Raw genomic sequence first — 144179 nt, 5'->3', positions numbered from 1 at the left:
TAATTTTAGCTTTTTATCCTTTACATTTATTTTATAATTTTATTAAACATACTCCATTTTGAATAATTTCAGTATGGTTACATTTTATTTATTTATTTTTAAATGTTTATTTATTTTTGAGAGAGAGCACATGTGAGCAGGGGAGGACAGAGAGAGAAAGAGAGAGAGAATCCCAAGCAGGTTCCATGCTGTAAGCAAAGAGCCCGAAGTGGGGCTCAAACTCACGAACCATGAGATCATGACCTGAGCCAAAATCAAGAGTTGGACACTTAACTGACTGGGCCACCCAGGAGCTCCTGTATGATTATATTTTATGTTTTAATCATTTAGATCAGTGTAGTCTAATAGAACTTTATGCAATGATGGAATGTTCTATATCCATGCTGTTTAACCACTAGTCCCATGTGGCTACTGAGTACCTGAAATGTGACTGGTACAACCAAGGAACTTAATTTTTAATTTTATATAATTTTAATCAATTTAAATTTAAATAGCCACATTTAGCTGGTGGCTCTCTTCCTGGAAAATGCAGTTTTAAACCCTACTATCCCTAGAATAGAAATTACATGAAAGTGTTCAGTATAACTACGTAATTAGTGAGTTTGCTAGAATAAAGGCAAAAAATAAATGTTATTTTAAAAATAATAATTTACAGTTTATAAATATCTATTCCTTATCCAAACACCACAGGCCCATGAACAGAACTCCCAGAATATGCAATAATAATTATGTCCAGTCATCTTTGATGTTTTGCCAACATAGAAACCTTCAGCTTTACTCATTTTTTTTTTAAGTAGGTGCCCAACGCAGAGCTTGAACTCACAACCCTGAGATCAAGAGTCAGATGTTTAACTGACTGAGCCACCCAGGAACCCCCATGTATTTTCTGTCTAATCATTATGAAGATATATTTGTCAAGAAGGGAGTGTGGAAAGTATGTTAACTGTTTGTGATTTATAACTTTTAAGTGTCGGCTTATGAAAACGGAAGCCACCATTGGAACACTTGCCCCTAGCTCTCACAAATGTCAGGGCTGGGCCTGTCCGCCCTAAGTCATCCACCTGCAAAGGGAGGAGTCAGCACCCCTTCACTGGTCACTGCTGTCAAGCCCCTGGAGTACCACCCCACTTGGCCTCTGCTGGTAACAGGTTCCTACCCACCCACCCCAACCCCCACTCCCCAGCCCGCCTAGCTCCAGCTGCCCGGAAGTTCACAGTCAACTGAGAGATGCATTTCAGATCCTGTAGGGGCCCTTCCCAATCCCATCTACCCAGTATTTGCTGTGCTGTGCTGTCCGGGAGAAGTCTGACCCACAAAATAGCTACCAGCCACTATGCCTTTCTCTAGCAACCTGCTCATTCTCTCCACTCCTCACCTGAGTAATGTGTGCACCCATTCTAGAGGGTGAAAAGTTCTCATGGACTCCCAGCATCATTTTTATTATAATCTCACATAGAAATGTACAAGTAAAAGGGCATAAACTCCTTATGCCTATAGTACTTATTCAACTAGAAAGCTCAAATAGGCTTTCGCAAAACTGCACAGTCAATAAAGATAAACCCCGCAACATTAATTTAATGGGATAATGTGTTATGGAAGCTAGGTTGCCAATGCTGAGTTTAACAGTCAAAAGTTATTATCTTGCTGTCAGTTGTTTGCTTATTATGTTTCTGTACTTTAAATTTAATAATACAGGGAATGCCCCATGCAAAATCATATTAAGAACAAACTTTACTTCTTAGTTTAGGAGAATTGGGACTCAACATTTTTTTTTTAATTGGGACTCACATTTAACCAAAGCCTTGCCCTTGAGCACCAGTTTTAATGAGGTGCTCCTTGCTAACTCCATTAGCTGTCTGGTTATATCTAGGTAAAGGGGGCTGCATTATAGCATTATTGATATCCGAAGTGGGCAGCTAATTCCATTAGATTTCTGGACTTGGAAATGAAAATTTCTTTCTTTGACTACCTTCAAATACGCTTGCTCATAAATTAAGATTCGCACAGTAAATCCCCTCTGCCGTGAATATGGCGTTGATTGCCATGGCCCAAGTTCTCTCTTTAGTTCAGGCTCCCGGGCTTCTGTGCACTTTGCAGTCACAGCTACCTGTGTACCCTACTTCAAAAGGAGATCCCAACGTAACTGGACACAATATCAGTGTGGGCCCCAACGTCCATGGCTCTGTTTCAACTGTGGTCCTCTATGGGTTTGCATACATAGTTTATCATAAAAATGAATGCACAAAATTTCTGAAGCTTCAGGGGTATCTCAGGAAACCCCCCAAATGCCCTTAGCTGAGTGGTTCTCAAAATACGGTCTGCAGATCCCTCGAGGTCCCTGAGACGTGTTACTGGGGTCCTCAGGTTGAAACCATATTTATAATAGTTTCTAATATGGGAAATATTAATAGATATAACCCACATAAACAAAGACTCTGGCCGGGCAAACAAGCATCAAGGTCAACATTTGCTGGCAGTGTTAGACCTTTAAAATCAGTTCAATCCTACTATGCAGTCGCTCTGTCTTGATCTTAATGCCCAGCTCCGCGTATTTCTCCTGGGATCTAGTGTGCACTATCCCTGGCCTGACCTGAATTCGGAATTAATTTTTCTCTTCCATGGTGGAATTTACAAAGCATTGAGGTTGAATCTGAACTTACATTATGGTCACAAGGTACGCCTCCTGCTGGGGAGGACTGTTACATCCAGTGGAAACGGGAGTAATGGTGGCAAATTATCTGAAGTAATCCCACTTATGTTGGGAATAGTCTAATTCTTCAGTCACCCAAGACTTCCCAGATATCCCCCTGTTTTTCACAATTCCTGTTTTTGAGAATGAGGGCCACAACACTGACACAGACACTTGTTGTGTCTAGGAATCCAGCTTCTCAAGTTCTGAATCTAATCAGTTTCTTTTTTTTTTTTTTTTCTTTTAATGTTCACTTATTTTTGAGGGAGAGAGAGAGCGGGGGAGGGGGAGAGAGGGAGGGAGACAGAGGATCCGAAGTAGGCTCTGCACTGAGAGCAGTGTCCCGGATACAGGGCTCGAACTCACGAGCGGCGAGATCATGACCTGAGCCGACTGAGCCACCCAGGCGCCCCTGAATCGAATCAGCTTCTGATCTCATTTTACAGCAAGAAGACAAATCACAAGGAAACAGTTCTTCCTGAGTGGGGTCAGCTTCTTTATCTGCCTAGAGCAGTACAGTCCGGAGCCAGAGTCAATTCCTTTCCCAAATGAGGTTACTCTGAGCCATTAGAAACCACCTACCTGTCCTTGCCTACAAACTTCTCCCCAGCCCGTGAAATGACATCTGTCATTGCCTCGGAGCCTCACCTTTAGTGGGCACCTCACCTGCACCCTGAGACCAAAATGTGAGAGCGTAATCAACCGCTTCACTGCTGTAAATCACAGACCTGCCAGCCTTCCTCCATAAGATGTGGGTATTCTTACTTTCCTCTGCCCGGTGGCATTTTAATCAGGTCCATGGCACTGAGGGCATCTTGCAACTCCACTCTCAATACTAATTTCTGTAACCGTCAGGTTTTTATGCGATTGCAAAGATTCCCGTTGGTATGGGGACTGGTGAAGCAACAAGGGAAGCCATCTCCCTGGCAGCCTGGGCATCTGGATCCCGGTGCTGCTCAGAATGAGAATGGGGAAGCAGAACAAAAGCCCAGTGTTGTTTGGGTTACAACCTTAGCTGGAGAGATCTGCCCTGGCATTTATACTTCCTAAAATAGAAAATTTGACTGAGTCAGATGGCCACCATCCAGATGAAGTGCCTCTACTGAAAAGTGATTCATGCCAACCCGCCCCACAGCATTTAGCCTTCCTTATATTCAGTTGACCCATGCACCCATCATGTGCGGTGAGGTCATCTGGATTGTGCCACTCGATTCACTTGGCAAGAACCACAGCAACTGATGCGGACGGCAGCCTATGCAAGTCTTTTTTTTTTTTTTGCCAAAGTCAGCCAGGCATGCATCAAGGTGTCATGGATTCATGAGTGAACCCCCTCAACTAGTTCAGTATAATATTTTCAGAGAACATTTTTTTATTTTTATTAAAAAAAATTTTTTTAAGTGTATTTATTTGTCTTGAGAGAGAGAGAGAGCTTGAGTGGGGGAGAACCAGAAAAGAATCCCAAGCAAGCTCCATACTGTCAGCACAGAGCCCAACACAAGGCTGGAACCTACGAACTCTGGGATCATGACGTGAGCCGAAGTCAGTCACTTAACTGACTGAGCCACCCAGGAGCCCTGGGAACATTTTTTAAAAATGTTTATTTATTTTGAGAAAGGGAAAAAGAAAGAAGGCGAAGGACTATGCCTACACGTGCTGGGTTGGGGCACAGAGACAGCAGAAGAGAGAGAGAATCCCAAGCAGGCTCCACACTCAGTGCGGAGCACGGAGCTCAACGCAGGGCTCTATCTCATGACCCTGAGACTGTGACCTGAGCAGAAATCAAAAATAAGATGCTTAACTGACTGAGGCACCCAGATGCCCTTCAATGAACATTTTAATAAACCCTTACAGCTAAAGTCGTGGTAGAGCTAACTTTTCAAAATCATGACTCCGACTTTGAGGCAGTTTGTGGTTCAGTGAATTGATTTTCAGTATCTCTGTTACTGAGCAATTTATTGAAAGGAAATGCAGACATTAGATCCAAGTTTCATGCCAGTTTTTGGAAGTGACTTGTAAAAAAAGCATCCCCAGTGCCATTTTAACTTTTAAAGGTGCCAAACAAAATGGCTACTAATTAAGTTTCTGTAAATGTGAACTAGTATTTCCCAAACTGTGCCCTATAGAAACTATAATAGATACACAGCAAAAATGAGTAAATAAATAAAAACTTTTAAATCCATGGTCAAAAAATTTTGGAAAGAATTTGTATACCACAAGACCTCCTCTTGGACATATATTGTCCAAGAAGAATATTTGAAGCCCTGAGAAGTTTCACTTAAAGAAATTTATTTTAGGGGCGCTGAGGTGGCTCAAGCGGTCAGCTTTGGCTCAGGTCATGATCTTGCGGTTCGTGAGTTTGAGCCCCACATCAGGCTCTGTGCTGACAGCTCGGAGCCTGGAGCCTGCCTCGGATTCTGTGTCTCCCCCCTCTATGCCCCTACCCCACTCACACTTTGTCTCTCTCTCCCTCTCTCATTAATAAATAATAAAAACATTTAAAAAATGTTTTAAATAAATTTATTTTAGTTAGCTAAGATTTTCCAGATTTACCTGAACACGTAAATGTTTTTGATTTTGCCTCATGCTTCCTTAGATCCTCATTCTAGGATGTATTGATCTATGTAAATTCTAGGTCAAATGTATAATTTTGAAAAATGTGTAGGACTGAAATGGAACAGGACATTGTATAGACCGTGCCTCCAATCGGGTCCTTAGGAACCAAATTCCAGGACAAGGACTTGAGGGTGGAAAGTTTACCAGGTGGGATCCTCAGGATCAATACCTGTGGGGTGTTAAGACACAGACACAGGTAGAGAGGGAAGCTGAACTGTTTTGTCATCGCCACCAACGCCTCATGCTATCATAGGGGGACTCTCTGAAGCTGGGTGGCCCTTTAAAGTTGTCTCACCTTGAGGGAGGATGGCTGGTGTTTGTGCCCCTCATGACCAGGCTGCCTCCATGGCAGGGCATGATCCTGGGTTGGACAGCTCTCTTCAGCTGAGGGCAGTTCTTGGAGAAGGATGCTGCTGGAGTCTCCAGTTGTTAGGCCATCACCAATTGGGAGATCAAGTACATCAATCCTAAAGAGGTATCTGGGGGAGGACCACAGCATTTATGACAGCCCACTGTGCACCACTTGGTTTGGGTTTGGGTGATGTCTGGGAACAGTTCCTCCAGGATTCTCATTGGTCATTTGACTTGAGGAAACATACAACAGAAAGGAAATAGGAACAACAGCCCCACTGATGCAGCTCATGTAGAGGTTGCAACTGACATTCGTCTCCTTTGATGACTGTTTCAGGTTCCCCTCGCTCACAACCAGCAGCTCTGTAGGTCCAGGTGGTTTGACTGATTTGGTGATTAAACCCTATGAGGGGTCTGAGACTTACAGTCATGATTGCTGCACTTCCATTTATTACCAAAATTGGATGCTGAATATTTTCTTCCTGCCCCCATGGAGTAACAGCAGCCCCTTATAATCTTCCTTATGATTGAGCCAATTTCCTGCCAGGATGGTGACTCCTTTCCTTCTCTGCTGCTCTCTCTGCACCAGGGGTCAAAACTTGGCCCTGACAGTCATAGGTAAAAGTTTACTGGAAAATTCACTGAGTCCCTTGGTGGAATCGTTTTCTCTCTGAAAACTGAATCTCTAAACCCATAAAGCTCAGAGTTATGGGAATGGGAAACACGAAGTCCACAAGGGGGTCGCTAGGAATGATGGTGAGCAGGGCAATGCCTAAATCTGTCTCTTAGTTTCTGGACCCACATATTCTACCTACTGAGGAGACAGTACCATGTTATGGCAGTTGGTTCACGTCTTTCAAACTTTGGGTTTCAGGACCCCCCCTTACACTCTTAGAAATAATAGAGAACCCCCAGAGAGGTTTTGTTTATGTGGGTGATCACTATCAATATTGTATTAGAAATTAAAACTGAGAGAAGCACCTTGGTGTCTTAAGTCAGTTGAGTGTCCAACTCTTGATTTCGTCTCAGGTCCTGATCTTACGGATGGTGAGTTTGAGCCCCACATCGGGCTCTGTGCTGACAGTGCGGAGCCTTCTTGAGATTTCCCTCTTCCTCTCTCTGCCCTCTCCATACTCTCTCTTTCTCTCTCTCTCTCAAAAAAAAAAAAATTAAAAAAGAAATTAGAACTGAGAAAATTTCGAAATACTTTTCATTTGAAGATACTGATGAGGAACACATTACATGTTACAAGAAATAACACCTTAGTGTAATTACTATGAAATTACTTTTGACCTCTTGGAATCCTGAGGCCCAGCCTAATGTGTCAAAATGTTCCAGACTATAAAGGAGGATGATAAAGAACAAAATTTAGTAACTGAATTTTACTTTCCCTGATTTATAATACTTGAATCTTAAAAGAAGCTAAGGAATTTGTTAAAATTTAAGTAAAGTTTGGTCTACTTTAATGGGTTTGCCTTCTTGATTTACTAATTAATTCCTTTACCAACAATATGAAGGATTATTCTTAACTTTCTGTGTAATCTGCCTATGTGGCAAAAATCTTTATGTTAATCTTTTATATCTCTGTTTAGGAAAAGAATCTCAGTTGTGAAAGAACTTACATATTCTTTACAATCATGTTAACACCTATTTTTTTTTAATTTATGGCTATTTTGATTAAATACATAACTAAATATTATCAGGTACCCACGATCCCATCTTAATCAAACATCCAAATCTCCTCTAACAGCTTTTTGATTTTTTCCTCTCCAATCAAATCCAAATAAAGAAATACAGGAGGGAAAAAAATATTGTTTCAAGATATCTTTTATACCAAAATCTATTTTGAGATTTCCCGGAGGATCCTTGGAAAAAGCACAAAGATTTGTTCTTTCACCTTATAAAAAGAAAGATGCTAGAAATAATTAGTTTTTTTCTGGATATATTACTATTGTAGTTTCATGGGAAAAGTTGTCAAATCAGAAGAGGTAGTTGACTTTCAATTTGGATAAGTAAAATATTATTAACACAAGCATCTCAGACATCATAGAATTCAGCGTCCTCACTTTTCATATCTCTTAACTTCAGAGGAAACATTGCCTAGACTCTGGTTTTCTTTTCTTTTTTTAAAGTTTATTTATTTATTTTGAGACACAGAGAGTGTGAGTGTGGGGGAGGAACAGAGAGAGAGAGGGAGAGAGAGAATCCCAAGCAGGCTGCACACTGTCAATGCAGAGCCCAAGGCAGGGCTCTATCCCACAAACTGTGAGATCATGACCTGAGCCAAAATCCAGAATTGGATGCTTAACCAACTGAGCCACCCAGGCACACCTGTTTGGTTTTCTTATATCTGTTGGAATCCTGGCAGTGTTAGACGACAGCTATAGAATGTTGGCCAACATTTCCATCATTTAACATTTAAAATGTTAGCATTGTCACGGTCTTTTTTTATTTGAAGCTAGTATCTTTTATTCTACCAATTTTCAACTGGGGACGCACATGAGACTTACCTACAGAGTTTTATAAAAATATGGATGTCTAGACCCATGCCAAATTCACTGAACCTCTTTATATTCTTGGTATATTCTTGTATATGCTTGGCATAATCTTAGTATACAACGTATATTATGTCTCAAGAGTATTTTATTATGTCTCCAGGTTTTTCCTCTATAAAATTATATTTTATCCATTTATATAATCAGATACTCTCTGACTTCTCTGAAACTAGGTTTTATCATTATTCTTAGAAACAAGTTGTCTAAAACTTACTTTGGAATGGTTTTATCTTGTTTTGCATGCCAAAAAAGCAATCAAGTTTACTTGTCAGTTTATTATTATCATTAATATTATTCCTGCATCTTCAACAAAGAAAGACAATCTCAGAGCCCCATGGAAAAGGACTATATGAGGTACTACAAAGTATTAGCACTTCAAAGAACAGGCTCTTATGTACAGGCTTCTAATGCATCCCCTGGACAATTTTCAGGTCATACCAGTGGGTTGGGTCCGGATTTCCAGAACTCTTTCCATTAAAAAGCATGTGAGACTGCTAACTCAAGACCCAATAGAAGAGGAATTCATTACATAGGACTGAATGAACTGATGGAAAAAATGTGATTATGGTTACTTGTTTAGAATATTGTTGATGTTTTAATGTTTGATTTTCCAAATATAAAAGCAAATACTTGTTTCCTTCTAAATTTTCTGTAACTCATAGTGATGAAATGCTTTTAAATACAAAAATATTTTAAAATTACATCTGATTCTCATTGATCCAGCCCTGAAATCAGAAACTCTTAACTAAGTCCTCATATTTTTCATGGCAATATAATTATTTGCATAGATTTAGTAAAAATCTGTCCTTTTTGTTTTTTTTTTTTTTTACATTTATTTATTTATTTATTTTTATTTTTTTTTTTTCAACGTTTATTTATTTTTGGGACAGAGAGAGACAGAGCATGAACGGGGGAGGGGCAGAGAGAGAGGAGACACAGAATCGGAAACAGGCTCCAGGCTCTGAGCCATCCGCCCAGAGCCCGACGCGGGGCTCGAACTCACGGACCGCGAGATCGTGACCTGAGCTGAAGTCGGACGCCCAACCGACTGCGCCACCCAGGCGCCCCTACATTTATTTATTTTTGAGAGAAAGAGAGAGACAGTGCAAGCAGGGGAGGGGCAGAGAGAGAGGGAGACAGAGAATCCAAAGCAGGCTCCAGGCTCTGAGCTGTCAGCACAGAGCCCGACATGGGGCTCGAACCCACGAACCGTGAGATCATGACCTGAGCTGAAGTCGGACACTTAACCGACTGAGCCACCCAGGCACCTCTGTCCTTTTTGGTTTTTAACCAGAATATAATTGGTCCCAGTTATGCAACCAATGTCATATTTGAGAATGATGCTTATTTAATGGAACTTAGGAGGCCAATATTTATATTTATATAGCCTTCCCCAGAAAACTGGCCTGGTACCTGGCTCACAGGATCCCAAGCTTGCAGGAGTGAAGGCTTGACTGAGGCCAAAGGTGGCTCATTCAGGTATGTTGACAGCTCTTCCCTGGCTGTTAGCCAGAGATCATAATTCATGGGCCTCTCCCTCCATAAGCAGCCTGAGTAACCTCATGACATGGTGGCTGATTCACCTAGATCCAGTCCTCAAAGAGAGAGAGGAATGAGAGGCAGCAAGGAGTAAGTTCCATTGCTTTTTATGACCTAGTTTCAAAGTCACACTGTTATTTCTGCCTTATTCTATTTGTTACAAGCAAGTCACTAAGTCCAGCTCACACTCAAAGGGAGGGGAATGAAGCTGTGCCTCTTGAAGGAAAGAATATCAAAGAACTTGTGGGGGTGCCTGGGTGGCTCAGTCAGTTGAGCATCCGACTTCGGCTCAGGTCGTGATCTCACGGCTCACGAGTTCAAGCCCCACATCGGGCTCTGTGCTGACATCTCGGAGCCTGGAGCCTGCTTCAGATTCTGTGTCTCCCTCTTTCTCTCTGCCCCTCCCCCACTCACACTCTGTCTCTCTCTCTCAAAAATAAACACAGAAGAAAGAAAGAAAGAAAGAAAGAAAGAAAGAAAGAAAGAAAGAAAGAAAGAAAGAAAGAACGAACGAACGAACTTGTGGACATGTGTGTAAGCCCACCCCAAGGGCAAACCAAAGTTTGGTGACTTCCAAAGCCCTGGCTTGTCCAATCATTCTGGGCCTACCCTCACCTTTGGGTAACTGTATGATGTAATGATGAAACAGTCTTCTAATGAATAGCAATAAAACAAAGCAGGCTATAATTGTGTGGTATGATCGAGGTCCAGAGAGTTCCAGGGAAGGCTGGTAAGTCCAACTGGAGTGATCTGGGAGACTTCATGAAGGAAGTGATATTGGACATGAATGTATTTATTTTTAGTTTATTTATTTATTTTGAGAGAGAGAGAGAGAAAAGTGAGGGGAGTGGGACAGAGGGAGAGAGAGAGAGAGAGAGAGAACCTGAGCTGAAGAGTGCAGAGAGAGAGAGGGAGAGAGAGAGAATCCCAAGCAGGCTCCGTGCTGTCGGCACAAAGTCCAACTTGCGGCTCGATCCCACGACCCTGAGATCATGATCTGAGCTGAAATTAAGAGTCAGACACTCAACCAATTGAGCCACCCAGGTGCTCCTGGACACGAGTCTTGAAGAATGAGAGGATTTCAATGGTCTCAGAGTAGAAGCCAGAGGGAGGAACTGATCAGGGAAGGGAGCAAGGCAGATGCTGGTAGGGAGGCAGGAGACAGGTCCTATAGAGTCCTGGGGAGCTGAGAACAATACAGCTTCACTAAAAACAACTAAAATAAAAGAATGGATGGTTTAACTTTAAAGAAGAGAATGGTGTGGGATTATGCATCAAGGTCATGGAGGAGGAAAGGCCGGTTGGGGCTAGATAACAGGAAGCCTGTATGTCAGGGTCAGGACATTAGAAATCCAGGAAAGGCTTCTGATGAGAGAAATCTTTCCAGCACGTGCCTGTGTACCAACATGCTTTAGAAAGATCAGCCTGATGAAGACCCAGCCCGGGAAGACCGGGTCAGAGTGAGAGAGGCTAGAAGTGGGAGGGCCAAATGAGAGCTGCTGAGATGGCCATGTGCCCTCCTCACCCCCAGTGCAGCTCAGAGGTGCTCCACCCCGGCTGTACATCAGACTTACCTTTTTTTTTTTTTTTTTTAATTTTTTTTTTTTTAATTTTTTTTTTTTAACGTTTTTATTTATTTTGGGGACAGAGAGAGACAGAGCATGAACGGGGTAGGGGCACAGAGAGAGGGAGACACAGAATCGGAAACAGGCTCCAGGCTCCGAGCCATCAGCCCAGAGCCTGACGCAGGGCTCGAACTCCCGGACCGCGAGATCGTGACCTGGCTGAAGTCAGACGCTCAACCGACTGCGCCACCCAGGCGCCCCCAGAGTTACCTTTTTAAGACTCACTGGTGCCCAGCCCTCCTCTCCTGCGGTTCTGATTTAATTAATTTTGGGCTAGTGCCCCCTCGTACCTCATTATCTGAACTCCTCTTCTACCTCCGTGGGTCCTTGTCCCTCAGTTCTTTGTGTTTTTATTGGTTTTAGGCTCCCCCTGGAAGTACCTCTATTTTGCTGACTATTCTCTTCCCCAATGTATTTCAAGTTCTCACACAGCCTATCTTCTCCCAAGACCCCACCAACTTCCATTTCCCCAGAGAAGCTGTTATCAAACCTACATTAGAAGGAAAACAATACGATTGGGTGACATTACACCAAGATGTAAATGACTGATGACCCCATTACCCACCTAAGAATATTTGATTTTTAAATGTTTTTCTAATATTTTTTTAAAAAATAATTTTATATGCACATAAAAGTTACAAGAAAAAAATAAAAGATTTCCTATATAGTTTTTTGAAATACATTTGTTTTATTCTTTCTCTCTCTGTCTCCACACACACACACACACACACATTTGTTTTTCTCAACTATTCAGGAGTAAGTTGTAAGCCTTCCCCCAAATTCTTCAGTGTATACCTCCTAACAACAAGGACATTCTCCTACAGCCATAACATACACACCAAAATTAATACATTGACATCGATACAATCCACCCTCTAACCTACAGACCCAACTCAGCTTTTACTAATTATCCCAATAATAATTTTTATCGAAAGACACCACCACCACCACCACCAACAGCATCTCTTTCCTTTACACCTTTTCTCTCTGGTCCAGATGTGACACTTGATTCCACATTACATTCAACTGTTATGCCTCCTTAATCTGCTTTAATCTGGAGCATTTCCCCAGTCTTCACTTGCATTGTACAACCTCGACATTTTTGAAGAGCACAGGCCAATTCTTTTGCAGAAAGTCCCCCCACTTGGGTGTGTCTGATGTTTTCTCACCATCAGATTCGGGTTACGTACTAGTTTGGGGTTACAGGAACCCCACTGAAGTGATGCTGTGCTCTCAGTGCATCCCACCAGCTGTCATGCTGTGTCCACTTGTCCCATTAATGGTGCTGTTAACGTTTACCACTGGTTAAGACAATTTCTATGTAAAGTGAAAAAGTGTTTTGTTAGAAACCGGTCAGCATTTTGTGGGAATATACTATGAGGCCATATATATATCCTGGTCCTGAACTTCCATCTATTTCTTTTAGAAACCATTGATGACCCTTGCCTGAATCCATGATTACTATGATGGTTGCCAAGTGAGGATTTTCAGATTTTATCATTTCTTCATACCTATTAGTTGGTCTTCTGGTAGAAGGGAGAGCTCTTCCTTCTCCCCTGTTTGTTTGTTTGTTTATGTATATAAACATGGACTCAAATTCCTACTCTATGCAATAGGTTGTAATATATTGATACCATTATTTATTTTGATTCCCAAATTAACTCAGATTTGACCAATGAGAAACCCTGTCAAGTTGGCTGGATTATTTGATTTTTAAAAGAGGTGGATGTTCCATTCAAATATGTCTCCAAATAGTACACATAAGACGTTAAGAGCAAATGAAGTGAAGAGTTTAGGCGGTATGCCAGAGTGTGATGGTGAGCAGAGTATTCTTTACTGGAACAGCGCTCCCCCAACTGTTCAGCTTCTCACGACTTCTTCCTTCTCTGTCCTAAAATGGAATTAAATGCTGGAACTTGGAGGGACTTTAGAGACCATCAGGTCTGTGGTTCCCAAACACTGGCTTGTGCCAAGGGCTGTGTGACTGTGACCACTGGAGACTTGGTTTAACAGAGCAGGTGCTTCCCCCCAGGAGATTGTGATTCAAAGGGCAGACCCAGATGGGTGGGCACTTTGTGCGTTCATAACCTCGCCACGTGACTCCTGTACTCAGCCAACACCCTTTCCCCTTTACACATACACCCACCTTTTACAGGTGAGGAACCAACCACACAGAGAGGGACATCCATGTGCTTTAGGTCACACTCTTAGTGCCAGACTAGGAGGGAAATCAAGGCATCTTGGGGGGTCAATTGGCCTGCATTGTGCTGCCACCTTCCAGTCCTTTGAAAGCTCCCGCATTTTTGTCCCCGTACAACCCTCACAACAGTAAGAATGAGGAATTTGCTATCAGGATGGGCAGAGTGTAAATTAGATGCTTGTAAACAGGGAGCTGTTTCTGTTTATTGACTTAATAATTACCTGCAATGTAGTTTGTTTCCTTTAAGCTGATCTCCAGAGTTTGTTGTAAATCGAGAATGATAATCCCCAATCCATATAGTTGTTATGAGCATTAATTGTAAGGACACTGTATGGGAAGACCTGGCACTTTTGCTAGGGAACACATTAACTAATTCCCCTGCCCCCCCCCCCTACACACTCCACTAATGTCATTTAAGGAAACCCTATCCATTATTACTTCTCTCTCCTTTACCTACTGACCCCTCCTGAGGATATCAGCAACATGCCCTTTCCCCAAACAGAGATAGAAAACTGTATGGTAAACGGGTATGACTGCACTATACACACATGTCCTCCCTGGGACTGTTCTGAGCTATGGGCCACAAGAACTTGAGTCTTCAACAAAACCAACCTTTAAACACACCTTTAAACCTGAGAGCCCAGGATTTCCACCTAATGACCACTCAGCCACCCACCTTATCAATCTAGAAACTGCCCAGTATTTTCAAGGCATGTGACACTACAGTGAAGGAGGGGCACATGTTATAAGCATATATATGGATCCGTCATCAAGGTGCTCAAGATCGCAAGCACTCCACAATATACTTGCTCATTAGGTAGGTCATTTCTTAAGCTCCAGCTCCCTCCTATATCTTGCATCTGCTCTCTTCCTTCAGGAAATCTGTCTGACAGAAGGGTACTGGTACCAGGAGGGTCCCAGGAGGGTCCCAGGGGCCAGGGCAACAGGATTCCATTTCCCCGCCTTCCACTGTCACCCAGCTGGCCAGAGCCTTGGCCTCCAGAAGAGGAGGGGCCCTTCTGATGTTATGAGAGTGAGTGAAGCTAGGGAGTAGTTTAGGCTGGGACCACCAAGCTGTAGAGACAGTGACTGGAGAGGCTGTATTGTTCTGGACTAGAAAGAGCTGCTGAGGGGTGCCTGGGTAGCTCAGTCGGTTAAGTGTCTGACTCTTGATTTTGGCTCAGGTCATGATCTCATGGTTCATGGGTTCGAGCCCTGCAACAGGCTCTGTGCTGACAGTGCAGAGCCTGCTTGGGATTCTTTCTTCTCTCTAGCTCTCTGCCCCTCCCCCCTCTCAAAAATAAATTAAAAAAAAGACATTTCTATTCTAAAGTTCTAAAAGATAAAATAAATTAAAAAGAAAGCTGCTGAAGCTACCCACTGGGGAAGAAACAGGTGGTAACTCCGTGTTTCTGAGTAACCGTAGCAAAGAAACTTAGCATCACTGCTAATTAAAAAACTCTGGGGGCGCCTGGGTGGCTCAGTCAGTTGGGCATCCTACCTCAGCTCAGGTCATGATCTCATGGCTGGTGGGTTCAAGCCCTGCATCAGGCTCTGTGCCAACAGCTCAGAGCCCGAGCCTGCTTCAGATTCTGTGTGTCTCTCTCTCTGTCAAAAATAAATACAAACTTAAAAAAAACAAACTTTGGCTTAAGAATGCATAAATCAATCACAGTGACTCAGCACTTAAGGGGCTGTGGTTTTAAAATATGACCACAAGTTCTTTGAATCTCCTCCCTTGAAAGCAGCCTAATTCCTCTCTTGAGTGTGGCCTATACACTTTTAATCAATAGAACATAGCAGAAATGATAGAATATGACTTCCAAGGGAAGGTCATAAAAGACATTGCACTTCTGTTTTGCCCTGTCTTTTGCATCATGGCTCTACGGGAAGCCAGCTGCCATATCATGAGCAGCCCTGTGGAGGAGCCCACATTGTGAGGAACTGAGGCCTCCTCCCCACAGCTGTGTGAGTGCGCCATCTTGGAAAAAGATCCTCCAGTCCCAGTCAAGACAACATGGCTGCGGCCCTAGCCATCATTTACACTGTGGCCCCTCGAAAGACCTTGAGCCGGAACAGCCTAGCTAAATCGCCTCTGAATTCTTAACCTGCAAACATTTCAAGACAGTAAAACTTTGTTGTTTAAGTCACCAAGTTGGGTGGTATTTTGTTCCATAACCATAGATAACTAATACAGGGCTCTCAGTCTTTTCCATAGCAACCATGACGAAAGGTGATCCAGGCTCAGCTGAGCACACCCGCTGACAGCACTTGCTTCTTCCAGGGCAGCCCAGTGCATGACTTGACTACTCTGGGCTTATTAAGTGCTGCTGCCTTCAACGAGCTGGTTTTGGCTTCACTATAGCTTCCAACCCTGTCAAGGCGTGCCCTGTGAAGCCAAAGCGAATCCTCTCCTCTTCCGTGTGACTGCCCTTCAGATACCTGAAGTCAGAGATTACGCTGCCCCCATGTCCTCTTCCACTGGCTACAGGAACAAGGAGAAGGGGCCCAGGAAAAGAGACCATCTTGGGGCGCCTGGGTGGCTCAGTCAGTTAAACATCCAATTCTTGCTTTCAGCTCAGGTCATGATCTCACGGTTTGTGAGTTTGAGCCCCACATAGGTCTCTGCACTGACAGTGTAGATTGGGATTCTGACAGTGCTTGGAATTCTCTCTTTCTCTTTGCCTCTCCCATACATACTCTCTCTCTCTCTCTCTCTCAAAATAAACATTTTTAAAAGACAAAGGAAAGAAAAGAGACATAGTCTAGAATTAGGCCACATTCTTTTGGGCACCAACCCAAGAGGGACTGGATACCAAGAGGCCTCGGGAAATGAGGGACACCAGTCCTGAACCTCTAGATAATGACAACAGCAGTAACACTAATAACAATAATTAGCACTAACATAGCACTTAGTGTGTGTTGCGTTTGTCGTATGGGTTTTACGTGTGCTGACTCACTTAATCCTCTCAACAGCTCATCATCACTGTCCCCTTTTCACAGATGAGGAAACTATGGTGGTTACAACATGCCCAAGGTCCCACAGCTAGTAAAGGGAAGAGCAGGACTTAAAGCCAGCAGCCTGGTTTCAGGAGTCATTCCCCCAGTCGCAACTCAGTCCTTTCCTATTGGGTCTAGCTCACATCAGAGCTGCCTTAAAGCTCAGATAGAAACAAAAATCCTGGCTACCATTTATTCAACGTCTGCTGTGTGTCAGGACCTGGGCTGAGCATTTTGCATGCCCTAGAAAAGTTAATGCTCAGAGTCCCAGAAAGATGGAAATGTCACGAGGGTATTTTTGTCTAATCCCATGCCCAACCGTGTGATTGATAAGGACCACAGTCTTGAGGCTACCACTCATTTGTGATTGCAGCAAATCCATCCAGGCTGTGAAGGCTGAGGTCCTATCAGGCCTTCATCAGTAGAAAAGGAAAACTGTCAGATCCTCCGAGCCCCCAGGACACTCATTTATCATGGTGAGAAATATTGATGTTAATAAACCCTACTGCCTGGTACAATTTCCTGTCATCGCCCTGCCCCTCCCAACCACTTTCTGTTTGAAGAATAAAACTCTCAGCAAACAGAGCTTCACACTTCTTGCAGACCTGTTGGATAAACACACAGAAACACTCACAGCAACCATTTCACACCTAATGAATGGGGGTTGAAGTTGTCTGACAGCACGGTGGGAGATTGGAGAGCTACTTTCCCTTGGATTCCCTCTCCTGGGAGCCTGGCAGCAATGGCTAAAGCAAGGCTTTCCCCCCACTTCCTGCTTTTGAGGTGCTTTTGAGGGAAAGTCTGGCCTCTGGTCCCCAGGTCGGGAAAGCCCTCTCCTAGGCACAGGGCATGCTTTTCGAAACCCGCCCGTTTTCCGAACTCAGGGAAGAGACAAATTCAGATTTTGTGAGGCTTGAAAGTTGTGCAGTTTGAGGTCCTTCTTTAAGAAAAAGGATACCAAATTATGACACGAACTGAGATTTGAAAATCACCATTTATGCAAAATGAGAAAAGAAATCACAACCAATTTCAAATCTTGCAAATGTTAACCGGCACCATAAACATCACAAAATCCAGAAACACGATACAATGTTTTGTAATTGCCTGGCACATGACTAAAGTATTTTTTCCTACCTTTTTTGGGGCCACATATTCTTTAGATTGCTTCTTCGCACGGCAACAATTTGATGACAGTTCTGCCAGAGGAAGACAAGTCAGACTTACCTCTAATGTGTTCAATCAAAATTTTTTTCTTATTGGCTGTTTCAAAAAGTTTCTTTCAGGGTTACAACTCATTATCAGAAGTGCCACGTGTTACCTTTAGGATGGTTGTCGATTTGGGGAAAACCTCCAACAGCATTTCTTTCCGATGTGATGACATGACCCGAGAGCATATCAAGTTTTCTTCAGCAGTGACTAATCTTAAAAACTCTTTAAATCACAAGTCACTCATTGACTTACTTATTAGTCATTCACGTCCTCACTGTAGACGGGTATCATGCGTTGTAGGCTATTTTCACTGGTGTGAATTTATCAGCAAGAAGTGTAAATCTTTCTCTAATGTATTCATATGATTCACTCTTCATCATTAACTGGATTATTAAACGAGACAAAAGTCTGTTCATTATTATTCTGTTTGGAAGTTATCTCTCCTATTGAGTTACTGCTTTTGATATGATTAATGATAGTTCTATCCTTGAATCAGAATAATTTCTATCTATTTTATTGCTTTTCTTTTTCCATTAACTTTTTTCCTGAAATTTCTCTCAGTTCTGTGAACGTAAAGATGACGAAAGAATGTACCTTTCCTATGTGCCCCAACTGGGAATCTATACTATCTTGTTTCTTTTAATGAAATGTTCCAAAAGTGCCCTTGCAAATTGAATTAAAATGGCACAGACAGCTTTATGAACTTTTAAGTAGGCACCTTCCTTCTTATTTGTATTCAAGTTTCTCTTCTGAGTCTTCAAAAATAGTTTTTAGAGCCTTTTAAAGGTTGCTGTGTCCATGTTGCAAGGTTGAACAGATTTGTAATTGCAGGCCAGCCATTATCTACAGAATTCCAAAGCTGGGCACTGTAGGCCACATTCATACTGAAATGAAACATTTGGTCCTGCACATTTTGGATAGTAGAAATATTCTTGGAAGCCATTCCTATACCAGACACCCAATAACAACTCAACTATACATGGAAGTGATAGTGATTTGAAACCACACAATTATATCCCAACAGAGGAGATAACTAAATTAAGTAAGCCCCCAACTCAACGTCCTCCCTGGCCCACATACCCAAAATGCCCATGGGCCACAACACTGCCTGGGATAAGGGGGAGTATGAGGGAGAAGGAATTGCAGCAGAAAGAGATAATGGACTGTACCAACTGCAATAAAAAGTGTTTATTTTAAGGAAGTGTTTAACTTGAAAGAAGTCCCAATGGCCGAATCTAGGAAAACGGGAGCAATAAAGCGGATAATGATAGTGATGGACTTAACCTGTAGAAAAGGTTAGTATCTATTGGTTCATGGTGATCCAGATAAAATAACTGATTAAGTAATAAAGAAATGGGGGAGAAGGGACTTCTCCTTATAGAAGGTTTCCAATCAATAATTGTATAGAAGGGAGGATGAAGATAGAAAATCACCAATTGGCAAATAACATAGCAATAATTATCGCAGGCAAGAATCATCAATGGATACTAAAGTGGGTGAAAGTATGATGATAAACAGAATATTTGTATAGTATCAAAGTATCTCTTCATCAGATCCTTACTGATTCCTAGGGGGTGGCAGAGGTGGGGGAATAAAATTCTACAGAGGAGAAGCCTCACAGACACCTTAACCAAATGGCCAAAGTTAATAGGACCAGAAATAAGACACATCAATAGCAGGTACCACCTGATATAAGGTCCAAGAAGAACATAACATCCCTGTCAAGTCAGTGAACTCTTGAGGGATCTATTGGTTTGGGGGAATGTGGGGACATCTCTCGGAAATAAAGGACAGATTAATGTATCCCTCACCTCTCACCACTAAGAAAGAAGCCCAGTGCCTGGTAGGCCTCTTCAGGATCTGAAAGCCACTTAGTGATAAGGCTCTGACCCATTTACCAGGTAACACAGAAAGCTGTCCCAGCAAAACTTTGAGTCACAGCAAAACTAGGATGCAATGCAAAACCCATATTGCTTAGACCAAATGATTGAGCAGACTCTATTGATATTAGAGTTACCTGCGGTGGGAAAATAAAACACCATGTGGAGCTTATGGCATGCCCCAATAGGAGAATCACAAGGTAGACCCAGAGGGTTCTGGAGCAAGGCCATGCCATCTGCAGAGAACATCTATATACCATTTGAAACGTAGCTTCTGGCATGCTACTGGTCCTGATAGAGACGGAGCATCTGACAAGTGACCATGTGACCAAAGCTTCCCATCATGAGCTGGTTGGCATCCAACCTACCAAGTCATTGGGTTGGCAGACTAAGCAGTCATCTGTGTGTAATGGAAGTGGTACATCTGGGATTGGGCACGAGCAGGGCCAGAGGGGAGTGTAAGCTGCATTGGTAGATGGCCCAGATGCCCATGTCATCCACCACTGCTGTACCAAGTTCTCTCCCGTTGATAAAACGTATTGCCACATGGGGGATGCCTTCCATCAGCCAAGCCGATGGAGGCAGAAAGAGGCTGAGATTGGATGTGTTGGGTGAGTTTGGAGATGCTAGCCAAAAATGGACTGTTGTGGCCACGGGGCAGTCCCGAATGACAATGTTAAAGGAATCCTCTCATTAGATGGAACACATGGTTGTTTACTTTGTATGGAATAGGAGTAGGTATATAACCCAGGGCTGTGGAAAATGACTAGGCCGGTTGGCCAGGGGGCCTGAAAAGAGAAAGATTACAGGACTGGAGGCTGAGAAGAGTGTGGTGGTGGGCCTATGGGAGTGGGCATGCAGAGTGACGATCTTTGTACTGCAGGTTAATGCCCAGCAGAGCGCATCTACCTTGGAGGAAGCACTAAACTCTGTGAAAATGGGGTGCTATCCTCTAGGATGTAGTTAATACCCCCAATCAAAGACTATTATATAATTTGGTATCCCCAAATAGTAGAATACATAAGTCCAGGAATCAAGGGGTAAAAGTAGAAAAGGCTTTGCATACCTTCATTTCCAGTGTCTTGCCTGGGCATGTAATGCTTCTCACTGCTGCAACATTAGACTCTGTAAGTCTACAGGTCTTGATTCCCCGAAGGAAACATTTGTATCTGGAAACATAGTAAATGCCTCATTAAACTTTAAGCCTCAGCTGCTGCCTAGTTACTGTAAGCTTCTTGCACCAAAAGAAGGAGGTGAGAAAAGGAGTCCTCATACGTGCAGGGTAATTGGCCTTGACTATCAGGAGGAGTTAGGGCTGCTGTAACACTGTGACACCAGATGATATCCTGGGGCTTTTCTTGGTACTCTCCTGCCTCATCTAATGATAACTTGACAAGTGCAGCAGGCATGGCCAGAGAACAGCATACTGACCAGAAGCTCAGGGATGATGGTTTGGGTCATCCTAGCAAAGTCAACAGTGAGAGGAATATAAAATGGGTAATTGTGCCCTTGAGACCAACTGCACCCACTTGAGTTATAGATCATCCTTCTCTAATCTTCCTCTGGAAAGCGGCAAAGGGGACCAGACAGAATGCTCGCAGAGCTGTTCCCAGATAGAGAACTTCCTACCAAAGTCCAAGCAGTGCACTAAGGCAGATAGTCTGGTGCCTCACCCAGAAGCCTCCATTCAGGGTCAAGGCTCCCATTCCCTCAGCTGCCATGAGTATTGGCTGTTGACTGCTCACATCTGAGCTCCTCTAGGAATTGCCCTCCCCTAAAGGGAATGGTCTCGGGAGCAGGCCGGGGCTCCATTGCCTCAGTCTGGGTCAGTTCCAGAGGACCATCCCTATAGAATTGGCTGAGGCCTCTGTTGCAACTTCACCACACTGCAACCCCACCTTGTGCTCACTCCTGCTTCCTCACCCCCCTACAGGTGTTCTCAGAAACAATCACCCTGGGTACAAACTTCCTGCAAACAAACACCTGCTGCAAGCTGTCTCTCAAGGAACCTGACTCAAGACTCCCGGATTTTTTCATGCTCTTGACACGAGTAGGAGTGTTTGCCCCCACACCTAATGGTCCCAACTACTACAGATGGGGGAGAGGGGGAGGGTGATGTGAAGAGTCACGTGGACATAGAGGGTGAGCAAGAAGTAAAATTTGTGGTTTTCAGCCACTAAGCTGTGACTGTTGCTTGTTATCACGGTATAATCAAACCCATCCAGACTGATACAGAATCAATACAGTAATTGTGTCTTTAAAATTTTGCAGATTTGGGGCCCAGTTTAGAGGTGGCCCAGGCCAAACCTCAATGTATGAAGCAAATGTAATTCTGAGCTTATGGGTGACAAATTAGAATCAAGAAGGAAAGAGAGAAATGAAGTCAAGAAGGCTAGGTGCCAGCTCAGTGGAGCTTTTCTGGAGGCTGACTGAGAGTTGTAGGAAGGAATTCACTTAGAATTGCCTGCAGTGGTTGTTGGATAAGTCTGGAACATGAGGATGAATTGCTAGTCAGCAGGTCATGGTTAGAGTAGGTTAGCCAGCTGTCCATGTGGTTTCAGGTCACTGCCAAGAACTTTTTGTGGGTAATCCAGAGGGTTCTGGACTCCAGTGGAAAGCAAGTTGATACCTGTATCTGTGAGAAAAATAAAGATCAATACTTCAGAGTTGCATTCCATGTCTTCATCCAACGGGAGTTATGGATCTTAGACAAAGGTCCAGACACTAGACAGTGCGTTCATAGACAAGAGAATTTGTTAGCGTCCTTTCCAAAGAGATGTAAGCAATGGTTTTTTCTGACTGAACTTGACTAGTCACGAGGCTTTACATCATGGTCCTGTCTGTAGGACTTCCAGGTAGGTGGTAGAGTTTCTTGAGCCCGTGAATGTGTTCTTGACGCCCGTGTGAACGCCTTGCCATACAACACAATGTTATCTGCCTCAGGAATGTTCTGTTGCTGTAGCAGCTGAGGAAGAAACTTGTTAATATTTCATGAAGTGAAGTCTTGAGAATTTGTGTGTCGTTGACCTCATCAACCTAAGAGCTGTAAGTGATACATCTGGCCTCTTGCATCTAGTTTCGGCACAAATCTTGACCGTTTATTATTTCTAATCCCATTTTGATATTTCATTCCCTGTGTTCACTGCAGACAATGTGGGCATTGACAGCATGAATAATTCTGTTGGCTTTACAACTTTAAAACCTGACCTGTCAAATGCATGTCTCTATGGTTGTGGAGTATTCCGAATCTGGGAGTGAAGGTTCATGGAGGCCTTTTACTGATCACCACTGCTTCAGCCTTGGCAGACAGATACACGCTTCTACCCATCTTGAAGAGACCATAAATTACTAAAACAGGTGCATGCCGAGAGCATTCTCCTTATCTGGATAAATTGAGCTTGAATTTTAATTACAAATAGCCCCCAGAGAAGGGAATAAATGGCTTTCTCTTTTTTGACAGCCAGCCCATACTCCCTTTTCAATTGTGAGCCTGATAAATAGGGCAGTTCTTGGTTTGCTGTCTGGCCAGACGGAGAACACTGTGGACAAACAGGTCGAGCCTCCTGTGTCCCAGCCTCCCTTCTTTGTTACCATGGGTCATGTCATGGGTCACGGGTCATGGGTGAGCAAGGGGAGGGGGCAATGCTTTTTGTGCCAAGCATGATATGGGGGCAAAAGACTCTCTGCCCGTCTCCAAAGATTCTGATCTGACTCTGAGGCCTCTTCCAAAAGTACTGCCTGAGGAGAGTGCTAGGCTCATGATGTTGGAAAGGAGCCGCAGTAGGAGAGTAGCCATGGGCCAAGGCTGGGCTATGAGCCAAAGCAAACACCTTTTTATACAAAGTAAAGCCACCAGAAGTTTTCGTTTTTCCATCCTCATAAACTGCCCAAAGGCACAGTGGGTGTCAGGCTTTGAAGAACTAGGTGTATCCAGCAATCTGCCCCCAGGAGGCCAGGAGCTCCTGCAACCCCCTGGGGAGAACAGATTGCATCCCAGAGACTAATCCTCTTTTTTTCCTTCTTAAACCAATGACTGCTTTACAGTCACTGTTAAGCCCTTCAGAACACAATAACCCTGGGAGATAATCTTACCTCCATTTTACAGATGGAAGAAATCAGAGTCCATGAGGCTGGTGAGTTGCACTGGCCCAGCCTGGCTCCAAAACACTTTCCCGTCACCTCTGCGACAGCCCTTCCCTTCTATGCAAAACAGCCCTCTCTTCTGTAGTACAAGCCCAAGCTGGAGACTCGCTGATGAGCCTGTGTGTCCCAGGGAACACAGCAGTAGAAAAGAGACCTACTTTATTCATCTGTGTGTTCCTTCATCCTTTCCTTCCTTCCCTCCTTCCTTCCTTCCCCATTCACTGACTTCACAAATATTCATTCAACTGTTACTATGTCCCAGATACCCAGCTAAGTGCTGAACTAGGTAAACAAAACAGATGGCCCACTGAGGAAATCAGACACTAAACATGTAAACACACAAATAAATACATAATTGCAAACGGTGTGGGAGGCCTTTTTTCCAAAGTCGAGTACCATCGGCAGCCGCCATACTGGAAAAGCAATTTCAGTCGTGTGGTTGGTGAATCGGAACTGAGAAGTCCCAGAGCACCCCTGCTCAAAAGAAATAGGTGTGTAGCATGCAAACCTCGTAGGCAGACATACTTTCTAGGAGCAACGTTAGGGCAGGGGAGAACAAGCAGGTGAAATTAATTCTAATAATACATTTTATGTAACCCAATAGGTCCAAAACTATCATTTCAACAATATCTCATTACTGATGCGCTATTTCACATTTTTTTTTTCAGGCTGTCATCAAAATCCAGTGTGTTTAAGGCTTACAGCAGATGTGAATTCAAACTGATCTCATTTCACGTGCCTAATACTACACTCTGGTTGTGGTTGCTATGTTGTGCGGTACCCATTTTGTAGACACTGACAGAGTCATCTTGCACGTACGTTGGTGGTTTTCAACCTCGGCTAACACGGGAATCGCCGGAGGACCGTAGATTCTCATTTGATTGGTGTGGGGATGGGTTAGGGTTGTGGAGAGAGATTGCCTGGGTGTCAGTATATTTAAAAACTCCCGAGGTGCTTTCAATGTGTAACATACTCCAAGCAATAGCACTTTGCACCCGAAGTCTTCAGAGCCTTCAAGGTGAAAAACTTGAAGCCCCCCATCTCAGCTGGCTAACCCCTGCCCTCTCCCCACCATGAGCTCAGCCCTGGCCCTAGGCTCCAGCCAGGCACCTCCGTTTGGGAAGTTGGGTTGAGGAACTCTGGGGCAGTTGTGATGGCCCGGCATCCACACCCCACTCTGACCTCTCATAAATCTGACCCTGCCTTCACTGTTGATTATCTCCTGTGCCTTCTCTCGCTCCAGGAATCTACCTTGTTTCCCTAGTCTTGGACCTGCCTTGGTCTCTTGCATGTCCCCCAACTGTCCTACCCTGCCCCCTCTTCTGAGAGTACCTGTTGGGGCTTCTACCCTTTTTCCCACTTGCTGGAACACCTGTCACCTCTCTACCAGGTCCTCCAGATTCTCTGGATCCCTGGGCCCACCAGCCTGGCTGCTCTCCCTATGCCCCCAACTCCCCCTAGCACCTGGCGCACTTTCCCTGCCTTGGTGATTAACCCTTCCCTGCCCAATCCTTATCAGAGCATCTCAAGCTCAAGTCTCTCTAGCCTCTGATCATAATAGGCTCATTAATCTTTGTACCTACGCACTTCGACCTGCCCGGGAAACAAGAGCTTCACTTATTTCTATTTTTACCCTCTCTCCTTTACTTGTATTTAGTGTATTTTATTTTAATCTTTTTTTTTTTTTTTTTTGTCTCCAGTTGTTTCTCCTGCTCCAGACCTGCCATCTCCGGAGCAGCGAACAGAAAGTCTGATCAATGGCAGAACAGGCATGTCGCCCACAGCCACCATAGGAGGTGTTTGCTCCTGAGCTGACTCACTGCCCATGACTGGTTTGGGAGCATGGAGAGGGATGCAAAGCCAGTGGAGAAAAGTTCCCTGGGAGATTTGGTTTCAAGCTCAGTTTTCTCTTGGAGGCTCTTGTGTGAGGCTTGTATGAGTTTTTCTCCCCAAAGTCCTGAGGACAGTGTTGTTACATGCAGCCCTGTGGCCCTGTGATGAGGGTGGTAGAACCCTTGGCTGAAAAGTTCGTAATTTCTATGCTATTTTCCATAACCATACAGCTGGCGTCTCCAGAGTCAAGCTTGTGAGGTAAATAAAATTAAGGCTGTGAGGCTGTTATCTAAAACCTACCACAATTCTATTCCCACCAGGGATTTAGGGAAAGATGAAGAGAAGACAAGAAGAATTTTTAAATCCACTCAGCGTACATACAGAGGCCAGGACTTAGGAGGCTCTTCTGGGTGTGATAGCAGGAGGGATGACTTTCCCTACCTGTGGCAAATTGCTGCTGCCCTGAGCCACTAGGTGAAATTTCTGAGGGAGCCAGCCAGTCCAGCCCTGGCCATTGGGCAAATATCAAGTTTATATTTGGATCACTCAATCTTGTTCATTAACCTAAGACACTAGAGTTTAGTAGCATTAATTGGTAGGGTGAACATTGCAGAACAGTAACAAGGGGCTTGTGGGGTCCTAGGTGGGTGGGTTGGTAGATGAATGGATGGATGGATGGATGGATGGATGGATGAATGAGGGCCTACCCTGCTGACCATGCAAATAACTTATTCTTTTCTCTTATGTGCAGTGAGATCATATGTGGAAACATTAATTGATATAGTTTTGTCCCTGATAATATATTTTTATTTCCTGACTTTTCCACCATTAAAAAGTAAAAGATCAAAACAGTGTCTTCTTCACCAGACTGTTGTGAAGATTAAATGAGATCATGGGGGAAAGCTGTTTAGCCAGGGTATTAACACATAGTAAGAGGCCAATACATGCGGCTATTGTCATTATTTTTCCCATTTTACATTACTAATTTGTTCAAGATCACACAGCTAGTAAATATAAAACCTGGATATATTCCTGCCCCATTGGGAAGCAGCTCCTGGCTTGGATTTCTCCAGAACCCCACACTTCCCGCGTAGGCCCCTTGGAAGGAGAATAGTACCACTGAGGCCTCTTGACACAAGTGTAAACCAGTCTTCTCCTTCAAGTGGTCATGGTCCTGCACTGGAAGGAAAAAAAGAGGTGTGTGTGTGTGTGTGTGTGTGTGTGTGTGTGTGTGTGCATGCACACGTCCACATGTTGAGGGCAGAGGTAGAGAAGAAGTCTGCTATCCTATTTGGAAAATCATTTATCTGGGAGGACTCAGATGTGCTTTCTTGAAAACTCTTATAGGAATGGAAGGAAGCTCTCAGTGTTTATATTGGGAGCCTAACCCCTGTGACTCTGATGGTCCCTCAGACAGGAGGAAAATGCAGAACCGGGAGGATACGGAAGAGGAGCCAGCTGTTCAGCCCTCGCTCTGCTCCTTCCTGGGACTCTTCAAAATAAATACACCTGCACGAAGTTTCTGTGCAAAAGCAGGGGCCTCCCAGCTCCCCTCACCTCCATGCCTGCTTGCCCTGAATGTTTATCTTTGGACTCTGAGGAACCTCTGAGTTGAAGGAGAAGGAAGGAAAAGGGCCAGCCTCTGACAGGTGGTGTTATTTGAGTAGAATACAAAGTTGCTGGGAAAATGAGACTTTTCGGCCAGAAGCACAGTCTGTAAGTCCCTGTTGGTTTCTAAGCTTCGCCATAGGGCTTCCTCCAGGGCCCTTCTAAGTCTGAGGCCCCAGAAGAGCTCAGGACTGAGAGCACACAGCTTGACAAGAGTCAGGTCCCCGCTCCCGGTGTTCAACCTGCCTGCAGCTACAGATCACAGAGCATGAACCTGAGCAAAGAGGTGACCCGTCCAATAGGCGGCCCCATGCGTACTCAAGACTCAGGATTGTTCCTCAAAGGGTCCGTAGAACCAACCCCAAGGGGGACATTACTGAAAGCAGAGCAGCCACTGCATTTTCTGTGGTCAGATTTCACCTGTAACTCATAACGTCTGTTTTCCTGGTGCTCAACAACAACAGCAAAATCTCCATCTGAAATTATAGTTAATTTAAACATTTTTAAAGCTATATTTCGAGAAGGACCTTCAACGTTTATTTTTTTTAAGTTTATTTATTTATTTTGAGAGAGAGAGAGAGAGAGAGAGAGAGCCTGCGTGAATGGGGTAGAGGCAAAGAGAGAGGAAGAGAGAGAATCTCAAGCAGTCTCCACACTGTCAGTGCAGAGTCCGATGCAGGGCTCAATCTCATGAACTGTGAGATCATGACCTGAGCCAAAATCAAGAGTCAGATGCTTAATCGACTGAACCACCCAGATGCCCCAAGGACCTTCAACTTTTAAACATAGCATGCAAAACAGTGGCTTTCCTTAAATATGTAAATGAAGTAGCTGAAGCATACAGCTTGGATGAGACACATTTATCATGAACACACTGCAAAGATTCTCAAAGAGCAGCCGGCGGAGCAGTCATGTGGCAGAGAACCCACATGCCACTTAAAGGACACCCATGCATGAAAATTCAGCTTTGGTAAAGCAGCTAAATTACTGAAGGGAAGCTTTAAATTTTCTAAGATTTTTCTCGGGACTCCTTTTGATAGAGTCGCTCTGGATCACTTACAATATAGTCTGATTTACAAACAGCCCATCTGGTCACAACACACACAATGTAAAAGTGAAAGGATTTGGTTTGGCTAGAGAAGAAAGGAGAATCTGTTGCTCACACCCTCGTGGCAAGGGTAATGTCCAGTTGACTCAGGGGAGCACCTTTCCTGGAATTCTTAGCAGGATCTATCTTCGAAGAGACTGTCCCAGTAATCCACGACTGCGACAAGTACAGACGAGGAGCTCGTGTGGCTTATAAGTAAAGTTAAGAGGAAGGAACAGCCACTATTACATCACACCAGCGTCGAAGATGACAGAGGCTGTTCAAGACGGACCAGGACAATGGGGACAGGTGTATGTTGCAGCAGGGACAAGGCTTACACCTGGAGAAGGGTCATGGTCCAGCAATCAGACAAGCAGCTAAGAACCAGGGGATTCATGGAAGCCAAATTATAAAGCACAGCTGTGGTGCTGAGGTCGGTGAACTTGGGGGTTCATGCGATCTGAGACTTCAGCCAGGCACAGGTTCAGAAACTAGAGTTAGAGGTAAATTGAAGACTGGAGGGGTCATCAATGTTAGCCAAGGAACCCCAGACCTATAGGTGTGGGAAAGGTCAACTCTAACTCTGAGGTAAGAAGATTGCTTGTCTGAAGGCAAAGCCAGAGGTCAGGCGGGAAGCAAGGGCTCACCTGTAATGGTTTCTCCCTGGAAGAGGGGGTATCATAATGTGCAAAGGAACAGGAAATTAAATCTTACTCTCTCCTGACTCCCTACCTATAGCCCAAGCTCTTATCTTTCCGTAACTCTTGTTACCTGAGTGAGATACATAACCAACTTGTCAGGGATCCAATAAGAGAGATAAGATGGTCTGCCCAAAGCCATGTTTTCTGCACAACATTACTGGACCGAAGGAAGCGCTCCCAGGAGGGAAATTAGACCCTGAGGACCTCAGCATTTGACTTGCTGCCGCAAATTTGGTAAACAGTATCCCAGCCTGGAGAAGACCCGGGGTGCCTTCCACACTGCCCTGTGACTTTGGAGGGTTGAAAACAAGGGAAGCAAGAGGAGAGAGAGAGAGCTCTGCCCGCCTCCATTTTCCCCCAGAGCTATTCCTCAGTGCAGGCATCCTGAGTGGAATGCCTAACAGTGGGGGGGGGGGGGGGGGGGGGCGGTGGGGGGGTCGGGGGGGGGGGGAAGAGGATGAAAGAGAGGCCTTCAGAGAGGCACTGTGTCCATTCCCTTAATGGAAACGGGTGAGAGAGGGAGAGAAGGGAGCAGAGCGGCAGAGGGCCCGAGCCTAGTTAAGTCATTGCAGATACTGTGCTCTCCGGTACTAGGTAGCATGCTGCAGTCCATTTTTATCAGCGGCCAAGATAAAAACAGGAGGCGTGGCCATCAAATCTGAGATACCGCAGAACTGTCAGGAAAAGCTAAAGCCTCAGAGAGCAGATTTGGGGTCTAAATTCACCGCAACAAACTAGGTAAAGTTGGAATTTAATCAGAAACGGAGAAGCCTTCACTAGGGTCCAAAACCACAGTCGCATGACACAGAATGGGCAAGGCACGGCTCCACAGCAAGCTGGGGGGGGGGGGGGCGGGGGGCGCCTGGACTTCCCGCTGTGTCATCAGAAGCGTGCTGGTCACTGGCTGAGAGTTAGGAGTATGCTTCTCCACCCTGGCAGGAGCATCACAGGGGGTCTGTAAGCGGTTCTTTAGGAAGGACTTCCACAAAAGAGGGCTAGCAAGCGGGCAAGTGGGAGCAGGGTTCCACACCAGGCGCTCCAGGGAAAACCTGAGAACCCGGCCATGCACCCTGCAGGGAAGAGCTGTGGACAGGGTGAACTGTGTAATTCTCGGCGCCCAGCGCAAAAGGAAAAGGTAGCACCCTTTGTTCCTGGAGCAGGAAAAGAAAAGGGTCGTTAAAGATACTACAATGTGAAGCTTTTCCTTTTAAAATTGTTTTTACCAAAAAATTAAAAAAAAAATTTTTTTTATCAAGTTTTGAAACAACCAGAGAGTTGCAGAAACAACTTTTTCTGAACAGTTTGAGAGCACATTGGCCAGCACAATGGTCCATCATCCCAGAATACTCTGTATTTCCTACAAACACACCTGTGCTGAACCACAACACAACCAGAAAAAATCAGGAAGTTTCCCAGGGAAACATTACTATCACCTAATGCACAGAACCCTTCACATTTTGACAACTGTCTCTATAATGTCTCTTTTATAGTGAAAGAATTCAGTCCGGGATCATGCATTGCATTTAGTTGTCCTGTTTCTTTAGTCTTCAATCTGGTACAGCTGCTCAATCTTTCCTTAACTTTCAAGCCTCAACACGTTTGAAAATTCCAGGCTAGTTACTTTGCAGAATGACCCTCAGTTTAGCTTGTCTGATATTGTCTCCTGATTAGATCCAGGTTATACATCTTCAGCAGGAATATCCCAGAAGTTGTGCTGTGTTCTTCTCGATCCATCCTGTCATGTGGGATAAGATTTTGATTTGTCCCATTACTGATGATAATCGCTTTGGTTACTTGATTAAAGTGGTGTCTCCCACTGTAAAGTTACTCATTGTCCTTTGTAACAATATTTTGGAGGGAGATACTTTAAAACTATTAAATGTCTTGTTCCTCATCAAAATAAATAAATAAATAAAAATACAATAAAATTGTTTTTACTTACCAAGACATAAAACATGGGGTGATAAATAACAGTATATGAGTAGCAACCGAGATTCGTAATTTGCATAACATTTTGATGTCACCATTTAATATAATGCAATAAATAACTTTATTAATGTGATGTATTGACCGAGCATAAGATTTCTCTGCAGATTCATTTAAACTTGCAGCGATTTCACTCCCATTCGGTGTAATTAAAGGCAACATGAGTTACTCTTGGCAAATGTGAGAGTAGGAGCTGACAACTAATCTTTTTAATTTTGAGAATAATCTTCCTGATGATGCAGCTGCTACTGAGCTATTAAAAGTATTTTATAGGCTGTGTCAACATTGGGATAGCTTTCTGATGAATTATTTTGAAAAGTATATTTTAGTACACCTAGAGCTGATGATTCACATGAAACAATTTCTCTAAAGAATTTTACTTTTTGCTACAAATCAGTTTCATGTCTGAATTTAACTTTGAAGGCATTTTATACAACGGCATTTTATTTTATTTTATTTTTAAGTTTTATTTATCTATGGAATCTCGACACCCAATGTGGGGCTCGAATTCATGACCCTAAGATCAAGAGTTGCACGTTCTTCCGACTGAGCCCACCAGATGCCCCTGTATTAAGGTTTCCTCTGACATTTCCTGTAACTTGTGAAAGTCATACAAGAAACTGAAAGTGGCCTCATGATTTTATGTAACTCAGAGCATCTGTTTATGCATGCTATCTCTGTCTCTTCCATTACAAGGAAAATTAATTTTACAACTGTCTGCTTTATTGAAAATCGGTTCATCTATGGCCTCATGTGAAAATAGTGTTCTTTTCCATCCAATGCATAATCTTTAAATTTAATTTCTCCTCTAAGGCTGTGTATATTTGCTTTGCAACGTTGTAGGAGTTCAAAACCAGAGAGTCAGGCTCTTTGAAGAATTCTGGTAACTCGGCAGCGGGGAAGGGGGGGGGTTACGAGCTACATGATACACTTTCTTGCAATGTGTATGCTTTTTCTTGTAATAACTTATTGACAGAGTTTACTGGGTTAGCTTTGGCAGCCCCTATCTTAGGGTTCAGGCCAGAGAGTGAATGTGCGTGTGCAGATGTTGCCGGGATGGGTCCTGGGGGCAGACAGGCAAGCCAGCCTCCCACCAGCCATCTCCCTGCTGCTCTCCTGCACAGCCCCACCTCCCTCCCTGTGCCTGGTGGCTGCTGCTTCTGCCACTGCTTGTACTGTCATCACCACCGGTCTTGGCCCAGCTTCTGCCCCAGGCTGCCCAGCCGACTGCTCCGCACGCGTGCTGCCCGCTGCCCTCTGTGGCAGCCGACTTGGGACTGTGCCCATTGCCCCCTCTGGGTGTCTCCTCCGCTCACATACTCTGCTCTACTGTCCCATCAGACTTCACTTACGGAGCATGAGTTCCAAGATAAAATGATTAAGAATTCGAGGCAGTGACGGCAGGACATTAAACCAAACACAGAGCCCCTTGTGAGGTGCGCCCTGTGTGACCACACAGGTCACACACCCTGCTTGTGGGAGAGGGTCAGGTAAATGATGCGGATCCGAGGCTGGACTTCAGCACGTCTGCACATGCATAACTGAGCGGTAAAACGCTCCCCAAACGTCAATTTGCTTGGGTTTTCCTATATCGAATGCACAGAGAAGCTTGCACCTCAGAAGGGAGGGGCGGGGGAGAATGAAATGGATCAGTACCTGGACCCTAGCTCAGCCCCAGAGACAGGCACCCGACCCAGCCCCTTGCAAAGGGAGTTGCAGGCAGAAGCTGCAGGAGCCGTTCTTCTCACAGACCTGGAGATGTGGAGAGCCCCACTGGGCTGTGTGGGGCTCAGGTGACTGTGTGCCAAAAGGCCCCCACGTTCTGAAGGGAAATCAGCCAGGTGCTGGACCCCCAAGCTCTCTGGGAAGACCCAGCTGCCGTGACCCTTGGGACTGCGGGTGTAGGGCACCGGTGCTGGCTCCTCACCTCGGAGGCCAGCAGTACTAGTTCCAGGGTATCCTGACCTCAAGGGGCTTCCCCGCTTTGCACTGGTGGGGCCAGGCAGGAAGAAGGGAAAGAGACTTGCAGGAGCTTGTGGGAATGGAGGGCGATTTTGTGAGCTGGTGGGGGACATGCCCCACAAAGGGACAAGAACCAGCACAACTGGATTACAGTCACTCCTGGGAGTCTGTAAACAGGCTGCTGAGGCCTGAGGGAGGGGGGGGGTTACAGAGAGGACCTTGGCTTTGAGTATTTGAAGCCTCCTCAGATGAGAAAAGGAAGAGCAGCTCTGTGAAGAACAACTGGGGAAGTAGTGGGGAAGTGTGGGTATGGGGCAAGTTCTCCAGCAGCGCAGTGCTGGCCTGGGCTCCAGGAGCGGTTCCAGCCACACTGTGTGACTGCAGGTCAAAAGCCTTCTATAGAAGGTGCAAGTAGCAGGTGGGACTAGGGGAGGGAGGGGAGTGTTTTTCCAAGTGCTGGGGGGGGGTGGGTGGGGGGGGGGCTTGCTTCAGATGCACTCAGCAGGGAGGGTGTTGAAATGTAGATTCCTGGTGCCACCCCCTCCCCTCCCCGCCCCCAGCCCTGGAATTTCTAACTCAGCAGGTCTGGATATGGCCTGGGAATCTGCAACTTGAACACATGCCCCCAGACAATCTTAATATGCACTCAAGTTTGAGAACTACACAGAAAGGACTTTGCGGCCCTGAAACCTGATGCCTACAGCCCAGCATCGTTCCCCTTGCCCCTGCAAAAACACCAGCAACTATCGCACAGAGAATCCCCGAGGCTGCAACCCACTCAGGGCCCCTATGCCAGAACATTAAATAGGAGAAAAATGAGCCAGGGAAGGAGTGAGTCTCCTACTAATTCTTTTAGCATGAATTAAATCTGATTTTCACAAAAACACTTTAAGGATGTTTTTAAATCTCTCTTTGCAATCCAAACCATCGCAAGCACTCAAAGGTACAAGCAGCTTTCCCCACAGCTTTCAAAATACTGCAAAGAAGATGATTTGGCCCGGGGCTGACCACCGCTGCCAGTCCAGCAAGGAGCTGTGGGACAGTGCACTTCCCCACCAAATGCCTCCCCCGCTCCACTTTTAATATGTATGTCTGGTCCGCACATCAGCCCAGCGAAATTGGCGGTACCATCCACAATTTGCATAAGAGCACACTGAGGCTCAGAGAATTGCTTAAAATCCTAGAGTAAGTAGTGGAGCCAGGACTCAAGCCAAGGAGGACGGGTTCAAACCCTGGGCTATTCCCAGTGCGCCCGAGCTGGGAACGCCCCCACTTTCTCTCTGGCTTCAGCAGAGCTTTGTGAAATGGTGGTTATTAGTCATACCTGCTCCCTCCCTTCCTCACAGATAGGAAGAGGGAAATTGCAGATCTCCCTGTGCCTTGTCAGTAAGAAGCTGTTAGCTGTGAGCCCAAACGTAAATGTCTATAAGGGTCAGGCAGATTATGTCAACGATAAATTAAGCCAGATTTTAAAAATTAACTTAAAGCTAGGTAGTATATCAAACATATAAAAATAGTGTCTGTTCCACAAAGAAAGACGTTCAAAGGTTTTTCCCATGCCACATAAGAAAGCTCTTTAGTTCTAATTGTCCCCATGGCTGCATCTTGCACCTGCAATCTTAAAGCCTTGAGGGCAGGCTGCGTGTATGATATTAATCTTATTCCAGCCCTCAGCCTCCTCGGATGCCTAGGCATACGGACGATTACAGGAATGGTGACTAGACAGGATTAACAAAAGAAAAAATGTCGGGCAGAAGGATTTAGGCTAACTAATGGAGAAAGAATGCCCCCATTCACCAAGAGTATACGTCAGGCAAGTCCTTGGATTTGCTCCCTGTGTTCTATTATTTCCTAGGCTTTTAGGTCTAAGATCCTATTATTCTAACACAGAGAGAATTTGTTTACTTTTAAACCCTGGATTTGGTTTATCAAAAATGCTGTCTGTATGTTTTCTTCTTGAGACCTTAGAAGAAAGAAAACTTGTCCGCTGCGTGGGATGGCTTAAATGTGGTTTTATCTAAGGACAGGATGAGTTCTTAGTTCTTAATTAATTATCCTGCCTCAAATGATTTGGATAAACAGGTCTAGTCTTTCTGCACTGCTCCTCCTTGGTAGAGACACACTCATTATTTTATTCAACCTTCACACTAACCCTCCAGGGTGTTATTATTCCTATTTCACAGATGATGACATTGCAGCTCAAAGAAGTTAAGTGCCCTTCCTTCCTCCCCTCCTTCCTTCTTTAAATTGCATTAATTTTTGACAAGCTACAAAAGGTAGAAAAGGGTGGGGATAAGAATGTGTTACTTCAGCCCCTTATGTTATGTCGAACCACAATTGAAAGTTTGTGCTGTGGTTGTTTGCTTTGTCTCGCACCAAACTTGAACCCTCCGAATGTAGCTCACAGTGGCAACTTATACAGGAAGCCTTCCCGGACTCCTGTCAGTTTCCTTTTAGGTCCATTCTCGTCGACCCTCATAGCACTCATCTAGATAATCCAACTGTTTAACCAATGTCTCTGTGCCCCAATAGACTACAAGTTTCCCGAGAACAGGAGCCTTATCTTTTTTGCTCCTTGTTATATCTCTAGCACCTAACGCAGTGCTTTGTACATCCCACGCACTCAATATTTGTTAATTAATGTGATAGGTATCCTGGTGCACCTAATTTCATACTCCTAGACCTAAGATGCACCTATTTGTGCAAATGCCAGATCAAAATTATGTACATTTTCAATTTTAATAGATATTGGTAAAGCGTCCTCTTAAAAAGTTATATAAATTTACATCCCTTCCAACGATGTGTAAAAATGCTTGTTTCTCCATGCCTTTGCCAAACCAATTTGATCTTTGCCAACCTAACTGAAGATGGAATCACCAAATATTTCATCCATATTTTTCTTAATGTTTATTTATTTCTGAGATAGGGCAAGCAGGGGAATGGCAGAGGGGGACGGACAGAGGACCTGAAAGGGGGTCTTCGCTGACAGTCTGACAGCAGTGAGCCTGATGTGGGGCTCGAACTCACAAACTGTGAGATCGTGACTGAGTCAAAGTCAGATGCTTAACCAACTGAGCCACCCAAGTGCAAGTCAGGGAGGGACAGAGAGAGAAGGGGGAGAGAGAATCCCAAGCAGGTTCCATGCTGTCAGCCCAACATGGGGCTTGATCTCAGGAATTGTGAGATCATGACCTGGGCCACAATCAAGAGTTGGATGCTTGGGGCACCTGGGTGGCTCAGTCAGTTAAGCTTCTGACCTCAGCTCAGGTCATGATCTCATGGTTCATGGGTTTGAGCCCCACATCAGGCTCTGTGCTGACAGCTTGGAGCCTGGAGCCTGCTTTGGATTCTGTATCTCTCTCTCTCTCTCTCTCTCTCTCTCTCTTTTTCTGCCCCTCCCCCACTCATGCTCCGTCTCTCTCTCTCAAAAACAAATAAACATTAAAAAAATTAAAAATTAAAAAGGAGTTGGATGCTTAACCCACTGAGCCACCCAGGTGCCCCTATATTTTTCTTATTTAAGTTGAGCATCTTTCAAATGTCCTTTATATTTTCTTTTATGCAAACTATGTGTTCATGATCTTCGCCTATTTTTCTATTGGATTATAAGTTTTATCATTGTAGTAACTCTATGATAAGGAAATTAGCCCTTTGTTATGCATGTTGCAAATAGTTTTCCCAGTTAGTCTGTTCTCTTTATGGCATTTTTTTTCTCAAGCAATTTAAAAAAAGTATATAGATGAACCATCAGAATTAAGTTTTCTAGATATTATTTCATGGTTAGAAGAATATTCTCCATTCCAATATACAAAATTCTCACATGGTTTCTTCTACTATTTTTATGGCTCTTTTTAAGTCTTTGACCCATCAGAAATTTATTTTGGAATAAGATATGGAAATATTTTATTCAGCAAGTTTCTTCATGTTTGGCTCTACAACTTAGGGCTGAACTCCACCTATAGACAAGCCCTGATTGAAAGGTTTTTTTTTTTAGGCACCCCACTTAGATGACTCTTTCCAGAATGCATTCATTCATTCACTCATTCATTCATTCATTCATTCAATACTGTGCTTATTATGCACAAGGCACTTTGTTAAGTGAGAGAGGAAACTCAAAGACCAACATCCAGTTTTTCCCCTCGAGAACCCCACAGGTTTGGAAGCACATAGTAAACAAATGACCATTTTAATACATGCACACACACATGCACACACGCACGTGCACACAAGCATGGACATGTAGGCAATGGTTGTTATGAGTGTCCAATGGGGAGCACGCAACCCAGGAATAGATGGCCCGAAGGAAGTGAGCAATGTCTGAGCATCTTAGAGAATAAACAGGCATTAACCAGTCAAGGAGCATCCTAAGACGAAGAGAAAACATGAGCAGAATCGGGTAAGAGAAAGCTCTAAGGAGTTCATGGCAAAAAGTAGAGAAAGATAAGCCTGGAAAGGCAAACAGGGGCCAGGTAACAAAAGGCCTTATTTGTCATAGGAGTGACCTGGACCTCATCCTGAGGACAATGGAAGCCAATAAAGGATTTTAAATAAGGGAGTGACACTATCATATGGAGAATGGATTTATGGGAGCCAAGAAGGCAGGGAGAGTCACCTGTTGGGAGACTATTGTGACAGTCCAGGTATAAGACAATGTAAGAGTACATTAGGACAGTGATCGTAAGAATAGAAAGTAGGAGAGATTTTGGTACTGACCTCTTTGTTCCTCTCATCTCCTCTAGTCTATGTAATCTCTCACTGCTTCCTTGGCTCCCTTACATCCAGTGCCTTCCAACATCTCATTTTCTCCCCATCTCACCCACCCAATCCCCTCCATTTGTCAGTATAACAGTATATGTCTTTGAGTTGCTAAAGTCTTCTCACTCATAGCTTTTGGTCTAGGGAAATTATCTCCTTGAGAAGTAAACAGACAGGTTTGTGCAAGTGGCAAGGAGCTTTCTGGGAGAAAGGAATCAAAACCCGATTGTTTTCTTTTTTGAGGCTCAATGTTTTTAGAACTCATGTGATGAATTTCAGTTTTAAAAAGCTGATTGGCCACAGGTGTTCATTTCTTTGCCCTACCCAAATGTCACCAAAATGATAGTAAAGGAATAAAAATGGATATAAGGACGTACAGAAGAAGCAGTAGACATGACATCTAAATGAAGTTTTGATGGACTGAAAGCATCCTCTGACTTAGCAGAAAAAAAAAAACAACAAATTATAACTTAAGAGTCTGTCATAGAAAATTCTGACATTAGATAGAACCTACAGACTGCTGAGAGGCTCAGGATTTGGACGCCCTGCTTCACAAGAGGGATTGGCCTCTGGTTTGAAAATAAGAGCTGTTGTTTGAAAGTCTGCATACAGTGTGTTGGGACCCCATGTCCCTTCCCCATTCCACACGGCCACAAAACTGAAATTTGCAACTATCCCAGTGAAAAATATGGCTCAGTGTTTGAAAATCCTAAGGAAAAGTCAACCAGTTGACAGGCTCTATCCACATACCATGGAACTTCCTAGTGGCTTTACAGTGCTTTGCTCTTAAAAGGGATAGATAGGGGCACCTGAGTGGCTCAGTCCATTGGGTGACCGACTTCAACTCAGGTCACGATCTCAAGGTTTGTGAGTTTGAGCCCCACATCAGGTTCTGTGCTGACAGACAGCTCAGAGTCCTTAGCCTGTTTCAGACTCTGTGTTTCCTTCTCTCTCTGCCCCTCCCCTGCTTGCACTCTCTCTCTCTTTGTCAAAAATGAATAAACATTAAAAAAATTTTTTTAAAGGAATAGATAGCCCAAGATAGGACACATAAGGAATGTTTCTAACATGGGAGAGACAAAACCTTCCGAAAACAAAAGGAAATTGGAGGAAACAGACAATACAAGACACATAAGAAATGATACCACATCACGAAATAAGACCATAAGAACTTTAGAAGAACTTTGATTGACTTGGATAATTCAGGATGACAGAACATTTGACGGGGAAAGTACATTGTAGTAAAACAGGCAAATGCAAAACAAATTAATTGTAAAAGCTAAGAAAAAACCAAGGGCCATACAAGAACGGAAACATAATCTAACTTGCTACCTGGAGCAACGGTGAAAAATATTTGCTTAGCCAAAATGATGAAATATGGAGTGTAAATTTACAAAACATTGCAGTGTAAACATGTTTGGGAGATAGTGAAGGAAACGGGAAGGAGTGTTCGTATAGAAGAGCTAAATCCTTACCTACCAAAGTAGGAAGTATAGGATGTGGCTAAAGTTACATAAAGAATTAAGGGAGAACTGGAGGCAAATTCTAGAAGAGCTAGCTGACAGTTGTGGGTAGTTGCCTCCAGGGATCAGGACTGGAGGATGGGAGGGTTACAAAGAATGGCGAAGAGACTGGTGTTTCCAATATGGACCTTTTAATGTCATCTGACTTTGAAGTTATGAACACATGTTACTTTCATTTATAAAATTAATTATGGATAAAAAGAACACTGCTAAGGATTGGGACAGACTTACTTGAAATCAATGAACAAAAAGACACCAGAGGCTCTTCATGGCACGTAGGAAGCACTCAAAAGGCGTCTTCAATTATTCTCACTATAGCAGTGAGTAGGGAAGCCAGCAGACTTTACAACATCATTACCTGTCCATGACTGGTCTTTGTCTACAACTGGCAGGGACTTCTCCTGTGTCAGTTACCATACTTAGATTTGACTTGAGAGCTGAGCACTGTGGCTCAGCTGAGGTCAAAAGAAACCCTTAGCTTGGGGGAAAATAGTAACCTTGTCGGGGAGAAACTTGGCAGACCCCGCCTTGGCCAAGTAATCAAGGCGACATCCCCAGTGGTATCCTTAGCTCTTCTGAGTTTCAAGCTATTTCAAATTAAAAAACGTTTTTTTTTTTTTTTTTTGAATTGTTTTCTTTTTCAACGTTTATTTATTTTTGGGACAGAGAGAGACAGAGCATGAACGGGGGAGGGGCAGAGAGAGAGGGACACACAGAATCGGAAACAGGCTCCAGGCTCTGAGCCATCAGCCCAGAGCCCGACGCGGGGCTCGAACTCCCGGACCGTGAGATCGTGACCTGGCTGAAGTCGGACGCTCAACCAACTGCGCCACCCAGGCGCCCCTAAAAAACGTTTTAAAAAGTACAGAGAAGAAGCAGCAAAGTCTGTGAGAAAGCAATTTACAGAAACACAAAGTGGCCAGTAGACATGTGAACATAGGCCCAGTACCCCTAAAAATCAGAGAAATGCAATATTTAAAAATTATGAGATATCACCTTAGCCCCGCCAGAATGGTAGAAAGTGGAAGAGAAGGAAAACAGCTACTACTTATGAGAAGGTTAGGGGTGAGGCTCCCCCTACAAATGCTATCTTTCATTGTCAGTAGGAATGGGATAGTAACCCTTTTGGAGATCAACTTTGCTCTATCTTTTTAAAAAATATCTATTTCTTTTGAGGGAGAGAGAGCAAGCACATGTGCACAGGGGAAGGCAGAGAGAGGAAGAGAGAGACAGAGAGACAGAGAGAGACAGAGAGAAGGCACAAGTTGAGGAGGGGCCGAGAGAGAGGGAGAAAAAGAATCCCAAGCAGGCTCTGCACTGTCAGCACAGAGCCCGACGTGGGGCTAGAACTCGCCAACTGTGAGATCATGTCATGAGCCCAGATCAAGAGTCAGCCACTCAATCGATGGAACCACCCAGGAACCCCTGCTCTATCTTTTAAAATAAAAAAATCTGCGTACTCTTCCCTCCCTCCCGCTGGAATCTATCTGATAGAAATAGAAGAATCCATGGGGATATAATAACCATATATTTGATGGTATTTTTTTTCAGTGGCCAACAAAAACCAGTTAAAATCCAAACCAAAGGAAAATAAATAAAAACAACAATTTACCAGGAACTCAGTTGATAAAAGAAGGAGTTGGAGTTAGATCTCTATCAGAAGACTTAGGGAGTTATGTAGAGTATATTTTTTCATATTTTCCCCCTTCCCTGGTGGCTAGCCTAGGGCCTGGTACACAAGCTGGTTATCAAGGGTTACCTGCAATGGGAAGGAGAGTTGATGTAGGAGAAGAGGAAGGCAGAAGGGAAGCAGGGAGGTCAGAGCGCAAAAGACTGCATTAAAAAAAAATTCTCCAAAATAAAAACAGCATGCGTGCAATAGTCTCACTTATGTCAGATGATACGTGTGTGCGCGCACAACACTTACGTATATGCAAAATATTGTCAATAAATGGTTAATGGGATCATCTCTGGGTGGTGGGATTTCAAGTCATTTTTAAATTTTCTCTTATCCTTTTGTCTGCTGTGCAAATGATTTCAAAGACCATGTGTTCATTACATAAACCCAAAACAGCAATAAAAGCTGTTTTCACAGCAAGGAAAAAAAAAAATCTTGCCAAGGATCCATCATCCATGAGTCTATCTGAGGATTTCTTTAAAACAAAGTCAGCCCTGTCCTGGAGCAGACATGGTGCTTTATTTTACTACGCGATGAAAGAGGTGGTCTTTCTTTTACATATATTCTAACGTTCCCTCGTTCTTGCCATGAGGGTTCCTCGGCACTCCGAGCATTGCTAAATATCCATGGCCCATTTCTAATTTTTTTTTAATGTTTCCATTTATTTTTGAGACAGAGAGAGACAGAGCATGAGCAGGGGAGGGGCAAAGAGAGGGAGACACAGAATCTGAAACAGGCTCCACACTCTGAGCTGTCAGCACAGAGCCCAACGCGGGGCTCGAACTCACGGAACGTGAGATCATGACCTGAGCTGAAGTCGGACACTCAACCGACTGAGCCACCCAGGCGCCCCCCATGGCCCTTTTCTAAACCTGAAATCATTTCATAGATTTGGTTACTGTCTTCTCCATCAGTTGTGCTACTCCCCTGCTGCAGATAGGAACCCGGGGCTGAGGGGATGAAAACCCCCATCCTAACACCACACAACTGAGCACACTCCCAGGCACAACCCCCAGAAGCTGGAGATCAGGAGAATGGCAGTTCTGAACATTCTCAGGCTAATTTCTTCATCTCGCTGCAGCGAGAGTGTCCATGCAAAGCCATCCTTCCTCTTTGCCCTTTGATCCTGCAGGGCAGCTGCAAGGTCAGCTGCAGGGCCAGGCCCCTCCCCAAATGCTTCCCGACTAGAGAACCACTACTATCCTTCTCCTCTTGCAGCCGGCAAGCTTTAAGGAGTCATGGTGCTTCCTGCTTTCAGCCCCAGCATCACTGCAGCCTGATGGTGCCCTGTGAGCCTATTCACTGTAAGCTCTCTGACCACTAAAGCCAGTAAATCTCCCACAACAGAAACCACCTGGAGGAGAGCCAGGCGGAGGCCTTGACATTTGTGTTCTAGGAGGGAGGGAAGCTAGAGGGACCAGCACGGGTGGCTCCAGCCGGCCCACAGCTGCTGCTCTCAGGGCTCATTCTGCCACTCAATTAAAATGACGGGCAATCAGAATAATAAAATCAGAGCATCTTTGAATACAGAACTAATGACGCTGACAATCATAAATCCTCAAGGGCAGGACCAGGGACTCCTAGAATTTTGCATTGGAAGGTACCTCGGAGAGCATGTGGTCCTGTTTCTCCACCGAGGTGACTCTTTGGAGAAACCGGAGTGTGGTGACTGTGTGGCCACAATATCCTGTGAGTGTGGGGACATGCCCAAGGTAGCAAACGTAAGCAGCATTTCTGTGGCTCTAACTTCCGAAATAGCACAGGAGGGCAAAGAATGTCCCTTCTCTTGGGTCACTTCCTGAGCCACTGTTCTCTAGAAGTCTCTGGTCCTCCTGTACCATCCCCTAAGGCTTCATCCTACATTGGAGAAGGTTTGAGGTGGAAGAGGAGGCTTTGGAAACTTTAAATTGTCTTCACCACTTCTGTTGAGGATCCAGCCTTATAGACTGTCCCTGAGAAAAAGAAGAAAGAAGGGGAAATTCTTACCTCTCTCCACTTCAGGACTATGGGCTATTTTTGTCGACATTTTTTGCTCCCCCCACCTCCATCTCTTTGGCTCTCATATCTAAAAACAAACAAATAACACCAGGCTGTTCTGTGAATTATATAGAATCTGAGCTAATTTGGTCCTCTCCTTCCTCCCATCCACCGAAGGCTCTGGCCGCAGCCCGTGAGCATTAGAAAATAACTTGTCACCCACTCACCTCCCCATCTCATTCTTAAAGGAAAATATTTATATTATGCCACAGAAAGGGTTTCCATGGCAGTGACGACTGTAAAACTGTTGCCTTGGCAACCGCTTGAGTCCATCTTGAATGATCCGAAATCCCCTTCAGAGACAAATAAGGAAAATCTGTCAGAAATGCTGTTCTCCTGGGGGGGGGGGGGGGGAAGCCCTGAAAAATGGCTGTCTTGTCCCCTCCCCCCAGTTCTCCCTCTGACTCCTCCTCAGTCTCCACTGGTTGACCTCCTTTTATACACTCTCTTAAGAACTTTCCATAGTTCCTGCTCTTCTGAGGGTTTGCCTTGCTGTTCTCCTAATTTACTGTGGAGACTCTGCCCAGGGCTCTGTAAAGGGTTAAGGATTGGCACGCAGAGCCACGCCAAAGATAACAGGAGGCAGAATAAACACACAGATCGTCCTTTTTATAGAGCTTGCTGCCTGCCCCTGGAGGCCCAGGGTGCAAGTTCTTCTCTGCCAGCCCAAAGCAGGTCTGACAGGAGAATTTTACGGGAAGGGAAGACCAGTCTATCCTGCGGTGCAGCTCCCAGTCAGTACATGTTGGCAACTCACCTCTCTGGGCCTCAGTTTCCTCATCTGTAAAAAAAAAAAAAAAAAAAGAGTTGGGTGCAGGATCCTTCTGGCTCCTACATTCTAGGAATTTTTATGAATCAAGAATGCAGCATCTCCCATCTCCCAAAGGCACCAGAGACTTCTCTTGGCATGCCTGCTGGGAACGCAGGACCCTGGGATGAGAGAAACCCTGCAGTGAAATGGGGGCATGTCTACACTGCATGAGTCAGTGCCTTTTGAGTCCTGAAACATGCACGTGTACAAGCGTCATCTTTGTTATCACCCCATTATTAGCACAGCACCCACTAAACAAACAGTAGGCCCCAACTTCAGGGCCACTCCAACTCAAAATCTTTTACTGGAGAAGGTACTCCAACAAGCTGATTAAATACATAAATGAGACACCCCCCCCCCCCGCCCACCCGCCACAAGAAGCAGAGGTTTTTCTCCCAGAAGAAATATCTTTCACTCGATTCATGCCCATCCCTGAGGGTTTCTTTGCCTCTCCCTTATTAGTGAAAAGCAGCTTAAAAAGCTAGAAATGCTGACCTGTTTTCGTTCGTTCTTCCTCCCACTTCTAACTGATGGGAAGAAAGCTCTTTCAAGAGAGGAAGAGAGCAGTTTACATTGTCTTTATCATTTTACGAGTAGGCAAGGAAACCACTTGGCCAGTTTGGTGTGGAGGCTAGGAGCAATCCGAGGAGCCATGGGAAGAAAGGCAAGAAGGAGGAGCAAACGCTACCTCAGAAGGAAGCTGAAATACTTCCTCCCCAAAGCCCTTCTTGCAAAGTAGAAAGTCTGCATAGCCGGCTCCGATTTGTTCAGATTTCTGACCAGAGAGGCAGAGGCTACGGGAGTTAAGGGGTGGGCTTTGGCGCTACACAGAACCAAGGACAGAACTTGACTCTGACACACACCACTCCTCCGCCCACGGGCACATTACTTGACTTCTCGAAGCCTCTCTTGTTCCATCTGTAACTTGGGAGAAGCCTCCCCCTTATGGGACCATGTGATGATTGGTCTTTAGTGTTAACGTGGCGAGCTTAGAGCGCCCACGTGTGTAATCAAACACTACTCCACGTGTTGCCATGATGGTAATTTGTAGATGTGGTGCACACCTGTGATCAGTTACCCTTAAGTTAAGAAGGTGACTCATCCAATCAGTTGAAGGCCTTACGGGGGGAAACCTGTGGTTTCCTGGAGAAGAAATTCTGCCTTAAGACCATAGCGGTGGGGCGCCTGGGTGGCTCAGTCCCTTGAGCGGCTGACCTTAGCTCAGGTCGTGACCTCACGAGTTCATGAGCTCAAGCTCCACATGCGGCTCTCTGCTGTCAGCACAGAGTCTGCTTCGGATCCTCTGTCCCCCTCTCTCCCGTGCGCTCCTTCTCTCTCAAAAATAAGCATTAAAAAAAAAAAAAAAAGACTGCAGCATTAACTTCTGCCTGAGTTTCCAGCCTGCCGGCTCACCCTATTTTGAACTTGCTAGCCCCCACAATTGCATGAGCCAGTTCCTTAAGATAAATGTGTGTGTGTGTGTGTGTGTGTGTGTGTATTCTTTTTCTCTGGAGAACCCCGACAAACACAGACTGTTTGGGGACTGAGGTAACACATGTGTCCTCGACATGTTTGTGGGGCACCCCCAACTTCAGCCTGTGTACAAGGGAACTGGTCTGTCCATAAGCCCTCATGGCCGAGAGACCACATTTTGTCCCCGGATCCCCTCTTGCTGGCTGGCCACAGCTGGTTGGACGAGGCAGGAGTAGGCACTTGACCTAAAGGCGTGGCCTGATCTGATCCAAAAGGTTGAGCCAGGCCAGTTAGCTTTCTTTGTGTAGGATCCTGAGTAGCAACTAAAAAAGAACTCACCGGCTGGTAAAGGACATGTCAGGTCAATGGCGGAGCGGTTGGAAAGGTGCACAATCGGCAGAAAGAAGACAGTCATGGCGTAGGACCACATCATGATCCACATTTTTGTGAATCTGTTACCAGTCTTTACAATTTGGGAGAGTTCACGTAAAAACACAGCCAGACTGTAACCCAGGGCCTGCACAGCTACAGTAAGCTGGAGTCGGGGTGCAGCTGCCTGTCTATGGGAGCCACGTGTTCTCCCATCTACCAGCCTCCGCCAGGCCCTACTATGCGCCATCTGGCCAGCCTCAGGCTCATGCTACCTGCCTGGCAAATGTAGGTACTGGTGCTTGCAACTCCCGAGGTAGAGGGAACGTCCTTGGACGACGGCTTCTCAGAAAACAGAGTTGCCTTGAATACAGAGTCACCTAATAAAGCTTGAGAATTATGGAGGCAAGACCTTAATATGATTCCCGTGCCTAGATTTCCTTGAAGGTCCCTTTTATCTTCTACATAAATCCTCTTTATTCCTTACTCTATTCCTTACACTAGCAAAACTCCCATGTATATAAGCGTAAGAATGGAAACTCCCTCTTTCTCTTCCGGAACCCGAGTTCTCCCAGAACCCGAGTCTCTCAGAGGCTGCATTTTGTGCAATGGGCTGCCATCTAAGGAGGACTCCAGAGAACACTGGCTGGTGATGTCCAGCTGCAGACTCAGGGGTCAGCTGGGTTGGGCCCATTTCTGCCAGGAGAGATACAGAGAGGAGAGCTGTAGCAGGCTGGCTCACGGGCCAACAGTTTGGTGAATACCAAAGTAACTCCCATGAGGTAACTGCCTGGGGTTTCCTGGGGGTCAAGAATAAGCAACACATAGGTTGGTCTTCTGGATACCTGGGGAAGCTAAGGTGGTGTCAAGCAGGACTCTGAGGACAGACATCCATGCCAGCAATGAAAACGGACCTTAGCCTCAGCATAAGAGCTAGGGTGCACAGGACTCCAGCCAAACTATGGACAGGGTCCTGAGCAGCTGGGCCAGTAGGCTATTTATCAACCAGCGTGGAAGCGTGCAATGTGCTAACTATTAGTATGGCTGACCCTGTGACCATAAGGGTTTTAACTCATCAAAGAGTCCTGGATATTGGGGCCTTGTTACTAGTTTGAGAAGAGCACAACATGGGTGCCTTGGTGGGTTAATGCAGGCACAGCCCCAAGAATCTTCCTTTGCCATGTACAGGTATCCCTCGCAGCTCTGCTTTGGCAAGGATTTCGGTTCACAGATTGTGTGAGCTCCAGGGGATTGCAATGTGCTATCACTGACTCCCAGGTACTCTAGACATGAGCCACCCAACTCAGTGCACAGTGAGGTCTTTCCTTTGCCTTCCAGATACGGCTGGTGCAGCTGTGACATAGGCCTGACCCACGGGCTGGGCCCTGGGGTGAGAGCAAGATCTCCTACTCTGAGCTCTCCGCACATTTTGACACATTTCCTCAGTGTCAAGTTTTCAGCCAGTAGCTGGAGTAGAGCATGGCTGTCTGAGAAAGGAGGAAGACGGTGGTTTTCTTGACCTATTTCACGATTGGGTGGTTATAAGCCACTGTCTTTATCTGAGTGGGGTCTCCCTCATTTGAAAACAAGTTCTTTAAAATATGGACTATTTTCTGAGTCTAAGGTAACTCTACTTTCAAGGCAGAGAATTTGGAGAAGACACAAAAGAATATAGGGGAAGTAAATCCCCATGTTACTGCGTAGTTAGAGAGCATATTGCAGCATTGAGCCATTTAGTGATTCCCCTCTGGTGGGTCCCAGAGCTAGGGATGCAGAGCTGGGGGGTGGTTCGGTCTTAAATAAAACCCACCAGAGTTCCTTCACCGGGGGAGCCAGCTACAGACTCTGTGGTCTTCAGTTAGCCCGTGAGCACCCAGCAGCATCCTGCATGCACCAGGGTCTGCCTTGAGTTCTGGAATGGTCCCCACACTCGATGGGGAGACCTTGCCATAGGCTGGTTCAGCACATGCTTACACAGGGCCACGTGTCTGGGAGAAGACAAGGTTCTGAGACACTGCTTTTAAATTAGCTGTTCATGTAACACGTCTCCCAGGAGAACATCTTTTCTGCCTGTGGCCCCTGAGTCAGTCTCCAACCAAAACAAATTCCCACAAGTCCTGCTTAAACCTCCACATTAATTTCTTCTGATAATAAACCTCGATTAAGGACCACATCCCAGGTCCTATATGAGAGGACGCCAGCCGATTAAGACAGGTGACCATCAGCTGTGGGGGGTCTCTCGGTTCCTCGGGGTTCCACGGTGAGTATCAGAGCCGGACCTAGAGCCCAGTTCCGTGGACAGTCCGGAAAGATCCTTGCCACTTTATTCCAAGGGGCACACTTTAGATTTCCAGGCAGGTGGCCTAAAGGAGTGATGTGGCTAGTGGGGATTGTGTTGAGCTGGGGTGTATAGACCCCTTTAAAGGTGACCCTTACTTCTCAACCTTTTGTACCTCATCCAGCCTACTTACCCACAGGCAGGACCACCCTCCTCTGCCTTCCACGTCCTGTGGATGAGGCCAGAGGAAGGTAGATAAAGTCAGGTTAAGTCCAAACCCTTAGCCCAGCTTAGTGAAACACCCCAAAAATTGAAGTTTGTTTAATCCTGGCCTAGCCACCAGGCTCAACTCTAAGGTGCATTAGAATTGCCGGGGGGAGGGGGCTAAAATGTGAATTCCTGGCCTCTTCTGGAATAGTCTGATTGAGAACCAGGTGATGTGGCTGACACTCAAGCTGTGAAGCCCCTGGGAAAGGAATAGGCTGCTCCTGAGAGCCTTGGAATCTGGAGCAGGCTGGGTGGCCCAGCTGTGTGACTTCACTTCCTCATGTGTTGCTACATACGGAGGTTGGTTGGATGGCATAGTCCCAGCGCCCCCCCCCCCCCCAGTTCTGTCATCTCACGGTGGTGTCATTCTGCGAGTCTCACACACTCAGACCCCATTGGCTTGGCTGAGCAGACACACACAGAGTGACTAGGGGCATGGGCCACACTTAACTCCGCCTGTAGAGGGCTCCCTGGACAGTACTCCCTCCTGCACATGAACCTGGAGATGTGTGCCCGGTTCAGTCGAACACCCATGCCCACTGACAGCTTCCCATCATGTGTGCCCTTTCCAGGGGTCTTGAGAAAAGAGCCCGGCCAACGGGCCTATCTGACTAGTTGGGCCAGGTCCTCCAGAAACAACATTTTGTTTTCTTTCTCCCACTAGCATGTCTTCTGAGGATGCTTTCTCATATACCCGCCCGGGAGGGGATGAGCCCATAGACACAGAACACATGGTTCTCTAAGGGATGAGAAAAGAAGGGGTCCTGGGGGAGTCAACGCTGAGCCAAAGAGCTGGAGTGGTCCTGCCTCTCCCCTTTGAGCCCAGGCATACGTGGAGGTGAGAAAGGCTTTGGGGTGAAACCTGAGCTCCAGTCTTGATGCTGCCACTTAACCAGCTGGGGGTCATCCAAGTGATTCAACCCCTCCGAGCCTCAGCGTTTCCTCATCAGAAAGACGAAATGAGAAAAATCAAGTTTACCTGCAGGGCGTGGGGAGAATAAAGTCTGATGAGGCACAGGGAGCACCTAGCTCTTAAAAGGGGCTTGGTAATCCCTCCCCTTCCCCTCTCTCCTGCAGCTCTTTCTAGCTCACCTTCTGCTTGGGGTGGGGGAGGGTGTGGCTGCCTAGTCTCTGCGGCTTAGGAGTCATCAGGATAAAACAGGGCTGGGGGAGGACGCCTTCTCTCCTTGGCGTTATTGAGAAATTTTCTAAAAGAAACATTTACACCAAAGGCAACTCTGGGAAAACAAAAGGGAAAAGAACAAAGCAGCTATAAATCCCTAAAATGAAATGCAGATTGCAGCTCCTACAGGAACCTCTGATAACCAACAGCGCCCCCCCCCCCCCCCCCCCCCGCTGTTCCCAGGGACAATGGGTCCAACTGGAGCTGCCTCGGGTCTCCAGCTGAAAATTGAGGCCCTGTCTCTCCTGTTGGGGCTTCCTCTGCCTCCAGGCTGGGGGGCAGGGAGGTGGTAGGCTTGCAGGCATAGAGAACACAGCCCCATCCGCTTTGTAGTTCCTCTATAGCTCCCCGCCCAACCCGCATAATCCTTGCCGGCACCCCCCACCCCACCGGGGACCCTAAAAGGACAATGACTACAACCTTGTCCTGGAGTTGCTGCACAAAGCCTGTCACAACTTTGGACTCTAGGGGACTCCCACTGGGGTGGGTGTTGGGCCACAGCAGGGGCAGGAGGCTGACTGTACTGCCTTTCTGCGTCTGGACCCCGGGCGGACACCAAGTCCCTGCTGTGAATCACTGTTCTGATTAGCTGTCAGGACGCCCAGTATAGAGCCTCGAGGACAACTGGAAGCTCAGAAAAGACAAGGCCCCAGGGGTGGTCTAGAAGCTCTGGTGAGCACCACCGAGGCGCATTGACAGCAGAAAATGGAGGGAAATCAGAACAGGAGCGAGATTAGGTTCAGATGGCGGGGCAGAGCGAAGTGGGCGGCTCAAAAAACGTTGCGTCTAAGAGGGGCTGGCCTGCACCAGAGGACAAAACTTACAACCCGCGTGTAGACGTTCTAGGGGCGCAAAGCTGCATCAGAGTAAGGAAAATCTTTTAAACAGCAACGCAGCGGCAAAGCGGGCTGGGGGTGTGCCCTGGAGTGGGGGTGGAGGGGTTGCAGCCACCCGGGTCAAGTCTCCACTCTATCAACAGGCGTATGACCTTAGCAAGTTTCTGAACCTCTCTGTCCTCCTCTGCAAAGTGAAGGAAATCCTGGTACTTCCCTCCTGGGGCTCCTGTCAGGGCTAGGAGTCAGTTTGTAAAGGGCCTAGAGCCTACACATGCGCACACTTACCTAAGCGCTAGGTATTCACTAGGACTAGGTTGCGTTCCCGGCGGCGAGATCTCTTTGCTGGAAGTGGTTGAACCTGGGCTGCAAGACGAGTTTCAGGGATACTAGAGGTCCGTGGAGACAGAGCCAGACCACGTTGCAGAAAAGCGAGATGGGCTCAGGTGGCAGAGGGCTCGGGTTCCTACCACTGTGACTGTGGGCAAAGCACAAAATCGACAGGTCTGTTTTCACATCTGTAAATAAGGCTGAAGTCTCTGGCTCGACCCATCGTCCTGAGGATTAAATAATCCTGGGTACAGACATCCACCTCAGTGTTTGCACTTTCTTCTTGTATTTTAAAAAATCTCCATAAGACCGATCACCTATGTGCAGTCCCTGACACGTAATGGGGGCAGAGTACGCAGGATCACGACTCCCTTCCTCCCCAAAAGCCCTGTGGCTCCCCAGACACCAGAGCTGGTCTTCAGCAGCCTTCTGGCTGATCTTCCTGTCCTTTTACAGCGAGTACCCTCTCCTTTCAGGCTGCTTGGTGTGACTCACCCTTCTTTGCAATTAACTGTGATGTTCTGCTGGCGGCTTCCGTTACGAATGACGAGCAGAACAGCAGATCTGGCCTAAGCAGGGTCTGGCGGGTGGGACGCTTCACTTGGTGATTTACTGCCGCGGAGGCAGAAGATAGGCCCCTGGGCATGTTGCAGCTGGCCTGCCTCTCCCCCACTGCTTAGTTTTGTTCCCTGACCTGGGTCCCCTGGCACATTCTGTTCTAAGGGCCAGGCCTGTGCCGTCACACATGCTCTCAGGCACCTGGCTGGCCGGTAGGAGGGAGGCTGGCAAAGAAAGCAATGCTATTTCTTCTCTTCGAGTTTGTCTTCCATTGGATTCAGGATGCTTTAACTGAACAGCTACTCTGTGCCAGGCACTCTGGGGGATCAGACGTGGATGTGAAGCAGTACTCATTCCCTAGAAGCTTCTAATTCACCAGGAGGTGAAGGCAGATCCATGAATAGTTTTGAGCCTCTGATGGCACAGAGCAACTACTGTGGAAATAAATATGGAGAAGAGACTTTGCAACCGCAAGGGGCCTAGAGAGGCTTATTACGGTTGCCGTTTGTTGGGCATCTGACGTGTGCAAGGTACTCCCCTTGTCTCATTTAAGCGACGTGACTCTGTGAGGAATGGGACTGTTGCCGTGCCCGTTTTACAGCTGGAGAAACTGAGGGGCCGAAAGGTGAAATCACTTACCCCAAGTTACATGGCCAGTAAGAGGCAGAGCTAGGACAACAACCTAAGTTCAAAACACATGTTTTTTCCTGAGAGGCCAGGCTGCCTACCTCTTAGAGAAGGCCGAATTTGACGTGGGCCTGAAAGAAGGTTGATACTTTATTCCTGGGGGGTAGGGCGTTCCTTCTAGGCGAGTCCTGCTCAGAGACACAGCTAATGTCCTCCCTCCTCGTCCCACAAGGGGCTGAGGAAGCCTCACGGCTTGAAGGGCCCTTCGAGTTCTCTCCAGCCTCTGTGACTCGACCCCAAATAAATAATCACACTGTCAATGCAAATAGTACTGCCTGGCCGCTGGAACCAACAACCCAGATTGATGTGGCCCCCGCTGGGGGGGGGTCCTGTTCAACTCTGTAACTGGCTGAGCGCACACACACACACACACACACACACACACACACGTCCTTTATGTTCCCTTCAAGCAAGTTTGTTCTTGCCCCAGTTACAGAATTTTAGGCTGGAAGTGCTGGCAGATAAGAACTTCCTACAGATCCCATACTGGGGTTCAGAAAGGGGAAGGAGCTGGCCTAGAGGCTTCAAGAAAGGACAGCTGAAGAGCCCTGTCTTCCTGCTCTCACTTACTTGAAGAGGCAGAATGAGGGTTCACCCAGCACGTCTCCCGTAGGGATTTGTCTGGTATTGTCACATGGCATCCCCAAAATGGCCCTGATTAGGGCTCCTGCACCCCACTTTCAGATGAGAAATCTGACAACTCGAGGAATCCTGGGACGTGCCCAAGGTCAATGAGAAAAAGCCAAGGAAGGGGCACATACCTAGCTGTCTCCCAAATCCCACCGCAGAGCAGAGGGAGGCGGGTGTTTTTTTCCTCCCCCCACCCATTTTTGGGCTTGCAAAATGGACTGAGGTGTGGTGTAAACCCAGGAGGTCTAGAACCTAGTTCTCCAGCGGAAAGGGCTCCAGTATTGGACCCTCCCAGGGGAGAGATCTGAGCTGCCCGAAGTAACGACCAGGCCTGGGCAGGCACAAAATGACACACAGAGGGTTGTGGAAACTGTACTTACATCTCTTGCTTTGTTTCTGGATGACTCATGCAGCCCACATAACAAAATTAATGTCTTCTCCAGCACCAGCAAATTGTATTTCTTTCTTTAAAAAAAATCACAACCGGCCTGCAAATGGCCCTGGCTTATTCTGGAGACATAGAGCCATCCTGTGGCCACTTCCCTGGACGGGCCGGCAGTGGCAGTCAGGACCCCCGCAATGGGGGGGCGGGGGGCCTGAGGCCATGTCGAGTCCTGCACTCTGCTTCTGTCCAGACCCTCTGGTCTGGTCGGTGACATTCTGTCATACCCCTGTCTCCTCTGAACTGATGTTTCACGTAAGAGCAAGTGCTCTGGAAGCCCCCCATCCCGAGTCCTCTCACACGGTGCCCTCTGTCGGGAGCCAATTTACTCACCTCTCAGGCTTTGGCTCAAGGACCTCCCCCCCCCCCCCCCCCCCCGCTTCAGCTCTGTGAGCTTTCTCTGCCTCCTTCTGACCCCAGATAGCATTGCCCCTTCCTCACTGTATAACCTCACCAGCTCCCTACGCAAAGTCTCTTAATATAACAGCTAACATTTATATAGTACTTCCTCTGAACCATCACTCTAAGACCTATATGTGTGTGTATATATGTGTGCATATATACGTAGTATGTATAGGGGTGTGTATGCATATAACACAGATATGAAATAGGCGTCATTATTCTCCCCATTATATAGATGGGGAAACAGAACGCGAGGGTATCTAGTTTGCTCATCACTCAGCTAGTTAAGCGGCAGAGCCAGAATCTGGGTTTCTTCAGTCAGGCTCTAGATCCCTCTTCTTAACCTGTACCGCATGGCCTCTAGCACCAGTCACACCTGGTTTTACTTGCCGATTTCCACCCACCCATCCCCCCTACCCCGTCAATTCTGTGGTCTACTTGAGGAGAAGGCTTACATCTTCTTCCTCGGGTGTCCCTGTGCAGGGCACAGCAGCTGGACCACAACAGGGCCCCACGCTGCTGACTGGAAGAATGTGTTGCGTCTGATGCCCTGGGCCACCAGCCCCTTCCCATGGCTGCGTGCGTCTTTACGCCTTATTTCTTCAGTTCCCTCGGGACACATCCCTGGCTCTGTTCTCTGTGCCGAGGATATTGGTCCTGCTTCCTGTCCCGGTCCTGCCTCTCTGAGGCTTCGTGCTTCATCCTGTGGGCGGCCAGGAGGTGTGGGGGAATACGGACAAGCAGGTATCCCCACGCCCTAGTTTTGATATTTCTTTGCCTTACAAAAGCACTTTGTATATATACACGCATTCGACAATAAATTTTGGACATCAGCCTCAAATCGGGCACTGTTCTGGGTGCTGAGAACATAGTGACAAGAAGCAGACACTATCGTCATGGCAGTAAGGTTCTAGACTGGGACACAGGCAGGAAACAGAGCAACGGAGTGTGGGATACAGCATCAAGGGATGACCAGGGCTGCAAAGAGGAACAGAGTAGGGAAGGGCAGACAGAGAACAAGAGACCGGGTGGTCCGGGAGGGTTTCTCTGAAAATAGGATATTGGAGCAGAGACCCGATAAAGTGAGGGAGACTGTCTGGTGCCTGCAGGAAGACGCTCCGGGCAGAGGGGCCAGCAGGTGCCACGTGCTGTGGCGGCTCATGCGTGAGGAGCAGAGGAACAAGGGTGACCGTGGCAGCAGGTCCTATAGGGCCATGAGGAGGATTGGAGGCGTGTCTTAGCACCACTTTGACAAAATACTGCAGGCTGGGCCGCTTGTAAACAACAGAAACGTATTTCTTGCTGTTCTGGAGGCTGGCTGGCTGAGACCAGGGTGCGGACATGGTCCAGTGAGTTTCCTCTCCTGGGTCACAGACTTCTCAATGTGCCCTTATGTGGGGGGTGAGGGCGGGAGCTCTGTGGGGCCTCATTTATGAGAACACGAATCCCCTTCACGAGGGCCCCACCTAAGCAGCTTCCGAAGGCCCTACCTCCCAGTACCCTCACACTGGGCGGTAGGATTTCAACATGAATTTGGGGGGCCACGAACATTCAGGCCGTGGCAGGCTTGATCCCAAGTGTGTTGGAAACTCTCAGAGGGGCTGGTACGATCTGATCCAGGCTTGAAAATGTGAAAGCTTGGGTTGTGTGTGTTACCCAGTTACCCAGATGGATAACGACTTTTGGGGTCCTGAGAAGTCCTTTCTCTTCCCACTGCCTCTGTCAACGGCTCCCTCCCGTCATAGCTCATGTTGTGTCTCCACACCCTTCCACCAGAACTTAGGGCCAAAGAAGGGACACGGCCACACAAATCATTGCATTGCTGCCAACACAGGCTGGGATGGAGCGGTCCAGAGGCTGTGGGGGCACAGAAGAGGGGGCTGCCGTGAGACGGGGCTTCCTCTCCTAGAAAGTCAGGGGTGGCTTCTGCAGGAGATAGTGTGTGACAGGAGACCTGAATAAGCAGAGGCCCAGCCATGGGGAGCCATAGGCACCGACGGAGAAATCACGGTTGCTGCTATAGCGAAGGTCTTGCCGGCATCCTGATTCCGGCACCCCCTTGTCCTTCAGCACCCACCTCGCCAGCCCCAGTGCTGGCCGCCCCGGCTGAATCCCCTTCCACTGCTGAACTCGGCTGTAGAAATCCTAACACAAGCTCACACTCTAATCCCAGCTGGACCCTCGTCCTCTCAGCACTCCTTTCCGTGAAGGTTAACTGCCTGCCGCATTCCCAACAGCTTCTCTCCTCTCCCTGCCTCCTTCACTCCCTGAGGTGACCTGACCTCCTGTTACAGTGTGAACCCCACCTCCTCTCTCCTGATCTCCACCTCGGAGGGTGCTTGCATCTTCAACCCCCATCTCTTGCAAATGGTCTCCGAAGAGAGGCGATCATTCTTAAGATTGACCATTTACCTTCCCTTGCCTAGATGGATTATATTTTGGGGGTAGACAAAATAGCCCAGGTGGACAAGGGAGAATTCATTTTTTGATGGAAGTATTCTAGCAAAACAAAACAAAACTGCGCCTGGAATACAGAATTAGAAAGTCCTCTTTTTGCAATCCCCTTTGGTTCAGGTGAAAATTATCAGTGGCTGAAACGATCAGAGGGTATGTTAATGGAGCACTTTACATGGACAGGGAAGGCTGCCTGCACCTGACCCCCACTGTTCCATCTTAGATCACTAGGAAAGAGTGAACAACACGTGTACCTCCTGATGAGATGAAACACAGGGGCTGGGCCTCACCTGCACATTGGCATCACCTGGGGAAGCTTTAACACGTACTGATGCCCGGATCCATCCATACTCATTATGATTTAAAAGGTCTGGGTGCAGCCTATGCACGGAGATGTTTACAAAGTGCCCCCAGCTGATTCTAAAGAGCAGCCAAGGCCGCGGTCTCTGCCATGTGAGGTGTTATCTATGAAGCAGGAAGTACACCCATGAATTGTGCTTGCCCTGAAAAAGTTGATCCTAATCGAGCCTTTCAGGTTAATCTCTAGTCAAAGACATTTCAAGGGATAGAGAAACAAGTCCAGTGGTGCTGCGGGGAAGCAACCAGACAAATCCACATTGTGACTCATTCTGCCAAGCAACTGACTCATTTCACATTTCCAATAATTCAGTGGCTTTAAAAAGGGGGTGGAAGGACTGTTCTAGATTGAGACTTTAAAGACCTAAATGGTCCAGTGCATGTGTACACTTTGGATCTTGAATTAAACCATTGTCTTGAAGTTTATTTATTGGGGGGGGGGGGGGGGGAGACAGAGAGTGTGAGTGGCAGAGGGGTAGACAGAGGAAGAGAGAGAATCCCAAGCAGGCTCCATGCTGTCAGCACAGAACCTGATCTGGGGCTCAAACACACAAACCATGAGATCATGACCTGAGCTGAAATGAGGAGTTGGACGCTTAACCGATTAAGCCGCCCAGGTGCCCCCAAATCATTTTTTTACACACTGGGGAAACCTGACTGTGGACTGGACATTAGGGGCTACCAAAGAGTGAATGCCTGTTTCTTAGGTGTGTAATTACACTGAAACCATGTAAGAAATGTTTCAAACACTGTGTTTTCTATACATAAAAGAGTGAAACGATAGGAGACCTGGGGCTTGTTTTAAAATCTCTCAGCCACAACAAAAAACAATCCTTGAAGCAAGTGTGACAAAAGGTTAGGAATTAACTAAATCTGGGTGTTCATTATGTTATTCTCCCTACTTTGTGCATGTTTGAAATCTTTTTAATAGAGCTTTTAAAAAGGTGGCCCCTTTTGCTCTCCAGTGTCCGATGTCATTATTTGTGTTGTCACATGGGATCCCTTGTTCCGTCCTCAGCAGCAGCAAGACTAACGTCCTCTGAGCGAGACCAGGAACCCTGCCCCGGGGCTAATTCCCCCCAGAGCCCTGGGTAAATGCCGTCATCCTCACAATACAGACAAAAAACTGAGTTCAGAGAGACGGTCACTTGCTCAAGGTCGCACAGCTAGTGAGGGACAATCAGGATTAGAAGCCAGATTTCAACAGACCCTGGTCTTTACCGCTAAGCTCAGCTATTGTCTTCCCTCTTTCCCACTCTCCTTTTCTGTCTTCCCTTCATCTCCCTCCTCTTCAGTCCCCCCCTCATCGGGACAAGTACCCTTCCTGGAGCTGGTCTTTTGTCTCCCAGTCTCTTCCCTCCCCACGTGGCTGGGAAAGAGTAGTTTTTGACACTTTTATTCTTACCCTCACTTTTCCCTTAGTCCCTTGCACTCTGACTTCTAGGCCAAAAGAGACTTCATTAAAAAATAAACAAACTGGGGCGCCTGGGTGGCACAGTCGGTTAAAGCGTCCGACTTCAGCCAGGTCACGATCTCGCGGTCCGTGAGTTCGAGCCCCGTGTCGGGCTCTGGGCTGATGGCTCAGAGCCTGGAGCCTGTTTCCGATTCTGTATCTCCCTCTCTCTCTGCCCCTCCCCCGTTCATGCTCTGTCTCTCTCTGTCCCAAAAAATAAATAAACGTTGAAAAAAAATAAAAGAAAAAATTTAAAGTAAAAAATAAACAAACAAAAAACCCTGGAGAACAGTCTCCACCCCCTGTAATTTCCCTGCAGCACGTGACCCAGACTCTTAAAATCTAGTAACTTCATTTTAATAAGTTTCCCAGGAGATTCTTACATCCCTAGAGTAACAAAGCTTTCCAGGTGCCCCATCTTTTCCGAAGCCTCCACTTTGCCACCTGCAGGATTGCAGATTTGTTAGAGCTTTCAGCCCTCTTTCCTACTGGTCACCTGGTCTGGAATCTCCGTCTCCTCCTCTTCCTCACTTCCCACACGTGATCAATTGCTCCAGTGTGTTAATTCTGTTTCTGAACCATCCCTTGCATCCATCCGCTCCCCTTGTCCCACTGAGCCCCACTGCCCTGCCCTGGGAGAACTCTATTTTCCCACCTGGCCTATTGCATTCAGTTTCTGAGTGGTCTCTTTCTCCCCAGAAATTCTGCCATTTTCCAAATCGTCCTCCAGACTGCGACAAGGGTGCTCAAAACGAAGCACCGATCTAATCATGTGGATTTCCCAACGCTGCAATATGCAGTGGCTCCCTATTGCCTGTAAAAGGAAGTCCACATTCCTCTGTGCTTGGACCTCTATCTACCTTTCTGGGCTTTGCTTTAGATATGAGATGATCAAAACTAAAACCACTTGTTGTTCCCCACATATTCCTGTGCTTGCTCTTGTGGTCCCTTCTGCCAAGGATCTGGTCCTCCTCCCATCTTGAATGTTGAAATCCTATCCTCTGTAGCAGCTAGATTCAAAAGCGTCTCCCCAGGAAGCCATGCCTCCTGGTCATCAGGCTCTCATGTAGTCCTCCATTTGGGATCCGGCCTGGTCAACAGAGTGCAGTAGAAATGACGTTGTGTTCTTCCAAGGTTAGCTCAGAAAAGACCTTGAGTTTTCTCCCTGGATCTATTGGAATGATGCTCTGAGAGAAGTCGGGTGTCATGTGATAAGTTTGAGTACTCTGAGTATGCTATGCTGTGAGGAAGCTCAGCTGACCACGTAGGAGTATCATGTAGAGAGAGAGATCCTGTCTGCCCAGGCTGTTCCAGCCATCTCGGACAAGATGCCAGGCATGTGAGTGACGGAGCCACTTGGGGGGCCTCGACCGGTTGAGCTTTTGAATGGCTCCAACCCCAGTTGCAACCTGCCACCACATATGAGACCTCAAGTGAACCCCCCCTTCCCCAGGGAGCCCAGCCAACCCACAGAACCTTGAGAGAATATACCCAATTGTTATTTTAAGGCACTAAGGATTGGCGTGTTTGTTACACAATAATTGATTGCTGGAACAATTTCTTTTAAAGTACAGCTCAAATGCCCTCTCTTCGCTGTAGAGACTGCTGAGCCCTGGGACAGAATGAATTGCCCTCTCCCGTGTGCTCCCAACCCTTCGTGACCACCAGGGATGTAGTGCAGTGTGACACACAACTGAGGAGGGACAAAGACTTTGCTCACTCATCTACCTGGGGCTGGTGCCAATCCCTGTTCATGGCTTGGAGTAGATGCTCAAACGGTGCTTGCTGAATTGATCTGATTTCCTTTCCCTCCTCCAGCCGCTTGAGGCAGGAGGCCACGAGGTGACCGAGACCCAGAGTACCAGGGAAACCCCAGAGCTCACGGCATTGACTAGGAAAGTTGAATGTGCCAAATCAGTCTTGGCAAAGCTTTCCAAACCAGAAGGAAGACTCTGGAGACAATTTCAAAAAACGGAACCAAAGAGAGCTGGAAGTGCCAGAGGTGGCCGTCATTCCTTGCTCACTGACAAGGGACAAACGTTTGAGGATCGGAGTCTTCTGTGCCCGGAGCCCACTTCCCCAGCAGCCTGGAAGGCTCCTGCCGGTCCCGGTTCAGGAGGGTGGTCCAGGGTGTCCACCTTGGGCCCAGCCGAGATGGCTCTTATGTATACTTAGTTCACTGGACAATGCCAACCAGGTCTTGCAACTGTTGTGGATCCTCAGAACCAGAAAGCCATCAAAGTCCTCTTGTGGGCGAGGAATAAATCCTGTAGGTCACCACCCACCCCTTTGAACCCTTTGAAACCACACTCCCAGACCTCGCTTCGTCATCTTCGTTCCCTTCCCATCAGACAACCCTCCTGTCATTCTTAGCCATATTATGCCAAACAATTTTAAATCTGTCTTATTCAAATTGCAGCTGTCACACTGTGCAGATGACAAAGTCTCAACTCTGTTCTAGGACAGGATTCTAATAAATCTGCCCTTATCCTCTATGTGACATGGGTGAGGATTTTTCTAAGGATTTGCCTGTTACACCGGGGGTTGTCCATCCTGGCCGCATGTTAAGATCCTGGAAAGTTTTTGAAAAAGAGACTCACGCCTAGGTCCTATCCCATTCTGGCAGGACATAAAACCCTGGTCATGCCTGGGGGTCCAGGCAAACCCAGGCAGTTTCTTGCCAGGTCCCATTTCTCATTTTGGCGATAGATTATCTTTCTTGTAAAATTGGTCTGTCCTTCTAGGACAGGAAGGACACCAGACAGACACTAACAGGTCACCAAGGAAGTCATAACTCAAGACAGTCAAATTGCCTGTGTTCATTTCTGTGTCCTGGAAATTTGATTTACTATCCAACTACAGTGTGTGGTTTTTTTGTGACAGCCCTGAAGACTGCAACATGAGGAAAGATGACTCCATTAAACGAAAAAGCAGAATTTTCTCTCCTCTGTGATTGCAACTACATAAAAAAAAAAAAAAAAAACACACATATTTTTAAAAGCCTGAAAATGAAAGCACGAAATGATCGTAATTAGGGTATTGGATGATTTTTTTTTTTCCTTTCAAAACTTCTTTTGTGTTGATCATCATACTTTTAAAACTCTTTAAAAGAGCAAAATGAGGTCTGAATGCTTGGATGTATTTCTAGAGACTGCTATAAGCATTGACCAGGAGGAAGAGAGGTTACTGAGCAACTTGGACAAGCCTCTCTCCATCTTAGGCCACGGTTTCCTGTCTGCAGATTGCAGCAAAGGAACTGCATGGCCTCCTTAGGGCACCACACTCTGATTCAGGCTCCCGTGACGCTGTTTCTAGGAGACCAGGGAAGCAAATGTTACCCGGCGTGCTTCCTTGGCGAGGAGCTGGGCCAGGCTGGCTTTGCCGCTGAGCCGTCTCACCTCCTCACCTCTGTGTGCGTCCTGCCCACAGCCCACAGCACTGCCTTCGCCTCCGCCCACACCATGCCACCCGCTTGCCAACTTCCCCTGCGGCCCCCTTCGCCCACTCACAACTGTGGGCCTCCTTCCAGGCCGCCCCTACAGGATGAGCAGTTTGCCAGTTAATATACATCAAGCTGCCACCTTCAAACAGCTCCGAGAGCCCCATCTGTTCGGTGGGAGCATTCCAACTAGAAGGACCACCCACCACCCACTGCTGTCCCCCGAGAGCTGGGCAGGGGGTCCCTTCTGAGCCCAGCAGGCTTGGTTCCGGGGAGGAAGAGGCAGGAGCATCAGTCACTGGCTGGACTAAGGGCCCCCCACTGCACCTAATAAGGACCTCCTTCTCACTGTTGGAGAACTCTAAGGGTCAAGGTCCATCCCGAGCCACCCTGGAGAGATGGGAGGGCTAAAGACCACACAGCCCTGGATGTCAGCACAGAGTTGGAAGCCACTTCATTCAGTGTGGATCTGGCATGCTTGTCCTTTATAATAATCATAACTGTTACCACCCGTGGCTTCCTGTGTGCTTGGCTGCTCCAGACTCCTTTTCCCAACTACTGTTCTCAACAACCTGAATGGTAGGTACCATTATCATGCCCATGTTTATAGGGAAGGAAATTAAAGCTTAGACAAGTTAAATAATTTCTGCCCAAAACACAGCTAAGTGGTAAGACCGTGTGAAGTGTTGGTTCTAAATTCCAACTGTTTGGATTTGAATTCTGACTCTGCCGCTAGCAAAGTATGTGACTTCGGGTGAATTCTTCATCTTTCTAGAAAAACCTCTTCCTCTTCTGTTAAATGGGGGTAATAATTCTATTTGTCATGATGGATGGATGAGAATTAAATGACCTCATCCATGAAAATGCTTAGCCTAGAGTCTGGGCTCCATAAATGTGAGTTGTCCTTTAGTTGGATCTGAACCCAGATCTCTCTTCCAGGTGCTCACAAATGGCTTTCTACAAGTGTCGAGTTTATCTGCTTTGCCCCTTCACATGGGCCTCTGGGGTCCTGGGTTCCATGTGCCAGCAATGCCCTCAAAAACCCTGGCCCTGGCTGGAAGAAAGTAGTAACAATCACACACACTGAGCACATTTCATTTTAAAGCCCACCAGCTTCACACAGTCTTCTGCTTCCAGATGTATCCCCTCCTCTCTGCTCCCGAAATGTGGGTGTCCCATGCAAAGGGGTGAGTGAGTGGAATATTTAGAAGAAATGAAACGAGACCACCCATCCAAGGACAAACCCTAAAGGAGAGTGGGACAGTTTCAGAGCCTCTTGAAATGGGTGGTCTTCTATCCCACCTGCTTCTGCCCCATGCCACCCAATCCTTGCTCCGGTCAAATAGAGGTGGGAAACGTTTTTGTAAAGAAAAGTGTATAGATAACGTGTGAACACCCAGTTGGCCCCTCTGCCTTTGAGACCGGAATAATATAGAAGGTGGATGAACATGTGTCCTGCTCCAATATTCAGGTAGGACGAGGTAGCAGCAGCGGCCACTGGGAGCATTCCTAACTTCATGAACATGTGGCTTTGCTCTGCCCAAGTGTGGAAAATCATCCAAGAAGGGTATTTGCTTTATTCAGTTGGTGCTATTAGAAATGACTTTATCTCGATACCTCCCACACTAAGCACCTAGAAAAAAAACTGAGGAACAACCCACATGGGAATGCAAGCCTGTGGGAGGTGTCCAACAGACTGGGGATTTTCCAGGGTGGTTCAAACAGCTTTAGAGGGTGATCACTCATGCTTCATTCATCCGACTCCTGCTGAGGACCTATAGGTACCAGGTACAAAATAGCAGGGGAGGCTGAGATATAAGACCGGGTCCCAATTCATAAAGCACACATAGCCTGGAGGAGAAGAGGTGTTTGCGAGGAGAAAATACAATACCGTGTGTGTGTGTGTGTGTGTGTGTGTGTGTGTGTGTGTGATGTTAGTAGTGTTAGCGACTTAGAACCCAGACCACAAGTAAACCAGTTGAGGTGTGGGGGACATCCCACGAAGGGACCTCAGAGGTGTACCCTCTCATCATATCCTTCTCCAAGACACTGGCTTAGTGAATCCAGAGAAAAGTTCACTTCTTTGTCACTAAGCATTGCTGTGCACAGTTTTCTGCCCCTTGGGAGCTGGGACCAGAATAGGCAAGCTCACTGCTATGTGGGCAGCTCTTGGGACTGCTGGGGAAACCCTTCCCGTTAATCTTTGACCCCAGAACCCATGGGGCCTGGGCTTCCGGGAAAACAGGCTCCATGGGTGTAAAACTCCTACTGAAAAGACATTTTTGGCAGGGAGGTTGGGCTTCACTCTGAGCAAGACTCGCCTGTGACAAGTGGGTGCTCTGTAGAAAGATGCACACCTCTTGTTCCTTTGGTCCCTCTGCTGCAAGGTCCTCTTTCTTCCCTCAGCTCTCTGGGACACTTCTGCCAAGCCTCCCCTCCAGTGGGAATCCTCCCCCGCTTTTGAGGTCAGGCATGTGTCCTCCCTGCTCCTTTGGAAAGAACTAGCCCTCCCTTGGCCGTGACAGACCGCAGTGTGTGGCCAGTTGGCTTCATTCTGCTTCCTGGGAAGGCTGATATGGCCTGGCTTCCATGAAGTCCAATCCCCATGTAGGATCTCAGCTCGGAATTCCGTTGGCCTTGGTCTGGCTCTCCATTCTGTTGTCTCCTTCAGTATTGCCTCCACACCTTCCGCCCCCCCCCCCCCCGCCCCCCACCACATCACGTTCCTGCATGAATGAGGACAGAGGAGTAAAGAAAGCTGGTTGTGCGGAGGGGGTGGTTGGAGAGAGAGAGAGAGACAGAAGTAAAGATGAGAAGTGGAGAGGGAAGACTGCTGGGTGGGTTGCCCTTCATTCTCCGGGTTCTGATTCTGGGATTTCCAGGATGCAGGTGTAGTTGGGTGGTTTATTTTACTTGAGTTATCTAAATTTGCTTTCTGTTTATAGTCCTCCAAAGAGTCCTAATCAAATATTCATGCCAACCCACCTTACCTCTCTAGGACCCTGCCTATGCACACCCCCCCGACCCCCACTGAAGTCTTCTCCTCCCACAGCACTTTTGCACACAGTTCTGCACACGACCCATGTGTGGTGTGGCACCCAGGAGCCATTTGCCCATTTCTTCTTTCTACCCCTTTGAGGCAGGGACTGGGTCCCTTTCCAGGCCAGAAACCAGGTGTCCTTGATTCAGCAAGGTGTCTCCAGAAGCCCAGAACAGTGCATGACATGTGGTAAGTACTTAATAACGTTGGATAATGAAAGAATAAATTGTTAAGGCAGCAAATGCAAGCAAGTATGTAAAGCTTTCTGAAACAGCTCTGAAGATTTTCGTTCTGACTTAAGAGATACCTGAGAGATAACAGACCCTCTTTCTTGTTTAAGCCAGTTTGAGTTGGGCTTCTGATACTGAGAGTATAAAGAACCCCGATGAATTCCACATTAAACCGCCTGCAGGAGTCTGGACTTGGTTACCAAATCTATCCCAAAAGACAGCTTCGGAAAGCTAGCCCTTGCTTCTCCCCTCTGTCTGGTCAGGATTCGTTTGTGTACTCTACCTTCCTCTGGCCGAGGCTGTGTCTGGGGCCCAGGTGATTCAAACAAAAAAGCCTCTGGGCTAGGTTTAAATGTAGCCTCTATTAACCTCCTAGGTGCGGTATTAAGAGAAAAAAAGCAAGGCACGGAGAAGTGTGTATAATAAATAGTGATTGACACAGCAGAGCAGAGGTAGACAAGCTTGAGAATATACGAAAGGTAAAAACGGAAGTACCATTTGAATGATAGCTCTTTGAGGGCAGGAATTTTCTTTGTTATCATGGCTCTATTCCTAAAGCCTAGAATAGGTAGGCACTCGGTCAGTATTTTTTAAAAATTATTTATTTATTTTGAGCGAGACAGCACGAGTTGGGGAGGAGCAGAGAGAGAGAGGGAGACCAAGAATTGCAAGCAGGCTCCCCACTGTCAGTGCAGAGCCTGACAAGAGGCTCAAACTCATGAAACTATGAGATCACGACCTGAGCTTAAAACCAAGTGCTGGACGCTTAACCGACTGAGTCACCCAGGCGCCCCTCGGTAAGTATTTATTAAGTGCGTAAGTGAACAGAAGGAAAAGAATATCCCTGAAGTGTTACACGGGAGTGTGACATTGCTGGCTGCCTGCTGGTGGGGCCGGGGAGGGCATCAAGGTTGGAGAGGGACAGAGACCAAAACCCACTCCACTGTGTGTGGGTTTTGCACAGGTGTACTACCTTTTTTTCAAAAATTTTTTTGAATGTTTATTTTTGAGAGAGGGCGAGACAGAGCATTAGTGGGGGAGGGGCAGAGAGAGAGGGGAGAGACAGAATCCGAAGCAGGCTCCAGGCTCCGAGCCATCAGCACAGAGCCCGACGACGCGGGGCTCGAACTCACGAACCATGAGATCACGACCTAAGCCGAAGTTGGACACTTGGCCGACTGAGCCACAGTACAGGTTTACCTGTACTACCTTTAAAAAGAAACGAGAAAGGCATAAGAATAGGAAAGCAGGACACCTTGGGTCTGAAAACAGGTTGAAAAAATGTAAGATCTGGTCAAGAGTCTCCCACTGATACTGTACTCCGTTGTAGTGGAGGAGAAAAGGGTGAAGAGGGGGATTAGCAGTCCCTGCTCCCCCTTTGCATGGCATCCCTGTGGGGCCAGTCCTTCCTGGTGGTAAACATGGCCAAGTGTGAGTGTTTCCTCACATAAGCAAATAAGGCTCCCATAAATAGCACAGCCCACTTGCATTGAACACTGAAGCCACAGGCTGTCATTCTGCCAGCCAGCCCGTGACATTTTGTCAACCTCATGGGAACTCATTTCTGCCTGTTCTCCACTCAGCTGTTTTCAGTGACACCCTGGGAAATGGTAGGCACCCTTAGAAACCCTATGTGTTTGATCTGAACCAATTCCTCTTACAACAAACATTCTTCCAGTTCTGGCAATATTTCCAAATGTCCAGTTTCAGCGATCCCTTCAAAAGGTGGCCAGCGGGGTGCCTGGGTGGCTCAGTCGGTTGAGCGTCTGACTTCGGCTCAGGTCATGATCTCGCGGTTTGTGGGTCTGAGCCCCGCGTCAGGCTCTGGGCTGACAGCTCGGAGCCTGGAGCCTGCTTCGGATTCTGTGTCTCCCTCTCTCTCCAACCCTCCCCCGTTTGTGCTCTGTCTCCCTGTCTGTCTCAAAAATAAATAAACGTTAAAAAAAAAAGATGGCCAGCATAGGAAAGACAGATTTTAGTATTTAGTATTTTGACAGAGAATCAGAATTTTACATAAAAAAAAAAATGGTTAGAGAGGGAGGGAGCCAAAACATAAGAGACTCCTAAAAACTGAGAACAAACTGAGGGTTTATGGGGGGTGGGAGGGAGGGGTGGGTGGGTGATGGGTATTGAGGGCACTTGTTGGGATGAGCACTGGGTGTTGTATGGAAACCAATTTGACAATAAATTTCATAATGATAAAAAAAATCTCATGTAAGTTCCATAATAACTTTATTTTTTTATGTTTGAGAGAGAGACTGCATGCAAGTGGGATAGGGGCAGAGAGAGGGACACAGGATCCAAAGTGGCCCTGTGGGGCTCAAATCCATGAACCTGCAGATCATGACCTGAGCTGAAGTCCAACGCTCAACCGACTGAGCCATCCAGGCGCCCCTCCATAATAACTTTAGGCAGGAGATGGGATCACCCTGATAGGGAAATAAAGGCAAGAGGAATGTAGCTTGAATTAAATCTCCTTACAGCTTGCAGCGCCCTGATAGACACCTGAAACATGCCGGGTGTGACCTTCCTCAGGCAACTCATGGCTGCCTTCCTTCCTTCCTATTTTTGTCCTATTTTGTCTTTTGTCATATTTGGTCTTTAATAGACCAAAAGTAACCTTAACAATAGCCCCTCAAGGTCCTGAAGGCCTTGGTTCTGAATTCCTTAGAAACTTTATCTCTATCCCTCTCTCTCCACAAACCTAAAAATATGTAATCAATCACTCTTCACAACCCCAGCGCGGCTCTTTCTGCTCATGGGTCCTGTCCCTGTGCTTTAATAAAATCGCCTTTTTGCACCAAAGCCATCTCAAGAATTCTTTCTTAGCCATTTGCTCAAGAACTCCAACAATCCCATTTTGTAGAGGTCTAGGGGCTTAGATAAGCAGGTGGCAGCAAGGACTCCCCCCAGGCTTATCTCTAAAACACATGCTCTTTCCACCCTACTGTGCTGCCTTCCCTGAAGCTTGCAAAGCAACTCACATGAAGTCCCCGCTTCCGTCCTCACCACCCTGAAATCTAGGAATCCTTTTTCATTCCCATTAACAGTAGACTGAATGTTTATGTTCCCTCCCTGCCCCCTCCTCCCCCCAAATTCATATGTTGAAGCCTAATCTTCAGTGTGATGGCATTGTGGTGGTGGGGGGCGGGGGGAACTTTGGGAATTGACTGGGTCCTGAGGGTGGAGCCCTCCTGGGTAGGATTAGAGACTTCCTCTCCTCTGTTCTCTGCAGCAGGAAGGTAACAGGTAGATGGCCATCTGCAAACCAGAGGTGGGTTCTCACCAGAAACCTGGATCTTGAACTTCCAACCCTCAGAACAGAAATAAATGCTGTTCAAGTCACCCAGCCTGTAATCATTTGTTAGAGCTGCCTGCGTGGCTAAGACACAATTTTAGGGGGGGGGAAACTGAGGCTCGAAGATGGGCACACAGAGGCAGCATGGTATGAGAGAGCGAGCACCAGTCTGGGAGCAGAAAGACCCGGCTCCTATCCTGGCTTTGCCCCCGATGACCTTTGTGGCCTTGGGCAAGTCACGTATCCTTTCTGGCCAATAGTTTTCCCATCTGAGATGGGGCGGTGGACTACTAGATCGTTCCATGTCCCCAGGAGCTCAAATAGTCTGTGATCCTAGGAAACTTCTAGGTGTTCCTGGCAATGTTGCAAAGGGCGGCGAACAGAAACTTGGGTACACGGCTAGCTCTGGCGAGATATTTGCATTCGTTCCTGTGTTGAAGTTCACGTGTTCAAGTTCCTACAGTTACAATGTCTTAATCATAATAACACTGCTTCTAGGGTGCCATTAACGTTCCCATCGGAAATGGAAATGCCAAGTTGCTAATAACACCCTGGGGACATTGCACCTCCTGCTGCCATCGCCTTAGATGACTTTTTTAAAATACTATTTAAGTTTATTAACCTATCAGCCTTTTTGTTTAGAAAAGTGTTTCTACAGGAGGAAAACAAACCGGCATCCACCAGAAATAAGCCCACACGTGTCCCAACTCCACGAGCTGATGGAAACATTTGAGGAGACCCGCTCGGCCTGGCTGCCCTTGGGGACCTCCCTTGGGTGGCGAGGACTTTGTCGGAGTGGTGGTGGGTTAGTGCCCAGTCAAAGCAGCAGCAGGAACAGGGGAGGGCGGAGGTCCAGGGCCCCAGGCTGTGGCGGCACAGAACTGGAGAGGGGAGCCTGGGTGTCTTGCGTGTGTGAAGGAAGCGAGTGAAGCTGAAAGAGACCAGGCAGGCCAGGTTTGAATCTGGGCTCTGTCACTTGTGGCCCTGTGACTGTGGGCCAGTTACCTCGCCTCTCTCAGCTTCATTTTCCTCACCCATAACTTCCCAGTATGTCTGGCTGAGGATTGTTTCGAGGATGGGATGAGCTTGAGGTGTGGAGAAAATGGCACTGGATGGGTAAGCAGTTTCACTGCTCCCGTTTAGCAAATGAGCAAATCGAGGCACAGAAAGATGAAGTCCATTGCCAGAATTTGAACCTGTCCTCTAGCCCCAGAGCCTGCATTGGTCATCCAGCCCAGAAGCCTGCGTGTCTTTTAAATTTATTATTTATTTATTTATTTAATCTCATTAGTAGCTACATAGTTACAGTGACATGTCCTCTCCTGGGGCTGCTGACTGTGAGCCCAGATTTTCACAGAGTATCTTTCCTTGCTTTGGTAAGGTTGTCCCCACACAGTGAAGACGGGCCCGTGAAACCACACCCTTGAGCCATCATGGCCAATGGCAGTCACGTTATTTGGAAGCCAAGTCAGAATCAGAAGTTTATCTGGGGCGCCCGGGTGACTCAGTCGGTTAAGCGTCTGACTTCTGCTCAGCTCACGATCTCACGGTTTGTGGGTTTGAGCCCCGCGCGGGGCTCTGTGCTGACAGCTCAGAGCCTGGAACCTGCTTCGGATTCTGTATCTCCCTCTCTCTCTGTTGCTCCCCACTTCTCTGCGCAAGCTCTCTCTCTCTCTCAAAAATAAACTTTTAAAAAAATGTTTATCTGAAAAACCTGGACTCAGTCTGCCGGCTGAGGAATCCACCCACCTACCTGCTTTCACCTTGAGATGGTGACGTCTGAACATACTGTCCACGCTTCCTGTTCTGGGGACAGCGTTTGGGCATATTTACCTTCTCACCCAACATTTGTCCCTGGGACTTGACTCTTCTTGGATTCCGTGGTTGAGCAATCCACTCCTGTTTATTAACTCATTTCTTAACGTAAGAGCCTTTTTTGCTTCCGATCAAGGTACAGCAAAACTTAGGATGGGAGACTGAGGTGACTTTGAAGATCTCTGCTGATTCTTAAGTTATACTCCAACTTAGATCTTCAAGAGATCTCTTTCTCACATGTCCTAGCCCACCAATACTGGCAACAGACTCAAAGCCCCCACACATAGTTGGTGTGTGATAAATGCCCATGTAACCACAGACACCTACCCTAGGGACATATGGACAAGATACAGTCCTTGACCTTGAGGATTCAGTTTAGAAAGGAAGGCAAACATGGGTGGGTAACTATGACCCAGGATGCTAGGGCTGAGGGGCAAGAGGGTGGAGGGTTACAGGAACACGGAAGAGTGCCATGTCCCCATACTGAAGGGGGAGATGCCAGAGAAGACTCCCCTGAGGGGACATCGCGCCTGTAAAGGATGAGAAGACTCATAGGCGAAGAGACAGGGAGTGTTATTCCCAACAGGCCACACAGTATGGCACCTTTGAAGAAATACCAGCAATTCACCAGGAATGTAATATATTAAGGGGCGGAGGGGTATATAGGAGGAGGGATCTGGGGGAGAAGAGATAAGGCTTTGTGCCAATTGAAAAGAAGGTACCCCTTTTTCCAGCTGCACCAGAGCCCCTCCCATCGGCTAGATGACTGCACACACCGCACAACGTGCACTGAGGCCGTTGGCACATTATACTCTATCACCAGGGACATGTGTCATGGTCCTAGAGAACACCCGGAACCTGAAAGATTAATTAGAAGGGTTTAAATCGAGGAGGTGACACAATCACAAGCGTGGTTTTAGAGAGAATACACTGGGAGCAGCGGTGCTGACTGATGGGTGAGAGGTGGAAGAGAAGGCTGAGGGTCCCAGGGAGGGATCCCTCAAGGACTCAGGCAGAGGCACAAGCAGGCAGGTGGAAGGAAGGCTTTGAGCAATGTCTGGAGGGTAGATTGGCTACCAAATCCAAGCGGATATGCGAGAAGAGAGGGTGAGGACAGGATGGGAGCTTGGTTCTCGGGCTTAGGGGACATAAATGGGAGAATCAGAGAGAAGAAATTGTATCCATCCAAGAAATGGAAGAGAGGAGGACCCAGCCCAAGGTGTCAGGGAACCCTGATATTTCTGAGACAGAAAGTGTGCTGGGAGCAGGGTGGAAGCTGAGTACACGCTGGCCCTCTGGTCCTTCTAGTCCCCACTCAGTCTCAGGTGGAGGTTTCTGTAGAGACCAGGGCGTTGAGTGGAGGGGGTGGGGGGTAGGGTGCTGAGGGGACTAAGACAGAAACAGCTGCCATGGGGGTGGGTGGGTGAGGTTGTAGACTGAGGACACTGAGAAGGACTGCCAAGCACAGATTGGTTTCTCCTGGCCTGACAGCTGCTGTCAGTCAGGGAACCAGATGGAATAATGAGGTAAGATTCTCCCAGCACAGAACCTACCCTCTGGAAGCAAAGCAGGTGCTTTTAGATACAGAGCCACTAGAGGGCCACTGGTTGCAGTGCAGTCATTTGCTTATAGGAGTGCAGGAAGAAGCTCCCAGTGCCCACCCCAGTTACAACCAGCAGTCTGCCTTCGACAACCTTTGTAGGCCTGGAGGAAGGTACAAAAACGGAGGCATTTCCGCCAGATATCTAAACACTTAGAAACTATAAATTAAACTATTCCCGTAGCCGGCCTGCATTCCCAGCCCGCGCCTTGAAACCTCTTCCCAAGCATCACCCCTGCATCCCAGAGGCTAAAGGAGGTGAGCCCTCCCCTGGGTCAGCCCACCAGCGGTGAGCCTCAGACCTGCTGGCTCAGGATACCAGCCCGACTAGACCCTCTGAACTCCGGAGAGGCACTGACACAATCAAGGTCCCCAGGAAGCCTAGGCAGGCGTGCGCCCCTCCCTGAGTGTCCTTTTGCCAACTCAGGATTTCTAGGCAGTTCTAAGCACCTCCCCAAACTGCCTCACCTGAACAGGGAGAGGGGAAAGAACATAGTTATCCTGTGGAAATTTCTCTGGCTAGATACCCACCTTGCATAATTTGAAGCAATTATAAACAAAGCAGGCCTTCTGGAAACAACCCAGTCGCTTTCCACTGGTAAATGGTAAAGCAAAGTGTGCTATATCCAGACAATAGAATACTACTCAGTCATGAGACTAAACCATGAATATATGCAACAAGGTGTAAGAAGCCATTCCTAAAGCATCAAAAGCATTATGTTCGGTGAGAGAAGCAGGCTGCGTGATTCCACACGGATGACCTTCTGGAAAATGCAGGCTACAGGGAGAGAAGGCAGATCAATGGTTGCCAGAGTGGGACAGTGCGAGGGGGTTACCTACGAAGGGACAGAAGGGAATTTGGAGGATGAAAATGTTCTCTGTGCTGATTGTCTTGGTGGTTACATAACTGGATACATTTGTCAAAACTCCTCAAACCACACGCTTAAAAAACCGGGAGTTTTATACTTTGTAAATTATACCTGAAAGCTAACCCCCCGAATAAGTAAGTAAGTAAATCATTCAGACCATCTTTCCCTGGTTTCCCAGGGCAGAGGCTATGATTTTCTCCCTCTTCCCTTGGTCTGCAGGGTCCATTTCAACCCAGGTGATCCTCTCCTGTAATTACCCTTCACTCAACTGGTTACCAAACCAGAGGCAGACGGAGACAGATTTCGGCAGAAAGCATTTTTGTATTTTTGAGTCTGTGAGATGTAGGATTCTCCTAAGTGCGGGCCCAAGGCAAGGAAAGGATCATCCTTCCAGGACCAAGAACAGTATGAGAATGTCACAGGCTGAGAGTGTCTCCTTTGATGAGTCTGGGCATGCCTCAACTTCTACCCAATAAATAAATCCTCTCCCACTTAACACACAACTTTCTTTTTTAAGTTTGTTTGGTTGGTTGTTTAGTAATCTCTACACCCAACATGGGGCTTGAACTCATGACCCCAAGATCAAGAGTCACATGCTCTTCCCACTGAGCCGGCCAAGCGCCCCCACACAACTCTTTAATAGTAAACCTTCTATGAATGTTGAGTTTTTGTTGACATTTTAAACGTGTGTTTTTAGAGTACCTATGGAACTCTATGGACTACCATAGGTAGTCATTTTTTAATAAATACTTTTAAATAAATATTTCCCCCCAATTTACTCATTCTGCAAATCTGAAATTTTTCATGGATTGTATTTGCTTATAAGGGAGTATACCTGAAGGATATGCCATCACACCTCCATTTTGTTTGGCAGATTTGCCGTGAGTGTATTTTCACTATGGCGGGGTCTAACTGAAAACCAGAAAAACGGAGGGCAGAAGGGTAAAAGATAGTATAGAAAACCTATAAACACAATGCCTTTCCATTCATTTTTCCAATGTGGACTCACAGATGCTCACACATTCCCCCCAGTCTTGTATTTCACTAAATTGCATGAAATCCTAGGAGCCACTTCCTTGGAAAGTATTCCTTGTACTTGTGATAAAAATGAGAGAAATGGCTTTTTAAAAATTGTCATGCCACGGGGATGACTCTCGGCATGAGCGTCTGTTACACCAAAGGGCCGTTCTTGGCTGTGGAAGGTCTAGGAAGCCTGTAATCCCCATTGAAGTCACGTGGCCTTTCAGTGACTCTATTTACTCCTATGCAAAATGGAAAAACAATAATCTTCCTTGTCTCACCTAAGCATGGTGAGGATCAAATGAAGTATGTCGAAGAGCTTTGTAAACTCTGAAACAGGATGTGCCAATGTGAGCTGCTACTGAGTGGCTGTGAGTCCCAGGCAGCCTGGTGTGACGATGTGACTCATGATGGCAAGGACCCCTGGCCTTTGGAGGAGGTCCCCAAAGCTCACTTCTGGTTGGGGTATTTTTACTTCTGGTTTATAATCAACCCACATACAGGCAGCCTCCTTTCCCCTCTTCCTGCTTGCAGGAACAGTCTAGAGATTCCTCGTTCGGTCCTGAGTACCCGACCCTGGATGACTGGCCTAGTCAGAATCACCCAGGTTACCTTGGGCTCAGGGACACCACCAGTGTGTTCTGAGAAACTGTGGGGGTCAGCACTACAGCCAGGCCCGCCATTGTCTGGCCCCACGGTTCAGCGAACAGGCTAATGTGGCCTGTTCAGGGAGGTGGGGCGTGAACAATGGGAACAAATCTCTGCCCGCTACGCTCCCAAGAGGCAAAGCGCTGGCAGGATTTCCCCCAGAGCTAATCAATTCCAGAACCACTCAACCAGGGTGCTGAGCCCCTACGGTCGCTGACTCACAAAGGGCCACACTGGTGCGGGGGAAATGAGAAACCATTTCACCAAAGGGAAAGGAAATGAGATCGGTTAGCAGAGATAAGAGAAGACCAGGGCGGGGGGACAGCACAAGGCCTGGGAGAAATGAAGGGCGGGAGATGAACTTCCCTTTTCTGTGCGCGTAGCTGCTGCCCTCAGAGGCACGGAGCATTCTGCTTGCCCCTGACTCTTACCGCTGTCACTGCCCACTCTCTCACCTCTCCTCTACCTGCTGGCCCAACAGGACCTCAGACTAACCCACAGGCACCTAAGTCACTGATCACTAAAGCAGGGAGGGGCTGGAGATACCACCAGCCCACTGGTTCCCCACCTTTGTACCACCAACTCTTCTTAAGAAGAAGAATCCCTCCTTCTACAGGGATTCCATCTCTGGGAGATTTTTAAATAGCTGCCTTTGTTAAGTACCTGCTCCTGTAGGTTGTTCACAGGGCTAAGAATTCGAATTACCTCATCCAATGCCAACAAAACCACTGGAAAGTAGGTCTAATCATATCTCTATTTTACATATGAAAAGGCTCAGACTAAGAGAGGTGTGCTTGCCTGAAATGCTACAACCGGAAAATCGGAGAATCAGAATTGAAACTAGGTCTGTGTGGCTTCAAGGCCCCACATGCTGCCAGCACTTAAGAAGAAACAGCTCATGCTCCCAGGAATTGTACTCCTAGGTATATATGTAAATACTCAAGAAAAAGGAACATATGTGTCCACATTCAAACTTGTACATAAATGTTTATAGCAATATTATTTGTAATAGTCAAAAAGCGAAAACAACTCAAATGTCCATCAACTAACGGGTAAACAAAATGTGAAATATCCATACAACGGACGATTATTTGGCCATAAGGAATGCTACTCCACGGATGATCCTTGAAAACATTTTGCTAAATGAAAGAAGCCAGTCACAAAAGACCACATAATATGACTTCATTTATGGGAAATGCCTGGAATAAGTGTATATATATGTGTGTGTGTGTGTATATATATACACGAATACTGATATATAAGTCACTTATATCTATATATGATATAAGTGAATTATTACATAATAAGTAAATACATGGATACAGAAGGTAGATTAGTGATTGGTGGAAAATGGGGAGATGAGGTCATCCCTAAAGGTATGGGGTTTCTTTCTGAGGTGATGAAAATGTTCTATAGTCGACTGTGGTGATGGTTGCATGTATCTGTGAATGTACTAAAACCCATAGGGCTGTACATTTAAACAGGTGAATCGTATGGCATGGGTATTCTATCTCCATAAAGCCATTTAAGGGAAAATAGCCCAGCATGCCATGCCTCGCAAGGTACCGTGGTTCGGTCTCATGAAGGCTGAGCAGCAGAGGCCACGCGGTGCCGTGGAAAGAGCCAGAGCTTTGGAACCAGTGACTTTGGACCACTTGTTTAGCCTCGCTGAGTCCTGGTTCCCAGTCTGTCAACTGGGGTGAGTAAGCCCCCCCTTACCAAGTTGTTGCCTATAGGAAAGCCCCCAGCCCCTCCAGTTCTTAGAGTCCCTGGTTTTGAAGTGTGAGACACCACCCACCTCTACCTCCTCACTCAGGCCTATCTGTGGACAGAGAGGTTTGCCTTGCATTGAAGCCACACCCACAAGGGATGCGTCTCTCCTGTGTGGACCACAGGCTGGTCAGCTAGAGGGCTGGAAGGAGAGCTTGAGGATTCACTGTCCCCTGTCACCTGAGAGACCCCAAATAAGGGAGACTAGGTGAAAGTTAGAAAAGAGGGGGATTTGCGTGAATTCTAGGGACAACCCTGCTGCCCTTGGAAACGGGTGGGAACTAGAACCAGAAGAGAGGCCCATGAGGGAGCGAAGGGGAGGCCAGCCTCCTCTGGAAATGTAGCTCTTTTTCAAGGTGGTAGGATGGGTTGGATAATTCTGATATATGTCTTCCCAACTGTGAAGCATCTGCCAAAAATACAGAGATGCTTTTCGGAAAACAACTGGGGGATGGAAAGAGGCATAAAAAAGCTAAACAAACAAAAACAGCAAAACCCAAACAGTTTGATAACAGAGGTACTTAAATGCTAGGAAAATGGTACTAACATGTCAACCATAGTGGTAAAGTACAAGTTCTGTATTTGAGTTTGCCCACTCCGTAAAATTGACTTGTGATTCCAAAATCACTACTTACGGTGCATTTGAGGTCATTCAAGGCCATGAGCCGAGCAGCAAAAAATTTGAGTCGCCCAATGCTCATGTTCCCAGCTGAGGTCAAAAGAATGCTCTGCCTTCTGACTTCAGCTCTTATACTGTAAACAAGTGTTTGGTCTGGTTCAGTTGCACTCTATTTGTGCTGTGTTTTGGGCATCGTTTTGCTTTTGATTAGTGATTTGGCTACATAAAACGACCCCAAATGTAGTGCTGAAGTGCTGTTTAGTGTTCCCAAGCAAGCTTTCCTAAGAAAGTTGTAATATGCCTTACAGAGAAAATATGTTAATCACTATTCAGGCCTGGCCTGGCAGTGAGCTCAATGTCAATGAGTCAACAATATACGTTAAATAAGGTGTGTTTAAACTGAAACACACATTTGAAAAAGTTATGTATTGATCAGCTGACAAAAATGTTGTGACCAGAAGTTCACACGCACCTAACCCTGTACTTCCTCCAGGAACGATAGTTCAAGTATCTGCTATCCAGTGTTCAAGTCTTTATAGACCACAACTCTTGCAAACATGAGGAATGGCCATGCATGCTATGTGTTTTTAATGCATTATCTTGTTTTAATGCTCGCACAGCAGGTATTACCTTTGTGCTACGGAAAAGAAAGTTGAGGGGGGCCTGGGTAAGCTCAGTTGGTTAAGCGTCTGACTGTTGACTTCAGCTCAGGTCATGATCTCATGGTTGTGAGATCTCATGGAGCCTGCTTAGGATTCTCTCTCACTCGTTCGCTCTCTCTCTCTCCCCCCTCCCCATCCCCCTCCTCCTCCTCCCTTTTCTCCTCCCCCCTACATGTGTTCTCTCTCCCTCCCTCAAAATAAAGGAAGTTGAGGTTATATATTGGATAATGTGACGTAGAGCTCACGTGTGGAAGGGGTAGGATTTGAATCCATTTCTCTCTAACTCTTCAGGGAGGAAGGGAACTCTCTAGCACTTGAGCTGGAATGCCAGTTCTTAGAAAAGTGTGGCCTGGCCCATATTGGGGCCAGTGGGAGGGCACAAGGAGAGCTGAGTGTGATCAAGAACAGGGCATATGTGAGGAAGGAGGGTGAGAGAACTGCGCACAGTCCTCCAGATGTGGTCCAGTCAGGTTACGGCTGGACAGCAGGGAAAAGATGATCTGCAACCGGCACAGAAGAGAAGCACCAGAATGAAGAGTCTGGGGCCCAGCCACACCAAGAGAGAAGCAATGGAAGGAACAGGAGATATATTCTGCCTAGAAATGAGAGTGTGGAGACAGACAGGAGGGATCTTTAAATATCTAAAGGGCTATCTCGGGAATGGAGAACTAGACGGAAAGCAGAACTGGGATCACAGGTTCAGAGTTATAGGAAGCAGATTTTGACCCTATGTGAGCAACATTTTCTGGTATTCGGAGCTTTCCGACAAGCCAAGATCGGGTACTGGTGGTCCATAGGCTAAATCTGGCTGCAGACACATTTTGTCAGTTCACAGTGTCTTCTGAAAAATTGTACTTAAATGCCCTGCCATGGGACACATGTCTGCAATTACCAGAACCTGAGCCCTGTGCTCTTTGTCCCACGTCACTCATGTGTAACTTGCCCTTCAAGTATCGGGTTGACTGATCTAGCAAAGACAAATACAGGATGCACAGTTAAATTTGAATTTAAGACCGATGACACATACTTTTTTAGTATAACTATGTCCCATGCAATACTTAGGATATATTTATGCTGTATTTATAGTTAGTTGTACCCCAATACTTGTGATTTACTAACACCATCCCATGTTCAATCTGGAAGCCTTACCCTGGAGTCCTTAAATAGGAGCCCCTGATGCTGCATTTTGAGGAAGTGGGTTCTATCTTTGGGAGATATTCAAAGACTTAGAGGAATGCTAGGGATGGAAACAGCCCTAAAATGGTCTAAATATGTCCTTGCCCTATTTTCTTGAGATCCCCTGTTTCACAGAGACAAAACAATAAAAGCTAGAGGGAGATAATAATTCTAAATAACAACCTGGGTGCTATTCTGGGTGTGCTTGACAGGTGGGACTCTGGCTTGTGCTGTAACAGCAGAATGTTCTAGCGGAACTGGGATGGATTGATAAAGACATAAAGTGTTTTTGACCTCAAATATCAACTGCTAGTCAAATTCTTAAGTGCAAGCCGATTGATGTGTGTGCAGCTGGGGAGAATGGTGGCAATCCCTTTCTGGATCAGGGCATGAGCCAAGATTCCCAAACGATAATTCTGTTTTCTCTGTCAAAAGCCATCTTCTATTTCTCTGAGACTGGGGTAAGTCATCCTGACACTTGTTTTCCTATCCTGCTGCCAGAACTGCTTTTCTGGTTGTTTTGAACAGACCGTGACCGACTCACCAGGGACTGGAACATGGCAGTGGTTGACATGAAAGCAGAAGCTGGCCCTCATGCACTGTTGCCACAGCCTCAGTTTCCCCCTCAGAAAAGGAGGGGCAAGATCTCGGAGGTCATTTCCAGAAACTGGGCCGCTGAAAGTAAGAGTCGGTAGTCTTTGGTCATCAGCTAGCCTTTCTGCATCCTCCTCCTGATCTCTAAAGAATCAGGATGTTTATGTTCAGTGGGACTTGAGCGAGCATTTGGTCCAACTCCCTCATTTTGGAGATAGAGCAAGTTCGCTTCATGGTGGGTGACCGGGTCCAGAGCTCTTTGTGCCTCAGTGGGTGGCCTCCCCTTCACCCTCTATGGTTCATCTTGTCTCCCTCCCTTACTGTACTCCCTTACTCTCAAAGGCCCTCACTTGAAACTGAGAAAGTGACCAAAGCCACAGGAGGTTAACAAAACGAATAAAAATCTTTGGGGGAACACTATGCGGTACCCACTAGTGTATAGACTGAAGTGCACACAAAGGCAGCATCGTCAGCACGTCTAACTTGGCCTTTTCTGGGAAGGCTCCCAGGAGACATGGGCCCCTACCCTCCCTTTTAAAGTTAGGCACGTCCAGAGCCTCCCCAGGTTCACTCAGATGCTCATGAAGTATCCCTAGTGACGCTGGGTTTCCTTAAACATCCTCTTCCTCAAGATTAAACAGATACAATCTCAGGGGTTACTCTAAGTGAGTAAAACTCAATAAAACTCCATTTCAACTATTGTAGTTGGGACAAATCATATTTCTTTTTACAGAAAGACTGAACTTGAAGTTGAGAAGTAGCTGATCCAGGAACCCCTGAATCTGAAGCAAGAGCCTTCAGGTGACTCATGACTCCACCATTTTCTAGTGATGGCTGTTTTCATTGTCGGTTCTCTCTTTTTTTTTTTTTCTTCTTTATTTTTGAGAGCGAGAGGGACAGAGGATTCTAAGTGGGCTCCATGCTGATAGCAGTGAGCCCATTGTGGGGCTTGAACCCATGAACTGTAAGATCATGACCTGAGCCAAAGTCAGATGCTCAGCTGACTGAGCCACCTAGCACCCCTCAGTGTCCATTCTTGATAGGTATTCTGTCTCCTCCATGAGACCTTCAGGGGACCCTGCCCTTTCCATCTTAGATTCCTCAAGGTCTTGTACTTCCATTATGCATACAGACCCCAGGCCAGCATGTGTTGAATGAATGAGTTGGAAATGAAGGGAAAGACTAGGAGCCGTGGAAACATCAATATCCTGGACCAAACTCTGATTTGGTCACCAGCTGCTGAACTTGGGCAAGCTTCTAGTTTCTCTAAGCCTCTCCATTCTTATTTGTAAAATGCAAATAAACCACCTCTCCTACAGGGCTGTTGTAAAAGAGAAAATGGAATAATGAAGGCACCCAAAAAGTAGTAGCTATGATTACTGTACCTGTTGAATCAACATAAAACTTAAGCAAGGAGAACCACCACGTGGCAGTCTGATTTTCTAACTTCTAATGCGGTCCCATTTTGTCTGGCACAACGTCCCAGATTGGCAATCTGAAGGATGAGTTGCTTTGTGTCGCTGCCCTCTGTGGTGGGCACTATTTTGCCGGTCCCTGAGAGTGTCTAAGAAGAGGCATTACAATCAACAGTGGAATGCATGCCAATTGTTTTTATTAAGGATGCCTATTTGGATGACAAGGCCAGCCAGCAGGTGGCCCCCAGGAAGCAGCTTGTGGCCCCATCCCTGTCATTACTCCACGATGCGGCGGAAAGACTGCACAGCTGGGGAAGCTGCGCCCCAATCGATGGGCTTCCGGTACTCCTTCTTGTCCAGGAGGTACTGCCTGCCACGATAGTTGGGTAGCTCATAGAAAATCCAGGCACCCTCCAGCACCTTACTGGAGTGGACCTCCCGCATGTGAAACTGTTCCATAATGGAAGGGCAATCTTCAGTGGTTTCATACATCTGACCATTAAAATCTCCTTTCTCGAAGATCTGAATCTTATACTGGCCTCCACCAGACTGAAAAAAACGACACAGAGGAAATAACAACAGTTATGGAAATCACTGACGGGTCAAGAACTCAGAGAACAGTTTGGTTCAGAACCCCCAATCGTGGAAGTTAGATGATCTGATCTCCTCTCCTTTTTTGGGTACTATGAAAACAGCTGACGTTCAGTAAGAAAAACTTAAGGCCTTAACGTGCTCAGGAGGCAGAGAGAGTGCTCTGGAAATAATTAGTGGATTCAGTCTTGTGATAGACTGACCTAAGGTTTTATGTGAGCCTCAGCAGCCAACAAGAGAAAACACCCCATTAAGGGGTAGGAAAACTGTAAGAAAATGTAAAAAAAAAAAAAAAAAAAAAAAGGGGGGGGGGGCGGTAGGGGAAAGGGAGATGGAGAGAGCCAGAGCAGGCCAGCAAGCGAGAGAGAGTGTAAGGGGGCCCAGGCTCACCAGATGAACAGCCCGGCAGGAGCTGAGGCGGTCGTTGAGGCCCATCCAGTGTTGGTATTCAGGGTACTCGCCCCGGGGTAAGATATACATGTACCCAGCGAAGTTGGGCCTCTCGTACACAGCCCAGGTGCCTCCTTCCACTCTGATGGAGTTGCAGCGACTCAGGTACATGTGGAAATCTGCGCAGTCGCAGTCACAGTCATAGTGGCGGCCTTGGAAATTTTTGTCTTCATAGAAAGTAATCTGAAGGATGGAGCGAACCAAGAGAAGAACTGAGGAGCTGGGGGCTTTACTCGTAAAAATAAAATAAAATAAAATAAAATAAAATAAAATAAAATAAAATAAAAATCAAGAACACATTGCCCGCTGTAGAAATCCCTTTGTCTTCAATTTTGAGGGGTAAAAGTATAGTTCTATCTCACCTCACAACATTTACCTTCTGGCAGACAATTGTAGTTGTCAACTGTAGGAATGAGAACTTTCTGAAGGCTTAAAATGAAGCAAAACAAGAGTGCTCTAAGAGAAGCCGGTAGTTTCAGACCCAAGTTCACTGCTTCCTCCTTTTTGTTCCCATAACTCACTGTACTTACCACATTAGAAGCTAAATTGCCCACTTATACATCTCTCTCCCATCAGACTCCTACCAGACTTCTTCCAGGGGCAAAGACCAAACCTTATTTAAGCTATGGACCCCTGGACCCAGCGCTTGACAAACCTTCAATAAATGTTTGAGGAAGACGAGTGAGTTCCAAATGCAGAAATTCATTAGGTGCCATGGAAGATAAAGAGAGAAAAATAAAACATAGACCTTAGCTTTAGAGTGTTTACTTTACATGAATATAGAGCATACACCTGACAATATTTTGTGTTCCGCACTATTATTTTTTTGCCAACAGGGTAGTTCCAAAGTAACACGATGGCAAGTCACAAACGTGGTTTGCTTCAAAGTCTTACCAAGTCTCTACCACAATCTTTGGGGTAAGGCTGACACCTTGGACGGCCTGGCGGCACGCAGCCCTGAAAGACTGGAAATGATAAACCTGGCCTCTAGAGCTGCATCTCTCCAGTCGGCCTTATGACTTCAGGCAAGCTAGCTCTCTGGGCTCCAGCTTCACACTTGTCAGAGCTGAGGACCAGACTAGATGGAAAGCCCTGGCTGTGCAGTAAAACTTTTCTGTTTGCAACAGGAGAGAAGAGTCCCCAGCCACTCCTGGGGCTTCAGGAAGTAGGTTCTGAAAACCACTAGACCAAAGGGACTACAGAGTTTGTCCCCTCTTGTTCTATAATTCCACACTCCAAGATGAATGCGAGTTCAGAAGGTAAAGTGAAAGAAATCACAGGTGTCATGGAGTCAAGCACTTAATTTCCTAGAGTTACGCTGCCACCTCGTGGCTAATTTGCTTTATCGGATTCAAAGGAGAAAATGTCAACCATTTCATATAAAAGGAGTGGAGAGCCAGGTAGCCTTGAGAGGATTTTTGAGGTGAAGATTGAAAGATAAGTAGAGGGTTTCCAGGGGCAAAGAAGAAAGGATGGCCTGTTCAAAGGAATAAAGGAATATGGCCCATTATAGGGACAAGTGGTTCATCAAGCTCGGTGCATATGGACCGTGTGGTGAAGTATTAATAGGAAATAAAGCCAGAAGACACTGACGGCATGCTGGAATCTCTTTGGTGATTATGTGTGAGCTGTAAGGTAGTGGTTCGTGCGTGGAAACAGGTGGTTGCGGCGGGTGTGTGAGAGATGGGGCAGGCTGGCCAAAAGGCAACTGCTGTATAAAGGACATTGAGGAAACAGTCAAAAGAAATGTAGAATTTGGTGACTAATCAGATGTAATGAATGAGGGAGAGGCAGACACCAAGAATGATTCGTAAAAGGGCATAAAACCTCATTGTTTTCTACCCCAGGTGAGCCTTCTAGATGTAGCCTACTGATGGGTGCTTCCTTCCACCCCAATCCACGCTACTCTCTCCACTCTTCCACTCTTGTATTTCTCTCCACTCCTGTATTTCCTGTTCCCTACAAGCTTCCTGAGCCCTTCCCACCCCTAAATCATCTGCTTCATCTCCTTTCTTCCCCTTCCAAATTTCTCTTCCAGCTCCATTTCCCATTTTAGCATAGCACAGAGCTGGAGACACACGGTACCCCAGTTTATAGATGAAAACAAAACTGCAGCACTAGCTACTAGCTCAGTGACCTTGGGTAGGCCATTGAACGTCGCTCTAAAGCCCAGACTCTTCATTTGTAAAACTGGATCACAGTATCCAGAGTCGTAAAACTGTGATCCAGTATCCTCTGCGGAGGGTTGTCCTGAGGTTCCATGGGAAAATGCCTATAAGGCACTTAGTGTAATCTGGCTCATAATCGCCAATAAACTTTTGCTACTGTTGGTACAGATGAAGAAGTTAAATGCCTTGCCTAAGGCCAATAGCTAGGTACAAGTTAGGTGCAGGCAAGGGAGTGGTTGGCAGTGCAAAGCTCCCGGTTAGTAACGTGTGATTCATTTTATCTTATCTCCCTTTGCGGTCTCCTGCCTGCACAGCTAGTTCTGTGCAACGCACAGCACTTACTCTTTTAGTAAGGGAACAAGACTGATCCTGAGGCTGAGATGCTTTTCCCAAAGCCTGTGGAAAAATCTTTAGGAAAATCAAGGTAACTTCTCTAAAAAATAAAATAGATTCTATATTCCTTAATTCAGCCTTGATTCAATTTACCTTTGGTTTTTTGGTCAACTGTTTACCATAAAAGAGCCTTTGCAAGGGCTATGCTGTAGAAATAAAGTTAATATCACTTTTTCTTAGTTCAATGTTTCCCACACTTAGTGCCCACTGCACATTTGCCTGGCTAACATCTATATTGAAAGGTGGAAAATATACGATGTTCTAGAAGGCAACCTTGCTGTCTACCCTCTAGCAGACTAGCCAACCAGCCCAAGGCTGAAACAAAGTACAGTGTTGCCATGGAGCCTTTACTGAGCTCCAGAACCAAACTCTCCTTTCAGCGGGGGACCTTCCAAATCTCAGAGCCCAGAGAATGTTGTACCTCCACTCAATTTCCATTTGTAGAAGGACCATGACATCTACTGTATAGTCAGCTGAGATTCTTGGGCAAAAAATGTTATAGAAAGGCTAAGAAATAGTGCAGGAGATTTCCCTAGAAATCATTACAAAATTCCTCTCCTTCCCACTTAGTTCTTGAAAAGTAGTCTACTAATCTAATACAATAGAAAGAAAAATGCCACGTATTCCAAAGGTAAGAAAACCAAACTTAGTACCATGCATTGTTTTTGCCAATCCCATAACTCTCTGATTAAACTTCTAGTAAGATGGAGGGAAAGGAAAATGCAATAGACAAAGGGTAAGAGATAACTTGCTCTTTTGGCCTAGCAAGCAAGTTAGTTAACCATGCGAACAGCCCAGCTACAAGAAATAAAAGAGAGCACACTAGTACTACTCTGGAAATCTTTGAAAATGGGGGATATATTCATCTAAGGGGGTCCAGTTGTAATAGTCTTACATCAAGGCACACGGATTTCTCTAAGGACTTCAAATTCTTTTCAATGGGATTTGCATGGCATACTTCCAAGAACCTCAGAGCACTAAAGACACGGTCTCATTTTTTCTCCCCAAATCTTTTAGATAACAAGTATGATTATTCTATTTTCCAAGTGGAAAAAAGTCAGGCACTAACCAATTATGGAATGAGTTAACAGGTGCCTCCTGACATGATGTGATGGGAAATATTTGCTGTTGCCTATGTAACTTTCTGGCCAAAGATGGTTAGTCTGAATCTAAACATGAGGAAACAATCAGGTAAATCCAGATCTCAGGACTTTGTACTAGACACCTGGTCTGGACTTAGAAAAATGTCAGTGTCTCAAACACCAACAAAAAGTAGGGTGACTGTTTCATACAAAAGAGGCTAAAGGAAAAAAGTTTAAAGAAACATGGCAACCAAATGCAATGCATGGTCCTTGATTAGATCCTGTATCAGGGGAAAAGCCAGCCACGAAGCACATTTGGGGAAGCGACTGGGGGAAATGTGAATATAGTCTGAATATTTGGTATTTATGACAAGTTTGGGAGACAAGATGGTATTATGTTTATATAGGAGCATACCCTTGTTTTTGGAGAAACGTGACTAAGCACTTAGGGCAAAAGAATTAAGCCTGCTCTTTATTGTCAAATGGTTTAGTACAAAGAGACAGACCAAATACAGCAAAATGCTAACAACCAGAGAATATAAGTAAGGGATATAGAAGTATTCATTCAACATTTCTTTCTCATTCTTTCAAGATTCATTGGGTTTGAAACTTTTCAAAGTAACAAGTTGAGGGGGGTTGCTGTGGAAATCAGGCACCGATGGCTTTGCCTTAGATTCACTGGTGAGCAGAAGAGCTAAAATAATAGAATGAAGGTAGATACCCTCATTTCTAAAGCCCTGCCTAAAAGATCGATTTCTGGTCCAACAACTGTGAATCAAACATTTTAGAGACAATTTTCCTAACGTAAATAAGCACTTTATTTCAGGAAAGGGATAAAAATAACTGCTTGAATGAAAGGGATATATAGGATTTAATTCACTTGATTAGTCTTTTAGGACATCACTGATGGAGCCTAAATTTCACAGAGCGGACTTTTAACTGAACACTAAAAGTTTTCTACTCCATGTACTCCTCTTATCAGTATGTCCTATTCCTGTGGAAATTCCTAGGAGTTGCTGGAAGGCAGAAATCATGATGATATGAACACATTATATACCTGTACAATTCTGAACATGGTAACACATACAGATAAACCCTTAATAAACTGTTGGGTAATTTTGCTACAGTAGAAAATATAATAAGCATTTCTTAACCTTCTCTCCTATTTGCAACCTTTAAAACACTATCATACTTACCTTCAGGCATAGAAGCAAAAGTTTTTCTCCACATTTCTTTCGATGTATCATTAGGTACATTGGAAAAGAGGAAACATCCCAAAAGAAAGGAAACACTGGAAAAGAAGGTGGTAGGCTAAAAATCAGCATGACCGTTGACTTACCTTGGTTCCAGATTTAGACATTTTGGTGCATAGATTGGTTTCCCCAGTGCTGAAATCCGGAATAGCTACAGAGTTAGAGGCACAGAGACATTTATACTGGGCTGGTTTCAAATCAAACATTTGCTTAGTCATGAGAATAGGATCCAAAAATTGAGTCAGTCATTTAGAGGCTATTGATGGTTTCTAGAAAAACAATTGGGATTATGAAATAAAGGAAAGCTTCAGTACCCCTTCTAATGCTTACCAAGCCTTGCTGCATTATAGACTTTGCTGAGTCAAGGCACCAAAACCCAGCCAAAGTTTTCAAAATTAAAAACAAAAAAGTCCCTCTTACCTGGGCAATTTGGGGATTTCAAGGTGGCTGCTTGCTAGAAAATCAATGCCTTTTTTTTTTTTTCCTCCAACAAAGCTTGCAGGAGAAAAGTCAAAAGGCCACCCTCTAATACTGAATAGAAGTAACACATTCCAAAGCAACGAAATTTGATGACTACTAAAGGCAATGCATGATCTTGTGTTTGAAACTGTTACTACAATGGACATTTTTGGGATGATTAGCAAAAATTTTAATACAGACTATATATTGTGCCACTGTAAAATTTCCTGATTTCATTCCATTTAAGAATCTGTACTACGACAACATGGGAGAATGTCTCTTTTTAGGACGTACACGCTAATGTCTTCAGGAGTAAAGGTTTGAGATGTCTGCAACCTACTCTCAAATTGTTGAGCAAAAATACTGCTCTCTAGAGTGGCAAAGTGAATGTAGTAACACATTATCAAGTGGCAAATCTGGACAAGGGGTATGTGGGGAATCAGACTCGTGCAATTGTTCTTTAAGTTTGAAAATTTTTCGAGGCACGCACACAAGCTCTACTCCATAAGAAAGGGCTCTATGGTATACAGCCTGAGAGACAGAAAGCTACTGTGGAAATTATGATTCTGCAAAGGTTTAGCTAAGCCCAACCTGCCACCTGCTAGGTGGAATTTTTCTGCCATGATATCATATGGAGACCTGTTTAGAGAACATTTCTTGGCGACTATTACACCTCTGACTTTTAGAATGAGATTACCTTTTATGTAAATTCAAAGAAACAACAAATCAATTCTTCCCCATTTTCATTTTCCTGGTCAAGTATATTCTTCTCAAAAGCCCATCTTCCTCCTGTTTCTACTAATAAAGCTCACCAACAAATGGGATGCCCCAAGACATTATGGTCAATTCCAAAACTAGCAAATGTACCTTGACATGAAGATTATTGAGAAACAAATTATCAAGTTATGTGCTCAGCTTTCTGAATTTGATAAACTGGAAAGAAAGTATCTAATACCATGAATTTCATTAACCAATAATTTCCAAAACACACGTGCAAAACTCCAGTGTTTCTTTATTGAATTCTCTCTTGAATTCCATCTTAAAATAAAAACTATGAACCTCAATTAGAATTAACACACATTCTGAGGGTTAATTTCCACTTTAGAGAGAAAAGATCAAGCCCTTTTTTAATACAATTACTAGTTTAATGACCAGTGAGCATACGAAACAATGTTTATCAGCAGATTCACGTAATAATTTAATAATTATTTAATAATTTAATAATTATTTTCCTTTATCTTAAAGAATATAGCTTTCCCAATCAAATGTAAACTTTATTTTGATATCATATCAAAGAATGACATTGGGAATTGCAAGGGAGCAGAATGCATGACCCCAAAATGTGCTACTTGCTAAATAATGTAGATTATTTGGAGCTGAAGGCAAACAAGACCCTGCAGATTCAAGAAAAACTTTTCCTCTCCCTTAACTATCTAAAATAATTGAGACAGGGGGCCTGGCCCAGAATGGGAGCTACCACCAGAGAGAACTTTTAATCTATAAATGACTCATCTGTTGGACAAGACAAACATCTAACCGCCACACATCTGCTCTTTTTATCCTGAGAAGTCCCCCCCCTCAGGCCCACATCCCACCCAGTCCTTAGCTCAGGGTGGCATAGTAGCCATAACCGCCTGACTTATTCCTGGGGCTCCTGTCCTTAGGAGGCTCCCATAGATAATGTAATTAGAATTGTTTTCCTCCTGTTAATACGTCTGATGTCAATTTAATTAGTCAACTAGCCAAAAGAACCTAGAAGGATGGAGGAAAAACTCTTTCCTCCCCCATAAAACCTTTTCTAAAATTGAAAGTAAAGCTCTATCTTTTTCTCAAAAGGAGAAAATTACTTTTTAGAGTTTGCTTATTGAAACTTGGAAGCACAAAATGAAAAATAGGGGTTTTACACAATTTCATTGCTTCATACTTTTAAGGACTAAAATATCTTTGTATAAAACTATCTCTGCTATACTTATACACCAACAAACTATACTTTCATTCCAATTATTTTTTAAAAGGAGTAGCGATTTCCTTTCAAATAGTTACACAGAACTATAAAACTCTTATTTAACTCTAGAAAGGATGAGACCCTTTCGTCATACAAATTAAAATGTGAAGTTTACTTGCAAATCTACACTCCATCACTTTAATATTAACGTAAATACGATGAAACTGCCTTCATCAACTCCTTCATTTTGGCAACACAAAGATGAGCTTCCTGATGTTCTATAAACAATGTTTATATGATGGAAGTTCATCTAAAATTCAACATAAGCAATAACATATGAGTGTGGAATGGAAATCAAGGAATGGTCTTAAATAGGAAGGAAAAAGCCCCAATATCTCTTAAGCAGCAAGAGCATCTTCCCAGTTTAGTTTCAAGACATGTACCATCGTCCATTCATCCTCCTGTTTCCAGAACCCTGAAGATAACAAAAGAAAAATATTAATAACTTAATTTTCTGTTGCCTTTGTGCACATAAGAAAAAACTTGCATTTATAAAATCATATAAATCAAGGTCAGATGACAGTTTAGAGTGATAAGATACATAAGGTTTAAGGTTAATTATATTCTTCTGAGGGTCATATTAGTTCCTAATAGAAAAGACAATCATATACAAACATGAAAAAGTGGCTGTCTATAGGGATTAGTCTAAACTAAGATTTACCTTCTTCTTTCCAAAGGAAATGGGAATTTTATCAGATTTCCAATTCTTAATCTCAGCATTTATTAAATACTATAAAATTCTTTTTTTATAAAAAGTAATACTTCAAAATGCAAACAACATATAGACAATAAAGAGTAAGTTTTTGCAGTTTTGGAAAACAGTTCAGCAGTTCCTAAAAAGGTTAACCTATGACCTTGCAATTCTACTCCTAGGTATGTACCAGAGAACCGAAAACACACATGCACAAAAACACTTGTGCACAAAAGGAACATAGCACCCTTCACAATAAACTTGAAAACAATTGAGAAGGGAAATGCCTCAAATCTCAGATCGAATGATGAACATAGACCTCACTGTGTTTATCTAGACACTGGAATATTATCCAGCCACAAAAAGGAATGACCTACTGACACATCCTACAACACAGATGACCCTAAGATCACGATGTTAAGTGAGAGATGCCAGGCACAGAGGTCACACGTTGTAGGATTCCATTTACAGGATATGTCCAGAGTTGACAAATCAAGAGACAAAAAGTAGCTTACTAGTTGCCAGGGACTGGAGAAGAGAGAAGATACTGGAGGTGGAGGAATAAGGAGTGCCTGTTAACGTGTACGGGGTCTATATTCACGGTGATGAAAATGTTCTGGATGAAAGTTGCACAAACTTGTGACTGTATGAATAAAAGCCACTGAATCCTTTACTTTAAAAAGGTGAATTTCACGGTATGTGAATTCTATATGAAAAAAAATTAAGAATGTTTTCTTTCACCCTAGACGTCTAGCCTTGTTCCTCAAAGACAACGCTTTCAGTAATTTCTTTAAACCCTTTCAGAAGTTTTTAAGGCACGTAATTAGCACATAACCATGTGTGATAATCCCTTTCTTTTTTGAAAACACACAAGGCAATATTTTACTCCTCCTCTTCTGCCTTCACCGCTCCAACCCCCCAGTTTAGAGATGATTCAGTATCAGCACCCACAGATATACCTTATTCTTTTTCTTTTTTTCCTTAAGTAAGTGCCATGCCCAGCTTGGGGCTCAATGTGGGTCTTGAACTCACGACCCTGAGATCAAGACCTGAGCTGAGATCAAGAGTCGGACACTTAACTGACTGAGCCACCCAGGTGCCCTATACCTCATTCTTTTTAAAGATGCATTCTAGAACATGGATGAACCAATTCATTAGGCACCGGCCCTCTACTGGAAAGCATCTGGGTTGTTTTCCAGTCTGCAGCTATTTCAAACAATGCTGTAATGAACTTATTTTTAAAAAAGATCTTTACATAAATGAATGTATCTGTAAGATAAATTCTAATCAGTGAAATTGTTAAATTGGCAAATTCTAAGAAGTGAACTTGCCAAGTCAGAGATTGTGCACATTTAGAATTTTTATTTTGTCAAACTATCCCCCCAAAAGTTTGCACAAATGTCCACGTTTTCCAGTGGTAAATGAAATGTCTTTCTAGTGTTGTATACCACCTTTGGATCCTTGTCAATCCAATAGAGGAAAAAACGTCTCTTAAATTACTTATAAGTGAAAGTGAGTATCTTTGTGTTTGTATTTTTCTGTGCACTATTTATTGACATCTTCCGTCTGTTTTTCTGTTATTAGTCTTTAAAAATACTTCAAAATAGAGAAAAGCAAACTAATCTCTATTTTAAAAAGAGTATTTTATATTTGGATTAAATTCAGTTCTGGTAAGTTTGTCTGTATCCACGCTCCTTCAGTATTCAAATCTTCATTTGGATTAATTCTGGTAATTTATTAATGTTCATAGGTGCCACTAACAAAAATTCGCTGACTTAGTTGATTTGTGTGTAGGGTGATGGGAAAGATGAAAGATGTGTTAGAAAGGTGAAAGAAAACAAAAGCTATGAGTGGGGAAAGTAGTATCTTTGGAAGTACAACCTGTATTGGGCAAGAAGCAAAAAGAGTAAAACTTGCCCATTATATTTGCCCAGGATTCCATAGGCTCCACTTGGAATATTTTGGTTGGTCTTCTCACTGTAAAATGCAGTAAATATGGGTATGTCAAGTCTGTATATGCTGGTGGGAGGGATGGGGGAAAAGTGGCAGTGGCCAGTAACCTAATATTCTGTACAGTTTTTTTGGCATGCTTCTAAGATTTTCCCAAGATAATTTGTTCTAATGCCCACCAGTGTTTCCACGTAGGAGTCTTATCCTGCTGCTTGTTTGGAGCCTGCGGCAGGGGGCACCAGACTGTCCAGCTGTTGGCGATGTCCTGTATTAATCAGCCACTCATAAAACTTGTTCTCCACGAGTACCTGGAACTGCTTCCTCTGATCCCTAAAAGTGCCGTCAAGAGCAAAAATAATGTAAGAACGCTGGTTCACATTCATTTTCCTCCAGGTGATTGTAAAACGCTTTAATGGGATAGACATTAAATTGTGTCTAGTTATCCAAATAACTGCTCTATTGAGTTCTGTACATTGGAGCACTACCACCACCAAAAAAAAAAAAAAAAAAAAATATATATATATATATATATATATATATATATAGGTCAGATACAATACAGTATATATAAAAGTATTCTGCACACTCCTCAGCTTCTATCCAAATGGTGCTCATTCTTCCAGATCCAACACAAAGTCTTACTTCTTCCATAAATCTTCCCTGACTACCCATGCCATGTTTTTTGAAACTCTGTTAACCATACAGTGTGTCCCTGGCTTCCAGAGTTCAAAGACTAGTACCTTGAAATAAAATTTTGTGGTGAACATAATAAACCATAATCATCTACTATCACAGCATGTAATTTAAAAATAAGATATTTTAGTGCCCCAGGTTTAGGATTGTTATAATTCCAGAATAAAAGACAACATTTTAAATGGACGAAATTTAGCTTTGTTTTAAAACACTATACTTATCTTTCACATTTTACGGCAGATTAGGGAAAACTTTGACCAAAACTAGCATTAGTCCTTGGAGCAGCATTAGGAATCCACCCCTAGAGAGTCGGTCTGTGGTGGATGCCAGGAAATCTGATTTCTAGCAAGCCCCTTGGATGACCTTAACACACAGCCAAGGTTGAGAACCACCGATAGAGTGTAGAGAAGTAAATTAAAAACTAAGCCGATTCATTCAAGTATTGGATTATGTGGCATAGTCTATACATGACCTTTCATTTATAGAGTCCTTTATCTGTCAACAAACTTAAGCTTCTGAAAAGAAGCGAGTCTAATTCTTGGGCCTTTAAGTGCTCCCATCTCCCAACCAAACAGCCTGGAATAGGGACCTTAAAAGACACACTCTGTCTTTCTGATTACTTTACCATGGCTGTAAACATGTACAGATTAATTTTCCCGTGGAACTTTATATAAGGCAAATTCTTCCTCTAGAAAACACTTACTTTGTCAAACGAGCCTCCTTCACAGTTTTCTGCCAGATTTGTATCTTCTGCTCTCTTTGACGCAGTGCTTTCTGATATGCATACGGAAGCCCCCCAGGTATCTCTGTCGTATCCCCTTCCATTTCAAAGGGGATAATAAATACATAGAATTCACAAGGTGGTAAGAGTCGGAAGACACTTGTGTCACTGCTCTCTCTGCACACAATCATTGGATTATCCCAATAGTTAGGCACTGTAGCAAGGCCGGTCCTGGCCATGTGATCCTCCAGCATTGGATAATGGGTGTGAAAAGGGGCCAAAGTTACTGTCTGGTTTCCAGAGAGAATAAGTGGGCGTGTAGGCGTCAGAATGTGAAAGACGCAACCTGCCGTGGAAGAGATGGACAAACGGTGGCAGGCAGCAATGACTTTAATGTTGTCACAGCTGTGGAGGTGAAGAGCAGTCTGTACGGGGCCCAAGACAAATGTGCTATTCCTGCACTTCTCAATGGTCACAGATCTGTAATGTGAAAAAAATCAGGTGAACTCCCCAGTGAGAATAAGTGAATATTGTGCTACAAAACTATTCTCTGATAGCAAAATCAGAGGACTAGGACGATCAGTCCTAGTCCAAAGAAAATGTCAGAATATCAGAACACTGTGGAGGCTGTGCTTACCGTAAGGGAGACAGCAGATATATAAAAGATTCGTTGCAACGATGAATCTTTACGTGTGCCCCCACCAGAGTATCTGAGCTCTTGGCCAAGGTCTGCTTGTAAACCTGGCTCATCACCACCATGCGGTGCATCCTAGGGGCCACATGAGTATTACAAGCAATCTTAGCTCTTTTGGTCGTCCCTTCAACTATGTAAGAAAAATATAAACAAATGAGATAGTTTCAAGTCAAAGAAAACAACCATATGAGGTTACATATGTCTACGTGTGTATACGGGTCTAAAATTAGATACATATAAGGTTTGGGAAAATGTTAGATCTGGGCTTTGGGTAGGGAGGTGTTTGCTATATTGTTCTCTGTGTTTCTCAGTACGTTTGCGATATTTCATAATTTTTTGTCATAAAATTTTTTGAAACCTATAATCCATTCAAGATTGCCTACAGATCTAAGGTTTGTTTCATGTGTAACCATTCAAGTAATACACCTAAGTTCATATGGCCAGAAAGTGACAGAACTGGCCTGACTCAAATAACTCAAATATCTTCTCCAAGTTGACTCAATTTATCATTCCAGTCCTGAAATAATCTCTTTAAATTGCCATAATACTAATTTCAATCCCCTCCTCAGCTACTTACCACAGTATTCCATGAATTCTATTTGGATTCAGGTCTTTAATCCCTAGATCATTAGTGACTGAGAGCATATTTTCCTTTCACACACAGTGCCTCACACACACGGACACTTAAAACATCTGTGCAGGGGTTACCCTCCTAACACAGTCTCGCCATCGTGTGACTGGCTTCTCAGACTGTGCTTCCCTGCAAGCCATCAGGATACCCTTGTAGATAAATGAATACTGGCCAAATAGGAAGAGGTCACAGAAGTATGTGATTCTTCTTTTTTAAAAACAAAACAGGGGCGCCTGGGTGGCGCAGTCGGTTAAGCGTCCGACTTCAGCCAGGTCACGATCTCACGGTCCGTGGGTTCGAGCCCCGCATCGGGCTCTGGGCTGATGGCTCGGAGCCTGGAGCCTGTTTCTGATTCTGTGTCTCCCTCTCTCTCTGCCCCTCCCCCGTTCATGCTCTGTCTCTCTCTCTGTCCCAAAAATAAATAAACGTTGAAAAAAAAAAATTTAAAAACAAAAAAACAACTTACTGCTTCCTTTTATTAAATAAGTAACACATGGTTATTGTAGAAAAAATTTAAATAGTGGCAAAAGAAGATAAAAATTATTTGTGATCCTGTTATCCACCATCATTAACATTTCGGTATAATCCTAAGAGATTAGATATCCTCTTTTTCCTACTAGTGACTACTGTTAACGTCTAAACAACTGCTTGAGCCTATATTCTTTTATCAACACCAAAAATTTATGTAGTATGTCCTATATATTTATGGCACCCTCAGACATCTGAAAGTCTTTGACCTCCTCTAGAGCAATAGCTTGGTTAGACACGGAATTCTTGGGTCACAATCTTTTCACTCAAGATTCTGTATATGTTGCTCAATTGTTTTGTTTTTTGGCATTATAAAAATTTGATACAAAACTCATTTTTTTAATTACATGGAGCCTATTTTTTCCTTTATCTCTGAAATTCAGAGATTGTGGGAGTATATTCTAGTTTTGGGGGTTTTTTTCATTAATTTTGCCTGAAATTTGCCTCAGTATAGGCACCTACTTCTTTTTAAACTTCCACCCGAGCCCCCTTCTCTTAAAACTTCTACCTGGGCCCGAAGTCATACGGCACCCGAACCTATCCTGGACTGTCAGGAATAGGTATTTGATGTGACCAAGGCCAGGATTTTCTTTACTGTAACTTGAGTTTTCCAATTTAGAAAAATCTAATCTGTTTGTGTCTGTGTGCCTAGATAGGACCCCATCTCTACACCAACTGTCTGACCCTGTAACCGTGGAAAGGCCAAATGCTGCTGTGGTGCATGGAAAACAGGAAAGCCTTAAGCAAAGGAGCATGTGAGAGGGCAAGGGAGAAAGAGTCTGAATAAAGAAGAGCAGAGAAAGAGAGGACTGACCCAAGTTGGAATTGCTGTTAACTGTAACCACAACGATCCAGAATCACAAATCAACTCTCTGACTCTTGCTGCCTTGACAGGAAAAAGTCATAGACAAAAGAGAAATGTTCCCTTTTCTTCTCTCTTACAGTAGCAATATTTTTCAGGTCTTCTACAAAAGATGTAGGACTATTAATACACCAGAAAACACACACTTCCTTCACTTGTCATCCAATTTTTAATATAGATGAAAATACTGAAAAATACCTTGGTGAGCCCAAGCCAATTTCTTTCCAGACTTGAGGCAGGCAGATGTACCAAATGGATTCCCAGTCAAACAGGTTCTCAGCCAGGCTTCCAGCTTGTAGAAAGAAAAGGTCTTAGAGAGCCTTGAGAAGCCACTTTCTGCATGTAGTGGTTGCCACAGTGCAAGTTCATGAAGTGGATATATCTTCCTGGCTCCACTCACTGTACCTTCAATCAGAAAGCTGAGGGCCACAACAGCTTGTCGAGAGACGAGACTACTATGGGTCGAATGAAATGATGCAGTGAGTTGTTCTGGATCTAAAAGCAGCTCAAGGAGGTCTGACAGATGATCATAGACAAATGCTTGGTGACTGTAATCATTCCAGTTCTAAAAAATATCAAAATAAAGCACACTTAACAAAGAGATTCTACAAGACCTGAAAGTGTTGTATTTTAATTGTTTTTTATTTATATTTTGCCTCATCTCCTAAAAAGCATTTAAGGTAGCAATGTACACCTCATAAAGATTTTTTAAATATATGTGATAGGTATAAACAGATTCTCTGCCTTCTTTGGCTAATTCAAAAGTAATACTAACAGCTAATCCTTAGTGTGTGCCAACCAGTAAGTGTTATACAAACCTTAACATATTTAATCCTAGCAACAATCTTGCAAAAGATGCCATTACCATGCTCACTTTACAAATAAGGAAATGGAGATCGAGAAAGGTTAAGAATCTTACCCAGGGTCACAGAGCTGGTAAATACTCTAGGTTTCAGATCTAACATTCGATGAAGCACTGGGTTTCCTTTTTTTAATTTACTTTTATTTGTCATTTTGTCTATTTGAGAGAGACAGCAGGGGAAGCGGCAGAGGGAAAGAGGGAAAATCTTAGGCAGAATCTTAACCTTAAGAATCTTAATCTGACTCAGGGCTCAATCCCAGGACCTGAGATAATGACCTGAGCTGAAACCAAAAGTTGGATGCTAAACCAACCGAGCCACCCAGGGGTCCCATGTTGGGTTTCTCTACTTACCTTCTCATACTACAGGAGGAACTTCAAATACCACTGGATGAAACAATGCAACTGATCTTACAGTAGCTAGATTTAAGACAAGTTATAACTTTTGGAATAAGCTTGGAGTTGGCAGATGTCTCAGTGACTTGGCTCATTCATTTGACAGATATTTTGTGAATATCTCTTATGTGGTATGAGCAGTGTTAACTGATGAATTATGCAAATTGGCTACGACATAGTCTTGTCCTCAAGGAACTCAGAGTCTATGTAGTGAAAAAACAATATAAGCGAGCAACTATTACACAGTGAGATAAGACCTAGGGCAGAGATCTGTGAAGACATGCTAGGAGCATGAGAGGAACAAGGAACTCCCCTTGGGGAAAAACAATCATTGTGGAGTGCTGTTCGAACAGATTCTTAATTAACGCAAACATATTTTTAAATAAGCCTTAGGCCTAGGGAACAGCATATGCAAAGACCCATAGGAATAAAATTACCTGCTGTGTTCAGAAAACTGGAAGTTCTGGGTGGGATTTAGGAAGCATGCTGGGAAGTGTCAGGTAAAGTTAAAATAGTAGGCAGGGACCAATCAGGAAAGGCCTGTAGGAAACCCTAATAAAACATCTGGGCTTTATTTTGTGTGCCAGGGACTTTAGGGCTATTTTCTAAATAGCTGTACCCTTTTTTATTTTTAATAAATTCTCATTTGGATACCAAAGAACATGTTAGGGGCACTTGGATGGCTCAACTGGTTAGGCATCTGACTCTTGGTTTTGGCTCAGGTCACGACCTCATGGTTTGTGAGTTCAGGCCCTGCATCAAGCTCTGTGCTGACAACATGGAGCCTGCTTGGGATTCTCTCTCTCCCTCTCTCTCTGCCCCTCCCCACTCGTGCCCATGCGTGTGCTCTCTTTCTCTCAAAATAAGTAAATAAATACTTAAAAAAAAAAAAAAAGTCAAAGCAGAGCTGTCACTCTTCATCTCTCTTATTGCATCCTCCTCACCCATCATAGGCCCTGAGGTGGCCCCATGGAGCACAAGATGAAAACGGCAGTGACAATGATAATTCATTGATGGCAGCTTTGGCAGGAGACAGATATAATCCTTCTGCATTTAGAAAGTCCAGTGTAGTGGGTGGGGTGCAGATTAAAAGCAGAGTGACCAGGTAGGATCTAATTATGGAAGTCAAGGTCCCCCCACCTCCAAAATGTTATTATGGTCTATATAAGAGGAAGAGACAGAGTTTTATTTTATATATATATATATATATTTAAAGATTTTATTTCTTAAGTAATCTCTATACCCAACATGGGGCTCAAACTCACAATCCTAACATCAAGAGTTGCATGCTCCACTGACTGAGCTAGCCAGGCCTTCTGAAAAGGGACAGACTTTTAGAGTTATTCTGGAGGCAGAATCGGGAAGACTTGACAAATAACTAGGTACAGGTGCTGAGAGAGTGAGCCTCGGAAGCTGGTGGTAACTTGAACTGGCATAGAGAATATACGTTAATTTAAGTAAAGGGAGATTTTACTGTAGGCACACGTGGTCATCTCCCAAACTGAAGTGTAGGTAGGCCTCATAAGAACTGGAACTGCGGGGCGCCTGGGTGGCGCAGTCGGTTAAGCGTCCGACTTCAGCCAGGTCACGATCTCGAGGTCCGGGAGTTCGAGCCCGGCGTCAGGCTCTGGGCTGATGGCTCAGAGCCTGGAGCCTGTTTCCGATTCTGTGTCTCCCTCTCTCTCTGCCCCTCCCCCGTTCATGCTCTGCCTCTCTCTGTCCCAAAAATAAATAAACGTTGAAAAAAAAAAAAAAAAGAACTGGAACTGGAAGGCTACCTTAAACCTGGTTCTTTCTCAGAGGCCGATGTCTCTACATGTCTGTTCCATTCTACTCTTTTTCTCTGATTACCTCAGTTTCTAATCCCTCATAACTCCAGGGCACTCATGAACATGGTGGCTATTCTGGTACCAATATCACCTGAGCCACCAGCTCAAGCACCCCTCACAGACTGGTAACTTCTTCAGTTCCTGGGGCTACTGATGGGGCCAGGTCATCATTTCCAATCAGACCAATTTCACATACATACCTATGAATGGGTTACTCTAGTCAAGGGTCCATCTCTGGTCTAATCAGTTGTTGGGAAAGGTCATGCTATAGCACAAACTAAGTCACCATTTACTGGTGCTTACTATGAAACAAGTCTCATGCTATTATATTAGTGAATTCTCACAGCCATCCAGAAATGTGCAATATCATCCCCACTTATCGAACAGAAGCCAAGGCCTAGAAAAGTCAACTAACTTGCCTAAAATCATGTGATACCAAGTGGCAGAGCCAATTTGAATACAGACTACAGATGGTTCAAAACACCGTCTCTATACGGTACCCACTCAACAGGAAATACATGTGGAAAGAGCAGACAATTATTGGCCTTTCTAATACATCTGGACTTGGGCATTCTGAAATTAAGGTATAGATAGGGCATCTGCGTGAAGAGGGGAATCTAAAATGCAGACAAACTCAGGAGTCATTGAGATATATAAAGTCATGGGAAGAGAAGAATTATGTTTAAAGAATATGTCCAGTGTGAGGGGGAAAAAAAAAAAAAAAGAATATGTCTAGTGAGAAGACAAAATGGCCCCAGGCAGAATCCGGGGGGAAAAGCAGCCTGTTGGGGCCAGTGGGGGAAGCTCATGAAGAAGAGTGAGAAGGAAGAATTAAAAGCAGAACCAGGAGGGAATAGCATCATGGAATATAAGGGCAGCCAGATTTACTCGAAAAAGATGATAAAAGTACCAAATATCAGAGAGGTTTTTGTTGTTGTTTGCCTCAGAACAATGTGTGTGTGTGTGTGTGTGCGCCTCAGAACATTTTTAAGGAACCTGCGCATGGCAGTAATACTGAGGTCTACATTTTCCTTAAAGTTCTTCAGAATACTTTTACATAAATGGGTAAAACCATTTCAGTTTTCCTTACAAAGACAGAAGAAATAACACAATTTCTAAAACTCACAACATGAGGCAGTTAAATTTAACTTCTAGGTCATCACATCATATAATATTACATAAGCATGCTAAGCTTAAGCATACTGAAGCACATCATTTAAACATATGAGAAGATATTTTTACAGAAGTTTTGTCAGTAGGTCTCAACAGACTTTGCAAACTCTACATCTTTTCATTTATCCTACCTTAGTCAAATAAGTAGATTCAAATTCACTGACATTTGCAAAACTGAGAATTCTAATGAGAGTACAGTGAATAGTTTGCCCAAAAATCATGCAATTTTTGGGTCACCAAAGGAGCAGAAATCACCTATTTTGACTAAGACTGAAAATATTTATTTTGTTTGATAATAAGGAAAAGAAATGAAAAAAGCAAAACAAAACAAGCATGCCAGCAAATGACTGGCTTATATAAGTAATCCTAACACAATTTTTAATGAAGACAAATCATCTTCCTCACAAATTCCCTTTCAGAGGAGACCCAAAATTTAAACAGTACCTTATTATGGCAACTGGATTTTTCAGCCAAGTCAGGAGACTGAGATCTATTTCTGGGACTAGGCCACTCTTCTCCAATCAAAGATGTCCTCAGGGAAACCTTGTTTAACTGCTGTATATATAAGAAGAGCAGAAACTGTAGGGTGTCCACTGAAAGCTGTCCAAGAAGAAAAGAGATGATGAACACATGTCTTTAAACCACACCAGTCCAGGGACACCTGGATGGCTCATTTGGTTAAGTGTCTCTTTTTTTAATGTTTATTCATTTTTGAGAGAGAGAGAGCGCACATGTGCGCATCAGCAGAGGGAGGGGCAGAGAGAGAGGGAGACACAGAATCTGAAGCAGGCTTCAGGCTCTGAACTGTCAGCACAGAGCCTAATGTGGGACTCGAACCCATAAACCAGGAGATCATGACCTGAGTCGAAGTCGGACACTTAACTGACTGGGCCACCCAGGTGCCCCTAAGTGTCTGACTCTTGATTTTGGCTCAGGTCATGATCTCATGGTTCGTGAGATTGAGCCCCACGTGGGGCTCTGCACTGACAGATTCTCTCTCTCCCCACCCCCCCTTTCTCTCCCCCCCCTCACAACCCCCCTCAAAATAAATGAATAAACTTAAAAAAAGAAAATCACATCAGTCCCTATTCTACAACTAAGTAGACATAGTAAAATAAATTCACAACAGTTTGCTGATCTTAAGAACAAAAATGTAGAAACTTGCTAGCATTTGATATGTAGGTCTCTGATACCCAGGAGTTCCTAAAATCAATTAAACTGAAGTCACCTACCTTCTTGGAAAGCTATGTAGCATCTTTGGCTGTAGACTTTCTCTCCCAAAATTGGTGAAGTGGATAAGATGAAGTACATACTTTTAAAAAGTATATTATTTCAAAAGTTTAAAATTACAATTAAAAAAAAGGAAACACTTTAGTCATTTGAATAAATTAATGGAAGAAAGAAGAAGGAAATTTCACCAAAATTTGGAGGTTGGTCTAACCTAAGACTCACAGACTTATCAACAAAATTTAGAGTATCAATGCAACACTTGAAATTGTATGTAATTTTTTGGTGTATGTACATTTTATAGGGGGGTAGGACTCATGTTTTCATCAAGTTCTTCAAAGAGTGTGTGACTTAAAAAAATATCACTGGTCTGATCGAGGTTTATAAATCATTTCGTATTTGAAAAAGGGTCTGGTTTGAAGCTCAGGACTTGAAGTTCATGATTATCCTCAGATATCCATTCCCACGCACATACAGGAGGCACACAAAAGTAACACATCTAGTACTATAGCTATAGTATAGCTGAAAATCACTCTACCTAAGAACTTAAAAATACAGAATCTCAGGATCACCTAGACCTACTCAGTCAACTGTCAATGGAACCCCATGAATCTACCCATTAAACGTTTACTTTCTTAATCAAAGTTTTTGAGATAACTGTAGATTTGAGATTACATGCAGTTGTAAGGATAGAGAGACCCCGTGTACACTGTATTCAGTTCCCCATCTTGCAAAGCTGTAATACAGTAGCACTACCAGGGGACGGACGTTGGTGCAGCCAAGTTACAGAACATTTCCATCAACACAAGGATCTTGCATGTTGCCCTTTTATAGCCACACTCACTCCCTACTTCCCCCTCCCACACCCACCCCTTCCTTAATCCCTGACAATCACTTATCTGTTCTCTATTTTTGTCATTTCAAGAATGTTATATAAATATAATATGTAACCTTTTGGGACTGGCGTTTTTATGCTCAGCAAAATTCCTTGATTTTCTACATACGTCCATTGAATAATTATACGTTATCATTATTCCTTCATATACCTTCCTATTCAAGAGACTATAAGATCCTTGCCTTTTTCATTTTTCTATTCCTAGTAATTACCATAGCACATAGCACATAACAAGCACTCAAAAAATGTGGAGCTTCTTGAAGGTTTCATTCATCTCTGTATCCAGCATCCACTACTGTACCTCACACACAGTAGACACTCGATAAATGTTTAATTAACGAATAACTATACTGTTCTTTATCTCTTGGTTGCTTGCAACACTTTCTTTCAATTTCCAAAACCCTGTTTAGATATTACCACATGTGGCAGAGAGTGACTAGTACTAACTAAATATACCTTTGCTTTTCTTCCTGGGCACACGACTACATAGTATTTCCCAGCCTCTCTTGAAGTTAGACATGGTATAACCGAGTTATAGTCAATGGAATGTGGGTGGATTGACATACACTATTGACTCTCCCAAAAGAAATGGCAGTAAAAGACTCCGAGACCCTAGTGGACATGGCTGGGAAAAACTGTATCATGCCTGCAATTATTCATTTCCATCCTCCGGGAGGCTTTTGGGTCTGATACATGGCCATAGGAGTTCTTTACCTCCTGTGAGGTAGTTTATCTCCCCAACTTCCTGATTTTAGACATGGACATAAGACAAAGCTTTAGCCAATGGAATGAAAGTCATTGCAGTCTATGTCACATCAGAGCCAAAGTTTTAAGAGGCATTGTGAGCTTTCTCCTGCTCTGCTGCTTTTCCCTTCTGTCCTAAGAATAGGCATGACCAACACAGGACATGTTTCTTCAGCCTGGGTCCCCAAATGAGGAGACACATAGAGCCAAGCCGTCACCTGGAAGAGAGGCCTAGCTAAAGTGCAAGCTGCACATAGAATAAGCAAGAAACAAACCTTTGTTACCATAAGCCACTGGAATTTCATTTTTGTTTGTTTTTAACTGCAGCAAAGCTAATACAATTGTGGTTCCAAAAGACAGATGACTAGATCCCTGAGTTATTGCTTGGACAACAGCAGCCTAGAGATCCATCCAACCGGATGCCCTGTGGTATACTGCTGCTTGAAGGAGAAATAAACTGTTAACTGTGCCAAGCCACAGAAATGCCAGGATTGCTTATTACTGTAATGAGCCTACTCTGATTAATATACTTTCTCTGTGAAGTCTTTCCTGATCACCGGAACTAATCACTCTCTTCCCTATTCTATTTCTGCCCTTTACGTTACACTTTTACTAGTGTACATTCTACACTATCAAATAGCACTTTTTCACACACCAACCTCCCCTACTACACTATGAGCTCCATGAGGGCAGAGATGCTATTCCAATCATCTCTGAATCCCAGCACATAGCAGATGCTTACTTAAAAACAGTCGGGTGCCCTGACTGTAATGTATCAATGGTTCATAAGCACTGACTCACCTTAAAATATTTTTAACTTTCTTTGAGAGAGATAGGGCATGCACGTGTTCAAGTCAGGGAGGGGCCGAGAGAGAGGGAGGGAGAGAGAATCCCAAGCAGGCTCCACACTGTCAGCGTGAGCCCAGTGCAGGGTCCGATCTCACAAACCATGAGATCATGACCTGAGCGGGAATCAAGAGGCGGATGCTTAACTGACTGAGCCACCCAGGTGCCCCTCACCTTAAAATATTTTTAAAGTCAATGAAAGTATTTGCTTCTTTCATTTGCTGTGTTCTTGTAATGTTTTGGAAGTAGGTGAATAGGGATTGCTAAGTAAGAGCTAATTCATTAAATACCACCCAACTGGAACTGTTTAAAAAAAAAAAAAAGGCACTTTGGGATCACAATGATCATTCACCTAAAACCACACACTGCACAGCTAGTACAAAACTTACAAATAGTTTCTTTCTCAAAACAATGAAACACACATACACACACATATACATCTATACCTGATTTCTTTGCTTGTCAACTTCATCCTCAGACATGCAGTTGGACAGAAGCTCGGACCATTCCAGGCGCTCTTCTGGTGTCTTCACTGCAAGACTATCAAATATTTCAAAGTAAAGCCACGCCAGATCCTTGGCCAACTGCAGCTTCCCACATGCAATGTGCCTCCACGTAGACCAGTACAGGCGTGGGTAAGCCCCCTCTGTGGCCCGGGTTCGCACATAGGTGGATATCTTCCTGAGATAGTGAAGACTGAACTTGGATGGAGGGGGGACTTGCAAGGCACCCACTATAAAGGGTTCTGCTTTCACCCAGAGGAGAACTCCGGACTGATCCATATTATCTCTAAGGACATCTGTGTGAAAAGACTTCTTGGCATACCTATGAAACAAAAGTTTTTTCACAAACCGATTTGAACAAAACTCATTTATGCATTTTCTTTTGATTTTTTGTTTTGTTTCACTTACACGGCTTCTTTAAGGTGACCCCTCCCTTAACTATTTTAAGATGTACTAGGTCAGTTTAAAAAGCAGATCTAGTTCATCAACCAAGAGCAGAATTCTTGGTCAGACCTCACTCCAACCCATTTGAACAAGAAACATTTTGTGATGAAACAGAATTATCTTCCTTGAATTGTTTGAAGTGGTTGTTTTAGGAAGAGTGTAGATGCATGAAGTATGAGTTCCTGCTCAGGAAAGGAAGAAATGAGTCATCTCTTCACAGGACATCTTTGCCTGCCCTGAGGGGGAATGGTAGTCAAAATAAGGGGGATAAAACTTCCAAGTCAAATCACTTACACATAGAGGATGGTAGGTTAAAACTCTGGATGTTAACTGACATATAGTTCAATATGAAGCACTAACACGAGGCAGATGGATACTCACACGAGCATAGGCTGCAAAAATAGATCATCTTTATTCTCTGTAACAGTGAACCCGTTCTGGCATATTCTTTGTGCTTAGTTCAGGTGCAGTGCTTTTAGATTTTGCTTGTTGGTTCTTGGTTTTAACAACAATATACAATTTTTATGGGATAGTTCTAGCTAAAAACAGAAGGGGAAGAAATCATCCACTGTCCCACCATCAAAGGGCAACTAGTTAACATACTCTTGTGTTTCCTTTCTATCTCTTTTTCTACACAGACGGGAGGTTAGTTTTTGAATTTTCAAATGTGCGATAATACCATATATACAATTCTGTGATTTTAAAAGTTCATAGCACTGTAAATAAATGTACCCGCATGTATTCACCTGTTCTCCTATTTTCAGACATTACGTAGGTTTAAAAGTTTTCACAAAAACAAGGCACGCAAAATACTGATCATTGTTGAAGCGGGGTGATGAGCACACGGGGGTTTATTTACCTATTCTACTTTTGTGTATGTTAAAATTTTCCACTATAAAAAAAAGCTTAAATGTAGGTGAAGGGTGAAAGGGATTAAGAGGTACAAAATTCCAGTTATAAAATAAGTAAGTCACGAGGATAAAAAGTACAGCATGGGGAATCTAGTCAATAATACTGTACTAACTTTGGTGACAGATGACACCCACACTTGTGGTATTTTTGTAATGTACATAGTTGTCAAATCACTACGTTGTACGACTGAAACTAATACAATGTGTATCAACTATACGTCAATTAAAATAATGAAGAGTTTAAATGTTATAATTAATGCTATATTACTATCTTTCTGTGTATTTTCTGCACTATGATTATTTCTGGGAAATTTTTCAGATGTGCATTTGTGAAATGAAGTAAATGACATTTCTAAAGCTCCAGATACATATTCCCATTGCTTTCCAAGATGACTGTATCAAACTGTATCATCACTTGACCAAGGGGTACCACTTGACCATTGAGCAATCCTCAGCATTAAAAATATCACTTTAAAAAACCTTCCTTATACGACTGGTGGAAAATGTTTTATTGCTATAATTGTATTTTGCCTTTCATTCCAAAAAAGGCATGTGTCTTTGGGGAATTATCTGCTCCAAAAATAACTGACATCAGTCGAATGCTTAATACCTGCGAGGTAGCACGCTAAATATTTTTCATTTTCACCTCCTTTCGTTCTCTCAACCATCTGGAGATAATATGATTGTCCCCATTCTCAGATGAGAACACTGAGGCTTAGAGAAGTCAAGGGACTTACTCACACTCTTAAGTTGGCACTGTTCTGGATCAGAATTCAAGTCTGTCTGACTTGAGAACCGTGTTATTCACAAATGTACTTTAGGAACCCAGTTTGGGAAGAATCTCCGAAAACGGGACTGGATCCAGGAGAGGATTACCAGAATGAGTGGCCTTAGATGTGAGGCCACAAAGGGCCAGGTAAAGGAATGTGGGAGCATGAACCCGAAAGGGTGTGAGAGGCTAAACGACAGCTGGCTTCATACAAGGGAAAGGCTTAGCGTTGTTCTGAGTAAAAGAGATCGGAGTTAACGTGAGAAAGATCTCAGTTCGCCCCAAAACGGAAAGCGACTGCTCTGTGAGATACTGAACTCCTGTTCCTGACGTGTGCGACCAAACGCCAGGGTAAGAACTCTCCATTTAACTGCGAGACTCCAGACGGCTAAATTCGTAAACAAACAAGGGCTCTGTGGCTCTCAAGAGCAGCCCCGGGGAGGGCTGGGGTTGGGTTTTTCAGGCGGGGACAGCGGCCTGAGACCACAGAGGTCCTCTGGGGGCTTCGCCGACACCTCCGATGTTGTCCGGGTTCGGGGCCGCACCAGCTCCCCGGTCGGACTCTGGGAACCGGGATGGCCCAGCCGACAGGCCCCGTGGCGGGCCCGAAACCCGGCCATCTCCAGGGCGGCCTCCCAACCCTCCCTCCCTGGCGCCGGCCCGCGCGCAGTTACCTGCGAAGGCACGGCCGCTCCGCCGCACCCTCCGCGTGCCGCCGCGCCCCGCTCACCCGGCCCAGCCCCTCGCCCGCCGCCTCCTCCACTGCGCAGGCGCCAGGCCTCGCACCACAGAGAACCGGAGGCCCACGCAGCTAGAGCGGCCGCCAGGTTCTCCCGCGGACTGAGAAAAACTCGGCTGAGGCCGAGAGTCCCCGGTGCTGGGACCTGGAGCCAGGCCTGGCCGCTTTCTGGTGCCGCGCCTCCCCACGCAGGGAAGTAGCAAGTTTTTTTATTGCTCCACCCAACCAAGGTCAGCCAGTAGCTGCTGGTACGGTCAGCACGCTTTGATCAGTAATATAACAATGGCAGTTTACGTTTGTAGTGTTTACTAGGGGCCGGCAATGTGTAAAGCACGTTTATGTGCTATTATCTCAGTCTTCCCAAGAGCCCTTCAAGTTAAGTACACTTGACTTACTGAGAAGTAAACTAGAGGTAAAAGAGGTCAAAGTAATAGACCCCTAAGGTCACACAGCAAGAGAGCTCCCAGGATAGAAACCCAGGCCCTCTGAAGCAACCCCCCAGGATTAGCTCCTTAACTTTGTTAGCTGTCCTGCCACGTTAGGGCCTTCACGAAGCTTTTTTGGATTCCACCCTACAGAAGACATCACTCCTTCTTCGAAGCCTCCACGTAATGATTTTTAGCCATTTCCTGGTTTCTTAGTTCGTTTATGGCCTCTATAGGTGTGGGAGATACAAAAGTAAATAAGGCGATAAAATGCAATTTAGTTTCTCTTTGATGTGGCATCCCCTATTAGGCGTTTTCCTGAAAGCAGTAACCTTATCTTCCTCTTCCCTCTATGAGCCAGGAGACAGGGTCTTTGGATTCAAACAGATCTGGGTGCGAATTCAAGCTGCACCACTACCTTGAACAGATTCTGTCACCTCTTATGCCTTTGTTCCAACAGCAATGATTATTGAGCACAACTGTGTGTCTGGCACAGTGCTAGGCACTAGGACCACAGCAGTGAACAAAATAGATAAGATCCTTTTTTGGAGTGTATATTTTAATAGGAAGAATAGATAATATGTATTAAGGAAAAAATTGGACAATTTCAGATATTAATAAGCGCTATGAATTTGGAGGGGGAGGTAGGGGGGGTCAATGCTGAATTTGAGCTGAGGACTGAAGAATAAGCCATCATATGAAAATCGCAGTCGAAGCAACTTTTACTCTGTGGCAGGCTTCATTCTAAGGTGCTGTTCTATTCAGGTGTGAACAAAACAGTCCAGGTTCATGCTGTCTTGAAACTGGCATCCAGTTGTGTGAGTGTGGGGGATAGGGATGGAAAAAAATAGGATGGTGTATGAGTAAGGGACTCAGTAGGGGCTGTTTTTGATTGGTTGGTCAAGGAAGTCTTCTCTGAAGTAGTGACATTCCAACAGATTTGAGTGGAAAAAGGAGTCACCCATGTTAAGAACTAAGGGAAGAGTGCTTCAGGCAGAGAGAAAAGCTAGAACAAAGGCCTTAGGGAGGAATAAGTTTGGTGTATTTAAAAAAGAAAAAAACCAGTTTTGCTGGAACATGGTAAGGAGTATACTAGGTGCAGGTACAGATCATCTTAAGCTTTAAAAATTCTTTTTCCAGCTTTCTTGTGACACATACAGAGTTTTACAAGCTATCATAAAGAGTTGGGGTTTTATTTTAAATGCAGTGAAAAGCCATTCGGGGCTTTTGAGCAGGGTAACGACAGGATCTGATATGTTTGTAAAATATCATGGGGATGGGGGTCAGGAGTGAACACGAGATACTAAAATATTAAGAGTGGAGGCAGGAAAACCACTTAGGAGGCCTTGCCAAGTGAGAGATGATGTGACTTGGCCCTGAGAGGTAGTGGAGATGTACAGGAGCAGAAAAGATTCAGGATACAGTTTCAAGGCAAAGATTTGGATAGGGGACACAAGGGGAGGAATCAAGGTAGACAGCTACAATTTTGTCGTGAACAAGTAGGTGGTGGTGCAATTAATCAGATGAACAAAAGCAGGTGGGGCGAATCAAAGAGTTCTCATAAGTGTGATGATAGTTATTCGTTGCGTGTTTACTGTGCAAGACGCTGTGCTAGACGGTTTACAGCTTTTCTCCCTTTAAAGTTTCACAACATTGCCAGTAAAATGTTTTGCCTCAGGTTTATAAAAATAAAGCTTAGGCTAGACTGGGGGGGGGGGGGGTTGTTGGGAGGGGGGATGTTCTCACCGCTAAGAAGTGGTGGAAGCCGAATCCGAACCTAAGTATGTCTGCCTCCATAGCCTCTTCTCCGAGAAACCCAGGCAATTTTCTTCCGGGATTGTTCGATGAGGGTAAATAAGTTCTCCTAAGCAATTCGTCCGCCCTACGTTTGGCGTAGAGTAATTGTCTCCGCCCATTCCTCCAAAGTCCCTCTGCTCCCGCATCCAGCTCAAAGCTGTACATGAATGAAATTCCGAGACTTGTAACCGAGGTAAACCCTCCCTCCCACAATTGGTCAGTGCTGCAGGAGGGACTTCGTGATTGGTGGAGAGTCCGAGGAGGCGGGCGGGGGGAATTCCTATACCTCGGGTGCCCTCGCTTGGCATCGTTTCGCCCCGACCTCCTTTTTACGTAGATTTCTACGACTCGCCGCTACCGGGCCTGAGCGGATTCCTGCGGCGGCGCGATCCTCTGACGTTTTCTCCTCTAATAGGCCCTGAGCTGCGGCTGCAATTCGGAAGCCTAACTGGCCGCCCGCGCCTCCTCGGAGGTGAAGTGTACTGCGCTGATTGGCTGCGAGGCGCCGGCCGCGTGTGATGTCCCGAGCAGCGATTGGCTCTCGCCTGCTAGGGGCTTCTCTCCCGGGGACTCGGGACTCCCGGGAAGTGGACTGGTAGGGGAGGGGGCGAGCTAGCTGTAGCTCCGGACCGAGGAGGAGACCCCGGTGTGAGGCGGCCTCTCAGCGCCGGGTGGGCTGGTGAGCCGACTCGGCGGCGGCGGAGTCCGTAAGGAACGCGTGGGCTAGGGACCGGCACAGAGGCCGGCACAGAGAAACCATGGCCCCGCAGAACCTGGGCACCTTCTGCCTGTTGCTGCTGTACCTCCTCGGGGCCGTGATCGCCGGGTGAGGAACAGGCACCCGCGGGCACGGGGCCCGTGAGTCGGTCAGTCTTGGCTGGGGTAGAGGGAGCGTTGCCAGACTGAGGGAGTGGAGAGGGGCGTTGCTGAGGTGAGGCGGTGGGGGCAGAAGAATGGCTGGTGTGGGCCAGGCCAGCGGGCTGGAGAGGAGAGCAGTGGGTGGCTCGAGTGAGAGGAGCTTAGGTCCAGAGGCCCTTAGAGCTAGAGTTGCCCAGAGGAGTGGGATTTGGATGCAGTGCCAGACACACTGTGGGGGTGGGGGTACTGCTGAGCTGGATGGAAAAGGGGACCATACAGTGTTGAGCCTGCATCGAGCCATTGGAGGGGCTGACATTAAAGTGGGTGGGTTATTTTGCGAGTCTGAGTGAAGACGTGAGAACAGGTAGGAAAGCCATGCTGGGACTAGAGGAAATTGGATTGAGGGAGCAAGGCAGACGCTTTGGAGAGTTCTTGAACTTCCCAGCTTCTTGAGATAATTGAACCTAAGCTGTCATCATGCCTCACTGTCTCTCTCCATGGTACATTCTTGAGAAGCTGAATAATCTTATGAGCGGGAACAGCATTTCACCAACAGGTAGTGAGCTGGGATTCAAGACCACCCACCTCACTTACGAATTATGTGACTCTGAAGGAACCACCTAAATTCTTATCTGTAACATGAGGGTAATAAGGTTCCTCCTGTAGGAAGGGAATAGGAGCACCTGAACTCTTAAGGATCCTTCCATCCGTTTAGATCCATGATCTTACAAGCCTGGTGACCACGGGATATGATCTGCCAGGCTCATATTTTAGAATGTGGGGAAATAGTAAAGTCTTAGCTTCTAACAATTCATAAGTTTCTCTAAATGGAGAAGGTGCTACTTAACAAAGCTTTAAAATTGAAAGTGCTTGTTATTTCTTAAAAGTTTTTTCCCCCGTGCACATCTGCTTAAACTTTGTTGTCTTCTTTATCTTGTGAAACATTTCAAATTTCTTAAAAATTAACTTCTTCTAGGTAATGCTTGTTTTTCTTAGTATATTTTTGTTAGTACTTAATTAAAGCAACACATACCCTAAGATATTTAAACAAATGTCTATATGACTACTGTTAATTCTTTAGCTTTAAACATCAGCCTTTTATAAAGAAGTCTTTTGGGAACTGTAATATTGATGCTAAACTATGCCAGTCATCTTTTCCCTGATTTTTTCTGAGCTGTTACTTAGCCATTTTATATTATTATCATATTTATACTATTATATTGTTATTACATCACATTATTATTTTTGTATTATTCTAAGTGAGACGCATTCTTTAAACAGCTCTTTTGTTATTAATTTTAATGAACCTTTTGATTTAGTCCTTGTCTCAAGAGATGTCAGATGTTTGCAGATTTTTGGGAGGAGGCTAATGCATCTAACTTTCATGGAATCCCTTGGGAGTGACCATTTTACAAACTTCTACATGAAATGATTAAATGACTTTCCTAAAGTGGGACTAAGAGCTTATGGAATAATTTTCTCAGTGTGGTGGCTTATATCACCTGGCACCCCAATGCATTTTATCCCCACTACGTTTTAAAATCACCATTGCTGCTACATTAGCGTGTCCATTGTGAACAACTTTCCCATCACCTTTGTTGAGAAATGCATTTTCAGAATAACTTTCGGTGGCTCAAGTGACTCTGCCAAAAGGAGTAGGTGTTTGTGAGCATGTTTATTCATTTCATTCAGTGTGTGTATATATATATATATATATACACACACATATACATATATATGTACATACATATGTATATACAGTGTGTGTGTGTGTGTGTGTGTATATATATATATATGTATATGTATATATATGTCTTCTATGGGCTACAGTCCCTGCCCTGAAAGTTTATTATACTCTGTTGTATCCATTGGCCCTTCTTGCAAAGATTCCTTTTGTAATTAATTTGGTTCAAGCATAGTCCCGTGCAAGGTGGTCAGTGGTCAGCCCTTATCTCCCACATACATATCATGCCATGTGTATATTTGTAGCTTCTGAGACTTACAGGCTCCTGTATGTGGGCTTCAGCAGCTGTCTATAATTAAGACTTGACCATGACAAACTAGTATAACTACTAACAATGACTGCAAGATTGATACTTCCGTTTTTAGCAAAAAAACACACAACTCATACATCCAAATAGATGCTATTCTTTCTTCAGGGCTCTTACTGGATTTTGGCTTAACCTCCATGTTAGCCTCTGAACTTAATTTCAGTCACTTCATGTTTAACATTTCAAACAAAGCTACTACTAGAACATTTATGCGATGTAATCTTGTAAAGGACCTTAGGAAACAGCCAGAAGTCATTTAAAGTCACTAATAGAGGGAATGAAAAAGGAGAGTTAATTTGATTATACGGTTATTGGTTGAAAGTAACACATATAACCATAAATGATAGTTTTCTTGCCTGAAGATAGTTTTAAGAGAAGTATACCACAGATGTTTTGTATAATTTCAGCAAAGTTCAAAAAGTACGTAGGCTGTCATTGTGATTGCTTCAATGTATAAGAACTCGTTACAAATTCCGAGGTTTCTCTTTGTAGTCATTCTTTTTTTGTGCATCATGTGTATATCTTCATTTTCCTACCTCTTCACTCATTCACAGACCTAATGTAAAGAAAAAATTTCACTTTGAAAAATGTAATGTATGCTTCTTTAATGAAGTACCCTTTCCCTCTCCCTACTCCCCAGGCGAGATTTCTATAAGATCTTGGGGGTGCCTCGCAGTGCATCTATAAAAGACATTAAAAAGGCCTACAGGAAACTGGCTCTACAGCTTCACCCTGACCGGAACCCCGATGATCCTCGAGCTCAGGAGAAATTCCAGGATCTAGGTGCTGCTTATGAGGTGAGTCAGTAAAAAGGATGAAATAGGAATGAAACCTACAGTTACAGAAAAGACAGTGTAACACAGAGTAGCACTCCTTTCTTTCAGGTCACTTCTTTTTCAAAATAGACAATGGGTAAACATAAAATCAGTGTTTGCTGTTATATTGTACATTAGCGTTAGCATGCTGCCATTTTCTGACTTTTTCTCCAACAGTATTTGTTTTATTAAGGAGGGTAATGTTGAAAAAGATGAAAGAATGATTGATAGATTCATGAGTAGACTGATCCTCAGTCAATCAGTTTGAGAGCTAGAGCCAGAAATAGAATCAAAATCTGAATGAAGATTGCAAATCCACATGCCCACATGGACCAGACACACAGCGTGCAGGGCGGTTATAAGATAAAACATGACCGTGGCTACTCTGCCTCCATATTGGGATTCCCTATTAAGGGAACGATGAGGACTGTGACAAACTAAAGCCCTCTTGCCCCCTTTCAAGGGAAGCTGTTTTTCAACCCCAGCCAGTTTTTGCCATGTACAAATGGAAACATGGTGTTGCCATTTAAAAAAAAACATGGTGTTTTTATTTTAAATTAAATGAGAAGTCATTTAATTTTTCAGGAGAAGTGCTAATCCAGATTTGTATGTACTTCTTTTGGAACATTTTTGTAACTAATTTGATTTAAAAATTTCTTTTTTGTGCCGATCAAACAAAACACAGCTACAGTTTGCAATTTGCAAACTAATCTAGAGAGGAAGACACTTTCAATATCATCTCGTTTAATCTACACTAGGTCACCATAAAATATAGAGCTGGGCATATTCTTATTTACATTTTCTTTTTTTCATTTTTAATAACACTGAAGAATATTTGTTGAATGCTTAATAAATTATATACTATTTGAAAAACTTATACACAGATTCTTTCAACACTATGGTGAAAAAATCTTATAAATAAGTTCTGATAATCTTTTGTCTATTTAAATTAGGAATTAGCTGTTTTTCTTTTTCTTTTTTTTTTTTAATGTTTTTATTTATTTTTGAGACAGAGAGAGACAGAGCATGAGCAGGGGAGGGGCAGAGAGAGAGGGAGACACAGAATCCAAAGCAGGCTCCAGGTTCTGAGCTGTCAGCACAGAGCCTGACACACTCTGGGGCTCGAACTCACGGACTGTGAGATCATGACCTGAGCTGAAGTCGGAGGCTTAACTGACTGAGCCACCTAGGTGCCCCAGGAGTTAGCTGTTTTTCTTTTTTTTTTTTTTTCTTTTTTTTTTTTCAACGTTTATTTATTTTTGGGACAGAGAGAGACAGAGCCTGAACGGGGGAGGGGCAGAGAGAGAGGGAGACACAGAATCGGAAACAGGCTCCAGGCTCTGAGCCATCAGCCCAGAGCCCGACGTGGGGCTCGAACTCACGGACCGCGAGATCGTGACCTGGCTGAAGTCGGACGCTTAACCAACTGCGCCACCCAGGCTCCCCTAGTTAGCTGTTTTTCATGTGCTGCAATTCACCTTTCCTCTAGAAATAGATTAAGAGATCAGGGTAGGGAGGGGTTCCAGGTTTAATGAGGTATAGTTGACAAAACTGTAAGATGTTTAAAGTGTATGTCATGATGATTTGATATATGTATATATTGTGAAAGGATTCTGCCCATGTAACTAACACGTCTGGCACCTCACTTGTCTCTTTTTATGGTGAGAACATTGAAATTCTGCTGTCTTGGCAGATTTCAGTTATACATTCCAGTGTCGTCATGCTAGTCACCATTGCTGTTTTCTAGAAGGACACAGAAAAAAATAAACTCTGGAAGTTATGGAGCTAAAACTTTTGAATTCAAGTTAAATCCCTGGATAGTGAGAAGGCTGGAAACAAATCTGAAAAATACTTTAGTAGTCAGAAAAACCCAAAAGGAAGAGATCCCAAGGCCTAAGTTAAAGAATCCACTGACCTGAAACAGTGACTTATACCTAGGGGAAACCTAGGCCTAATGGGGTCCCCCTTTTCCTGTTGATACCTTCAGGGATCCTATAGGACCAAAATTCCTAACCTGGAACCCACAAATAAACTTGAGAGCGTTGGTGGATCCTCTTAAATTAGGCAGAACATTTTGTTTCTTGCTGATAATATAGATTCCATATTTTTCACTGTATTTCCCATGAATATTCCCATTGTTTGCTAAGAACCCAATAGTCCAAAATATTTTTTAGGGAAGCTGCTGCTAAGAATTTACCATGTTCTTTCAAGTCTACCATATTCTTTAGCTATGACCTAGGCAGGCTGTACATAAATCATTCATGAGATTGAAGATTATTTAACTCTAAGAACCTTTCTAGTCACTAGGTCTAATTTTCTTTTTTCTTTATATCATTCATTTGATTGCCTTTGGTCGGTAGATAAATTAGTGTTCACGAATCAAAATCCCAGTTAAGTTGAAGAGTATTTTGTGAATAGAAATTTGTCTTCTCTACGGAACTGGGGTTACTGTTGGCATTTTAATTAGTTGAGACTCTAGGTTGGTTGGCCAGTCAACTAAGAACCTTTCTTTCTTTTGAAATTAAAATAGCTTCTAAGACCATGGAATAAAATTGCATTCCTGAGAAGACAACTGAGGAAGAAGTGAATTACAATAGATAACTTTAAGGGCAGTTTTTTGAGGAGGGTTATTACAGAGACCTCTGCTGTCCGTAAAGAGGCTGACTTTAAAATAGTTTTTGTTTGGGGGTTTTGAAATGGTGTTTCTTTTAGACCCGTGTGTGGTATTCATTTCTTTGCAAGACCAGACCACAGTAGACTTGAAAGTAAAAATATTGAAACTGCAGATCACATGATGATAAGAATTTTGAGGTTTTGTGTTGTTGTTGTTTTTAAGTGAATTCTGCCCATTTCTACTTCCCTGAAGTAGCTTTTTTTTTTTTCCCCCTTTTGAGGATATTTACCAAATATTCCTTTCCATGTGGTCTATCATAATGCTTTTAGTCAAGTACTCTGGTCACTTTTGGACTAACCCATTTGTCTTTCCTTTTAAGAGTGCTTTCTCTTGGGGCACCTGGGTAGCTCAGTCAGCTCAGGTCATGATCTCACAGTTCATGAGTTTGAGCCCCACATCAGGCTGTGTGCTGACAGCTCAGAGCCTGGAGCCTGCTTCAGATTCTGTGTGTGTGTCTCTCTCTCTCTGCCCTTCCCGTGCTCACGCTCTCTCTCTCTCTCTCTTTCTCTCTCTCTCTCTCTCTCTCTCTCTCAAAAATAAACATTAAGGGGCGCCTGGGTGGCTCAGTCAGTTAAGCGGCCAACTTTGGCTCAGGTCATGATCTCACGGTCCGTGAGTTCGAGCCCCGCGTCGGGCTCTGTGCTGACAGCTCAGAGCCTGGAGCCTGTTTCAGATTCTGTGTCTCCCTCTCTCTGACCCTCCCCCGTTCATGCTCTGTCTCTGTCTCAAAAATAAATAAATGTTAAAAAAAAAAAAATTAAAAAATAAACATTAAAAAAAAGAAAAAAGAATGTTCTCTCTTATATACGCAATTTCTTTTAACATTTAAGATAAATTTAGAAAGATAAAATATTTTAGTGGCTCCTTATACATCATTCAGCCCTGAGCCAGAAGTGTGTCCTGTTTATATATGCTAGTCAGGTCTTCCCTTTCTTTTGCTGAGTCAGCAAGCCCCATCTACTTCCAACCTCTTTTCCTGAGCCAGTGCAAGTATGGGTTTGAAATAACCCTTCAATCTGCTGTCTAAACAGAAGTTTTAAAATGACAAAGAAGGGGCGCCTGGGTGGCGCAGTCAGTTAAGCGTCCAACTTCAGCCAGGTCACAATCTCGCGGTCAGTGAGTTCGAGCCCCGCGTCGGGCTCTGGGCTGATGGCTCAGAGCCTGGAGCATGTTTCCGATTCTGTGTCTCCCTCTCTCTCTGCCCCTCCCCCGTTCATGCTCTGTCTCTCTGTCCCAAAAAATAAATAAACATTGAAAAAAAAAATTTTTTTTAAATAAAATGACAAAGAAGGTATAAAGTTATTTAACTGTCAAAATTATATGTGTGCAAATACTTCAGATTTCTCTAAATAGATGGGAAGCTTTTTCTATCTCTCTCTTTTTTGGGGGGGGGGGGCATGTTGAAAGCAAATTTGAAAAAGTATGGAAGCTTATTTAGTTTTTATATTCTTCAAATGGGTCCAATCTTTTCAAGCTGTGAAATTGACCTTGAGCAGTCTTCATAGAGCAGTGTTTTGTTTTGTTTTTTACTTTCTGTAATTCAAACTCAGAAGATTACAAACTTAAACATACACATGTCAGAGAGCATTCTTCCACAAATGGATTTCTAGATACTGCCCAAAATAGAAAAGGGAATGTGAAAATAGAGCAGGATAGACCCTTCTGAAGGGCCATTTGATTCCTTGACTTGTCAGTCTCCTAATGTGTATAACATGGAGGGGTGTATATGATATGGACATGTAGGACTGAGCAGAGTTTCATGCTGTCCTGATTTACTGCTTCTATCACTAATGGCAATCTGTCATAGTCCCATCCTAATTTATGGTTCAGAGAGCTACTGCCTCATACAGGTTAACTGCACGAGCACAAGAATCACACTGAATGGGAAGTAACCCTGAGGAATTCATCTCCCCTCTTTCCTGTTGCTGCCCTCACCTTCATAGCCACATTGCTTATCTCATATGGTTTTTATGTGACTAGGCGAATTTCGATAAATTAAAGACATGAGTTGAGCAATGTAGAAGTTCCAAAATGAACAGTGCATCAAAGAATTTAGTCTGCCAAAGAAAATATAAACATGCCTTAATACAGAGTGGAAACTGCATTCCACAAAAAGCTTAGACCCAGTATCAGAGTTTAAAAAAAAACAGGAATGTACCTTCATCACATCTTGCCAACACCTGATCTTTTCCTCCACTGGCTTTTGTCCCCCAGGTTCTGTCAGACAGTGAGAAAAGGAAACAATATGATACTTATGGTGAAGAGGGATTAAAAGATGGGCATCAGAGCTCCCATGGAGACATTTTTTCACAGTAAGTAATTTGCCCATCTGCAAAGTATTAGTGTCTGAGAATGGATCATGCGGTCATTGTTAAAGATGTATCCCTGTTGCCTGCTTCAGAAGCTTTTGATGAAGAGTACAGCTCAACTGATTCTTGACCACAAGGTCAATCCTTCCTGTAGGTCAATATTCCTGTAGGAATATACTTTTCTGTTTTCATAAAGCTCTAGAAAATACAGGTTCCTGTCCAGCCAACTGAATCAGTCAAGTCACCCTTGACAATGTTGGGGGCACTGTATGTTGTCCCCTCGCTGTCTTAGAATCTGCAGACCATTAATGAACGAAATTATTTCTTATGAGCAGAGAGAGCGAGAGATTTCTATTCCCATACCCAGAACTGCCTCTTTTTCATCCTATCAACAGGAGAGACAACTACAATAATTGGCATTGGTGGAAGGAATTAGAGTAGAGGCTTTTTGTCTTCTGTCGCATGTGGCTTTCCAGGAGTGCTGAATGGCTGGGATAATAAACACCTTTCCCTCCCACTCTTTGAACCCCTCTTTGTTGAGCATTTGAATTTTTGTGTGCCCTGATGATGCCATATAAGATCTTAATCTGGGGTTTCAAATCAAGGTATAAACAAAAAGATGTTTGAGTATGCTTTTCTATGGGGAGAGGGTTTATTGCTTTCTTTAGATTCTTAAAGGGTTTTGTGAACCCTTTCCCAAAGAAGGTAAGAATCACTGTTGCACACAATAGTCTCTCCCATCTAGTATTTGGGGGTGACAGTAGATTTTTCAGGACTTGTGTGGGTAATGTGGTTTGGAAATCCTTCTCTTCCCCAGGATTGATTTGGTTGTTTTAGCCTACTAGGAAGTGTCCGTTCCCTTGACAATTAGAAGTGATACCTAGGGATGCCAGAAAGAGAGAAAACGCCATCTGTACCACCACCCCCCCTCCTCAATCCTCCCTCTCTGTTTTTGTTGAAGTTTCAGGGAATCTATTCACCAAGATTGGTTGGTGGGTGGGAAGTAGTTATCTAGCTGGCATCACTGTGCCAACATCTGAGGCTTCTTAACATCAAAAATTAACATTAAGATTAGAACACCTGCACATTTGAAGATCATTGTATTAATTCAAAGTGATGCTTTTGTTACTTATAAAAACTGATTTTGATCTTGTAGAGATCAGAACGTCCTTTTTCTTAAGGTCCAGAATTGTACTAAGTCTGATGCTTTTTTAGTTTATTTAATTATGTACCCAAGAGTTTTGTACAGAACAGTAGCTTCTTTAATTAAAGCTAGTTTCTAAAAATTACACAAAGTGAACATTACAAGTGTTCAAAATTACCATTTGAGTCAGTATTACATGAGTTTATACGTACTAGGCCCTTTCTCAATAAGTCTATTATATCTCGATATTCCTTGATATTAAAACAGATTAGTAGGTCATTGATTATGCCCAACTTTGAATTCATGGATGCACTGTATGCACCGCACCATATGTCTGGACAATATGTATTAAAAAGTAAAATTTTTCTGTGGGATATGGCAATACAGTTGTGTATGATGTATGACAAAAAATTGTGTGTGATGTATGACTCCAGTATATTAAAAATGTCAGTTTTTATACAATATTATGTTGATAGGACACAATATTGTATCAATGCGAAGAAAAATAATTGCAAGACATGAACTCTGATTTCTTTTCCTGATGATTTTTACACTTATCCACAGCTTCTTTGGAGATTTTGGTTTCATGTTTGGAGGAACCCCTCGTCAGCAAGACAGAAATATTCCAAGAGGAAGTGATATTATTGTAGATTTGGAAGTTACTTTGGAAGAAGTATATGCGGGAAATTTTGTGGAAGTAAGTTCCAACAACATAGCTATTCATATTAATTCCCAGAATTGTTCTTTTGACTAAAAGCAGGAAATCTCTGGGTACCTGCTCTGTCTTTCAGGGGTGGGGAGAGTGACCAGATGCACAGAATTGAGTTCATCATAATCCCAGGTTCATAATCCCATTGTTTCATGAGCTCCTCACCCAGCCCAAGAACTAAATACAGCAAGACCATGTCCGTCTACCTCCACGTACTTCCCTATTCCATCCCCCTGCCTCCCCTTCAGAGGGAGCTCCTGTCCTGTGTTCTGTCTTTATTGTTCCCTTGGCACTCCTGTTTGTTTGTTGTGTTACATGTACATGAATACCTGAGTAAGATATTGTTGTATTTTTATTGCTTTTGACTTCGTGTATGGTAGGATGCTATTTTTACAGTCTTTGGAACTGGCTTTTTTCACTCTAGTGTCATCAAGATTGCTGCCTGTTGTTGCTGTAACATGTAATTCTGCTGAGTAGAATTTTATTGTGACCACATTGTATCAGTAGGCACGTAGGTTATTTCCAGTTTTTTTTTCCACTTCCCAATAGTGCTTTTGTGAACATTCTTATACACACATCCAGGTACATGGGAGCAAGAATTTTCTTGGGTGCATATATGTGAGCGTGGAATTGCTGGGTAATATGTACCAACGTTCATTCGTACAAGATAATTCCGTATTGTTTTCTCAATTGATTAGTACCAGCACTTCCGCCAGCCAGTTATAAGAGATCCTGTAGATCACCACCTCTCTGAAACCGTGAATTGTTAGGCTTCTCAATATTTGCCTGTCAAATGGGTAAAAATGCTACCTCATTACGCTCTTGATTTGCATGTTCTCAGCTAATTAGGATAAACACTTTCATATGTTTGGTCTTTGTTGGCCATATGTGATAAAAATATAGCCTATCAGTTTGTAACTGGTGTGTTCATTATATCGAAGATTTGTTTAAATGAACAGAGGTAATTGATTTTAATGTGGCCAAATTTATCAGTGTTTTATGGTGAGTTTTTGTGTCTTGTGTAAGAAATTCTTCTCTGCCCTAAAATCAGAAAACGATTCACATAATATTTTCTACTAAAACTTCGGGATCTTTTAATTTGAGGTTATCTTTTTTTAGTCTTGGAAAGTTTATCTCCGTGTTTTCGGATATATAATCCTCTTTGTTGGCATTTCTGCCTCTATCTCCTAATTTTCTTATAAATATAAATATATAAGTGTATATATATATCATATGTACATATATAATAAATATATATATATATTTAATTCTGCTTCTTTAGCCTCCCCTGCTTTCTTCTAGAAGAGTGCCTTATTTGGGACTTCCAGCTCATTACTTCAGTCTTTAGCTATACCCATCCTAATAGTATCCCATTGCTGTGTTTTTATTTCAACTCGTATTTTTATACATAATATCTCTACTGGATTCTTACATTATTTCTTATTCTATTCCACTTTGCTGATGACTTCCCTTATCTCCTTAAATATTACCATGCTTATTTTAAATTCTTGGTCTGTCTTCTCTAATACATTTGCTTAAAATACATGTTTTATCCAGTTTGTTGTCTTTTCTGGGGGGTGGGAGGTGGAGGGCATGTAGTCAGACCGCTCAGGTGTCTAGATGGTTTTTTGACCTTTGAGCTCACACTCCCTCCGCCATGGGGATCAGCAACTTTCTTGCCCTGGGAGGGCATCTTGGGGCGAGCCCTTGCCTCGTGGTTCTAACTGTGTTTTATTTGTTTTCTGGGAGGGCTTTTTTCGGTCTTGTTTGCTGTCTGGGGTCTGTCAGTTTTGGAGGAGAGGGGGTCACCCAAACTCGTCCCAAGGCCGTTCAGGAGCAAGACGACAGCAGAAAAGTCAACTGCTTTTCCCTGACACCTTCTCAGTGCCCCCTCTAGCCACCGCTGCCCCGAGATGCAGCCACCACACTGCACATATACCGGTTCACGTACAGCCTTCTGTCTCTGAAGTTTTCTCACAAATTGTGTGTTATGATTATTGTTTCCTGGAATCGACGTCTTACAGTGTTTCCAGGATTTGGGAGGAGCCAGCTGGTAGCCCACGTATATGTACCAGCTCGACAAGAAGCATTTTCTTTAGTTGTGGCTTCTGCTCTGAAGAGTTGAAAAAAGAGGACTGGACAATTACAGAGGATGCAGCTGTCTCGTCATACTGTTGTTCAGGCTGAAGGGTGAGAGAAAGGGCAGTGAAAGTATTTGGGCCGTCTCTCCTTCAAAAGCAAGCTGGGTTGTTGGGTTGGGAGAAAAGAGGTGAGCCTCATTAACCCCCATGTTCCCTGCAGACCTGTTGTCTGCAGACATCACCGATATATACTGTGTACATCACTCTTTGCAGTTAGTGTGTCCCGAAACAAAAATCTATGTTGGTGACCTTGCTATTTAAACGACTCTGTGGAAAATTCTTTTTCTGGGAAAAATTACCTTGAGAGAGAACATAGTAGTTAAAAGCATGGACTCTGGAGCTAGACTGCCTGGTTTCGAACACTAGCTCTGCCATGTGCTAGTTATGTGACTTTGGTTGTGTTCCTGAACCTTTCTGTGCTTTCATTCCCTCCCCTGTACAACGGAGACAGTAACACTACCCGCCTCATGAGCTGGTTGTGAGGACTGGATGAGTTCATACATGTAAAAGCATTGCTTGCCTTGTAGTATGTGCTATAAAGTGTCTGCTCTAATTACTGTTACTGTTGTCATTTATTCTGCTGACCTGGGCTTTCATATATTTGTAGGCTTTAAGGAATTTTTCTCCCAAACATTTGTGTCATCCTGCTGCCTGAGCACATGCCTTGTGATTCAACGTTTGGCTAACTAAACAGGCAAACACAGGAATACGTTTCTTCACATGTACTGCTTCCCACATACCTTGAGCGATCGGCGTGTTTGATTGCAAGCAACTACAAAGAGATGATTATTGTGCCCCTTACATATTCAGTGTCTGAATTGAGATAACAGTGGGAAACAGCCCTGGATTGAGTTGCCTGAAACAAGGAAGTGTTTTCATTGGGTTTATCGTAGATAATGGTATGGTGGCAGCTAATATCAGCTTTTGAAGGCTGTGGTTGTTCTTCAGGCTGTGGTTTTGCTTTGCACGGCTCAGATTTCTTCAAGGATAGCAATTCTGTGAACTCCTTTAACTCAGCGGTGTTTTCTTGTGGCTCGGAAATGCCCATATCATACACGTTATTTTCTGGCCCTCTTCTGACTCCCCTCTCTCTTCTCCAGCTTCAGAATTTGAATCACTTAAGCATCCGTTTGCTTCATTCCTGAGGGGGGTCTGATTTGTAAGTCCACAGAGACTTCTGTTGGGTCAGGTCTCCCTGAGGGGTAGCTTGCCAGAGAAGAGGAAGTTCTGGCATGGGCGTGTGTGCAGCCCTGATCAGTTGAGGAAACCAGAGGCTTTTTTACAGAGAGAGAAGCTGACATTGTTTATGTGTTTCTAGGTAGTTAGAAACAAACCTGTGGCAAGGCAGGCTCCTGGCAAACGAAAATGCAACTGCCGGCAAGAGATGCGGACTACCCAGCTGGGCCCGGGGCGCTTCCAAATGACTCAAGAGGTGGTCTGTGATGAATGCCCTAATGTCAAGTAAGTGGAGCGCTTTCTTTGTTCCACCAAGAGACACTCGAATCATGTCATTTGTCTGATAAAATGCTAATGGTCTAGATCTAGATTTTCCCCTATCTTTCCATACCCTTCTTTCACACGCTCTCAAGTTCTACCAGAGGATGGAACAAAGACATGTCCATTTTTATATTTTCCAAAAGTATTTCTTCTAAATATTGCCTTCTGTGTTTCTGAACTAATAAGCAGTACCCTTTATTTCTGAATATCCTCCTCAAATGTTAGTGTTTCATTTTTCCCACTCAGAATATTAGAGCAGTCCTATATGTCTAGCTAACATTTCAGATTAGAGAAAGACTCTTTCCTGATTATGTTAGGAACACAACTATTTAATTAAACAGTATGATATATATATATATCCTGGGATCCTGGGATCAGGAAAAATATCTGATAGGACAAACTTTGCTGCTGATTCCTGATAAACATGACCATGTGGTTCCAGGTGCCCTTTATGTGAGTGTGAGTAGTTTACTCTGTTATTGATCACATGGCTCAGAGTAATCAGTCTGCTGCAGGTTTCTTCGGAGGCAAGTTACAAGATTATGTAAGGTAGAGTAGCTTTGCCCTAGCTTTTGGCAAATAGAAGATATAAAAGGATCTCAGATGGCTTTGTCAACTAGAGGTACAGAACAGTCTTCCAAGAAACGACTCTGATAGAACAGAAAAAAAATTAATTATGTGTATCTGGGGTTTGGTTTGTATTTTCATTTTTTTTCTTTCTAAACTCTCTTTGTCTCAGACTAGTGAATGAAGAACGAACGCTGGAGGTAGAAATAGAACCTGGGGTGAGAGATGGCATGGAGTATCCCTTTATTGGGGAAGGTGAGATGTTGATATTGATGTTTTACTGTCCTCACTTTCTATTCCCTGGGTGCTTGTGAATGCCTCCCACCCCCACCTCACACCCTATCCTAATGGCCACATAGTAAATGCACGTATCATGTCCCACAGTCTTTTGTCCGGTTTAAACCTCTCAGGACCTTCGTGGTTTTCCACGTTAAGCCATAGCATTACAGTTTATCTTTTGAATATAATGGCCAAAAGTTACCACTTAGTAACTTTTTATCTAGTAGCCTAAGTTATATCAAAATTTAAGGTGTCCAGGGGTGCTGGGTGGCTCAGTTGGTTGAGCGTCCCAACTCTTGATTTCAACTCAGATCGTGATCTTAACAGTTTGTGAGACTGAGCCCCCACATTGGGCTTTGCACTGACAGCTTGGAACCTGCTTGGGATTCTCTCTCTCCCTCTCTCTGCCTCCCCTGCTTGTGCTCTCTCTCCCCATATAAATAAATAAACTTAAAAAAATCTGTTTAATAAATAAAGAAATAAATAAATTAGAGTGTCCAGACCTTAATGGATTAATTTTAACTCAGCAATGAAAGATGTATAGCTCTATTTGGCATTGATAAGATACTCTCAGACCTCCCCTTGAGGTTAAATTTAAAACTCCAAAAAAAAAAAAAAAAAAAAAAAAAGAAGCTTTAAGACTTCAGGTTCAAGAAATCAATGAATCTTTCTTTGTTTAGGAAACAGGTCAAGTTGTTTATTGCCGTGCCTGAGACACAGGTGATCTTTACTAATAATCCGAAACTTGATATAACCAGTTAGAGATACTGCTTTCATGGGTAGATTTGGTAGGCAACACCCAAGGTAATGGATTTAAAAAATTCTCTCAACTGCGGATAGATTTGCAGTGTTCAACTTGTGTGACTTACAACATGCCATCATCTCTTCTGATTAGGTGAGCCTCATGTGGATGGAGAGCCAGGAGACCTGCGGTTCCGAATCAAAGTTGTCAAGTACGTGATCTGATTTTGGAGTCCCTCTCTTTAGCCCCTGCTTTTCAGATGAGTTAGATTAGAGAATCTGGATAGCCACCAGGACATGGCTAGACTTTTTACTCTGTTTCATGCACTTAATTGCCTTAATGATCATTTGTAACTCTACAACAATACTAAAAATTAGGGGTTGGGGCCTAGGATTGAGCCATTATATATTTACTCACGACCTACAAATCCAAAAGATGTTGGGAGGAAAGAACTGATAAAACAAGTAAGGAGTTGTAAAAGAGAGGCAAATACAAGTGGTATTCAAGGAGACCTGAGATTTCGACTGAGGAAGCATGGCACCATACAAGATTGTAGGACTCTACATAGAAAGAACCTTCTATTACATGATATTCAGTTTTTCTTCAGCATGAAGTGCCGCTTATACAAGAATTTTGCCTGGGACTCAGGCTTTCTTGTTTATTATTTCTCTCTTGTTACCACTTTGTTTTTGTTTTTTGATGAAGGATTAATATCTTTATTTTTTTTTTTAATTTAAGTTTTAGTTAACATACAGTGCAATATTGGTTTCAGGAGTAGAATACAGTGATTCATCACTTATATACAACACCCAGTGCTCATCCCAGCAAGTGCCCCCCTTAATGCCCATCACCCATGTAGCCCATCTCCCACCCAGCTCCCTCCATCGACCCCCAGTTTGTTCTCTATCATTAAGAATCTCTTGTGGTTTGTTTCCTTCTCTTCTCCTTTTTCCCTCCTTCCCATATGTTCATCTGTTTTGTTTCTTAAATTCTACACATGAGTGAAGTCATATGGTATTTGTCTTTCTCTGATTAACTTACTTCGCTTAGCATACTACATTCTGGCTCCATCCACATCATTGCAAATGGCAAGATTTCATTCTTTTTGGTGGCTGAGTAATATTTGATTGTGTGTGTGTGTGTGTGTGTGTGTATTGGAAGGCAACTGAGCACACCTTCTGCCAGGACCTACTAAAGGAAAGAAAAACCTGTGGGAAAGTGTGTGACCTGTGAAGTGGTGTATTGTCACAGTAGTTTATTTGAACTTGAGACCATTGTAAGCATGACCCCAACCTACCACCCTATTTTTACATACCCAAGTTCTAATAACTCTCAAATCCAGGGTTTTATTCAAACTCTGTTGAGGCATTTTACTAACTTCGTTCCCTTTTTGGTCTGTGAGACACTTTAGAATTTTCTAACGGAGTTTACTGTTATTTAAAAATTTCAAGTTCTTCTTTTCCACAAATGCCACCAGCAGATTATAATTTTGTCAACAACACTATCGCCTTTTAATGCCACCAGACTTAGATCTGCATCATTCATGGTATAAGTTTTACTCTTACAGTATAATTACCATCTCTCTCTTAAAATGAGATCAGGTTAGCAAATGATATAACAGCTTTGTTGTTGTTGTTCTTGTTGTTTTTTCAAGACAAAGGCAAGCTTCCCTAAGCTTGAATTTATAGTTATTAAAAAAGAAAATAAATTTTTAAAAAAAGACACAAAAAAATAATATTGTAGGCAATAAAAAATTATTTTAAACAAAACAAACAAAAATACACAGACACACATACATACACACACACACACACACATACCTTCTTTATTCATCAGTTGATGGACATTTGGGCTCTCTCCATAGTTTGGCTATTGCCAAAGATAGTGCTGCTTTAAACATTGGGAGCATGTACCCCTTCGAATCTGTGTTTTTGTATCCTTTGGTTAAATACCTAATAGTGCAATTGCTGAATCTTAGGGTAGTTCTATTTTTAGTTTGTTTTTTTTTTAATATGAAATTTGTGGTCAAATTGGTTTCCATACAACACCCAGTGCTCATTCTAACAGGTGCCCTCCTCAATACCCATCACCCACCCTTCCCTTCCTCCCACCCCCCATCAACCGTCAGTTTGTTCTCAGTTTTTAAGAGTTTCTTATGGTTTGGCTTCCTCCCTCTCTAACTTTTTTTTTTTTCTTCTTCCCCTCCCCCATGGTTTCTCAGGATCCACATAAGAGTGAAAACAATGCTATTGCTGGGTCATAGGGTAGATCTATTTTTAATTTTTTGAGGAACCTCCACACTGTTTTCCAGAGCGGCTGCACCAGTTTGCATTCCCACCAACAGTGCAAGAGGGTTCCCATTTCTCTGCATCCTCTCCAGCATCATCTCCTGATTTGTTCATTTTAGCCACTCTGACTGGTGTGAGGTGGTATCTGAGTGTGGTTTTGATTTGTATTTCCCTGATGAGGAGTGACGTTGAGCATCTTTTCATGTGCCTGTTGGCCATCTGGATGTCTTCTTTTTTAACGTTTATTTATTTTTGAGACAGAGACAGAGCTTTAACGGGGGAGGGTCAGAGACAGAGGGAGACACAGAATCTGAAACAGGCTCCGGGCTCTGAGCTGTCAGCACAGAGCCCAACGCGGGGCTCAAACTCACAGACTGCAGGATCATGACCTGAGCCGAAGTCGGACGCTTAACCGACTGAGCCACCCAGGCACCCCTGGATGTCTTCTTTAGAGAAGTGTCTGTTCATGTTTTCTGCCCATTTCTTCACTGGATTATTTGTTTTTTGGGTGTGGAGTTTGGTGAGTTCTTTATAGATTCTGGATACTAGCCCTTTGTCTGATATGTCATTTGCAAATATCTTATCCCATCCCATTGGTTGCCTTTTGGTTTTGTCGATTGTTTCCTTTGCAGTGCAGAAGCTTTTTAGCTTCATGAGGTCCCAATAGTTCATTTTTGCTTTTAATTCCCTTGCCTTTGGAGATGTATCAAGTAAGAAATTGCTGCGGCTGAGGTCAGAGAGGTTTTTTCCTGCTTTCTCCTCTAGAGTTTTGATGGTTTCCTGTCTCACATTCAGGTCCTTTATCCATTTTGAGTTTATTTTTGTGAATGGTGTAAGAAAGTGGTCTAGTTTCATTCTTCTGCATGTTGCTGTCCGGTTCTCCCAGCACCATTTGTTAAAGAGACTGTCTTTTTTCCATTGGATATTCTTTCCTGCTTTGTCAAAGATTAGTTGGCCATCCTTTTTGTGGGTCCAATTCTGGAGTCTCTATTCTATTCCACTGGTCTATGTGTCTGTTTTTGTGCCAATACCATGCTGTCTTGATGATTACAGCTTTGTAGTAGAGGCTAAAGTCTGGGATTGTGATGCCTCCTGCTTTGGTCGTCTTCTTCAATTTTACTTTAGCTATTTGGGGGTCTTTTGTGGTTCCATACAAATTTTAGGATTGCTTGTTCTAGCTTCGAGAAGAATGCTGGTGTAATTTTGATTGGGATTGCATTGACTGTGTAGATAGCTTTGGGTAGTATTGACATTTTAACAATATTTATTCTTCCAATCCATGAGCACGGAATGTTTTTCCATTTCTTTATATCTTCTTCAATTTCCTTCATAAGCTTTCTATAGTTTTCAGCCTACAGATCTTTTACATCTTTGGTTAGGTTTATTCCTAGGTATTTTATGATTCTTGGTGCAAGTGTGAAAAGGATCAGTTTCTTTATTTGTCTTTCTGTTGCTTCATTATTAGCATATAAGAATGCAACTGATTTCTGTACATTGATTTTGTATCCCGCGACTTTGCTGAATTCATGTATCAGTTCTAGCAGACTTTTGGTGGAGTCTGTCAGGTTTTCCATGTATAATATCATGTCATCTGCAAAGAGTGAAAGCTTGACTTCATCTTTGCCAATTTTGATGCCTTTGATTTCCTTTTGTTGTCTGATTGCTGATGCTAGAACTTCCAACACTATGTTAAACAACAGCGGTGAGCGTGGACATCCCTGTCGTGTTCCTGACCTCAGGGGGAAAGATCTCAGTATTTCCCCATTGAGGATGATATTAGCTGTGGGCTTTTCATAAATGGCTTTTATGATGTTTGAGTATGTTCCTTCTATCCCAACTTTCTTGAGGGTTTTTGTTAAGAAAGATGCTGAATTTTATCAAATGCTTTTTCTGCATCGATTGACAGGATCATATGGTTCTTTTCTTTTATTAATGTGATGTATCACATTGATTGATTTGCAAATGTTGAACCAGCCCTGCAGCCCAGGAATGAATTCCACTTGATCATAGTGAATAATTCTTTTCATATGCTGTTGAATTCGATTTGCTAGTATCTTATTGAGAATTTTTACATCCATATTCATCAGGGATATTGGCCTGTAGTTCTTTTTTTTTTTTTGCTGGGTTTCTGTCTGGTTTGGGAATCAAAGTAATGCTGGCTTCATAGAATGAGTCTGGAAGTTTTCCTTCCCTTTCTATGTTTTGGAACAGCTTGAGAAGGATAGGTATTATCTCTGCTCTAAATGTCTGGTAGAATTCCCCAGGAAAGCTGTCTGGTCCTGGACTCTTATTTGTTGGGAGATTTTTGATAACTGATTTAATTTATTTGCTGGTTATGGGTCTGTTCAGTTTTCTACTTCTTCCTGTTTGAGTTTTGGAAGTGTGTGGGTGCTTAGGAATTTGTCCATTTTTTCCAGGTTGTCCAGTTTGTTGGCATATAATTTTTTATAGTATTCCCTGATAATTGCTTATATTTCTGAGGGATTGGTTGCAATAATTCCATTTTCATTCATGAATGTGGTAATTGCAGGGGATTTTAATACTCCACTTACAGCAATGGATAGATCATCTAGACAAAGAATCAATAAAGAAATAAGGGCCCTGAATGATACATTGGATCAGATGGACTTGACAGATATATTTAGAACTCTGCATCCCAAAGCAACAGAATATACTTTCTTCTCAAGTACACACGGAACATTTTCCAAGATAGATCACATACTAGGTCACAAAACAGCCCTTCCTAAGTATAAAAGAATTAAGATCATACCATGCACACTTTCAGACCACAATGCTATAAAACTTGAAATCAACCACAGGAAAAAATCTGGAAAACCTCCAAAAGCATGGAGGTTAAAGAACACCCTACTAAAGAATGAATGGGTCAACCAGGCAATTAGAGAAGAAATTAAAAAATATATGGAAACAAATGAAAATACAACAATCCAAATGCTTTGGGATGCAGCAAAGGCAGTCCTGAGAGGAAAATACATTGCAATCCAGGCCTACCTCAAGAAACAAGAAAAATCCCAAATACAAAACCTAACAGCACACCTAAAGGAACTAGAAGCAGAACAGCAAAGACACCCCAAACCCAGCAGAAGAAGAGAAATAATAAAGATCAGAGCAGAAATAAACAATACAGAATCTAAAAAAATCTGTAGAGCAGATCAATGAAACCAAGAGTTGGTTTTTTGCAAAAATAAACAAAATTGATAAACCTCTAGCCAGGCTTATTTTTAGTTTCTTGAGGAGCCTCCATACTGTTTTCCAGAGCAGCTGCACCGGTTTTTATTCCCACCAACAATAGAAGAGTTTCTCCGCATCTTCACCAACACCTGGTGTTTCTTGTATTGTTAATTTTAGCCATTCTGACAGGTGTGAGGTGGTATCTCATCGTGGTTTTGATTTGTATTTCCCTGATGATGAGTGATATTGAGCATCTTTTCATGTGTCTGTTAGCCATCTGGATGTCTCCTTTGGAAAAGTGTCTGTTCATGTCTTCTGCCCATTTAATTCACTGGGTTGTTTATGTCTTGAGTGTTGAGTCTGATAGGTTTTGATCTGATAGATCTTCATCAGATAAGTCATTTGCAAATACAGTAAAACCTTGTTCTGGAAACATACTTGTAATCCAGAGCACTTGTATATCAAAGCGAATTTTCTGTAGTCTAATTACTCGTAGTTTTACTTATGTGCTTTGCCTTCTGATGTTTCTAAGCTCCTTAAACATAGGGTATAATAAATTTTACACAACTTTATATTTTTCAGTTAATACTATCCACAGAGGAATGTCTAGTAAATGCCTGTTGTTTCAAAGAGTGGTATTCATCCTTTCCCAAGATTTTTCTAAAAACCCTTTGAATGTTTTCCAAAGATGGAAGTCTTTTATTTTTGCCTTGTTCTGTTTTTAGGCACCCAATATTTGAAAGGAGAGGAGATGATTTATATACAAACGTGACAATCTCACTAGTCGAGTCTCTGGTGGGCTTTGATATGGATATTACTCACTTGGATGGCCACAAGGTAAACAGACCAGTTTCCTGCTTCCTCCATGTGGATGGTTTTGAGATTATGTGTTTGGTTTTTCTTTTTATTTGGAAAACCTATTTCTTTGGCTTTCAATCCCCTGATGATGGTTCCCTGACCCTTTATCCTTGCTGCTGTGCTGAGCTGTGACATGAACTCTGGGCACCAGTGCTCACTAGAAGCCGTGTGTCGTACTTCAAAAGTACCCATCCTACTCCAGCCCATTCCCTTTTGCTTTCTAGGTACATATTTCCCGGGATAAGATCACCAGACCAGGGGCCAAGCTATGGAAGAAAGGAGAAGGGCTCCCCAACTTTGACAACAACAACATTAAGGGCTCTTTGATAATCACTTTCGATGTAGATTTTCCAAAAGAACAGTTAACAGAGGAAGCAAGAGAAGGTGAGCAGTCTAATGAGAGAGAGAGTACGTGCGTATATGTGGTATATGAGTATGAGAACAGCAGTTAAAAAGGGGCAATAAAAACAAAACCCTCCAGTGACATCACGCATCAACCACTAACCCTACTGCAGACAGAACTAGGAATTGGACTTGACTTTCTGTAAAAGACATATTCAAAATTCTTCTGTCACTGTGTTAAAAAAAAAAGGCTGGGTGTGCTGGGCTTTAAAACTTGGGGTGTCTGGACCAAACTGTAGAGGGAAAGGTGAGGTATACATTAGAAGGGCTAGGGGCCTTAGGATGGTGTCTGCGATGGCTGATGAGGGAAGGGCCCAGTTGGTGTGTCCTAAATAATAAGAGGAAAGAGAACGGTGGAAGAGGTCAAAACTGAAAAGAAGACAAAGAGGAGGGAATGGAAGACAACTGAAGAGCTTTCTTTCCATTTTGATGGCCTCTTCTCACTTCTCATTTGGTAGGGTTTTGTGGGATTATGTGTGGTATGTGTGCTTAAGCACCAGAAAGTCATGAGGGGCTGTCTTGGACCTACATGTGCGTGTGGGGGGTGAAGGGTATCCACATGCAATGAACTTGAACAGTTCAGATCCGTTGTTGTCCTGTGGCCTTTTGTGAGCCTCTGCGTGAAACATGTTCTTCGAACTCTACAGAAGTGACATTTTTGTTGATGGAATCATTTGTTCCTTCTTTCTTCAGGTATCAAACAGCTACTGAAACAAGGATCAGTGCAGAAGGTATACAATGGACTGCAAGGATATTAAGAGTGAATAAAATTGGACTTTGTTTAACATAAGTGAATCAGCGATATTTATTATCAACAGGGGTTTTTGTGTGTGTGTGTGTTTTTGTTCTTATTTTCAATATGCAAGTTTGGCTTAATTTTTTTCTCCTGATGATTGTCATGAAATGAGCAAGAGGGTTTAAGAATTTGTCCATTTGTATTCAGAAAAGAATGACCAGCAAAAGGTTTAATAATACCTCTCCCTATGGGGATTAATGTCTGGTGCTGCTGGCTGAGTTTCAAGAATTAAAGCTGCAAGAGGACTCCAGGAGCAAAAGAAACACAATATAAAGGGTTGGAGTTCATTGTTAGCTGTTTCATTCAAAATGCCAACTGGAGAAGTCTGTTTTTAAATACATTTTGTTGCTATTTTTTTCTTGACTCCTGTTTCTTGTTGGTTTAGCTACACTGTTGTCCTTCCATCCCATCTGGTCACTTTCCCTTGATCTACCCTGTGTCCCCCTGGGCTCCTGCGGGCTAGTCGGCTTGACCTCCCATCAGCCAAGATGGACCCACAAACCTGCAAAAAGGGTGGTAATGATCCAGTCCCCATACCCAATTAAACGCACATAGTATCTTCTAGAAAGGAGCTTGAAGAAACTGAGTAGAGACTGGGGTACAATTGTCCCTGAGAAAATACATTTCCTCTCATTTCATTCGGGAATAATCTGATATGGATACCTTACTGTTTAAAAGTACTTTCACATACATAATCTCTGTTGACCTCATGATTAAAAAGCCTTTGGTTTGTGTTAGGAACCAGGATTACCATTGGCCCTAAAAAATGCGTGTGACCGGCAGATTACTTTTGCCTCCCCAGGTGGCCTCTGATTCAGTGGCACACGACTTGAGTTGACTTGGTTTTTGAATCTCCTTCACTTTTCTGCAGCCCCGTCCCACACTACTTTTCATATACTTGTGGACTGCACGGTTCCATAGAGTGGGACAATTTCTGTTGTGTGTGTGGAGCTGCCTTCCAGCCATCCGTGTCATTCCAGAAGCACTCCCTCCTTTGTCTCTTCAGCAGCCAGTGATACTATTTGCTTTTTCGTTGCATTTTGCTCCCGATTTACAAACATGAGTGGAAAAGGGGAAAAAATGAAAACTTCATCAGCTCAGTACAGCTAACAAGGTGAGAAGCAGCAGCACACTTTGACAGGTACTATTTGGACCTGAGCACAACTGGATGTTCACTTGTGAAGGAAAAGGACAAAGTTAAGAGGCTTATTTGAAATGCTGGAGATCTTAGAATTCAAATGAAACCACATAAATACATATAAAGTTTAGTGGACTTTTTGTACATTTGCTGTTCGTTATGTACTGGGTTGTCCTAGTTGAGCATTTTTTAGGAATAAACATCAACATTTTACATTTTTAAAAATAACTTTTATTTTTATTATTTTGTTATTAGTTATTTTAAAAAATGTTATTTTGAGACAGTGCAAGCAGAGGAGGGGCAGAGAGAGATGGGGAGAGAGAATCTCAAGCAGGCTCCGCATTGTCAGTGCAGAGCTCGACCCAGGGCTCAAACTCAAGAACTGTGGGATGGTGACCTGAGCTGAAATCAAGAGTTGGACTCAACCAACTGAGCCACTCAGGCACCACTCCCTTACACTTCTTAGCCCAAGAGAACTCCTGATCGTTATCTGCACTGGCTCATCCTCCTCTTTCTAAGATTTTTGCAAGAGTCAGTCACATGGTAAGAGCTAGAGTTACTAGTCTTGGCTAGAAAGACCCCATAGAGATTGTGTTCTTGCTACAAATAATGTTAACGGGGCCTTGTCACACCTGTTAATCCATGGTCCAGACAGCCACGATTTGAGAAGTTAAAAAAGAATATTCTTTTATCATTTGACTCTGAGCTTTAGTTCACTTTAAGTGCTTTGTCTGAAGCACCCTGTAATGTGGAATGATTTGTACCAAAGTTTCACAGATTTTCTTGTTACAAACCGTTGGAGCAGAATGGTGGAGGTAGAGATGTGGGGAGATCTTAAAACCAGGCTCCAAAGCCCGAGCTTTTAGCACTATGGTATAAATTTTTCCCAGATGTTAATGTCCCAAAATGTCCCCGAGACAGCTGGTTCCCTACCAAGTAGATAAGCGTCTGTCCAGGAACGTTGCAGGGAGGGTTCTTAGGCTTGGGAGATTGTAGCAATCATGTGTGCTGCCTTGAAACCAGAAGATTCTATGTATTACAGAGTTTCCAAGTGAAGAACACTGAAAACTGTCTTCTTAGTAAAAAATATTTATTGAGTGCTTACTATGGGCCAGGTTCTGTTCAAGTACTTTATACAGATGAGCTCATTAATATGAAAGAGAGACTGTGACCTTCAGTATCCAGATGAGGAAGCCGAGTTACATCTCACAGCTTAAAAGTGGTGGGGCCAGCATTTGAAACCCAAGTAGTCAGCTCCAGCATGCAGAGAACTTGATCAAAGGGGATGCAAACCCAAACTGTCACAAAATACCACACTGAGTTTTTCATTTCTCTGGTGGCCTTTGAAGCACAAACTTTAGGGTCTGAAGTTTCAAGCAGAGACCTTATCACTGTGGCTCACTTTCAGGAGGAACTGGCTTAGCAGTAGCCATGGGCTATTAGCCAGGGGCATGTCGTCCCTGGGATTTTGGTGCAGCATCTGAATCCAGAGTGATCATGGAATGTCAGACTATCCGGCGAAACTCTGGCCAATTCCTAGAGTCCACAGATATCTTTTATTTAGCCCTTGCTGTGGAAAGAGTTAATGACTTAGACTCAGGTCCAGGAAGAAGACACTTTGACTGATAACTCCCCACAGTTGCCCAGAAAGCAGTCTGTGAATCTAAGCAGTCTGCTCAAGTGCGATCGTGCTTCACCCCAAGTCTGCAGTTCTGAGTCCAAGTGTGGACTGCACAGTGAGACTTTGGATTCCCTGCCAATTAACAGCTCAGCTCTGTGACTCCAGACAAATAGCTTAACCTCTTTGAGCTTCAGTCTCCTCCCCTACCTCATATTACGACCATTAAACAACATGATGTATTTGAAACTTACCGCAGTACCTGCTATGTAGCAAGCGCTCTTTAAATAGTAGTTATTGCTATGAGCTGAACGTGTCCTCCCCCCAAAAATTCATCAGTTTTAGACCTAATCCCTAGTATGATGGTATTCAGAGGTGGGACCCTTGGGAGATAATTAGGTCATGAAGGTGGAGCTCTCAGGAATGGAATTAGTGCCCTTATAAGAAGACACGAGAGAGAGACGATCCCTCCACCACAAGAGGACACAACCAGAGGACAGCCATCTGCAAATCAGGAAGCACGCCCTCGCCAGACACTGGATCTGCCAGCACCTTGATCTTGAACTTCCCAACCTTTAGAACTGTGAGCAATAAATGTTTGTTGTTTAAAGCGTCAGTCTATGGTAAGTTGTCATAGCTGCCTAAGCTGACTAAAAGTTTTTATTGCTGTTCTGTTGTAATATATGTGATTGAACTGTTTTTGAAGCAATTTGCATTTCTGGTAAAACATATATATTTTTTAAGTTTATTTATTTATCTTGAGAGAGAGAAACCCTGCACAAGCAGGGAAGGGGCAGAGAGAGAGAGAGAGAGAGAGAGAGAAAGAATCCCAAGAAGGCTCCCTGCTGCCAGCACAGAGTCCGACATGGGGCTTGGGCTCACGAACCGTGAGATCATGACCTGGGCCGAAATCAGAGTCAGATGCTTGACTGACTGAGCCACCTAGGTGCCCCAAACATCATATTTTTGGAACGCTAACAGGTTGTCTGTCCCCAGTGTCCAACAGGGTGAAACATTCATTGACCTGCACATGTGTGGATTTCTGGCCTTGTGACAACCCTCTCCCCCCACATACACTCACTTTGGGAAAAAACCAAACAGGGCAACTGCTGAAGGATTTCTGCAGAGACCAAATGGAAACTGTCACTACTTTCTCAGTTGGCTCCAGGCACAGAAAGACCGGAATGTGCCAGGAGGACATGTACTAAATATGAAAAGGGGGAAAGGGAAAAGCAAAGCAACCCCAGAAACCCCTTAGTCTCAGGCGAACCAGTATGGTCGGTCGCCCTAAGGTCCAGCATAGAAGGGGCATCTTGCACAGAAGCCCCTACGGCCCATGTCATTTATGTCACGGGCCAGTGCAGAGGAGGGCTGAAGGGGCTGGGAGGGCTAGAGCCAGGCTGCATCCTGAGAATGTTCCCTGAAGAAGGAATCCATGAGAAATGTGCATAGAGGCCCAGAGGAGCAGGGCCAAGGTGCAACTATTACAGCGTGGGCAAGGGCAAGGGCAGACCTTGGGATGCCACTCCCAGGCCTGTTCAAGATGGTCATGCATTTGAAAACAACATTCCACTTTGGACGATTATATAGGGAGACAGGGAGAAAGTTATTTTCTTTGGTAAAAGTTATATATTCACCTGAGCTATGACATTGAAGATAAAGGAATTATGGCATAAACCAATGATATGATTAAATTGTAAACTTTGTGAACTTCGCTGTCTTTCATGTCACAGTTTTCCATTTCTTTTAATAAATAACTTTATCCATTTATGCTAAGAATATAGGCCACTTTTTTAAAAAATATTTTTATTTATTTTTGAGACAGAGAGAGAGCATGAGCAGGGGAAGGGCAGAGAGAGAGACACAGAATCCGAAGCAGGCTCCAGGCTCCGAGCTGTCAGCACAGAGCCCGACGCGGGGCTCGAACCCAGGACCTGTAAGATCGTGACCTGAGCTGAAGTCGGATGCCTGACCACCCAGGCGCCACGAAGATAGGCCACTTCTATGGTACCGGGCTTACAGTCATCTAAAAATCTCTTTTATATTATTTTTTCTGGTTGTAGGTGCAATTCTCCCCCTTTTGTTTTCTTCTCTTTTTATTTCTGTTTGTCTGGTTTTTGTTTGTTTGTTGTGGGGCTATTTGTTTTGTGGTCTGGAGCCAGGCATCTTCTTACGACGTATATTAACGGTAATAAAATGCGTTAGCTGTTTCTGTGAATAGTGAGTGGTATTGTGTTTAGAATTGACGCCTACTTCGTCTACTGACAGCAAGCCACGGCCAGCGAGCTGGTCTCAGAGGCCCAGTCACACCCCGAGTTTGCAGACGCAGATTACAAAAACCCTCCAGAGGGAAAGCCCAGCACCCGCGAGGCTTCTTTATTTCCATGGGAGGGCGCTGTGGCACTTCCTGAGGACTAAGGGGTTGCCTGCGAAAATTTGGACTGATGGCTGCCAGGTTTCCAGTTGGTTCGAGGGTCTTTTTAGCTCTCCGGCCCGGCCCCAACTGACCCCCAGGCAGGGGCCCTGTGTGCTCTTGGGAAGCCTGGGAAAAGCCCACTGGTGTCTGGTGTAGAGAGGGAGTGGGCAAAATTACGTTGAGGGAGACAAAGAGCTGGATTGTGGAAGACTTCACGGACTTAATTTGGTGTAAAAACAATGAGGGCTAATTGCAGACTTTGTCAAAGGGAAACTGGAGAGGAAAACATTATTGATTACACATTTATTAAGCGGCTACTGTATACATGAGCTTTGGAGGCCCTGGGAACCCAGTGATGGCCAGGGGCCAGCCGCGGCAGAAGGAGCCCAGCCAGTGCAGGGTGGGGGTGCAGACTTGTTCCCTCCACAACACCCCCACGGACCCCTCAGCTCGGACTCTTTGCCAACACAGAGCTGCAGGGAGGCCTGCCAATCTAGTAGGGTATGGGCACGCAAGGAAGCACCTTGGGCCACCCCTGGTCCAGCGTTGGTTGAAGATGGTCCCGGTTCATGGGAAGACCCTTCCTAATGACATAATGACGCGCTGGATCCAGCGTGGAGCCATTTCCTCCACTCCTGGAGCATGGCCTCCATCACCGTCCCCCTCCCCATCCACACACCTTCTTTGGAGACGTTATGGTGCACCTCTCCTGTGTGTGGCCCAGAGCCAGACCCTGCCACTGCCTTTCATGGCACAAAAACTACCCCCTCGGCATCATGGCTATTCTCCTCACCCCAGCGGGGAAACTGGCCCCGGGGCGTTAGTGACACCATCAGAGCATTGGAGAGGAGGTAGAACTGAGGCCTGCAGGCACGTGTGGGTTACACTGCCACTCAGGGGCCGTTAGACCCCCTACCCTGCACCCTCCTGCTGTGCCTCAGGGTATCTGGTCAATAACTTTTCCCTGGACTTGTCTTTGAGCTCACGGACAGAGGACATATTGAATAACAAGCTGACTTTAGACCTACATTTTATTACATCAGAAAGTAAATCAACCTTGAACTGTTAGTTTTGGATTTTATACAAAGAGATAATGCTGCCACCCTCTCTCTCTCTCTCTCTCCAATCTCCCAAATTACGTGTGGTCTCTGTTGATTTATACTTTCTGGGGTAACCGTTTCCTATTCCTTCTTAAATGCGATGCTCCCAAATTGCTTTCGTTGAACGTCACGTTCTCTGTTCTTGTCTCCAAATATACCCTCTATTAGCGATTTACAAGTGAGTGGACATTGTTTTCTAACAGTGATCGAACGGGGGCGCGTGGGTGACTCGGCTGGTTAAACATCCAACTCTTGATTTCAGCTCAGGTCACAATCTCACAGTTTGTGAGTTCAAGCCCTGCATCGGGCTCTGAGCTGACAGTGAGGACTCCTTGGGATTCTCTCTCTCTCTCCCTCTCTCTCTGCCCCTCCCAGGTCTCTCTCTCTCTCTCCAAATAAATAAACATTAAAAGATTAAAAAAACAAACAAACAAATGATCAAATGACATAGGTTCAATGAGAGCAGTACCGCCTGCCCCCAGGCACTGCTGGCCCTCGTCCTGGCACCCTAACTGCTGGACACTGCCCTCTCCCGCCTCAGCGATGGTTGTGGGGCACCTAGGGCCACAGTGACTTCTGTGCAGACAGTGGAGGAAGATCTCTTTGCTCTTCTGTGTTACAGGCTGTCAACAGGCATCAAAACAGAAATGCTTGAACTTCCTGAGGTCTTCTGGGGACAGCCTGTCTTCAGTTCTTTCTCATAATAGGGCTTAGATAATGAGTTCAAAGCAGGGCAAGGCAGGAGACAAATCTAAGTAACAGACAATATTTTATTGTTCCCTTTGACCACGGGGGAGGCTTTAGTACCAGGCAGGCCTTCCAGGCCTGGCTCTATTCCAGGGAGGTGGGTTCTGCCCCCGAAGGCCCCCCACCCCCTCTTGCAAATGGTGTCCTGGTGTCTGTCCAGCAGTCTTCAGACACACAGCAACACCGCCTAGGAGGAGGTCGAGGCTCTGGGACCACACAAAACCTCCTAGCTAGCTATGTAGCTCTGTCCCATTTAACTTAAGAGGGGAAGCTCCAACTTTTATTTTTTTCCCAACTTTTAGAAACCACACGACATTTGTATTGGAAAAGAAAAATCAAAATCATACATACATACACATATGAAAAATTAAAGCATGTTGACCAAGCAGCGAACTTTAGTACTTATGCAAATCAAGTTAGAATACAACAGAATGTATATTGGCATTGTCATTCACGATCCATGTGTTAACAGAAATAAAGTTTCAAATGCAAATTTTAGGACAGTAAGCTCGAGAAAGAGACTGTGAGATGTTCAAAAGAAAACTACATTTTTCCTTGCATGTTGTCCTTCATCCGTGTCGCCAGGGTATGACTATAGGTAATTTTCTAAGTGCCAACACCTGCTGGACCACTCTAGGCTTCTGGGTGGGGCAACCCACCACTATGGAATGAAATGGGGGGCCCATGGCCACGTGGGGTAGTGGGCAGAGGACAAGATGCAGACCCTGGTGAGAATTCAGCCTCCAACATCTGCCTGCTATGCAAATCCCTACACAGAATTTTCATTTAAAAGACAGAGAGGAGGCACTTAAGGGGATTCCAGATTGAATTTTTTCCTGGTCTATATTTGATCTATTATTTTACTTACTTAAGTATTTTTTTAATGTTTCTTTATTTTGAGAGAAAGAGAGTGTGAGCGGGGGTGGGGAGAGCAGAAAGAGAGGGAGAGAAAGAATCCCAAGCACTGACAGTTCAGAGCCTGATGCAGGGCTTGAACCCACAAACCGTAGGATCATAACCTGAGCTGAAATCAAGAGTTGGATGCTCAACCAACTGAACCACCCAGACGACCCTTATTTAAGTATTTTTATTTTTATTTCAATAGCCATGCTTCCCAATTAAGAATTTCTATATGATGGGGCACCTGAGCAGCTTAGTCAGTTGAGGTCTGACTCTTGATTTCAGCTCAGCTTATGATTCCAGGGTCGTGGGATCAAGCCCTGCATCTGGCTCTGTGCTGAGCGTGGAACCTGCTTAAGATTCTCTCTCTCTCTCTCTCTCTCTCTCTCTCTCTCTGCCTCTCTCCCCTGCTCAAGTGCACTCTCCCTCTCTCCAAAACAAAAAAATTATACAATTTTTTTAAATTTTAAAAAGAGCCCCCATTTATTGATAGTTCACCGTGTACCACCCGAGGTGGAGAATTTGCAAATGTTCTCACTAAATCTTTAGCACATATCTACTAGCCAGGTTTTATTGCCCATATTTCACAGATGAAGAAACTAAGGCATAGCAAGATGAAATCTCTAGTTAGCTCACATAGCTAATAAATAGTGGCACCAGGGGTCAGTTCTGACTCCGAGTGCGGGGCTCCTACTCATGCTAAGCTGCTCCCATTCCTTCCTCCCTACCCATCCCATCCCTCTCCATCTTACTTACCCTTACCTTCCTGCTAATATGCATCCTCACGCTGCCTCAGTCTCCATTACAATCTGAGTCCTGGAGGCTCAATTGTTGCTTAATGTGCTGAATGATGTGGCTGCCTGTTGCACAATCCCAGCATGGAAAGAGAAAAGTGCCCACATTACCTGCCCTGGCCCTGTGATTGGCACCCTCTCTATTTCAAGCTGTCGCCTTCTAATGTTCTAACAAGAACGCCAGAAGCAACGACGTTCCACATCCCTACATGTTTTCTAGAGATCACGTAACAAGCAGTGAAGACATGCTACCAGCTGAGAGCCTTGTTAGATTCAAGACGAATGGAGACTTGGTCCCCTCTTACTGGTCTTCCACTAACTAGCCTCATGCATTTTCCCTCTCCACTTTTAAGAAGTCTATTCAAGGCAATCTATGGAGAAGAATGGTCTCTCTGTTTTTCAGTCTCATTGTAACTCCTTTTGAGAGTCCAGGTAAGTCTTTGGAAACCAGGAGAAATCCTCCTGTCCTATGAGTGGCAAGTGGCCTATGTCACTATCTACTAATTCCTGAATTGCCCTTCACCTGTGCACGTACAAGTTTGCCTCCACTCAGATCGCTATGACCCCCAGTGACAAGATGATTCATCCTATTTCTAACCACTGGTGCCAGACTGGCCTATTCAATAAGATGATGAGGTGGTCTCAAAACTAAGACACCTGAGAAGTACCTGAAGAAAGAGATAACAGAGGTCAGAGAAGGGTAGCATGATACAACATGGATAGCCCTAAATACCTACAGCCCAACATATAGAGCAGAGAATTGACTTAGGCTATGTAGATCTTGAGGGGGAGAATCTGGGCCCATTTGTGAGGTTACAAGGTAGGCAGGTCTTGACTCGATATGAAGGAAAGAGTGATTTAGCAATAGAATGCACTGCCAGCATGGTGGAGAGATTCCTGTATGTAAATGTCTTCGGGTAAACACCACACACACTGGAGGGGGGCCTCGGAGCTGAGTGGGAAGTTGCCCTAGTGCTTCTCAGACAGCAATCGTGCATAGGGGCCCATCTGCGCTGGGCAGGAGGCAGGTCCTAGGGACACGAGATTAAAAATAACATAGACACTCTTGTCCCATGAGACCCTTTCCAATTCGGGGCATTGTGTTCCTGTGGATTTAACGTCAGCTGAGGGCAGGAACCACAGCTTACACTTTTCTTCTGTGTTTATAATAACCAACATAGTGCTGTACAGCCAGACCCAATGTGACCATCTGAGGACAATCTTCCTTCTTGTCTGAAAGTGCCACTCACCTTGTTTTGAAGACATCAAAAGTTGATGACAGGGACCAGCAGGACAGATGGATGTGATTTTCTGCATTGACTCTCATGCTCCTGGAAAACATTTAACCAGAAATAATGTAATGGCTTACCTTTTATTTACCTTCTAAACCTGAAGTCAGGATAATTTCAACACCCACTGAGTCATCGCTAAAGTCAATAGGTCAAAGTCTCCTCTGCAAAATTGATTTCCAGATATTTTCCACGGACTGAAATTATGCAAATAAATTAATTTATTTATTCTTTTAATTGTTAACCAAGCTCAATGCATTTTTCTATTTTTTCACCTTTCTTCAACTATAGCACACAGCCATGTTTTCTATTATTAAGAATAATGATTTGCTCACTTAAAGGCAATGCACAGCAGTCAACCTTCTCAGCTTTCTTTGGGCCCTCTGGTCTTTTGGTTTGGGGTTAATAGAGAAAAAAATGATTGGGCTAAATCTAGGCTCCATCACTGTGTGATGTGGTCAAGTTGCAGAACCTCTCTGAGCCTGTAAAGGAGGAAAGATGAGAATAGTAAAGCTCCTGTGGAGTTATGAAGAAAACACAGCGATTTCCACAGAATAAGGAGTCGCTAACACGAGCTCTGGTGGTGACATTTTCCTGAGGAGGAGCTATTCCAGCCTCAGAAAGCCCGACCTCCCTATTCTTTCTTTAACCCTGTGGTGGTTCTAGCTTTTGCGAGACTGGACGTTTGCGTGGGTGTCAAGGCCACAGGGAATGGTAAGAACGGTAGGAAGTTTTCCCTCAAACAAAAGATAGTTTCTTTTGTGATCATGAAACGCTAACCCCAAGGATTACTGTGTTCTTGAGGCAGATTTCACACATAGCATCACCAGCCAGAACGATTAAAGAACTTTCCTTGAAAGAGTAGAAAGATTTCTGTCCTGGGTTTAGATAAGGCCTCTTCTCCAGGGCTGGGACTAAAGTGTGACACAGGAGAGGCCTAGGGTACAACACTGAAGGAGATGCAACCCTGAGGATGAGCGACTCCTTAAATTTTACACCTTCACCCTGGCCCTTGCCCCGCCCTAGTCCAGGATTACTCTTCCCCCATCGATCCCCTCAAATGCAGTTTCTCTTTGGGGTTTAGATCTGCAGATCCAGGTCATGGTTATGGGTGAAGCTTGTGGAACTCTCTCCCCACCCAAAGAAAGGGAGTAATTAATCACCGCTGGTCGCTGTGACTTAATTTTTGCCACGCTGAGTTCAGCCCCACATCTCCCAATTTTAGTGTGTTGGCACTGAGTGCAAAGGGCTTTTTCCAAATTATTTCCAGGGCGACTGGTGCTAAGTTACCTTCACAGAAAACCCGATTGGTCCTTGGAACAAGGGTAGTTTGTATTCCATTGGCCAATGTTTTGGAGTGGAGAAATAAATTCCAATCTGTCGTCACAAGACAAACATTATGATGATTTTGTATAATAATCTAGAGTTCTTAGCTGATGAGACGTTGCTGGGCCACGTGAGTCAAGGTGAGCTGCTTTACGGCAGATGGCGTCTTCTCATCACTCTACATCCAGGCACCTGACATCACAGATATTGGGTGTTCGATAAACGTTTGTTCCATGCCCATATGAATGAAGAAACACCAGGCTTACCAGAAATTAATACTCGGCCTTCTCTGGGCCGAGGCCCTTTAAGTACCAAAAAAGGGCAGAGCCAGAAATCCAGCCCAGCAATTAAAGCACCAACCCCTGCCACTTCCTCCCTGCGAAAACCAATTGTCCCTCTGTCTGCTGCTGACGTACACTTGTCGTGTTCTGTTTCGTGAGAGAACGGGTTGCTAGCTCTCATCTCAGTTCTCAAAGCGTGACTCGGTATTACACCCCCTTCTAGTTCTATCCTTCCCCTCTGAGGCCTGTGTCTGATGGCAGGGCCCTGACACAGGCAAACCCCGGCAACTCTGACCCCATGATCCTTCTTCTTGTCTTTGGCTCTTGATTGGTAACTATAAATGCAATATCTGCCTTGGAATAGTTCAAATGCATCACTGCCCTGGTGGGGAGCCCTACTAACAACTGCAGAGGACCTGGTGCCATTTTCAGCTGCCATCTTGAGAACCCTGCCATCAGCCACACGGGGGCTCCATCCAGCAAGCTCTGCCCAGCGCCCTGCTGCCATGTCAGGCAGGCTGTTGACCCTCTACTGGCCCTTAGGCTCTCGGGCCCGTTCTCCTCAACCAGCTTTCGCAAACCTCTGATAACCTCAGCACACTCAGACATACATGGCTTAAACGGAAAGAGTATTGTCTTAGTACAGTGATGTGGGCCTTACAGATAAATGCACAGATAAGTAGTTAAAACAATGAGACGAATGACCAGAAAGTGGGGTAAATGCCCATCCCCAATTGGCATGCAAAAAAGTTGGAGCCAGGTGGATGAAACGAACCCAAGATCACTTATAAGTGCATGCACCTGGCATGTGAAAACCTTCCCAAGTT

At 44.3% G+C, this 144179-nt stretch overlaps 3 protein-coding genes across 7 annotated transcripts; 1 reads left to right on the top strand and 2 right to left on the bottom strand.

The window, feature by feature from the left end:
* Positions 1–79871: 79871 nt before the first annotated feature.
* On the bottom strand, positions 79872–85848 carry CRYGS (crystallin gamma S). Its single transcript, XM_043594659.1, has 3 exons — positions 85720–85848; positions 80678–80920; positions 79872–80245 (listed from the first exon to the last, which is right to left on the bottom strand). Exons 1-3 carry the CDS (start codon positions 85837–85839, stop codon positions 79973–79975), a joined length of 636 nt encoding a protein of 211 aa, XP_043450594.1. The 5' UTR covers positions 85840–85848; the 3' UTR covers positions 79872–79972.
* A 1236-nt stretch (positions 85849–87084) lies between these two features.
* TBCCD1 (TBCC domain containing 1) lies at positions 87085–108612 on the bottom strand. Of its 5 annotated transcripts, none has more exons than XM_043594653.1 (10): positions 108374–108612; positions 106598–106857; positions 104165–104322; positions 103283–103661; positions 99569–99724; positions 95066–95432; positions 92790–92976; positions 92135–92632; positions 90918–91068; positions 87085–88512 (listed from the first exon to the last, which is right to left on the bottom strand). In XM_043594653.1, the coding sequence occupies exons 3-9, from the start codon at positions 104170–104172 to the stop codon at positions 90939–90941; spliced, it is 1725 nt and encodes a 574-aa protein (XP_043450588.1). In that variant the 5' UTR covers positions 104173–104322; positions 106598–106857; positions 108374–108612; the 3' UTR covers positions 87085–88512; positions 90918–90938. The 5 variants fall into 5 exon arrangements, with proteins under 5 accessions (XP_043450588.1, XP_043450591.1, XP_043450592.1 ...); XM_043594655.1 differs by lacking the exon at positions 87085–88512 and adding an exon at positions 89899–90765; XM_043594656.1 differs by lacking the exon at positions 104165–104322 and having other exon boundaries at positions 106138–106857.
* A 232-nt stretch (positions 108613–108844) lies between these two features.
* DNAJB11 (DnaJ heat shock protein family (Hsp40) member B11) lies at positions 108845–132099 on the top strand. The gene is made up of 10 exons (XM_043594658.1): positions 108845–109250; positions 111974–112130; positions 117037–117134; positions 118840–118972; positions 122444–122586; positions 123362–123444; positions 124364–124421; positions 130413–130524; positions 130770–130929; positions 131641–132099. The coding sequence occupies exons 1-10, from the start codon at positions 109183–109185 to the stop codon at positions 131703–131705; spliced, it is 1077 nt and encodes a 358-aa protein (XP_043450593.1). The 5' UTR covers positions 108845–109182; the 3' UTR covers positions 131706–132099.
* The last annotated feature ends 12080 nt before the right edge of the window (positions 132100–144179 follow it).

This window comes from Prionailurus bengalensis, chromosome C2 (assembly GCF_016509475.1).
Source record: "Prionailurus bengalensis isolate Pbe53 chromosome C2, Fcat_Pben_1.1_paternal_pri, whole genome shotgun sequence".
Lineage (NCBI taxonomy): Eukaryota > Metazoa > Chordata > Mammalia > Carnivora > Felidae > Prionailurus > Prionailurus bengalensis.
Note: the sequence above shows the minus strand (reverse complement) of the source record. Positions and strands in the feature narration are given on the sequence as shown.

Coding starts and splice junctions, on each gene's coding strand:
- CRYGS (XM_043594659.1), bottom strand. CDS start 85,839: ATGTTTGATTTGAAACCAGCCCAGTATAAATGTCTCTGTGCCTCTAAC. Junction 80,921..85,719: donor TGTCTAAATCTGGAACCAAG/GTAAGTCAACGG, acceptor TCCATCCTTCAG/ATTACTTTCTATGAAGACAA. Junction 80,246..80,677: donor CCTGCCGGGCTGTTCATCTG/GTGAGCCTGGGC, acceptor CGTTTTTTTCAG/TCTGGTGGAGGCCAGTATAA.
- TBCCD1 (XM_043594653.1), bottom strand. Junction 95,433..99,568: donor AATCCAGTTGCCATAATAAG/GTACTGTTTAAA, acceptor GATATTTTTTAG/AACTGGAATGATTACAGTCA. Junction 92,977..95,065: donor ATTGGCTTGGGCTCACCAAG/GTATTTTTCAGT, acceptor TTTCTTACATAG/TTGAAGGGACGACCAAAAGA.
- DNAJB11 (XM_043594658.1), top strand. CDS start 109,183: ATGGCCCCGCAGAACCTGGGCACCTTCTGCCTGTTGCTGCTGTACCTC. Junction 123,445..124,363: donor GTATCCCTTTATTGGGGAAG/GTGAGATGTTGA, acceptor TCTTCTGATTAG/GTGAGCCTCATGTGGATGGA. Junction 130,525..130,769: donor CTCACTTGGATGGCCACAAG/GTAAACAGACCA, acceptor TTTGCTTTCTAG/GTACATATTTCCCGGGATAA.